Genomic DNA, 144,179 nt, shown 5'->3' with positions numbered 1-144,179 from the left:
AACTAAGCACCGTGTCAGATCTTGTATCGAGGGCAATAAGTGATGGAGTTGTTTCGGATGACGAGTTCAAGCTGATTCTAGCCGAACAGAGGAACTATCAGACTTTGAAACAGGATATCAAGTCACAGGCTCGTAAAAAACACGGGTCGATCACGATCGACGAGGCTACAAAAAAGGACCTCATCAGGCAGGGCAGGGAGCAGGCCAGGGCTTCCATCATAAAAAAGCTGGATGGAGGTTAACGTTAGAGTTTTACAGAGACACGTCACCCCCGGATTACTACCATTGAGAGCTGCTCCCGATTTAGCTAGTTGGTCCGCCATCTCATTCCCGTGTACCCCCTGGTGAACCCCGACGTATTTGAAAGATACGGAGACTCGGTTATTCAGACCATCCAGTTGTGTCCAGAGATCGCGGTTTTTGACGTTTTTCCAGCACCTGGCTTTCCACGTCTTGATCCAATCAGTGATACCGTTTATAACGTATTTCGAGTCGGTGAAAATTTTCAAGGAGTTAATACCAAGCTGGATGGCCTGATTGAGAGCCATGACGACCGCGGTTAATTCACCTCTGTTGTTGGTAGGTGGATAGACGACGCCACAGGTGTTTAAGGGACTGTCTGGTCCCCAGTAGACGCCGTAGCCCGCACGAGCCTCGTCTGCACCGTTTCTCATGCACGAGCCGTCTGTATACACTTCGGGTATATGCTCCGGATAGATGTCGAATACGTCAAACGCCTTAGAGCTACAGGGGAATTTTTCTGGGTCGGGGGTGGCGTGTGCGAATATTCCTAAGTAGTGGCGTTTTATGAACGCCTTCGAGTTTTTATGGTTGAGGGATTCGAAAGCGAGATCGAGATAATGGCTGTTTTCGAATTTCGAGATGGCTACTTCAACGATTGTTTCGTCGGGAGAAGTGATAAGGAAGTAGACCTTCAATGCATGAAGCCAGTGGTATACGGTGGACGGTACTCGAAAAGTGAGCAATCGACGGTGACCCCATTTATGTAGCGTGTTTACAAAGACACTGTCGATTAACTGCAAGCAATTATCAGACAGGTCGTTGATCATGAGGTCATGGTAATCAGCTCTCAGCATATAGTCTATAGCGATATGAACCTTTGTCCCGCTTTATATATCGGCGTTATCTATGTTTGCGAGTCGTTGCCTGAATTTTGTGAGGAGAATTTCACCCACCCCTTCCTGTCCCTTGGGACTGAAAATTTTGCCTAGATACGTTCTGTCCAAATCGGTGAGGGTCGCGGTGTCTTTGCCCTCTATCTCGTTTTTGAATGGCTCAATTCATCCGCGTCTAACACTCAGGGAAACGCATTTGTCCGGCCTGAGTTCAAGGTTCATTTCCTTGGCTTTTTTGTTAAACGCGTACGTTATATCTAAGTGGGCTTTTGCCGATTTTGTTTCCAGCGTTGTGTCATCTGCATAGGCTAGGGATGTCCCGGTTGACAGTATTCTAACGAGGGGTTCTACGCACAGGATGAAAATTAGGGGGCTAAGAGGGCAACCCTGAAAGACCCCTCGTTTGTAGGGGATATCGACCATGCCCCAAGGACCTTTGAATTTGCTAGAAATTTGAGAATACAGAGCCGTTAGGTACCTATACCAACTTGCGGGAATTCCAATGACAGATAGCGTTTCACTTACCAGTTCGTGTTCGATTGAACCGAATGCATTTTTAAGGTCAAATAAAGTCACAAATGAGTCATTTTCAGTTTTTTCGGCTTCGATGATTTTAGTCTCTAATAATTCAGAATGTTCCAGTGTCCCGTGAAGACCCGACACGAATCCTTTTTGTACGGCAGTGTCGATGAATCCGTTCCTAATGACGTGGCGTTCTATGCGTTTCGCCATTATCCGATGAAGGAGCCACGAGATCACGCTTGTAACCGCAATCAGACGATAGTTAGCAGGATCCCGGCGGTCCCCTTTCTTGAATAGAAGCGTCACAACACTGGTGCACCACACCGAGATTTTCGAAGGTGGCCTTCCCGTATCTAGTATGTCGTTGTAAAATCGCGCGAGTCGATGGGTGTGCTGACGGAGATGTCCGTATTTGATCCTGTCTAGACCTGGAGCGGACTTTGGGTTGCTGCTCTTCAAGGCTTTTTCGATTTCAGCTGCGGTTATGGGTGACATATCGAACGGGAACGCAACGTTCTTGACGGGTGGCTTAGGAATAGGACCGGTCTGCTTACTAGAATACAGGTCCATGAAGTATTCCTTCACCCGTCGTTTAGTCGGAAATGCATCCTCCAGCGTTTGATTGCTCGGGGAACCCGTAATAATCTGCTTGGCTGTTGTAAAGAACCGATTTGCCTTGTTGAGTTTGCTGATTTTTCTCACTAGGCCGAAGAATTCTTTCGAGCCGGCTTCATTCTTGAACAGCGTCTTCCGTAATTCACATTTCCGCTGTTTCAGGGTTTTCGGCAACCTGGCTTTAATGTCACTCACCAGGTTTTGATAGATCAGATCTGTGTCCATTTCTGACCACGCAGAATCTATATCCACCTTGGTGAGTGAACCAGGACTTTCACGAGACGCGCTTCACCTGGTGTGTTGGCCGGGCCTGGCCATGTCCAAGGGACATGGCTCTGGTTGCCTGCCGATGTCTCGGTTGTTTGCCGGCTTCTGCGTCAGCATAGAACTTTCTAGGCTATTTCGCAATCAGTGACAATCAGGTCGCAGCGCACCGCTGATAGCGTCAGCTTAGAGGTGAATTCCAGGTCAGAGCGTTTCACATACTTGTATATACTGTAAATATCTATGTAAATAACACTTTGTTGTAGGTGCATTATAGCGGTTGGTTTATAGGGGCCGGAGGGGGTTTGCCGGCCCCTTGGCGTGTTTTCCATGGTCCACAGGGGTTGTCTTCTTAGGGTATTTAGGTGGAGAAAAAGCTTTGAGAGGGTACACGGTATACTGGGGTAAGGATGGGCTGCGCCAGAACCGGGGTCCACAGGGGTTGTCTTCTTAGGGTATTTAGGTGGAGATAAAGCTTTGAGAGGGTACACGGTATACCGGGGTAAGGATGGGCTGCGCCAGAACCGGGGTCCACAGGGGTTGTCTTCTTAGGGTATTTAGGTGGAGATAAAGCTATGCGAGGGTACACGGTATACCGGGGTAAGGATGGGCTGCGCCAGAACCGCGGTCCACAGGGGTTGTCTTCTTAGGGTATTTAGGTGGAGATAAAGCTTTGAGAGGGAACACGGTATACCGGGGTAAGGATGGGCTGCGCCAGAACCGGGGTCGGGCTGCGCCAGAACCGCTATTTTGTATACTACTTGAAACTCAATACAATCATAAAACATGTCAGCAGCTACGATTTTGTAATTGATTGTGATAACAAACAATGCCTGGTTGACAAGTTATTCTACTATTCAACGCCCCCTGGTGACCATATTCAAAACCCAATAACCTTGTTACTCACCATATTCATAGAACATGTCATGAACTACAACTTTGCAATTGCTGATGGTAACAAAATATGCCTAGGTACCAATATAATAAGGAAATACCAGGTTATTCTACTATTCAACGCCCCCTGGTGACCATATACATTAACTAATGTCCTTAAAACTCACCATAATCATGGAAGATGTCATGAGATACAACTTTGCAATTGATTGCGGTGACAAAATATGTATTGGTACAAATATAATATAGAAATACTAAGATATTGTATTATTCAACGCCCCCTGGTGGCCATATACAAAAAACAATGAACTTGAAACTCACCCCAATCATAGAACACGTTATACGCTACAACTTTCTAATTCATTGTTGTAGCAAAATATGCTTAGGTATCAATATAATGTCGAAAAACTTTTTCCCACCTACAAATAAGTACTAATGACACCAAGATGGCCGCCAATTGCATCATAATTGCATCATAATTGGCAGATCAAAAATACCTGTCTCAGGTATAAAACATCCCTTTACAAAGAATACCCATCACAAATTGCAATGAGAAATGGCAAACCAGTAGGAAGCTCCAGGACCTAGAATTCTGGCCAAATTTGACATTTTTGGGCACTAAAAAGGTCATAGGACGGCCATCTTGAGTCAGATGGACCCAATTTTTCTTATGCTGATAGGCCATTGGTAGATTCAAATATAATCGAAAGATCGAGGTAAATGATCAAAGTGTCTTCCAAATTTCCCTTGTAAACTTCGAAAATGTGTAAAAAGTGCTGATTTTGGCGAACAACAATGGCTGCCAGTCGGCCATCTTGAATCTGACAGGGCCAGTTTTTGGAAAGAAGATGTGTCTAGGTGCACAACCCTAGTGATTCGAATCGTTACCTGACACCGAAGCGGATGAAGGGAATCAATCCGATTCCGATGATTCAGGGGATAATTTTGAAGATGATATTTATAGGCCTACAGTAGAAAAGATCTTGAAATCGCGTTTTAATAAGGGGGAAATGAACAATTCCTAGTCAAATGGAAGGTGGCATGAAAGATTGCACATGGGAGTTCGAAGATAGTTTTATTGATAAAACACCCTTGGAGATATTTCGGAGGCAAAAGGACAAACGACGGATGTAGTTCCATTTCCTAATTACGTTGTACTCACAATGTGTCCTATACTTTTTCAGGGACAACACTAGTTATGATTTTTATCCAGGGATCGTTACCGACCGAAACCATAATACGCCCAGGATATGGCGTGTTACTTCAAAACATCAGTGTGGTAGACAATGGTGCGAGCACGTGGAAGTACACTTTTATAGTCCCCTTTTTGCAAGTGCCGAAATATAGTCTTAATTCCGGACTGTGGTTTTCATAAAGGCGGGGATGAACTTTGTAAGGTCGCTACCAATTTGATGTCCTCTATGAGGGATCACCATAACGAATTGGTTGGTCACAGCGGAGCTAAAAACCGAATGTGTGAGGTTTGTAATGAGTTTATTTTAGGAAGTGATTATTTAGCCGGATCCGGTCACCGACTTCTGAACGCTATTTTGCCGGATCCATGTATTATGTAATAAAATCATTTTATTGGGTTTAGGGTTAGGGTTTCGATGAGTTAGTTACCTAATCGTTGGTGGTAAGCTTTTCATAATCGGATGGGCTTATACCAACATTAGGGATGACAAGGGCCAAAACAGTTGAAAAAAGTAACACTTCAAAAGTATACTTTCTATTCACTTCAGTGCATAATTAATGGCTTAATTCACAAACTAACACAGTACCTTTCGAAATAGGGCCTAATCCAATCTTATGTATGTTTCCAGCGATTAATCAACATTATTTTGAGAAATCAATTAATTTCTCCACAAATTCCGCCATAGACCGCCATTTCTCTGTATTGCATACATATGGCATGATAGACAAGGTGACCTACAAGGATTTATATAAAACTTCCAAAATGAAACGACAATTTTTTTTTTAATGGTTTTTCCATATATATTTCAAATCTTCATGTTTTCCATAATAAATAATGAAATCATAAATTCTGGTTGAAGAAAAATATGAATTAGTGTTGATTTCTTAATTTACTCTCACTTTATGGCCGATTTGCACATTGATTAAGATCGTCAAGTGATGTGTTATAGGTATCAAACAAACTACGAATCTGTTGTGCGTTGATTACAACAAAAATTAGACGGATATCTTAGGAGACAAATTACTCGCGAGTCAAATTGACTCACGAAGATTGCATACAAAAATGACCTTCCCATTCCTGACTGTGGTTTGTGAAAATATCCAATCGTGAAACTAAACCACAGACAGGTTACTGACTAGGTTTCGGTAGGGTTAGTGTCAAGAGGGTGAGAAGAGGGTCCAGAGGGTTCCCTTTCACAACAAGGGATAGAGTTAGGGTAAGGTGAGGCTATATGTAGTTAAAAAATTCCAGTGGTTTTTAGCGAGCTCGGTGGTCCATTGGGATGATGCTGCGCTAGTAATTTACAGGCCCGTGTTCGAGTCTCTCCCTATTTTCTCAAACTCTGTTCTCCACACTTCCTTCAAATTTTCTAAGTCGCGCACCTCTCTGCGCATGCGCAGAGTAAATCAGCCAATTAGAGACGATATCCGGCAAAATAGCGTTCAAAAGTCAGTGACCGGATCCGGTACTGCCTTTATTTTACACAATCCGTTTAGTGAAACTGGATTTCTGGTGGTCATAATGCACCAGTCAATGAAAGTCCCCGCCCTACGGGGACCATGAAACGAAAATTAGCGCAAATTAGTGCCAGGACAGAGGCGATCCAGCGAAAAAAGTGGCTCGCATACCGGTAACAGCGCAGCTTTAGCTACTAGTCCTTGCATACGGACCGGATCCACAGCGTCAAATAGCGCTAACGTCCTCACCCGCAATGCTGATCCGAGCAATCCACAGCGCTAGCTAGCGCCATCTTCAACAACGAGCTTTTTATTTCGATAAATTCATATTTTTACCGTTTTTAAAAGCTCAATTAGATCACTTTTTCAAACATTGGTTTGTAATATTTTTATGATATCATTTAATCTTGAGAAAGCGAATTTCATCGTAGACTAATGGTTGAAATGGTTTTCAAATATCCGATATCCAATATTTAAAATCATACGCCCGTCAATAAATCCAACATCTCTTTTTTTTAACACCCTCAACCCGCTAAGCGCCACACAGGGCATTATAAGCAGGTTCAATGTTTCTTTTTCCCAATCGGGGAGAGACCAGAGAAGAACCTTCGAGAAAGAAACTCTGTCGCCACCAGGGTTTGAACCCATAAACCCTGGATTGACGAGACCAGTGACCGGCGGCTTAAACCAATCAGCCACTGCGCCATCCAACATCTCTGCAACGTATTCCTTGTTTGATATTTTTCAACCTTTCCAAAAGTATAATGTGTTTTCGTACTGAAAAGTGTTAATGAACAAATCTTTAAATAATTATGAAATTATACAGTGCTTCATCTAGCCAAAAATGGAGGGGCTATCCGCCCCGCCCCCGAAAATAGCCGCCCTTGTGCCCTTCAGATGTGTCCCATGCTCGCCCTTGTGCCCTCATCACTTGCCGTAGGTCCGCCCTCGAGTCACGAGTAATCAGTCAGGGCTTTCAAAATAAGCTTTCACACCCGACTGTTAGTAAGAATCGTGCGACGGCTATGAAATATCTCGTATGATATCAACGATAGTAGTTCATGTGATCAGTGGTTATATTTAAATGTACTGCAGTCAGTGTGCATCGTGTGAAAACGTGCCTCAGACGCTTGGCCTAGTTTTAGTTTCCAAGAAATTGGCTGCCTTCCAAACTACTGCCAATCATTCTAGCGACTGCCGTTGTAAAGCTGGTAGTGTATAGGCCTATTCGATGGATTGTTTCGTTTTGAACACATCGTGATGCATCTAGACTATTAGACAAATTTTATATACACAAGGTGAAAAACTTTTTGCGGTGAACTCACAGAGAGACTTGCAGAGACAATTTAGTTTGAGTGGCCTAATAGCAATAATGTGTTCTTAAGCTGGCTGCCTACCAATTATCAACAGACACTTGCCAATCACTAACACTATCAATTTAAATCAATTAATTTGATATTTCTAACATTAAAAAATGCAATTTCATGTAGGCCTATACACTATTGCTGGCTTTTTTTCGCTGTATCATTTGCTTTATGAGATTGCTTTTTTCTGCCATTTTTGTCTGCAACTGGTTTTCCAAATAATTTTGAAAGCCCTATCTGATTATTTTTGTTCATTGACAGGCATAGGTGTAAGGATGTACTGTGGTCAAGTGTGTCACTCATGGCAAGAGTGAAACATAGTTTCTAGTCCTCAATTGTAGTAGGGGGTACCTCGATTCTACGCAATAGGGAACATTGCAGGTTGCCCCTAAAACGGACGTGAGTGCGTTATTCTGTGCCCTTGCTCCAATGGAATCACGCGTAAAAATGCCCTTATTAGAAATCAGCACCCTGCCCTTTTTTAATGCTAGATGAAGCACTGTTATATATAAAATCTTAATGGAGAAAACTAGGCCAAATACTTGCAAAAGCTTTGTTAGCTATATCCATAAAAAATTCAAATAGCTCCAATCTTAATGAAAGAAAGCTTATTGGAATGAGGAGGGCTCAAATAACAATATGCTTTTTAAATTTTTGAATTATCTTCAGTAGTTTTCGAGATATTGCAAATTGAAGTTTGAAAATTTGAGCGAAAAGTGTCTTCATGTTTCAATACACAAAAACTGTGATCTAAGAAGGCAATATTTAATGTAAACAAACTTCAATATCTCTTAAACTAAAAGAGATAGACTAGAAATTTAAAGAGCAATACACTCATAGTACTTTCAGGTGACAGTTGAAAGACCCAAAATTTTTATCTGATTCCAAATGCCTATGGTTTCCATGGAAACCAGCCGAAAAATGGTAAAATAATGAAAATATCGATGTTAGATCAAAAGTTATGATGTAGAAAGGGGATAGAATAACTAGTTATCAATAGTTTATGTTTGCCCTAAGTTTATCTAGGAATATCTATTATTATATAGATTATTATTATTAGGTTTCCATGGTAACGGCAAGAAAAAATGTGAAATATTGAGAAATATTGATATGATTTCAGCTGAAATTCTTTTTTTCACTACATAATTTTTGAAATGAATAAACATGATTATCAAGGCCTGTCAGTTAGGTCTATAGCCATAGGCTCCTATTGCAAATTGATTTAATATGCCAATTTTATATATTATTTGCTAAATGAATTTTAGTTAAGAAAAGCACAAAATCAGGCTTGGCCTAGCTCAAAACGCTGAAATTTGAAATATATCCATGATATCATAATAAAATCAATCAGTTTAGAAACATAAACCAAGCAATAGTAATAATACTACTAATAATAACCAAATAATAATCCATTTGTTTTGTTTTGAGCTAAATTTCCACAATATTTTATATATATTTCAATTTTGCTGCTTTTGGAAAATCCCCTCGGGAGCCTCATTGTCCCATCACGCGCCTCTATTTTTGCCCGTCACAACCCTCAATTCATCCCATTAGACGCCTCCCTCTTTCAACAGCCGCTTTACCGACGGGAGCGTAGTGGCGATCCGCGCTCAAAAAAATGTTTTTTTTGCCGATCATTTCGCTAAATCTGTCCTAATATTCAGAAATATAGTGATAATTATGAATCGGAAAATAAATACAATAATTCACCGCTAGACCGATGAATAATTGTTGAATATTGATCTCATCACGAGCAGCGCGGCGCGTCGTCATTCAATAACAAGTGCCGGCCGCCATTCTGTATCGCTCGCTTCAACACAAAACTTAGACATCGACTTTTCCGGCAGCGATCGCTAAGCCCCGACACGAAATAAAATCACGCGGTCTTCAGTATTTGAATTTTAAGATCCTAAACCTTCCGATTCCTGGGCCCGGTTCCATAGTCGAGACTTAAAATAAGTCTAGTCTTAAGTCATTTTTTGTCTTAAATCCTCTAAGACCGACTTTGCTAAGTTGGTCTTAATTTTGCGTTCCAAAGAGTGGTCTTAGTGTTGGTCTTAGTCAAGACAGTCTTAAGCCCTTTTTTAAGGACTTAAGACTGAATCCAAAATGGCGGAGATTTTAAATGACAGTATCGCGCGGAAGAGATCTTTCAATTATACGACGGATGAAACTAATCTTTTAGTTAAATTAGTTAATGACAATAACGCAATTTTATCGGGTGCATTTAGCAATACTATAACCGCTAAACGAAAACGCGAAATTTGGGAAGAAATCTGCTCGAAAGTGAACGCGATCGGCGTAGCGCGAAGAACGGTCGATGAAATCAAGAAAAAGTGGAAGAATATCAAAGGGGAGGCGAAAAAGAAATTCGTTAAACAAAACAATTTGATTTCCAAAACCGGTGGAGGACCTCCACCCTCTGAGTTGGACCAGGCAACTCAGAACGTGATCGAATTGTGGTGTGACAATCCAACGTGGTGCGGGATCGACGGCGTCGAAACGTTCATTCTACAAAGTAAGTTTATTGTTTCTATCTTTTTGGATTTAAATCATTCACGATTCACCATTTGTTTAAGAATGGTGAGGGTGTGGGGTGTTTGTTAGTTGTCTAGAGCTCATAGTTTGTTTGTTTTATCAGAATCAGTCTAGCCTGCCCTAACTCATTTTCGTCTGTGTGTAAACAAAGGTGACCCTGACCTAGTACGTCATCTGATCACGCACCTGCTAACTGGCGCGCACCTGCTAACTGGCAACATTTGAATCGAATCCCAAACTAATTGACTTTATAGGAAGATTCCTACCTTGACAGCTATTGGAAGACTTATCCACATATATATCTAACTATATTCCAATCTAGCATTGCATGACTGAACTGTATCCCCGGCTAAATCCATAGCAATCGAGTATTAAACATGATTTAATAAACTCATCGTCGTAAACCGTAGTGTCAGGCGACAGCTCTTTCCCATGAAGTATATTCCCATTCTAAGCTAAATTGACGCATAGTTCGAATCCCGTAAATTCATATTGTTTCTAATTTTAGACGATGGAGCGGAGCAAATCCGAAATATTGAAGCTCCCAATGCAATACCTCTGCCCACAATTACGACAAATAATCTAGGTAAAGCTTACATATAGTTCTTTTACAGTGCTTAAATGATTCCAGTGTATTTTTTGTTTGAAAAATAGACAAGTAGTACTAGTACGCTACATAAAACAAATTGTATTTCGAGTTATTTTTAGCTCTATTGGTATTCTCGTATGAAATTATTCAATCTTTCATGAATAAATAGTATATTCTTACCGTTAAAGGAGATGACCAAGCAAATAAAAATGTAACGCTGATTGAAACAGCTATGGGAGATGGCCCGCATGTCATGATTGAAGGAGGTAAGTATTGGAAACGTTACATACCGGTATACTGTATTCCATCTGCAACCCGACTGGGTATCTTGATATTATATACGTGTTTTTCAGGAGTAGGCCTACTACAGGCAGCAGAAACAGAGCAAGCTAGTTCATCTAAGGCTGATGGTAGATATTTTTTAAATGAATGAAATTTTGAAGAACTAGAATAGAACGCTTAGTTTAATATTCTATTTGATTATAGGCAACAAGAAAAAGAGAACGGCGACACAGGCAGATCTCATCGAGCTTCAGATGGAGTATGTGAAAAGAAAGATGATGAAGACTGACCTCGAAATAGAAAAAATTAAAATTGAATTAAATCTACTGAAAAAACAAGAAATTTAAATTTAATCAAATGCCAATTAACATATTGTTATTGTTATGATTTATTTTATGTTTAACTCTTTGAATTTATATTACCATACGATACATGTTATAAATATTCTCAAAAAAAATATATTTGAGGTTAAATATTTACAAAAAATATTCTTGAACAATGTGATTTCTTGTTTCTTGCCCGCGATTTCCAAGTACTTCACGAACAGCCTCTTGTTCTGGCAAATCGACTTCAAAGTTTTCATCAAAATCTAAAGGTTCATTCAAGTTGATCGCTATATTATGCAAAACCGCGCACGCCGAAAATATCTTACAAACTTTTTCTGGCTCCATACGAATTTCGCCATGAAGACAGTGGAAACGACGCTTCAACACTCCGAATGTTCTTTCAATGAGGCTACGAGTCATCTTATGAGCCCTATTATAACTTTCTTCGGACCTGTCTCCGGGCTGATGAAATGGGGTCATCAAGTACGGTTTTAATGGATAGCCGCTATCTCCCAAAACCAGTCCATTTCTCAATCCTCCGATTGCAGGATTTCCCTCAAAATACCTATTATACGTAGGATATTTAGTCAAATCACCTCACAATTCTACATTACAATTCTTGAAAATGTGAAACTTACCTCACGATTTGTGAAGTTCGCAGGATATGGCTATCGTGAGTGGCTCCTGGCCAGCGCGCTACTACATTAGTAAAACGACCTAGAAAATATCAATTTTCTATGAACCAATATTTCTTTGATCAACTTCGGATTGACGAAAATATGAATATGCCAATAATTTGGTGAGGGTTTACCTTTGTTGTCACAAACAGCTTGAATATTCAATGAATGATACCGCTTGCGGTTTACGTAGTCATTTTTGTGATGATGTGGTCTTTGTATTCGGATGTGTGTACAGTCGATGCACCCAATAACTGATGGAAAATGGGCTATGTCATAGAATCCTTGCATTATCTCGCGCTTTGTATTTTCGTCGGTTGGCCATCTTACAAATCTTGGTATTTGGTCAAAGATTGCATTTGTTACTCGAGTTATTATGCGTGAAACGGAACTCTTCGCTATACCAAAAGTATCCCCAATTACTTGCAGAAAATGCCCTGTGGCATAAAACCGAAGCGCGATTAAAATCTGCCAAACTACTGAGATTGGTTTCCCTCTTTCGTTATCCTGCATAGGCGTCAACGCGTCTCCGAATGTTCTCACAAGAAAATCGATGCCCTCTGGCCTGAATCGAAACCGTTCTTTCAACTCATCAGCGGTAAAAACCTCTAATGGGTTACCTAACCGACGAATTTCTCTTTCTTTTCGAGCTGGCAAAATTATACCCAAAAGTAAACGCGCCATTTTGTATTTTTCCTTAGATGTTAAGACCGGTCTTAAATATTCAAGTCCACTAATGGACAGACTTAAAAATATCAGACTTAAGACTGTGGCTTAAGCTTAAGTCTTCTCTCTGGAACAGAAAACGTTCGGTCTTAAGAAAATAAGACCAGACTTAAGATTTAAGACCACTTTTTGGACTTAAGTCTCGACAATGGAACCGGCCCCTGATGATTAGTCGCTTATTCCTGGTCCTAAGCTGACGAATTTTGCTCTTGAAAAAGGGTATATTTCGATTTCTATTTTCTTCGACTAAAATGCGGATTTATACACTAAACCAACCCCCAAGTGATAAAGATCGATCTTATTGGTTGATTCCAAAAGATTTTAGCTTATTTGCATTGATAGACAGGTTTTATGAATGATTTTACTACGCGATGTCAAAACGCGTAGTAAAAACGCGCATCACACTTTTCCTAATCAATAATGGTCGTCACAATCGATAGTGGCGCCCCGCGCGGACATGAACATACCTAGCTTTGTAGTTTGATTTTATTCAGTAAAAGTATTCCCCGTATACCACATCCACAGGGATCTGTGGCGCACAATTCCCCGCATACTTAACGCAGGAATCCCTGTGTGTGTAGGCGATCCATAGCGCTACAACAGGGATAAAAATAACGTTACCGGTAGCGGGGAAAAAGACCCAATTGAGCGATCCTTAATTTGCGCCAATTTTCGTTTCCCGACCCCCAGGCGGGGATTTCATTATTGACTGGTGCATAAGTCAGTGATTTAAAGGTATCGAGAAAATGTCATTCGTGTCTTAAAGGTTCTTGGTGAAGAGAAACGGAGACATCGGAGATCTACAGATTTTGCACGAGTACCACACCGGCGGTGGTTTTTTTGCGGTGTCGAAGACACTCACCTGGCCGAGCGACATAGCTGATGATACGGGTCGAATAAAACTTCTATTTTTTTCACTGGCTTCAGATTGGCACATCTAACATTTTTACCCACTGCTCTCGTATAAGAAAGAAAATAACTGGGTCGTTTGTCATAGACATTACCCGGCAAATTAATTCTAGAGACTCGGGAGAGTTGTTTTTGCAGAGTTTGTAAAGCGACTTCGCTCGCCATCTTACGTTGTGGAGAACATTCAATGCCATTCTGCAAAACCCGTTAAATCCTAATCTTTGGGTATCGGCTTCGGTCGTGGGACCGGCCAGTTGTTCAATTCGGAATTTTATTTCATTCACTCCATAGGGATAATAACGTACATGTACGATTACGATTACGATTACGATTTATTTACACTCCAACCATTTCCATGGTATATGGAGGAAAACTATTACACATGTATATACAAATATTTACAAAACAACACTATTCTATCGGCTCTGTCTATATGAAGGTTTGAAAATTTGTTCACAGGTAAAATATAGGACCCGACCCTAAATTCAAATAAACTAGTTCCTAAGTTACACCAAGTTCTATTATATACTTCTCTAACCTAATATCATTTTTATATTGCCTAAAGTTAGTGTATATCGGACTAGTATTTATGGCAGATACAGTTTCTTGAAGGTGCTGGTCACGGAGTATCTGTTTTATTCGTTTTGAAAAAGATTTACTATTAGTCATGAATTGCTGCGTCCAAATGCAGGACAAACCACAGTCATCAAAGACGGTTTTCTTTATATATGATAACCAAGGGCTCTTAAATTTATCCCTTAAAAATAAATTGAAAGATATTTTATAAAGTATTGAATTAAGTTTGGTTTGCTTTCCAGATACTGTTTTAACCCAAAAGTTAATCATCCTGCGTCTAACATCTATATTCAAAGGGTAACGTCCTAGCTCTGATAAAACTTGTAAGTTGCGAGAATATTTCGTCACTTTCATTAAGATTTTACAGAAGAAGCAATGAACATTTTCTAATAAATCAAGATTTTCGTATCCCCAGATCTCATACCCATACATGGCTATTGGAGCAACACACGTATCACATCTTCACCCGTCAAGGGATTCGAACCCACTACGCTAAAGCTGTTCGCCGAACCCCTTGACCTCACGAGTCGTTGGAGTCCTTACTAGCCGACCAGAATCCGGTTACCAATCACAGCGCTTGTAACAAATGACGTTAGGCTTCTATTGGTTTTCCCGTTAAATGGACCAATCAGCGAACGTTTTACTGAACAAGGAAGTATTTCGCAAATCGATATATGACGTCATGCGCAACAGCGCCAGTAATGAAATCACGCTTCGTGAGGCCAGGGGGCTGGTGGAAGCGAGTTCGGGAGTGATACCGGACCCCTGGCAAGCGAGGATGACGTATCAAATAATTTAAACATAACATCTATGGGCAATTTAAAACGTCTGCCTTTTTGAACGATCGAAAACATAGCTCTCATGGCTTTATCGTAAAACTTTTTTGCCTTAGCAAAGTTACCATTCCAATTAAATTTTACTCCGAGATAAACATAATCTTCAACTACCTCTAACTCTTGATCACCAAACATAAATTTCGAAATCGTTTTTATCCGGGATTTACTTCGCGCAAAGTACCCAGCTAGTGCTGCCATCTTCAGCCAATTCAACTCTCAAAAAATCAGATCCAGCTTGGATTTCGATTGACCGCAAGTGTTTCGTTTTACGAGACTTTTTTGTGATCGTTTTATTATGGTGGCTGATAAGGGCCATGCTTAAAAAAAACAAGAATATGCAAATGAGGGCGACATTACGACAAAACGACAAAACTAAAATAACGCGACAAAACAATAATTTTGGTTTTGTCACCCGCGACATTTCATTATTTTGGTTTTGTCGCCCGCGACAATACGTTACACAAACTGTTGTGGTAAATGGCTCTAAATCGTCTAGCAAACCGTTACTCAGTGGTGTACCCCAAGGTTCAGTCCTGGGGCCTATACTTTTTACATTGTACACGCAGCCTATTGGTAAAATTATAAGGTCTTTTAATCATCCTTATCATATATATGCTGATGACGACCAGTTGTAGAAGGTTGTTAATCCCAACAACATCGAGCAAGTGTATGAAGCTCTGTCTGTACTCAGTAATTCAGTCAGAGTACTCTTTAACTGGATGCATGTGAATAAACTTAAGGATAATGGCGATAAAACTGACTTTGCTGTACTGGCGTCCCCTCAAGCTCGCAAGAAATTACCGAGTGATATTGTTTTGCAAATTGATGATGATGAGATTCTACCTAGTAAAGTAATTAATAATCTAGGGGTGTTGTTTGACCAGGACATGTCGATGTCAGATCATATCAATAATGTGTGCCGCAAAGCAAATTATCATCTTTATTGCATTAGCAAAATTCGTCACCTTCTGGATGACCAATCGTGTAAAAATGCTGTCAACTCTTTAGTGGTTTCCAGGCTAGACTATGCAAACTCTGGTACATCTGCGTCTAATATTAAAAAACTGCAACTTGTAATGAAAAATGCTGCTCGCCTAATTGCTAGGGCTAGAAAAAATGACCATATTACTCCTATTTTACGTGATTTGCACTGGCTGCCCATCTTAGATAGAGTAAATTTTAAAATCTTATTAATTGTCTATAAATGTCTTAATGGCACTGCTCCAGTGTACTTGCAGAGTCTTTTAACTAGGTATGTTCCAAGTCGACTTCTTAGATCTAGCAATGACCCAACAATTTTAGTTAAACTTAATAACAGTCGTGTTGCTGGACGTAAAGCTTTTACTTTCATGGCACCAACTTTATGGAATGTCTTACCACAGGAAATTCGTGAAAGTCCAACTGTCTCATGTTTTAAATCACGTTTAAAAACTTTTTATTTTAGAAACCTGTACAATTAGTGTTTTAATCTGCTTCTGTCTAATATGTTTTAATAATGTGAAGTGAAATGATTATGTTTTATAGAAATGCGCTTTATAAGTAAATAAATTATTATTATTATCATTATCATTATTATTATTATTATTATTATTATTATTATTATTATTATTATTATTATTATTATTATTATTATTATTATTATTATTATTATTATTATTATTATGTTATTTTGGTTTTGTCGCCCGCGACAATTCATTATTTTCGTTTTGTCGCCCGCAACAATTCAATATTTTGGTTTTGTCGCATGCCGCAAATCAGCGAATACTATTATTGTGCCCCAGCATTTGGGGTCATTCTACTTGAACCCCAACATTCCATATGTCCACCAGATTCTGGTCATGATAAAGTCATTTTAAGTTTTCTGCCAACCTTATTTCTTCTTTCATATTCATCTAACATTAAACATCATTGAGTATGCGTCCCCTTATTGAAATTAGGTTAACTATCTCAATATATCGATGTAACTAGGTAGACCTTATTTAAAATGAGGTGATTTTTATGTCGACTTTTTGCGATATTGTCTCAATAAATTGCCATACGTATCACGACATTTTAGCTAAAGTAGTGAAAATTATGTCGACGGTACGGTTATGTTGAGATACACGCGTCGACATTGGTGAAAGGAGTGATCCGTACGGAAGCGATAAAGGGCCTCGAGATGTCGCATTCCAACTCGACAAGTCGCCATATTTATGTCGACTTACCACGATATATCGCGTCAAGTCGACATGAATATGTCGACATATCGTGACGTTCTGACGACATATTTCGTTTTCTCGACCACTTTCTTTGCGACAAATCGACAAATTCATGACGACTTGAAACTCAGTCGTCATATCACTGGTGTCCTTATCTTACATTTGACGTGTCTTCAAATAACGGCTTGTCCCGTGGAAAATGGGCGAAAAAGCGAAATTTGTCGTGAAAACGTCACGATATGTCGACATATTCATGTCGACTTGACGCGATATATTGCGATATATCGACATAAATATGGTGACTTGTTGAGTTGGAACGCGACATCTCGAGGCCCCTTATCGCTTCCGTAGATCCGTATAACGATTTTACGACTTGATATTAACACGATATACCGACTTAGTAATGTCGATAAATCGCGATATATCACGTTTTTTCGACATAATTTCGTCGTGATAAAAGGTCGCGACGGTTTTGTACGGGTCCCATATATACGGAAGCGATAAGGGGCCTCGAGATGTCGCGTTCCAACTCGACAAGTCGTCATATTTATGTCGACATATCGCGATATATCGCGTCAAGTCGACATGTATATGTCGATATATCGTGACGTTTTGACGATATATTTCGTTCTCTCGACCACTTTCCTCGCGACAAGTCGACATATTCATGACGACTTGAAACTCAGTCGTCATATCACTGGTGTCCTCATCTTACATTTAGACATGTCTTCAAATGATGGCTTGTCCCGAGGAAAATGGACGAAAAAGCGAAATTTGTCGTGAAAACGTCACGATATGTCGACATATTCATGTCGACTGGACGCGATATATCGCGATATATCGACATAAATATGGCGACTTGTCAAGTTTGAACGCGACATCTCGAGGCCCTTTATCGCTTCCGTACATATAAGCTTCCGTACATCTTTAGAAAAAGAAATGATATGTGATCTTTCATTAAGTAGGATCACTTGAATGATCGCTTTAATATCACTTTATTAAGAAAAAAGAATCTGCCAAAATGACCTTAATAATCGACACAATATCAGATTAATCAACTTCAAAATAGGCGAATTATTACGTTATTAATTGGCCTAATTATTCAAAAGCTAATAAAGTGGGCGACAAAACCAAAAATAATGAATTGTCGCGGGCGACAAAACAAAAATATTGAATCGTCGCGGGCGACAAAACCAAGATAATGTATTGTCGCGGGCGACAAAACAAAAATATTGAATCGTCGCGGGCGACAAAACCAAAATATTGAATCGTCGCGGGCGACAAAACAAAAATATTGAATTGTCGCGGGCGACAAAACAAAAATATTGAATTGTCGCGGGCGACAAAACAAAAATATTGAATTGTCGCGGGCGACAAAACAAAAATATTGAATTGTCGCGGGCGACAAAACAAAAATATTGAATTGTCGCGGGCGACAAAACAAAAATAATGAAATGTCGCGGGCGACAAAATAAAAATATTGAATTGTCGCGAGCGACAAAACCAAAATATTGAATTGTCGCGGGCGACAAAACAAAAATAATGTATTGTCGCGGGCGACAAAACAAAAAATATTGAATTGTCGCGGGTGACAAAACAAAAATAATGAAATGTCGCGGGCGACAAAACCAAAATTATTGTTTTGTCGCGGGTGACAAAACAAAAATAATGAAATGTCGCGGGCGACAAAACCAAAATTATTGTTTTGTCGCGTTATTCTAGTTTTGTCGTTTTGTCGTAATGTCGCCCTCATTTGCATATTCGTGTTTTTTTTACGATGGCCCTTATCAGCCGCCATATTTTATCGTGCGATAAAACGAACTTTTTTGTTTTATTGCCACGTTAAAACGAAAAATAGCGCGATAAAACGAAAATTACCGCGTTAAAACAAGAAAAAGTCGTTTTATCGCGCGATAATCGACTTTTTCTTGTTTTAACGCGGTAATTTTCGTTTTATTGCGTGATAAAACGACTTTTAGGCGTCTGTAAAAAAAATTTTGCACCATTTGTGATTTTTACATGGCACGAATCAGCCAGATCCCTTCGAGTTTGCATATGTTTTATTTTCAGTCATACTTCATAAATCTCGTATTTTCACGTAAGTCGTATCAATTTTAGAAGCCAAATCTTCTGATACCATTCAAAATACATCGCGTGCCCGAAATGCCGGCAGCAGATAGAAAATACGCTACAATATTGTCAGTGTTAATGTTCTATGGTGGCTGATTCGGGCCATGTAATAAAAAAAATCACAAACGTTACAAATTTTTTTTTGCGGACGCTTAAAAGTCGTTTTATTGCGCGATAAAACGAAAATTACCACGTTAAAACGAGAAATTACCGCGTTAAAACAAGAAAAAGTCGTTTTATTGCGCAATAAAACGAGAAAAAGTCGTTTTGTCGCGCGATAAAACGAACTTTTCGTTTTATTGCCATGTTAAAACGAAAAATAGCGCGATAAAACCAAAATTACCGCGTTAAAACGAGAAAAAGTCGTTTTATTGCGAGATAAAATGAGAAAAAATCGTTTAATCGTGCGATAAAACGACTTTTTCGTTTTATTGCCACGTTAAAACGAAAAATGGAGAAAGCGGAATTTGTTCTTTCGTTTTATGACGATGTAAAACGAATGAAAAATCATTTCATTGCGTTAATTTTTCGTTTTATCGCGCTATTTTTCGTTTTAACGTGGCAATAAAACGAAAAAGTTCGTTTTATCGCGCGATAAAACGACTTTTTCTCGTTTTATTGCGCAATGAAACGACTTTTTCTTGTTTTAACACGGTAATTTCTCGTTTTATTGCGCGATAAAACGACTTTTAGGCGTCTGTAAAAAAAAATTTGCACCATTTGTGATTTTTTTTACATGGCCCGAATCAGCCACCATAGTGTTCAGACAGTTACAATGTAACTTTCTTGTGACGTTGTCTGCGTGGTGCACGTTGCAGCTTTAATCGATTGATTGAGCGATATAGGATCTGCTCATGATACGATGACCGGGGACATGACGAACCATGCTGGGATCGAGCGTCGAGTACAAGAATTCAAAAAGATTCAAATAAAAAAAACAATAAGTTAAATAAATTAGTATTAGGTAAAGTAACTTATTGTTTTTTTATTTAAATCTTTTTGAATTCTTGTTAAACAATAGACTGACTAGAATTTACTAGATTATTGACTAGAAATTAAATAACTTTAACTCTTAGTATCAATCTTGTATTATTTTATTGTTTCTCTAATTGAATAAATCAACTAAATAATATCACTCTTGTATTATTCTAGTTCCGAGTAAAGAAATCACGATATCATATACGAATAAATTAAAACATTAATTACTTCTGTGACTTGAATTTCAGAAATAAAGCATAATATGTATTTAATACCATTAATACGTATTTAATACATTAATAGGTATTTAATACGTATCTAATACATTAATACCTCAACCCCCCATTTTTAATGAAATATTATTTCTACAATATTACAACCAATTTAACAGTCTTATTCTTAATTTGAATTATATAATTTATCAACCACTTAATGAAGATTCAATGTATTGTTCATTATTTGGGTCACTGTTCCATTATTCAATGAATTTCTTTGCATTATCTAATTGATCCAAATATAATTGTGAATCTAGTTTGTTAGATTTAAAATTTTATTTTCTTTCTTTTCGAGGGGCCTTAGATTCTTCCAATTCCATATCAATTTCTGGTTGTATTCATCATTCATGTTAAATTTAGATACCGGTAACACATGATCTATTTAAAAATAATTTCCATAATTATTAATATTCATATCATCATTGAACTGAAATATAATCCATGATTTTAAAAATCTATCGTAACAATCCAATAAATTTGTTAGTGTTTCTGAGTGTGTATCTTTACTGAATGAATTTGATAATCTCCTTTCTTAAACATTGTTTCAATTTAAAATTAAAATCTGTTCGACGCCTTTCTTTTTGATAATTATTATAATATTCATTAGAATGTTCTCCATTATTAGCTATCCATTGTTTTTTCAGTGCTTTATATTTTTCTGAATTATTTGCTTGATATTGCTTAATCTTATCTTTTCGTGTTTCAATATTATTTCTATAATATTGTTTAACATATAGTTTACTACAAGTTTTACAATAACTTTGCTTACCATCTTTCTGAGTTTTATGATTATAATATTCTGATAATGATTTATTCAGTTATTTTACACTTCCAACATTTCTTCTGATAAATATTTATAACCCCAGTATTATTGTTTATATCAATAGTTTGCGGCTGTTCCATTTATCATACATATTTTTATTAAAATATCATTAAAAAACTTAATTTGAATTATGTAATTTCTCATCTAATTCATGAATATGTCTATGAGTTTTTAAACTCTTTGAATTTTTATATCTTTTATTACATATTTCACAGCATTTAATATTATTAATTCTATCTGATAAATAATCAATGTTTTCTTTTAATTCAGCGTATCTAATTTTATAAGAATCATAGAATTCTAACAACTGTTTTATACTATAAATTGAAAAAGAAAATAAACCTGTAAGCATGATAATTGATTTAATATTCTGTTGATTTTTATATATTAGATGTAATAAATTTAATACCTTACTTTCACTCATTTTTATAGCTAAAATATATAAAATGAATTAAATTAAAAGATGCTGTTTTAATCCTCCAAATCATTTAAATCATTAACTTTTTTATTTCAATGATTGTTTCCATTTAACTTCTTAAACTTTTTACTCAATTTTATATTTTCATTCATCAAATCTTTACTAATATTTTCATAGTAAAAGAAAAGCGCAGCCAATATTAACCCTCCTGCTATAAGATAATGTTTCAAATCACTTTTCCCAGTTGGAATGCTGAAACCGTCCATTTATTTGAGAAAAAGATTAAAAGTAATTTGAAATATCTTATTTTGAATATTTAGAGTTGAATTATTATTTTTGAGTTATGATATTTTGATTTAAGATGGTGTGATTTATTGCTTCGAGTATAATATTTTCCACAATTACATAAAACGCTTTCATTAGGTTCATATTTAGGTGTTTCGATTTCATTGCCTAAGTTACATTGAATTCCAACATCTTTGAATGATTTTTCATTTGGAATATCAGGGGTAAATCTTTTTTCCTCTACTCTGAAAAACATTACATAGCATTCTCTGAAAGGGCAATAACGTAAGTGTAAAAATAAAGATTTATGTGAATTTTCATTATTAATAAGTGATTGCATTTTTCATCTGTAATTATTAAATGTTGATCTATTTCTTCAAATGTTGTGAATTTTGGAATTATTGTATTGAATAAGATTTTATCTTTATCATTCGATAACTCTATTATTAGATAATGATTTTTAAACATTCAGTGATATTTTTCACTTGAAAACGAAAACGTGCAGTTTTAATCAAATCTTTAATAGGAATGAAATTTTTAACTGTTAAATATTTTTCTAATTCATTTAAATCGATATCTTTAAACTGTAGTATCTGTTCATTCATTTATTAGTCATTTTTTAATTGAAATTGATATTTTCTTCAACTCTTTAATTACTCGTTATCTTTTATATTATTTAACTCATTTATTCATATTTCTAATATGACTTTTAGACTTTAAATGTTCTTTAAATGTTCTTTATGATATCTTTTTTCACTGAATGATTGATTACATGTATCACATTTATATATTTCTTTTTCATTCTTTAATTCTTCTAATTTAGTTTCAAATATAACATCTTTATATTCTAACTTTAATTTATTTTCTAAATGTGTTTTAGTTTTATTATGTCTTGATTTTTGAGATTTATCTATATTGATTTTACACGTTGGACAGTAGTACTTCTTATTTGCTTCCATCTTAATACTAAATTTTTTATTAAAATTAAAATTGATATTTTCTTCAACTCGTTAATTACTCGTTACTTTTATGTTAAAATCAAGAATTTAACACATATAAATATAAATATTCACTGATTTAAATATGAATTATTTCACTCACATTCTACTCTTTCGACCTTGTGACCTTTGCTTGATATTTTCTTCAACTCGTTAATTACTCGTTACTTTTATGTTAAAATCAAGAATTTAACACATATAAATATAAATATTCACTGATTTAAATATGAATTATTTCACTAGTTAATTTCTCGTTACTTTTATAAGAATTTAACACATGAAAGTACTGAAAAGTAATAGGGAAAGTGTGTTTTCAAACTAAAGGTTGGGGAGAGTGTGCTTTCCCTATTACTGCGATACTATACTTAGGGCTAGTAGCATGGATGAAATAAGTTCAAGTGAGACAGTTCAATCGACAAACGCGCGCGCGCACGCGTCACACGCGCACTAGCGGAAAACCCACGATTATTTCTTACACTGCAAAAATATTTTAGTATCGGAATATATTTTGAAGGAAGGCGATTTATTTTTCATAGCAGAACTATTTTTGTTAGCATATATTTTTGAAGGTACGGAAGCCCCTAGGTGACATATGAGATAATTTTTTTAAATAATTCCATATTAAGTCGAATTTCGACATAATAAGTCGAATTTCGACATAGTAAGTCGAATTTCGTGTTAATTAAGTCGAATTTCGACTTAATAAGTCAAAATTGTGAAATAATTTTCTCGTATGTCACCTAGGGGCTTCCGTATGAAGGCGATTATTTTCATAAGAAAATTATTTTCACTTACGAATATATTTTGATGAAAATTTATTTTTCATAGCGGAATTATTTTCACTCACGAAATATTTTTCGATAGAAATTTATTTTTCATGAAATTATTTTCACTCATGAATATTTTTCGATGTAAAATAATTTTTTATGACAAAATTATTTTTTGTCTGGAAATATTTTCACGGCCCTTATCAGCCACCATATACATCACATAAGTCGAAGTAGAATTGTCAGTCCCAAGGACTACTACTTATGCGGGGTTGACTGGTTCAATTTGTTCTATAATGACTGGTGATTATTTTTCCTAGTTAAGACGCATCAGTTTATCGTTTCGAATTGAATGGAGTTCCATTTGTAACTACAATTGTCTCATGTTGTTAAGGTCGGTTCGGACAAGATTGTTCCAGGCGCGGATCCAGGGCCATACAGTGACTACAGCACAGTGAAAAAAGGCACCAATTTAGGGAAAGGGCCAGTATTAATGCCCAGCGAGTGAGTTTGTGTTTGAGTGCCATTCATTGGTATCATGCCACTAAAATTGCCTTCACATTCAATTTGCTTATGCCTTGTTTTAGATTTTTGGCGAAATTTGCCCTTTTTCGATTAAATTTATAGAGCAACAATAATGTCTCTTTTAGAATAGTGCCCCTTTAAAAACATTTTGAATTAGACAGACTGCCTTAGATTGCCTTTTATGATTTTGGGCAATTTATTTCATTCTCATTTTGCTTTAGGCCTAGTACAGAAAAGCAATTATTTTTTTTATGGCGCACTTTGTTTTTATTTACTTTTTCCTCTTTTTTACTTTTTCATCATACCTATTCCGTTCACTCATAAAATTATAATATTATTGACGTGTGTTTTGGAATTTTTCCTGGCCAAGTACCGGCAGGCACGGGGTATACATCATCGGAAAAGGATGAAAAAAAATGAACCGATCTTATTCAACCGTCAACTCAGAATAAGTAAGCGGAATGAGGAAAATAGGGCGAAGAATGAAATCATTACAAGCTGAGAAAAATTCGGTGAGCACGCCCTTGACACAAGGCCGGACCCGGCACCTGGAGTCGGGTGCTTTTGGAGGCCGGTTGCGTGGTGCGCTATGCCTGTTGAATGTGGCGTAAAAGACTCGTACCGGTACTATGAACTTTAAAAATGCTCATAGAAAAATAAGGCGGTGATTTTGGTACTCACTTCCGTCACGGCATATCGTCCCCAGATTAATGATAATCTCGATGCGAGCAGCTCTGTCTTCTACATTGACCGTGATGGAGACTTATTTCCCAGTTCCACTGGCGAATTCGTCAAGGTCCATGAAACACGCTCAGTTTGTTGCACATTTAGTTCACCGAGGTCATCGAATCGAATTTGTACAGAACAATCTTGTCAGGCGCGGATTCAGGCGGTAGGCACGTGCAGCAGCTACCGTCGCGAAAATCTCGTGCAGCTCTTTTTTCATGCCCAAAGTAGAAAAGGACACATTTTTACAAGATGAGGTGGATAATTTTGAACAAAAAGCACACAATTCTTCATGATTTGATCTTTATTACCTGGAAACCACATCTCAATGCAGTTAATTTGCTAAAGCACTTCGTGTCAGGACTGCTTGGAAATCGCAGCAAAAAAGCAGATTTTCAATTTCAGAATGCCCTTTTTGATTTCAAAATGCCCTTTTCATTTTAAAATACCCTTTTGTTTCATAATGCCCTTTTTTATAAGTTGTGCTACTCTCGACAGTGGTCCCTGGATCCGCCCTGCTTGTCTAACTCCATTTCACTTAAACTCTCAAGAATCTTGTGAAAAATCAAGATTTCTTTAAGTGAACCTTCGGGGCCTCTTTTCTGCTCAAAACACCAGCAAAGACACCATACGAAGGCTAAAATCAGGAGAATCTTGAATCTATTTTTAGTGACAAAGAAAATTTATTTTTTTAAATCAGGATATGGCTACAACATGTACTAAGGTGAAATTTTAAACCGTCACAAAGGTAAAAACAATAGGCCTCTACTTAAGGCACATAATTTCACAAGCACTAAAGCCTAGCGCACATCGGCACTGCGATTGGAGACAACTAGTTGCTACCGAACGATTACCCCGCGCACATCGAAATCTATACAACCGGTCAGTTGCAGCAACTGCATGGCGCGTGTCGATCGTCGAGATCCAGGAAGAAAGACACTCTAAATATTTGGATGGATATATGAAAGCTGTGGTTACTGGAGTTTGTAATGGGTAGTGTAGTGTGATCTGTGTGCATTTGTGGCCAGCACACAGATCACATTGTTCAATGGGGTTTGGTCCAGGACTCGCGAGATTTTCAACAACACGGAAGTAACGTGTAATAAATGATGACTTGAATTGCATGACTACCTACCACCCCTCATTACTGTTGGAAAACTAAACGTTCGGCACTGACTAAAAATTAGTAATAACATTTTTAGAAATGGCCAGAATTTTAACTTAGGTTCTATCTCATTTTTATTTTACAATTGCGATTGGTATAATTTTTTTTTAAACGGCCGTCAAAGCTTCATGTTTCGTCTGCAATTCACTGCAAATAGTTTCGCAACTACGCACATTTCAGTGTTTTTGGCAGCTGTACACTCAATCGGCACCGTTCGTGACTAGCTTCACTGCGAAATTATCATTAATTAACATCGCCATATCACATCATCAACTTATATTGTGCCTTAAAACCCTAACAGCCGAAATAATTGAAATGCACACACGATTTCTATCATTGAAAATTGAGAGAGTGGCCATGTTTGTGTTTGCTGCTTCGCGTAAATCCCGCACGGTGGCGGAACCGCGCGGAGTGGGGCCGATACGTCCAGAGCGCGCACATCGACGGATATGACTGCGATTGAGTACAACCAGTTGCTCAAAAGTAGAACATGGGCAACTGGCTGGAACTGGAGATAGATCGACGCTTACCAATCGTAAGCTCGCTCACATCGACACATTCAAGCAACTGATCGTATCCAGCCAGTTCCTCTCATGCGCCGAAAACTGCCTTGCAACTAGTTGTCTCCAATCGCAGTGTCGATGTGCGGTAGGCTTTACTTGGGATCGCCAAATACAGTGCTGCATAACTCATTTTGAATCTCGCATATCGGCATTGATGGTGATATCGCACCCATCCCCCAAACAAGAAGTGGCCGAAAAACAATTATAAACTATTTTTAATCGATGTTATGGGAAATTCAAGACGAAAGGAATTTGTGAAAACATATTAAAAAAAAGCGGGTCGGAAAAAGGGCAAACAAATTTTAGGGGAGATGTGCACACGCCACAACACACCCGTCCCGCTCCTGAATGCTCGTTTGGGGTAAATTCTATCGATTTTGATTTAAATTAGGGTGGCACAGCAAAACTGAATAACGCCTTATTTAGTCGGCCCCCCCTTACCGTACTGAGATCTATTGGATTTATTTGAATATTGTCACAGAAAAGCATAATACATACATTCTGCCATGATTTTCTCAGAAAATGAATTCATAGAAGACAACACATGCTGGCTGACGCCGACTCGGGGCACGTCACATATTTATTTATTTTTTCAATTTAACACATCGTTTTAAAGTCACGTTAAAACCAAGTATTGTATTTTAATCTGACATAGCGTGGGTAAAAAGTAATAAGACTTTTCTCTGAGAATAAACACGCAGAAATTTGTTTTTGAAAATCATCTCATGGTCATGAGAAAGGTGTCGAACGTATCGTGACCTAGCCATGTCCGATGCCGTGACCCTGTTTTACACTTTCTCGTTAATGCTCCACGTTTAGGGCTATGCCTACAGCAACTAACGCTGCGCTTCCCTAGCAACTTTGACACTTTGAATTAAAATGTCTATTCAGTCTTCATAAATCTCTCGGGTGATTTTTTCCGTCCTAAAACTCAGGTAATATTTCGTCACATGAAGCTCCGGATTCAAAATCAAAGCTAGATACCTCAATTTTAAATTTACACCCGAACGAAAACTAAAACTACTGTCTGTCACACATGCTCTTCGTGCGACGTTTTGGTTCGTAATTTCGTTAATAATCGGTTGATCTGTAAATATTATGCATCAATTTGTTCAGTAAGGAATTTGCATTCAGAAATAAATCATGAACTGGCATAAATTTGTTTGTGTTTTCATCTATCAGCGATAGTTCACCCAGCATACGCTCGCGTAATGCTGAAAAACGGCTTTTATGGCCCGTCACGTAGCGCCACCTACTGTATTTTGATATGCTAATGAGCAGGTGATGACGTCACTGTAACGTTTCCGAGCGTCCGCGGAGCGGATTTTTCAGCATTACGCGAGCGTATGCTGAGTAAACTATCGCTCATAAATGAAAACAAAAACAACTTTAGTAAAAATTGTTGTTTATTTCTGAATGCAAATTCCTCACTGAACAAATTGATGCATAATAAAGGTAGATAAACCGATTATTAACGAAATTACGGACCAAAACGTCGCACGGAGAGTAGGTGTGACAGACAGTAGGCTATAAGTATAATATTCATCAACAGAACAAGTTGATGCTGACAGTAAACGGAAGAAGAAAAAGAAGACCCCACAGATGCTTGATGTTGAAATTCTCGAAATTGCGACTGGCCCGGCCAATGAAATTTATTGTTTGTTGTTGGATCAAAACACCATAAATATAATGGTGCGGTGTCGAACATTCGCTACAGTTCTAAAAACTAAGTTAATATTACAATCGCATATTTCATCATTTCTACAACGAAGTGGATATTTAGCCGTATATGGCAAAGTATTTTACCGCTATTTTACCGAACATTATAACTATGTATGTATGTGTGTATGTATGTATGTATGTATGTACGTACATACGTACGTATGTAGTGTTAACTAATGAAAGTAACAATAAAATCATTATATTGGGTTTATGGTTAGGGTTTTGATAGGGTTAAGCCGGGCGCACACTAGGCGATTTTTAGTCGCCAGTAGAAAGATTTAAATCGTCGACGATTTTCATGAAAATCGCCGTCCGTCGTCAGCGACCGCACATTAGACGATTTTTATCACCGAATCGCAGGCATCCTCGCTTGCCGGGGCTTGATTCCCGTCCACTGGAGCTCACCCTGGCCGCAAACCCTCATTATCTATAGTATATTACATTGCCCATTTCTTGGCCGGACAGCGTCCACCAGTCTAAATTTCAGTCCACAAATCAGATGCGTGGTAATTATATAGAACAAACCTGCCGGGAAAATTCAATGCATCTGTTTGGTAGATATATAGACTGGAGGGCAATGAGTGTTAACCTGTCCGCCCAAGAAATCTTGGGCTTTTTAACCATTATTATGAAGGGTGTGCGGCCAGGGTTTTTGTTGACGTGAGCCCCGACACGTGGAAATCTAACCCTGACAATTGAGGATAAATCACAGGTCGTGAAGTGGTGCCACATGATTACAAAATGGCCACATTTCATTTTCGGCTATGGGGGGTCACCATTTTATGAATGCACATGATTTCTATACTGGCGCTGATTGGCTGTTTTTGATTGAATTCAAAGCGTTGCGTCGCTACTAGCCGCACACTAGGCGATTTGCTGCCGATCCTCGGCGATCTTGTCGCCAAATATCTAGCATGCTATACTGAGCGATCTTGTCGCCGGCGACAATTTGTCGGCCGACAATGGTTGCCAGTGACCACACTAGGCGATTTCTCGGCGATTTTGTCGCTTACGATTCTATTTGACGATTCTAGGATTCTGCGATCCTCATTATTTGCGATTGTAGCGATTCTACGATTCTAAAAACTAAGTTATGATAATCGCATTTTTCATCATTTCTATGATTCTATTACACGATTCTATGATTCTGCCATCCTCTTACTATTTGCGATTGTAGCGATTCTACCAACTAAGTTATGATAATCGCATTTTTCATCATATCTATGATTCTATTTCACGATTCTATGATTCTGCTATCCTCTTACTATTGGCTATTGCAGCGATTGCATAACTATATATATCAATATATGATATCCCCTAGCTAATGTCAAACTTCAGTCACTTCTATCAATTGTTCTTCAAAGTTCAAATTCACAGGTCTGACCCAGTTCTTAAATCTTTTAACTCATTTATAACTAGCCTTATGTAAATTCGAGTACCTTATGTTATTCTCTTGTAAATACAGTAGACTCCGCATACCTCGGAGTCATACACCTCGGAATATTGCTTAGCTCAGAACAAATCTAAAATATTTTTCTTAATGCAATTATTTCTTAAATGAAAATCTCCGAGTAGCTCAGAGTTGCATACGTCGGAATATCGCATACCTCAGAATGATTTTTTTATAAATTGAGTCCTAAAATCGTGTACCTTGGAAATTCTGAACATCGTCACGACAATATTTTTTCAAAAACGCACCCCTAGCCTACTGCATAACAACTTGAAACAGATTAATCAATACCTGTTCTTGGACGCCACGTGAATCAACATCTGTACTGTGTTACCACGTGTATTGCGATAGATATGCTGATGATCGTAAGAATTGGAAGCGTGCCAGTCGCGCTAGTTCTCAGCTGTCTTTAATACGAATAGTCAATTGAATGGATGTAGGCGGAGCTATAGACTTGTCACTGCACATCAAACCCACGTGTTTTTAAATTCTCTCAACTGGGAAGGAGGCTTTACTTGGTGTACTACAGTACGATGTTTTTATATAAAAGATGACAAGTCAAATCTCCCGGGGGATATGAGGTTTTGATTGAAATAACAATAAAAACCTGGCAGATATGGTACATATACAATGTTTATTCAACATAGATTAGTATAAGAAGGATAATTTGAGCCCACGTGTCAGCAACAATTTTTTTTATGACCAAATTTGCGGACCTTATATACCTCGGAATTCGCATACCTCAGAAAAAATTTTCCAGTCCCAAGAATTCCGAGGTAAGCGGAGTCTACTGTAAATGAATATATTTTCTAATCAATTTCATTTGAATTTTTGTGGTCGGGTTGCGATGTTTTAGTGGTTCGACTTGCACTTCATTTTCCCAGTTTTCTCTGTTATTTGACATAAGATAGCCTTGTAACTTGCTCAGTTAGTCTGAAATTCGTTGCGCTTTCCTGAGTTTGTTAAAAGAAAGAATGAATTTATTTCTGAAAGAAGAAATTGAAGGAATTCTGTAAAAAGATTAAAATTTTCCCTCCTGATATCATATCGGGATATCCCTTGACTTTTCCGTGCCGATATGGCTGTGGTGATCAACCTTTCTGAAAAAGAATTCTTACTCGTTGGTTTACCTTTGTCAGCAGTATGAGGTTGGCATTGAGCCAATTCATGTAAAATCGCGGTACGTTTGTTTATGTGAGAATTTTTTTCATTGGTTCTCGGGTTAAACGACTTAATCGAAGTGATTGATGACATGACGAACCTCCGTCGATGACATGGTCAACTTTGTTTAAATTCGACGAAAAACTGTTTTTGGCGGGAAAATTCTTAGCTCTTGCGCATAAATTGCAAAGTCTCTATGAGCGAATGTGATTGGCTGTTTTTGGGATATACGGGGAATTCCGGGGCTACTAAAATAATTATGGGAAAGCCATTAATGGCGAACGTTTCATTGGACTGGTGCCGTAAATGTGCGAATTAAATTGGTAACTAGACATTTTTTATCATCTTAATCAATTACAATATTGTAGCTGCTGACATGTTCTATGATTGTGGTGAGTTTCAAGGTCATTGGTTATTGTATATGGTCACCAGGGGCATTGAATAGTGAAATTGTTGAGAATTTGAAACCACTGCCCAAGTAGACATGGTGTCCTTGGACCCCTAGTTTTCAAACCTTTTTTTGGGGGTGGGCCTGAAACCCCCGTGGCATGTAGCCCTACCGTACTTAATACTCGAAATATCCCTGACTATCTATAGGTGTCCATCAAAGGCCTATAGAGCTTGGGGATCCAAAAGAAATTCTACATGCATATTCCTTCTAACAATGTTCAGTCTTCGTTTTTAGATGAGAAAATGAATTTGCATCCGAGTATTCCATGGGTTGCTGATGGTTGGCGAGCTAATGGAGGCCCCTTCATGAGTTTTTCAAATACAAGGAAAAACCCTCGCAGCAGACGGTCACCCGGACCTACACTTAGAACAGCGCGATCAAAAGATGATTCTGGGATTGTAAGACAAACATCGCCATCACCACACTCTCAACGCCACGTGAAAAGTGCCACTATAACCGTTAAAGACATAGAGCAATCAGTAACACCGCTTACCACTCCAGTGACAACACCTGTTCATAAGAATGGAATAATCAGTCGATCGTCTATTATCTCGTCGAAAAGATCTCACCCAAATGCATTTCCTAAACGTAGAATTCACAGCGCAGGAACTATAAGGGGTGATATCAGTAATAAAAGTAATAATAACAATGATGATAAGAATGTTCGGCGATTATTCTCTGCGTTATCGCGATCTCGTGTTGAAAATAGCAAGCATTTTCAACCCGATCCCGATTATCGGTTTTTAGACCGGCACGCGCATTGTTTAGGACATGACCATTTGCATGCTCACCTGTTGTGTCGACGTCCACGCGCGATTGGTGATGGTTGCGCCGCACGATCTTGCGGTACCGAGCACACCAGCACGTTTCTTCACACGGCGTCACCAGCATTGCATGAACGCATCGGTATCAGGCGGCGACGACCTAGAACGGCTCCATCAAGTGTAAGTAGGAAATGAGGATTAGGTCATGTTTCCATACCAGGGATGAGAATTTCCCGCTTTTTGGCGGTTTCCTGCTTTTTTGTGATGAGAAATTTAAAAAAACCAAGTTTTCCAAATTGTCCAGGTCCATTGAAAAATTGATGGGGGGGGTGGAAGGTTTGCTGTGTCTGGCATTATGTTTCGGCTCACAAGAGTATTTTAGCATGCTACGGTACATCGCCCAAAGATTTTCGTTATGTGCTACCATCTGGTATTGCCAATATAAACTAACCAAAAAATGTGAAAAAATAACCAGTTCGTGCTGCCATCTAGAATTGAAAAAAGGCTGTTGAGGAAATCATGCTGGGAACCCCCACTTTGAGCTTAGTGCCTATGTTGCAGTTTAGCTGCAATTTCAGTAATTAACAGAAATTTTCATCAAAAGTCCCACTTTTTTCGTAATCCCTGGTTCTCATCCCTGCCATAAGACGAGACGAGTGGTACTATGTAGGTTAACTATTTTGTTTGACGCACTAGCTTTTGCTACTATTGTATAGTAGCTGCTACATAGGCTAAGTAGCGAACGCTTCAGCGTCTAATAGAATAGTTAACCTTACTCATCTCGTATTCATTCTACACCTGGTTCACACAGCTGCTCTACGAAGATTGAAGATTCTCAGTAGTCTGCACCCTTTATCCTGTAACGCTGAAGCAACCTACTGAGTCTTATTTTTAAAGTTTTTCCTCTCCTCAGTACATTAATTATGACTGAAAGACAGGTCATTGACCTATTAGTGTTGAATTTGGATTCTAATGTGATTCTTATTGTAATTCTTGATTACCAGCTAAGATGTAGTACATTTGATTGATTGTATAACGTGATTTGATGTATAATAATAATTTGATGTGTAGGCCAATATTTTTTCGTTACAGAGACAAGACTATGCAGGCCTTCCCTATGGAAAGGTAATTATGGGAACTAGAGAATGGTTTTGTTGATAGGCCCAAAGCTTTTTGTTGTAAGTCCCAGCTATGTGATTATGTTCACTTTTCGTCCTTTCCTTTGTTTGCCATTTTTCATTGAAATTTGTGATGGATATCCTGCGGGAAGTGATCTCTAACACATTCGAGAGGTTTTTGAACTGCCATTCCTCACTCGTAGATGAAAAAAGGTTTTTGATGAAAATATCAACAGCCTAGATAAAAACATCCCATAAAACGCGTATAAATCGCAGTTAAAATGAGTTTATTTCACTCGCAGTAACAGCTTTGTTATGCGCTTGTTCCAAGCGTGATTAAATGCGAGTGTGTACTAGACGCACCTAAATCGCCTCTTAAAAGCCATGACTACAGTCAAATCTTGTTATAACGCCACCAACGACCTGGTTAATTTTGGCGTTTTAACGTGAATGGCAGTATAAAGAAATGCTCGGATGTGATCCCCCAAATAATTCCCAAAAGAATGAAACTACCAAATATGAAAGGTGAAAGACTTAGAATTTTTCGGGCGCTACTTTCGCCTTACTAGGGGGACATTCCCCTCTGTTGGTCTCAGATGAAACTGATGATAGCCGACTCTCAGGATAGACGACATTGTCAATTGACTATTCAAACAGTGAGTGATGGTATAAACGACAACACTATTGTTCGCTAATTGATGAACTGTAAAGGAGCGTTTCATTTTCTCGAAGCATTGTAGGCGGACACTGCAGTTGCTGCTGTGTGTGCGTGTGCGTGTGCATGTGCGCACGCTTGTGTGGTGGTGCGTGCGCGCGCGCGTGGTGGTGCGTGCGCGCGCGTGGTGGTGCGTGCGTGTGTGCGTGCGTGCGTGTGTGTGTGTCATCTGGCACTACACACGCTATACCAGTGACTGCATTACAAATCAATGATCATATAAGCAACAAAGACAGTTTTGTTAATGTGTTTGGGTTGAACACTTAGGCCTCGGTTCCAAATTAAAAAATAAAGATAAATAAAAAGATATTTTGTTGATGCTGTTAAAAGTCATGATTTTGTTTGAGCTGACAAATATCTTGTTATTACAAACGCCATATGGACTTATGTATTGTTTAATTATGATTAAAACATCTAATATTGTAATATTTTAGAAGAGATTTCTGAAGAGAAGTTTGAATATGTTAAGATACAACCATTTTGGTTTACCTTTGTCAGCGATATGATGTTGGCATTGAGCCAATTCATGTAAAATTGTGGTACGTTTTTTTATGTGATCATTTGTTGCATTGGTTCTCAGCTTAAACAAGGTATAATCGATGAGTTAAAATTCTGCGAAAAACTATTTTTGGCGGGAAAATTCTTAGCTCTCGCATATAAAATTGCAATGACCTCGATTGGGGGCGTCGTCTCAACGAGCGAATGGGATTGGCTGTTTTTGGGATATACGGGGAATTCCGGCGCTACTAAAATAATTATGGGAAAGCCATAGAATGGCGTACGTTTCATTGGACTAGGTGCCGTATACGTGCAAATTTCAAATGCTCATTGCTGGATGTAATTATTTCACACATCCGCCATAGGTATTGTTTTATTTTAATACCCAGTGATTGTTTTGATTGACATTGAAGTGTAAGCGAACATTCACTTACATGAGGCCTCCATGTGCGCGCAGAGTGCTACACAACACACACACAAGCTCGTACTACTAAAGGTGATGCTGTAACGCGTGCACGTTTGACATGAAAATAGGCTGAATAATCATAGCAGAAGATGAGTGCTGTGTTTTCTGTTTGATAGAATTGGTAATACATTGTAATTTCTTGTGACCTGAAAATATTAAGCAGCAAACTACAAGTATAGGTCAAGGTCTGAATATTGTAGTCATAAATTCCAGGATTTAAAACGATCTAATCGCCGATTTCTTCTGTTCCAGTATTTTAACTTCCGCGGCCAACATTGGAAGAGGTTTCCAAGGCCCATTATTCAGCCACCCTGTGATATGTGACATCATATGAATTCTAGGCCATCCCATATTAATGGTCTGTTTGCCGTAACCCGACCGACCCAACTTCAAAGGTACCAAGTGAAAACTTTTTTCTGGGATTCTTTGAAATAAATTTTATTTTTTATAAAAACGGCCGACCGACCGACCCCCTACTGCCAACGTATGAGCTACGTGTGTTTGAATTCAAGTGTGCATTGTGTGAAAACATGCCTTGACATGTGGCCTTATTTAAGTTTTCCAGGAAACCGGCAGTGTTCCAATAAGCTACCATTCATTCTCATAGTAACTATATTAAAGCTGGTAACGTAAAAGCATGCACATATGTATATCTTATTTGACTACAAAATGATTCTTTAAGAAAGATAAAATACAATATAAACTTGTGGAACTTTGAAGTCACGAATTAAAAAGATTTTTCAAGCAATGCTCTTATTCCAAACAACCTCTTAGCTTTCAAGGTAAACCACACTTTGCCCATAGGCAATTTATTTTCACTTTCTATGAGTTTTATTGTCGCTGCTTTTATCTGCTTTTAAGAGACATTCAGTGATGTAAGGTATGAATGATGAGATACCTAGTTACTTGAAAAAGTAAGATCTGGAAAATCTCCCCCGTCGCATGTATGAGCATTTGGATACACGTAGCAACGCACTCCCCGGAAACTGACAATTATTAGGCTTCAAGTTATACATGAACCTATTTCTCATGACATGTAGGTACGATGTCCTCTTAGAAAATTGCTTTCTAGTGTTAGCTTTGCGGATGCACCATAATACTTGGTCTTATCCACATTGGAAGTTTTACCTAGGCTGTACCGTATTAGCAATTTCATAAGATACATTTCATATGGGTAAGTTAAACATTGAAATATAGCTGCAAGCAGCGATAACGGGTTTCTGCCATTCTGGATAGAATGTCGTTCAGGGATGCGAGCAAAGATTTCACCCGAAATCAGTTCGTTACATTCCGTTTTTTTGAAAGAGTGCCACCTAGGGGTCAGCTCACAACATGGATATGTTGACCCACATGTGCTACTACGCGCATGTGCTACTACGCGCAAAGTACTCATGTGCCAGGTTTTGGGGGAAATAACATCGAGAAGAACGAAGCTACAGTGTTTTTACCATTCCCTAGTGACAGTTTAAGCGCATATTCGGTTATTATGTCAGTGACAAGTCAAGCGATCAGATGGGGACTGCAATTCACATATGAAATTGACGTCCAATAACCATTATAAAAACATAATCACGAACGGTACCATCACTCCCCATTACAGACTGTCACTGGTCTCTTGCTAGCAATCATTCTTTATCGGTGCAGTGGGTAGGTATGTTCACCTGACTTTGTTCTTCTATGACATTACCATCGCCGCTGCGTCATGATGTGATGAACATGTACAAGGGACCTCCAATTTGTTATGTATGTGATGTATAAACTGACTTTAGACTGTTTAATATCAGCGATAACAAAGTATCACCGAGGCTGACATTTTCTGACGCTAACTAGTATAACCTGCCTTTTGGACGAGACCAATTCAATTCGATTAAGAAAACGCGTACCGGTACAATAAATAAATAAACCGCTGTTGATTTTTAGACTGCTTTTAATAACAGTATGAATAAACTTACTTCACTAACAAGGAAGTACATTTTTAACTTGTGAATGGTCCAACCCCAGTTATTCACAGTAACCTGTGATTTGGATATTCTCGGAGCCTTCCTTCTTTATTTATTTATGAAATAACGTCACAAACTTTCAGATTCGCGCCAGTATGCGTGCCATGATTGATGATTGCTATTTCCACCGGTGTTATCTTTAAGTAACTTCGAGTTTAAAATAGGAAGCACAGTACATCCATAGAAACTACGCGCAGAAAGAGACTGTTATATTATTATCAGTTTAACATTTCATTTCAAAGTTGTTAGTAGTCAACTCTAATAAAAGATGATTTTTATGTGACGAAACTCAGTGGAAAATATGTTAAAATAATAATCAGCAGGAATCCAATAGGGTTTCTGCCGACGCAGCAGAAACCCTAATTATACAATCTGTGTACCTATCCATAGTTTGTGACCATAATCGATTGAAAGTTGTAGCTCATGACATTTCATGATTGTGTTGAGTTCCAAGGTCATTATTTTCAGTACATCTTAACCAGGGGAGTGTGAACAGTGGAATAATGTGGCTCATGACAAATTCTGATTTTGATGGGTTTCAAGGTCACACCGGACGATGATCTCTAGGGTGAGATCGAAACGTCGTGGATTTTATATATTTTAGATTGTCCGAATAAATAAATTTCTTGTTTTTGAATTCTTTAAATTTGTAGATAGTGGATTTTTATCTTATTCAAGGTCATTGTTTACTGTATTTGTTCACCAGGGGTATTGAAATTGTTAAGCATTTCAGGCCAATTCCCAAGTGAGCATGGTGTCCCTAGACCCCAAGCTAGATTTATTATGATTATTTGAAATTACACATTTTCATGATGGATAAATGCTAAGATAGAGATTTTGCATGCATATTTCAAAAGAAATTGAAAGTTCCATGGATTTGTTTGTGGTAATACTTCAATGTCTTGTCTTATTTCAATGATTTCTAATAATTTCTGTGTGCTAGACTATTATAGAATATTTACATCATATGGGTTTCACAATGTGTTTGTTATCCCTATTAAAGAAATGAAGTTTTCCCTATTTCTTGCTAAACAGTCCACTCTGTAGCTTTGATGATTTAAACTATGCTTCAAGAAATATACGATGTGACAATTATTTGATATTCACTAAATTTTGATATCTTCCTGGTATTATTCTTCATTAAATGTTAATCTACTTCATGGACCACCTTATAGCCTATTAAAACTTAGTGCTGAGCCATATACAGGAACTGATACACAAAAGTTATATTTATTTTTTTTTCTTAGTTGGTGCGTGGAAGAGTTGTGCACTTCTGTAATTTTGTTCGTCCTGTTGAGCTTCACTCACATACATCTTCACCAAAGCCTCCATCATCGCGCTGTTCAGAGCAAGATGATGACCTAGGAGTTGACCTAGATGAGATCGTTATTTCCGATGAACAACTATCACAGATGTCACTTTCTGATGATGTGGAATCACAGGCTGAAGCTGAAGAGTCGGGGCACGTTGAGGAAATCATTGGTGTGTAGTTGATATCATATACTTTTACCCTGAGCTGCTGGGGCTATTTGGCCAGTAAGTCTTGATGCTATCAGGTTTCGATCCCTGCCAAGGGAGGATGCATTAATGCATATGGATAGTTTTGTATAGTCAACTTCGGTTAATCCTCCTTGATTATTAAACCTGTTTAAATGCTTATCCCTTGTATATACAGCGGAACCTGGTTCTAACGAACCGCTGGGGGAAAAACAAAAAGTTCGTAATATCCGATCGTTTGTTAGATCCGTTTCACATCATTTAGGCCTATATCACACCGAATGATGATGATAGTCGATCACAATCATTTAAGTGTTTATCATTGTCATAAAGTCATTGATATTTATTCATTTACAAAGTCAATAAATATGCAAATGACTACATCACTTAATAGTGCGAATGGATACCGGTGCCGAGAGGCGCAAAAACAGCAAAATCATTTCCAGAGAAATCACTTTGTCAATACTTGATTGTTAGGAGAGTCATACTGATTAATACAACTGATTACCAGCTTCGGTTCAATCATTTTTAGCCCACTTCGGACTTAAGGTCCCAGCGGGTTTGCATTCACTTTTCATCCATCTGTCCATTCGTCTGTGGATGGAATCCAGTAATTTTGGTATGTTTTGAAGAAGCTTTGAGGATTGGCTTTAGCTTAGTGAGTTCGAATCCCTTGAGGGGAGTTGTATATTGAATTATATACAATTTGCCTATTTATATTGGTACCTATGGATAGTTTTTAACCAAGATCAAGTGCAAAGTTGTAGCGTATAACATATTGCATTATTGTCTTTGAGTTTCGAGGTCATTGGTTTTTGAATATGGTCACCAGGGGGCATTAAATAGCCTAATAACTTAGTATTTTCATATATTATTGGTACCTATGCATATTTTGCTACCACAAACAATTGCAAAATTGCAGCTCGTGACATGTTCTATTATTATGAAGAGTTTCCAGGTCATCAGCAGATGAGGACCCCCATAAATTTTGATGATCATTATTTTTTCAGAGGTAATTGTGAAAAAACCTGCTCCAAAACAACCAGTTCCAGGTAAGAAAATTCTTAACGGCTGAAATCAGGATGAACAATTCGCGCCAACTAGTAAATATGGGATGATATTTTTGTAGGACTAAAAATTGGCAAGAAGTCAAAACCACCTTTGGAACCCATGAAAGTTTGGCAGGATGAGGTGAAGCCATCCCCACCCAAAGAAAAACCTGTTATCCCAGTTGTTGCCCCTCCAGCTGAACCATGGGTCCAACCAAGTATCCCAACACCGAAACAAGAACTGGTGAAACAACCACTGCCACATCCAGTGCAAGCTGAGAAACCAGCTATACGTCCTTGTTTGCGTCTAGAAAACAAACGACCTACCTCACCTAAACGAGTGATAATTAGTCTACCTAAGAGACAATCATCTTTATTAAATATGAATAAGTGGTAAGTTTCACATTTTCTAAAATTGATCAAATATGCATGTGCTCAAGATGATTTCATTTTCTTTTAAGAACCATTTTGGAATACCTGCTACTTGGCAGAAAACCCGATTGTTATTCTATGGAGTATCCTTGTTGTTCCTTTTCCACATTTTTCGTTGATGAACCAAAAAAGGTGGAAAAGAAATAGTATAAACTTTATGAAATGTTTCTCCTATCAAATTTGACTTCAAGAGGTGACAGCTTCTAGATGATAGAAAATTGATTCTGACAGAAATAAAACAGTCTCTCTGAACGAGTGGATTCTATGCGTGTACTGTCTAATTCTAAACAAGAAAATTACTGAAAAAACTGATTGGAAATGTAGCACCGCTATGAGTATGTATTTATGCCATAAAACATTGGTGGTAGATGTTTGGGTGTGACTTCTTGAGTGAATGAAAAAAGGATGGATCCAAAAGTCATTGAATTTGGAGTCATTTGAAATAGTGTTAACCCGTTCAATTTCGAAAGCTCCGTGGATGGTCAACTTAGTTTAAGTTCTTGGTAAAATTGTTTTTGGCAGGAAGTTTTATTAGCTCTCGCATATGAAATTGCAATGACCTTGATTGGGGGGGGGGGTCATCTCTACAAGTGAATTTAATTGGCTTGAAAATACTTAGCAGCGAACTATTGTTTCGCTCAGGGTATCAATTGAGGTCAATATTTTAGTTATTAAATCCAGGGTTTGAAATGATCCACCTACATACGCCGATTTTAGCCCACTTGGGACTTAAGTCCCAGCCAGCTATTACATTCACTTTTCGTCCGTTCGTTCGTCCGTCCGTAGACGGAATCCAGTTATTTTGGGAAGTTTTGAAGACGCTTCAATCTAATATCTTGATATTTGGGTTACACATGTATGTACCCTAGACACATCTTCAGCCCAAAAACTGGCCATGTCAGAATCAAGATGGCCGACTGGCAGCCATTGTTGCTCGCCAAAATCAGCACTTTTTACACATTTTTGAACTTTATGAGGGAAATTTTGAAGACGCTTTTATCAATTACCTTTATCTTTCATATGTATTTGAATCCTGCAAGGGCCCATCAGCTTAAGAAAAATTGGGTCGATCGGACTCAAGACGGCCGTCCCATGACCTTTTTAGTGCCCAAAAATGTCAATTATGGCCCTGATTCTGAGTCCTGTAGTTTCCTACTGGTTAGCCATTTCTCATTGCAATTTGTGGTGGGTATTCTTTGGAAAGGGATGTTTAATGCCTGAGACAGGTATTTTGGATCAGCCAATTATGGCGCAATTGGCGGCCATCTTGCTGTCATCAGTACTCATTCATAGGTGGGAAAATGTTTTTCCACATTATATTGATACCGAAGCATATTGTGTTACCACAATCAATTGGAAAGTTGTAGCTCAATACATGTTCTATGATTTAGGTGAGTTTCAAGGTCATTGCTTTTTGTATATGGCCACCAGGGGGCATTGAATAATACAATAACTTAGTATTTCTTTATTATATTTGTACCTACGCATATTTTGTTACCACAATCAATTGCAAAGTTGTAGCTCATGACATCGTCTATGATTGTGGTGAGTTTCAAGGAAATTAGTTATTCTATATGGTCACCAGGGGCGTTGAATAGTAGAATTACTTATAATTATTAGAATTATTTCCTTATTAGATTGGTACCTAGGGATATTTTGTTACCCTTATCAATTGCAAAGTTGTAGGCCATGTCATGTTCTATGATTGTGGTGAGTTTCAAGGTCATTGGGTTTTGCAAATGGTCACCAAGGGGTGTTGAATAGTAGAATAACTTAGTATTTCCATATTAATTTGGTAACGAGGCATATTTTGTTATCACAATAAATTATAAAATCATAGGGGGCGTTGAATATTGAAATTGTTAGATTGTCGAGCATTTTAAACCACTGTCCATGTGGGCATGGTGTCCCTGGACCCCTAGTGTATATGGCCACCAGGGGGCGTTAATACGATAACTTAGTATTTCTATATCATATTTGTACCTATGCATATTTTGTTACCACAATCAATTGCAAAGTTGTAGCTCATGACATGTTCTATGGTTGTGGTGAGTTTTAAGGACATTGGTTATTCTATATGGTCACTTGGGGGTGTTGAATAGTAAGAATAACTAAGTATTTCCTTATTCTATTGTTACCTAAGCATATTTTGTTACCATGATCAATTGCAAAGTTGTAACTCATGATATGTTCTATGATTGTGGTGAGTTTCAAGTTCATTGGGTTTTGCATATGGTCACCAGGGGGCATTGAATATTGAAATGGTTAGATTGTTGAGCATTCGAAACTCCTTCCCAAGTGGGCATGGCTTGCCTGGACCCCTACCGGTAGTTGACCGTACCAGTGAGTTAGCTTCCGTGGCCCTACTTTGGAAGAGGTTGCGAAAACTTTCAATATTTAGTCACCCATTCGAATTTTATCTAAATATTTTTAGGACGACAGTACATAGTACACGTCACATCAAACGATTACGTCCGTTTAACGCCACGTACGTGTCTGAAACAGTTGCTTAAATATGAAACATAGAATGTTGAGTTCGTATATGGTGAATTTTTGTTACTTGGTTAATTACATATTGCCGAAATAATAGTCCGCGCTTAAAATGGTGCCACGCATACATTTTTTAAATAGCCCGCGCTTAATACAGTGCCACGCATTCATTTTTGAAATAGCGCTTCACATAGTCCGCGCTTAAAATAGTGCCATGCATACATTTTTGAAATAGCGCTTTACATAGGCCTATCCTCTGATTTAGTTGTTTGTTTCCGTATATAGATATCAGGAGATTTATTTTGTCATTTATTGCACGAAAGTTCGGTATAATTATTGCAACAATGGGAACGTATGGACCAACACAGCATGGCACCTAGAAATTGGAAACATCCTAATGTCCTTAAGTTAGCAGCTTTTTGCCCACTTGGGTCATAGCCCTAGCACCCATATAGTATATAGGCCTATTGGAATCAGATTGTGTTTCCATATACATATGTAGCCATACACCTCAATCAATTGCAAAATTGTAGCTCATGAGATGTTTGATGATTGGATGAGTTCCAAGGTAATTGGTTTCGATATATGTTTACCAGGGCGCATTGCATATTGAAATGGTCAGATATACGTGGGAGACCATTAAATGTCCTACTCCATAATCAATTGTAATGGTGGGGTCAGACCTGACTACGACTAGGCCTACATATTTGGGAGTAGCCTAATTTCACTTGTTTTTAAGAACTATAAGGCTAGTTCAGGGGCAGATCTAGGATTTTGCATGTGGGGTGCTCTGCTGGTCATTCTCTAGAAAATCTTGTTAAAGTAGTCTCATTTTCATGCATTCCGAGCCTTTTTAGGGTGCTCTTGCACCTAAAGCACCTCCCCTGGATCTGCGCCTCGTGGTTAGAATATCAAAATATTCTCAAAATCAGAATCTGATATTTTGTGAAAACAGCTACGATTAGAGATATCAGGTTGCCTGGTCTGTAGGGTTAAAATGTCTGGCTGAAGATCTACTAACTCTGGAATACCTCAAATACGTAAATTATGTATGATCATGTAATTAAGACTTTCTTACAATAATGTACAGTACCGGGTTATTTAATTACATCAAATCAATATACTTTCAATTCCTTTAATAAGCTCTCACAAGGAAGATTGATTTTTTTATACAACCTATACTCGATATACAACAGACAACATCTACGATATCAGCATTGTTTTTACGAGAATTTTGTCTTCCCTATGCTAGTGCAGGTGGTGGTAGAATAATACAATTTCAAAGACAAAAATAGGAAAATGAGATTAATTGTACACTTTAGGACATTTCTTTTCTTAACGTGCGAGCGGTGTGAGCGAGTGGATAGAGCGTTCGACTCTGGGAAGCTAGGTCGTGGGTTCGAACCCCATACATTACCGTAGTGTCCTTGAGCAAGACACTGATCCTCATCACCTCTCTCCACCCAGGGGTAAATGGGTACTTGGCCAGATAGATGACTCCTGAGCGCCTAGCAGCTGCTCGGATATTACTTCTCCCCAGGGAGAGATAACTGATCCATGAATAGAGTTAAAGGCTAGGGGTTATAATACCAAATTTGGAGCACACTTGAACAGACTCTAGTTTGGATACCATATCATAGTTGGCTACCTGTTGGCCACTTTTGATCAGATAAGTTCTGCAAGAAGAAATTTCTTAAGGCTTTACCATTTTTTTCATAAGTTGATATTCCTTTGTTAAATATTTCTATTGCCTGAGGGTTAGCTAGCATAGCACTAGTGAAATGAATATTTCATTCAGTGTGTAAAAAACAGATTTGATTTGATTTTTGATTTGTAACTTGGTTGGAAAGTTATGGTTTAAAGTGATTTTCAGTAATGGCTGTGGCAGCCATATTGAAATTGGCCAAATTGTTGGTGATATCTGAATAGGGTTTTATCTGATAGTTTAACCATGATTTAGTAGGTACAGGCGTTGTTTTTACTAGCCTAGGTTACTTTGTTGCAAAATCATGGTTGGAAATGTGATTTTCAGTAGTGGCAGTTATGGCCATTTTGAAAAGCTGCCATTTTTCAAATGTAGGGGTCATCTCGGTTGTGCCTTTAGATTAACTTTTTCCTATCACCTTAAGGTAATTCTATACCAATTGTGAAGTCAGAACTTCAGACACCCACTTATACAGTTTTTGATGCATTTCTGCAGTTTTTTGGATGTCATTGCCTAGCAACTGACAACAATGATAATCTAAGTGGTGTAACAAGATTTCAGACATTCGATAATGTAAGATCTTTGGACTAAATAAGAAAATCTTATAGTTATTTTTGTATATCGTATTTATGATTTCTGAGAGAAAGACATGTCTTAGGTGACATGTATGAACAAAATGACAATATAAAGCATAGCAACTTCAGTGCCCCTAAAGGTGAAAAAATTGAACCCCAGAGTGGCAACAGGCAGTAGATATGGTTGTATGATGCATGCACACTTGCCACAGCTCCCTTTGCTGAGCGCATTTTTCGGCTAGCGTGCGGGTGCGCCTATACTCTTTGCTAAATACGTATGAACTTAGCGCAACGCAAAATGTACTCCTGTGCGTGCACCTTTGGCAGGTCTGTGTTTGGTATGCATTGTTCTAATCAATATAAAGTCACAAAAGTTGCAAAATGCACAACTGTAGTAAGATCTATTTTACTCTCTTGCTCCTTATGCATTAGGTACATTGACAGGCGCTTTCGAAGCAAATTTTGATTGCCGTGGCCAATGGCCGATTTTTGACAGGTTCTAATATTGCGCGACAAATTTACTTCAATTTCGTCAAAAACATAGTACTGATATAGAAAGAAAAACGTCATTCTGTAATTATTGCCGCGGCTTTCGTCGCTGCAGTTCCAATGCCACTGATCGATCCTGCACAAGCGTGTATAGTTGTGTAGAATACTAAAATGCTAACTTCAGTGAGCACTGAAACGACTAATTTTGCTGAGGTACTGTGCTAAAAAATTTGCTTAAAAATCGATAACAAGAGGGTTAATTCAATATAATACAATACATTGTATTTTATTAATTTTTACCAGAAAATATTACGTACAATATAATATATACAAATGTAGGTAACATGGTTCCCACAGAACAGCATCTTCACCAGTTAAGAGATTTGAACCCACTACGCTAAAGCTGTTCCCCGAACCCCTTGACCTCACGAGTCGTTGGAATCGTTACTAGCCAACCAGAATACGGTTTTACCAATCACTGCGCTTGTAACAAACAACAATAGGCTTCTGTTGGTTTTCCCGTTAAATGGACCAATCAGCAAACGTTTTACCGAACAAGTATGTATTTCGCAAATCCATATATGACGTCATGCGCAACAGCGCCAGTAGTAAAATCACGCTTCGTGAGGCAAGGGGGCTGGTGGAAGCGAGTTCGGGAGTGATACCGGACCCCTGGCAAGCGAGGATGACAGAACTGGGAAATTGTGAAAAACTAGGGGATTTTGAAACACTAATTCCCAGTTTGGAAATATATGGGAAATTCATCTACATCTACAAGGGCAATTTTCTTCAGCAATTTCCCTTGCAAACCAACCAGCAACCACTAAAAGGTTGACTGCAGCATGATGATATATGAAACTGAGGGAACCATGAGTAAATATCCCTAGGCCTTGATTCTACGAGTTGATTGATTGAATTCAATCATTTACAATCATATAAACTGAGTTCTATGGTAGAATTAAACTACTGGGTCCAGTTCCACAGTTCCGAGTTAAGATTTAACTCTGAGTTAAGTCATTGAAAATGAACTAACTTTAACTCAGAGTTAACTCTAATTCACAACTATGGAACTAGGTCCTGGTGAATTATGAGTGGTCACTGAAAACGAATTATTTTCATTCAAAGAGGAATCTATCTTGATTTTAAGAGCACTTGCTGATGTGTGGGGAAATCGATTTATTACTTTTTGCGTTATTTTGGACAAAATTCTGCTTACATACCGACAAACAGACAGATGAACATCCGCAAAATATAACCTCAGGGTTCGAATTTCACGACGGCAATCGACGGCTTTTGCCGATGATGTATTTGTACATAGCCATTGACGTATCTTTGAGAAATTATAGATTATTAGAATATAACTATGTTATAAGTTCTTTCAATAATTTAGTAATCAATTATTCAATTTTAATCACATATCATTATGAACTGACCCAACTCTAATGATTTCATTTTAGTGTTTAATTTTTACAAATATTGTTGACAGTATTATAATTTATTTTATATATTTTTTATATATATTTAAATGTTTAAGTCAAGTAATCAAATAACATTGACTCTCATATAGAATTAGTTTTCAATTTTCATGGAATACATATTTAACGGGGTATTGTTTTCAAGATAGGCACTTGCTGTGGTGAGAGCTAGACTTGCTATGGATCGTTTCTGCCATCCACAGCATTTCTGAAAGCAACTTGCTGTGGAGGACAAATTCTGAAATTCAAACCCTGAACCTCCGTGGTGGAGACGATAATTATCAGTTCATTCAAGTTTGCTAGGTACCACCCAATAACTCTAATTTGATTGCTTAAAAACTGGATTTGGGGCATTTTTACTGAGGGAATGTTTACCTGTTACCAATATATGCACATTATACGCTATGCAGGCCCTGGGAAGCCTACAGGCTTTAAAAGGCCACTTCCACGTACATGAGATTTTTTGCTCCACTTACAATGACGACAATATTTATAATTGTAACAACGAAGGAAATGCAGTTATTATCGGCATTGCGTATAGTGATGTTAAATTCCTAATTCCCACAGTAATTCTCCCCTTCACAATTCATTCAATGCCAACAGTTTGTTTGAAAATTGATCACCGATATAAAACAAAAGGTTATGATTCCTTCAACCATGGCAATGAAAGAGAGTTTTGTTCACTTTCACACAATCAAACCAGTTTTGCCATAAGAACCAAATAAACCCTATCAGTCAATTATCTTTACACATAATAAAAGCCTTTTCTTTTCCGTGTATTCGTTTGCCTGCGTTGATTTATTCAATTTATAAGTACTCGTTGAGAAGTCATTTCGTATTGTTCATAAAGATATTTCATTCAAAAACGGTCTAGATTTCTATACGTGCGATATATACCTGATATATACTTTAAAGACTATGATTTGCCGTGGGTGTGTTTTGAAGCCATCAGTATTGATGGCAGGCGCCCTTTTAAGACTGATATTTACTACATTTGATAGCGGTGTAAAAATTGGCTCTATGTATGGCAATGCGTACTTGTATAAATAGATTGAACTGGATTACACGTGAATTCACCTACCAACTGATTTCATTCAAATTTTGGCAATTAAAGCGTACTTTAAGTCGGGGCATGAACCAGCGTCGTAAATTTATCATAAGGATTTCGGTTTGTACATTCAAACAGTCAGAAGACAAAAATTGAAATTTTGAAAGCAAACTGTGGAACCAGGAGGCTAGACGCTTCGAAGACAGGACTAGTTGCATGCTTGTCGATTTGGAGTTTGAAAAGAACTTATACTTGGACTAGGAAATTTTTTTCTACTTTTAGAGTTTTGAAACATTTTACTCACATGCGGAGCTGGGTTCAGATTTGAAATTAGTTCTAATTTCTTTTGTTACAGTTTAACCCTAGAGTCAAATATAAACCCATAACTGCTGATGTAGCTCCTGTTTTTTTGTGTTCGGTGGATGTCGTTGGATTGATATCTTGTTATAACTAAAACTTCAGATAGACCGATAGCGATTTGATGTTTTCTCTGGTGTTCATTTCCTAATTTCAATCATCCGGAATTGATTGAAGATGCTATAATTATTTATCAACTTTTATGGATATGCCTTCTGTGAAATTTGTTTAGATTCAAACGTCCAATTCAACTGGAACATGGGGTAAGTAGATATGTATGGAAATGTTGAGTATCTGACAATGAAAAAATAATCGAAAAGAGACCCTTATTGAATGGAATAATTAGTATGACATGGCTAACTAAATATTTACAAACTTCAATGAAATCGGTTCCACATTTTACTCCAAAGATAAAGAAATGGGGTAATAAACTAATTCAAGTTTATTGACGTAAATCCAACCAAGAAGTTAGTCATGTATCATGTTACTCAAAAACAGAATTAAAAGAATATCAGATTAGAATCAAAGAATTAAAATTACTACAACATTTCTCAATTGACAATGGTCTGTATGTAGTATGTAGAACAAGCATTATGCAGGCACGTTGGTAGTAATTTTTGATAGCCACAGCAAATTGCCGATTTTTTACAGTTTTAAATGTATTCAAAGAAAGAAAAATATCAGTCAGTGAATTATTGCTGTGGCTTTCGCTGCTGCAGTCGTGGCACTTCCAACACCACTGTTATGTCGCTGTAATTCTTTGATTCAAAATTTTCATAATTTGTTTTTAATTCTGTTTTATATTCTAGTATAAGGTTGGACGATTTTGATTATTTGAAAAAAAGCTGATACATTAGGGCTTTTCCAATAAAGTCTCTTTTCATTTGAATTGTTGGATCCTTTCTATTTTAACATAAAAACATATGATATCTACGGATACAACATTCATTATGCAATTTTACCTGTCTGCAGCTGAGAAAAAATATTTTCATTTAGCTATGTTAAATACTTACATTGCACACTGGCTGATTCATCACAGACTACCGCAGCGAATCCTTGGGCTTGTTTTTAGACCAATATTTACTTGCCGGGGTCCAGTCAGGTGTTATATGAGCAGAATTTCTTTGTCAAAAGTTTGAGATAAATCTTCTCGAACCTACTAAAATGCCCTGACTGGCATTTAAAAATACCTAAAAATCAGGGATAAGTCAGGGAAATTGATTGAGATTGCTAGATCGCGTGCAAAATCAAACAGTTTCTGTTTATGTCTTACATATTAGACTGTGTCAATTGATTGCATTCTTAGCAGATCAAGTCGGGGGGGGGGGGGGGGGGGGAAGAACAATGTCAATGTCAATGAATAGTCAGGGAGAAAGCAAGTCAAATAAAAATGGCCACCCTGATTATGTAATAAAGTGAGTTAAGGTAAAATTGGTCAATAAACCATCTGGTATCCTCCGTACATTGTCTATAAGTAACTGGCTGGTGATAATCTGTCATTTAGGATCTTCCCGTCCAAGCTTATCCATCAGAAATGCTTTTAATTTCCCTGTTAGATACAGATATAGGCTTAGTATTACTAGTAAATGTATGTAGTTTTACTCGACTCCATATCCCTATTTTGACAAAAATACTCCCAAAAAACTCAAGAAATCTAGTGCATTTTGAGCACACAAATAAAAGTATATACCGGTAATTGTATTTCTTGTGAAAATAGATTTGAAATGGAAGTGAATGATATTTCAGCCGTCGAACTAGAGCTGAAATTATCATTTTTGACCCGAGTTATATATTCCTTGTGTAAATCAGCACAAACACCTCATAGACCTTGATGTTATTCAGAGCTCTCTATTTTCTAAATAGTTCAATTGATATTTGGCTCCCACGATATCAATCATTGATTGTTCAGGAGTCATTCTTAATTGCATTTTCTTGAGAAATTTGACGTCCCTCAACACGAAAGACTAATAACTTACTTCGACATGCCGACCGGTGATAAATAAAACCGCTTCGTGGTTACCAATCAATCGAATTACTTCTAATACTCTTATAGCTACGAATGTTACATACAAAGTTACTTACGTACGAGGCAATGACTGGTAATCATATCACGTGAATATACCCATGGATTAGTTTAGTTGATAGGGATACATTGTAACACCACTACTCTGTGAAATCTGTAAGGGTGTCTTTCAAAGCAATGTTTGCTTGTCACAGTGACGACTTTAAGTCCTCAATTAATAGCGACAACAGTGCTTAATTATTCAATCTTGTTTATCTAGTCAGTGAACTTATTGTTATTGATGATCTTCATCATCATTAAATGTTATCCAGAGTGTTACATGTATTCGGATTTCACTCAGGCGTATATTTCAAAAATTGCGGTGTCACCTGAATAAGAACATGCTTTTCTCGCATTATTTCACTATTGGATATTTGGCTAGCGCAGGAATATTGAATAGTTTAGTTGACGGAGTACATGTACACAAACTTGATTATGCTCTATGAAAATATGCAATCGATTTGATTGGGAACGTTAGTATTTCATTGATATTCGTTTTGCCGAGTGGATTACAAAACACATACTTATCAGCATGTATATGCCTGAACCAGAGAGTTTTCTGCGTTTGATGGAAAAGCCTGTTGCTAAAATTGAATCAAACAAAATAAGGTATATATTATGTATGCAACTAGTATACATAGACAAATTGTATCTTTTTGGAATGATCATGTCATTAGTGGTAACAAATGCTTGATTTTATCAAAACTCAATTGTTCAGTTTAACTCAAATCGTGCAAGAATCTATAGCCATTTCCTCAAATTAAAGATGTAAAGAAACAAAAACAAAAACAGAGGTAACAGAGAAAAACCTGTTTGACTGCTTGGTATGCAAACATAAGCCACTAATGTTGGCAAATATTGACTACACTAACAAAATGCCCATAGCACATAAAGCTTTGGGAGTAAAAGTATAGTTTACTTCACTAAATGTATGTAATCAAGTCGTGTAGAAATATTATACTTATGAGAATTCTAGTTGGTTAGTCGCTCATAAAGCTTGTATATCGTAGATGGTTTATACGATCGATTTCACGAAACTTGTTTTCCTTAAACTGAGTTTAACTGTTCGGTGTATGCAGGTAAAAGAGGTTTTTATAGAATGATATAGCCACGTTCACGCTCTCCAGTGAGTTCATTCTATATTGGCCCATTCCTGAAACAACAATTTTAAGCTGACCGAACCAGACATGGGCGTTTGCACATGTTTTATAATCCGCTTGTATTACTGGGCCCACTAGACGCAACATGGATTGAAATCAGAGCAGTTTCTATTTCTGCACACAGAGCAGTCCTCGATTTTTGGTCAAACTTGTAAATAAATTGCTCCATTCCAAATTGAACAAACCAGTTAAACGCAGAGTTTTCGCACATGTAAATGCTTTCTCCATTCTTGCAGCGTGAATGTGGCTTATGCATTTGAACTTTAGAACTTTAAACCCCGTGCCCTAGTTTAATTGTAATTTACACAGTTTCTTCATTTTTGCCATCTCAGTGATATCAATAAAGGATTGTCTTTGAAACAGAACTCGAGTTTTATAAAACCTTCCCTTTGGAAATATTGTGTTTTACCTAGCCGTAGTGTTGGCGCCGTTCACAGTTGGACTAGTTATCGCTAATGAATGGATTTGCCTGATTGAATGTGAATTGATTGCCAGGAAACCATGTAAATCAGTATATAATGTTATTGCAGTGAGCCAGAACCTGTCAAAGTTGAGCCACCACTTCAAAGCACGGATAATAATATGGGCACAAAGACAGAGAAGCCAAGTAAAAACAATGAAGTAAGTGCATATCAACAAATTCATTGTATCTTTTTCGAAACGCGTCAGCCCCTTTGATACTCAGTAACTGGGAGATTTTATGTCTCGGAATGCCATTGTTTTACAAGATGTTTTAGAGATGTACTACAAAGTGCGTTGGCAATGGTGAATTGCAGGCGGCATTATATCAGGGGATTTTCCTATTGATTTGAATTCAAATGCTCCATTGCCAGTAAAAACGCAGCATTAGGCAGGGGTGGCAGTTTATTGGGAGGAGTTGGTATATCGGGGTTGACTGTATCGCTATTGTGTATGAATCATCCAAACACGCTAGACTATCGATAACTTCTCACTTACCGGTATGTTTTATCCAAAGCCGTAATGATTTGCGTACTACAGTCGACTATGCTTATATCGATAGAAATGTAGCCGACTGTATGATCTTTACGATTTGACCGTGTTTGAACAACCTTAATTTGCCTTCACCAATTTCACTATCAACTGTCACTGGACTGGTAGAGTGTGAATACTCGATTACACTGGCTTGATTTTGCACAGCAGAACACATGAAAGAAAGCTACATTTTTGTTTTTAAGGCACAGCGGACAAACAACAAAAAATCATCCCGGCATTAAAAAGGCAAACGAAATGCCTGGTTGCATATTTATTGGTGGACTTGTTTCCAAATTCTTGCAGTTCCTGAGGGTTAACCTTCCATGTTCGTTATCCATTGAATTTTTGAATTTTTGATAGATTTAACTCATTGCCTGCCAAAAACGTACTGGTACGTTTGGTATCTCCCATCACTTGCCTGCCAAAACCGTGCTGGTACGGTTGACTTGTTGCTTAACTTTAACAATAGATGGCGAATTCATTGCACAACACCAGTTAGTTTAATGCCTTTACTACTAAAACAAACTATCATCAGTCGTTCAATGCAGTGTGTTAGTGACATCATCTATTGAAATGGGGTCTGAACACGTATGAATGGGCATATTTTATTAAAAAAAACCCCACTGCTCTGGTGATTGCTGCAGATTTTATCACTTTTAGAAGAAATGCTGCTTATTTTCCATGAAAAAGCAAGACCAGATGAACAAAATAAACAAATTTGATGATGATATCTCTTTTAGTTTTTGTTTTATGAATCTCTGAAAATCACAGAAATCCTGGCAAAGCGCAGAATTTCCTGAAAAATAGGCCTGGCAGGCAAAGAGTTAATTGAATCTCAGATGTTAAATTGACCCTGTGTGGATACCCTTTTGTATTGTTTGCCAAAAGTGGATTCCTGGATTACTGAAGTCGACTGATGATGAATGTGGATGTTATTACTTAATATTTCAGGATCATAGTGAAATAAAGATTATTCCCAAAGTGGATAAATCAACCTTTGATATCAAGGTATTTTACATTGCATAGCATCGCTTATAAAAGCAATCTGAGACAGAAGAATTGAATGCCAATGATCATTTTGCTTTTTGCAGAAACTTACTTCACAAGGCGCTGTAACTGGGCGTTTAGCATTGTCTAAACAATCTTGTCGGTTTGAGTTGCCAATGGACATGAGAAAGTTAGAAAGTAAGTCAAAACATTAGGCCTTTCTACACAAATTATGATTAAAAGATTTACATATTCAATGAAAAAGATATCTGTGAAAGTTAGTTAGCGATGATCTACCGCTCACAAATATAACTGCATTTGGCAATGGCTTGAGCGATGGCTCTGGTAGAATGCGTCGCTTGCCACAAGCCCTTTGGATATTTTTTCCATATTTCTGGCTCGCGTTAGCTAGCCTATGTCAACGGTCTGGCGGATCGATAAATCATTCCTATGCTTAATACACTTCGCTCAAAGCTATTTTTAGCAAACTCAAACGCAATTTCGGTAGCCTATAATTTCACTACTAATGGGCGAATTGAGCGGTTTAAACAACAATATATTTTGTAATTAGTTTTTCTTTATGTTGCGCAAAGTTGAAAGTCGTGGGTTTCTGATTTTTTAGCCCACTTGGGACTTTAGTCCCAGTGGGCCATTGCGTTCACTTTTCGTCCGTCGTCCGTCCGTAGACGGAATCCAGTTATTTTGGGAAGTTTTGAAGACGCTTCAAGGTAATGTCTTGATATTTGGTTTATACATATATCTACCCTAGACACATCTTCAGCCCAAAAACTGGCCCTGTCACAATCAAGATGGCCGACTGGCAGCCATTGTTGTTCGTCAAAATCAGCACTTTCTACACTTTTTGGTTTACCTTTGTCAGCGATATGAAGTTGGCATTGAGCCAATTTCATGTAAAATCGCGGTACGTTTTTTTATGTGAGCATTTGTTTCATTGGTTCTCGGATTAAACGACGTATAATCGATGCGCTTGAAGACATGACGAACTCTGTCGATGTACATGGTCAACTTTGTTAAAATTCTACGATAAACTGTTTTTGGCGGGAAAATTCTTAGCTCTCGCGTATAAAATTGCAATGACCTCGATTGGGGGGTGTTGTCTCTACGAGCGAATGCGATTGGCTGTTTTTGGGATATACGGGGAATTCCGGGGCTACTAAAATAATTATGGGAAAGCCATAGAATGGCGAACGTTTCATTGGACTAGGTGCCGTATACGTGCAAATTTCAAATGCTCATTGCTGATGAGAATGTAATTATTTTCCGCCATAGGTATTGTTTCATTTTAATACCCGGTGATTGATTTGATTGACACTGAAGTGCAAGCGAACATTCACTTACACAAGGCCTCCATGTGCGCACGGAGTGCTATAGACTGTTGCATACACAAACACACGCTCGTACAGTATACACTACTATAGTGATACTGTAAACGCTGCTTGCTGGCGCGTCTGACATTTCATCAACAGAAGATGAGCGCTATGTTTTCTGTTTGATATAATTTATAATAAATTGTGATTTCTTGTGACCTGAAAATATTAAGCAGCAAACTACAAGTATAGGTCGAGGTCTGAATATTGTAGTAGTAAATTCCAGGATTTAAAACGATCTAATACGCCGATTTCTTACTGTGCCGGTTTAGATTCCGCGGCCATACATTGGAAGAGGTTTCCAAGACTAAATATTCAGCCACCCTCTGATATGTGACATCATATGAATTTTATTTGAATATTTTTTCATATTGTGAAAAATATTTCTTTGAAAATATAAAATAGTTTCCCTGCCGCCCCTACCTGTACCCTACGAAATGTATATTTTTGGTCTTATTTGACTACAAAATAATTCTTTGAGAAAGATGAAATACAAGATAGAACTTTGAAGTCACGAATTAAAAAGATTTTTCAAGCAATGCCCTTACCCCAAACAACCTCTAGCTTTCAAGGTAAACCACACTTTGCCCATGGGCAATTTATTGAACTTTTTGAGGGAAATTTTGAAGACACTTAAATCAATTACCTTGATCTTTCGTATATATTTGAATCCCCCAAGGGCCCATCACCATAAGAAAAATTGGGTCGATTCGACTCAAGATGGCCGTCCTATGACCTTTTTAGTGCCCAAAAATGTCAATTTTGGCCCAAATTCTGAGTCCTGTAGCTTCCTACTGGTTTGCCATTTCTCATTGCAATTTGTGAAGGGTATTCTTTGGAAAGGGATGTTTTATACCTGTGTCAGGAATTTTTGATCGGCCAATTATGACGTAATTGGCGGCCATCTTGGTATCATCAGCACTCATTCGTAGTTGGGAAAAAGTTTTTCCAGATTATATTGATACCTAAGCATATTTTGTTACCACAATCAATTGCTTATTGTAGCTCATGACATTGTCTATGATTGTGGTGAGTTTTAAGGACATTAGTTATTCTATATGGTCACCAGGGGGCGTTGAATAGTAGAATAACTTAGTATTTCCTTATTAGATTGGTACCTAGGCATATTTTGTTACCATGATCAATTGCGAAATTGTAGTTTATGACATGTTCTATTATTGTGGTATGTTTCGAGGTCATTGGGTGTTGCATATGGTCGCCAGGGGGCATTGAATAGTAGAATTACTTAGTATTTCCACATTAGATTGGTAACAAGGCATATTTTGTTATCACAATCAATTACAAAATCGTAGCAGCTGACATGTTCTATGATTGTAGTGAGTTTCAAGGTCATTGGTTTTTGTATATGGTCACCAGGAGGCATTGAATATTGAAATTGTTAGATTGTTGAGCATGGTAGGCATGGTGTCCCTGGACCCCTAGTTTTAGAAATTTACCAAAATGATATCTTGTACGATGCGTGAACAATTAAAATGTAATAAGTTCATCAAGTTTAGATATTTTCACCTAAGCTTATTTTCATGTGGTGTACTTTAAAATTTTGTAGCTATGTCCCCACAGGAGTATCTTCGTGAATACTGCGTAATTTCCTCCAGAAGAAATACTTTGTACAGCAAGATATTCATGAAAAACAAGGATGGAAAAATTGGAGTCCTAACCCCAAAGGTATTCCTGAAAGTGCTATGTGACTTCCTATTTAAAGCACCTGGGATCAGAGGTCTAAAATCAAGGGCAGTAATAAAAAATGCTGGTACTTGTTTTGCTGCAATTTTATTTCATAAGCTCTTGACTTCATGGACTTTCGGACCCATGTAAATTTGATATATGGTAGTGGGTAGTATATAAGGATTTAACAGTAAATTAATTCACCTGTTGAATCATCTTACAGTGTCTATTTTTTATGTTACCATCTTTCAGGATTTAGAAAAGGCATTGAAGGATGTTTTGATCAATTCAATCACAGCCGAACAAATGAATTACATGTTTGATCTGATACAGATCGATGAAGACAGCAAAATTGACCAGAAGCTGTTTTCAGGCATTGCGGCCTTAGCGGAACGTTTGCTTTATCAAAAGTTTGTGTAAGTTTCAAGTGATTACTGGATCCAATTCCTCAGGGGTTAAATGCGTAATGCCATTCTTTGCATCATCAAGGCTTCACCTTGTGTTCTGGACCTCACCTTTGACATTTTGAGACCTTATTGAAAATGTTAGATGTTAAAAACACCCGTCACTGCAAACCTAAGACAATAGTCATTTTGTCACCACGCTTTGAAAAGTGCCGGGCTGCTGATTTAAAAAAAAAAAAAAAATTTGAAAGTGAAATAATATATTTTTTTAGCGTACTAAATGATGTTTAAAGGCTTCAAGACATTGAAATACAACTTGAAGTTGATCCCTCCTTGTATGTGTTAATCAGCCATGTTTCCTCTCACTTTTGATGTATAGAAATCCTCTCTTACATTTGTCAAGGAAACAGTACAGGAGCCCATTAGCATTCCAATTATTAGTTGATGAATTGATATTGAATTGAATAAAACTAAAAAAATGTCAGCATAAGATGCAAAACCAACAATATCGCTTTGACAGAATTCCACCTTCCCCTAGTATTGAGGTTCACTAGGGCTTTGATGGTTTAAAAAATGACCACCACCGGATATGAGACATCATTATATTGGTAAATCTTTATGGTGTTTCAAGGTCATTGGTTTCTGTATATGTTCAGGGGAAGTTGAATAATGGAATAACATGGTATTTCAATGTATATTGGTACTTTTTGGAATATTTTGTTACAACAATCATTTGCAAAATCATTGCTCTTGATATGCTCTATGATTATGGTGAATTTCATGGTATTTGGAATTTTTATATAATCACCAGGGGACATTGAATAGTGGTATTTCCATATATATTGGTACCTAGGCATAATTCGTACCAGTAACCACAATCAATTGCAGAATTGTAGTGCTTGACAAGCTCTACGATTGTGATAAGTGTCAAGCTCATTGATTACTGTATTAATTCACCAGGAGGTGTTGAATATTGAATTGTCAGATTGTCAAGCATTTCACCAAGCGGGCATGGTGTCCCTGGATCCTTAGTTTTCTAAACTGTTTGTTCAGGAATCACCATGTTTTTGACGTCTGGAAAGCATCTATCACTGATGTAGGGGGGTCAGAGTTCACATTGATAGCTGCATTAGGTTGCCCTCTTCATCAGAAATAGTTACAACCTGCAAATTTGACACTCATTTCTTTTGGACGGCCTTCAAATTTTCCTAGATCCACCCGTAATCCATTGCAACAAGTTGCACTATATGTGCTGACATCTTTCATTCTAGCACTGAGGATACTGTTGATTTACCTGATCACCAGAAAGAACGTATTGAATCAGCTGACTTCTGTGCATTGAACTGGAAATTTCATGGCGTCAACGTCAATCCATTTGTTGAGAAAATACTGCGAGCGTTATGATCAATGAGGCGATGTATGTACTCACATACTGTACATGCATAAAGGTCGGGTTCATTGTGTTCGATGAAAGCAGTGAAACAATCAGGTCAAAGTGGTTTCAGGACCTACATAATGTTTCAGGCGGTTTGTTTAGAATCTATTTTTCAAATTGAAAAAATCATAGGCTACCGAGCTGGTCAATATTTTACATTTAGCAATTTAACGTTTTTTAAGATTAAAAGGGAATTGGGTGGGTCAATTTTGGACATCAGAATCTTGAGAAACGAGGTATCTATTTTTCATCTAAAACTTAGCTCAGGTCGACTTATGACCTGAGTAGGTTCTTGTAAGAACAAAGTGGTAATGTGACCGCTGATTGGCGATTCATTTGTCTCACAATCTTAAGAGCACTCGGGTTGACTGTGACTCGATCATCGCCAAGTCGGAGTCGTGTGACGCAACATTTGTTGCTGGTTGACTACAACATCAAGATCAGTCGTAGGAAATAGAACTGGTTCGATTCCTACAATTCGGCTTACGATCGGTCTGTGATCAATCTGGCATGGTCATAAGTACACTTCATGTTGGAAAGGTTCCCCATAGATAATCGCAGACTTGACTGCTTATAATCCAATGATCTGATCGGAATCTTTAGTCCGCCTGAGTTAGGTTAACACCATCTTTCGAACCAAAAAGAATATAACGTGCTCTGTCTTTCTTAGAAATGTTATTTTCATTGAATGCATGTTAGATTTGCTTCACCTAATTTTGTAGATTGTTGGCGATAAGTCAGCACTGCCATTAAAAAGGAAGTATAATCAAAAATACATACAGTGGACTCGGCCCAAGTCGGATCCGAATAACTCAAATGTTTTTTGAAAACCTGGTGGTAAGGCGGGGTGGTGGTGAATGGGAGGGAGGTATATCGGAGATTGACTGTATATGAAAAGCATACCATCCAACTCAGATATCCATACTCGGTTCCATAAGATGCAACTTGAGCGAAGTCTACTGTATTGGCAGTAACAATTTATTAGGGTTTTCTGATCATTCGACTATTGTTATTTGTTTGACTCTGTGTACTGAATTAAAAAGTATTAGTGCCGTCACCTGTCTTTGAAGACTAAACATTTTTAACGACATTCAGACATGAGTGACGTAGTGATATTGCAACAGAATTTTTATGAATCGTCGCCATTGAAATCGCAGCATGTTGAATAAAAACTGAACAATTACTTCTAGTAAGCTAATTTATTGCCTCCATGTAACAGTAAAAAAATCCATGCTGTGTTAAGGTGTACTTAAAGTCACCCTCTGATATTAGAATTGAACAAATAGATGGCAGCACTTATTAAATTCTACAATCACGGGATGGGGCTTAGAACTACAATTCTGACAATTTAATTCTCCTCCTGACTAAAAGAATCATTAATGCAGAAAATCTGTGATCCCTGCTGTGCAGCTTTATTATTTATTTTTTCATTCTTGAGAAGCACAGAACGTTTTGACGATTGGCTGTTTCTTCTCATTTGTTAAGTGAATTGTTAACCAGTCTTTTACAACATAAGTATGTTATACATCCATTATGATTTATTCGTAAATCTGAATTCCCCTTTGTTGGATTCCCTAATTCACTTATGCATATTATGTCTTTATGAATTTTCGATGTTTTAAATACTGTATAAGAAGTACAGTGGAACCTCGTTAATACCAATCTTGTGGACAAAAGTGAAATTGTCGTATTACCGGGTTTCGGATTATCCAAATCAGGATTGATATGAATATGTTAACTGGGTAATGTTGGTAATCATTGTAATAAACGGGTTTCCTTTTTAACAGAATTGTTTTAACGAGGTTCAACTGTATAACTGTCTCATGGTTTTGGCAGAATTTGCAGAAAAGATCTTTTGTGTCTCATGTGTAAAAAGGTACTACCGGTAGCGTTTTCAGGAACAAATTGGGACAAAACATTACAAGAAAAACAGACCTTACCTGTAATTACATCATTTTTCCGTTGGATTAGATTTCGCCAGATATTCGATTTATTCTATGAAGTACAGTAAAACCTGCTTAATCCAGATCATTTAGCGTTGCGTAGTCTACATGAATTGAAGGCAGGTCTCATTTGAAGACGAAATGTGTTCTGGTTTATGAAAGGAATTCTGGGAAATGCTTAATACAATTCTGGACGATTCTTTCTCAGTTCTTGACTTATCTTCAAATCTTACGACTGTGAAACTGGGCTCAGTATTACAAGCAACTCCCGCCCATCCTTGTATCAGGTATTTCCTAATAGGAATATTCTGGTTAAAACAAACTCACCGAAAGAGTATTCCAGAATCAGTTAAGCCCAGTTAAAACTTGCCTACCTGGTAAGTGTAAGACATTATGCCTAAGATGTAGGTATGCATTAAACTGATCAGTCTAGCAGATATTACTGTACATCTGGGGATACTTTTATCCGTCCTACTCAGGTCTTTCAAATGTTTGCCGTGTAAATCTGTATTACACATATGAATTGTTTTCCAATGATTTTATATAAATAGAAATATTTACAATGATCCTACAAGTACAATTGTTTATATTTTGGAGTTGGAGTCGTTACCAGTCGACCAGAATCCATTCGGGCCAATCACAGCATTTGTTGAATTTCTCGTTAAATGAAACAACCAACCAAGAACGTTTTAGTGAACAAGGAAGTTTTTCCCAATTAGATATAACCTCATGTGCAAAGGCGCCAGTAATGAAATCGCGTGTCTTCAGGCTGGGGAGCTGGCTGGTGGAAATGGGAGTGATACCGGACCCCTGGCAAGCGAGGATGCATACCATACAACAACTCAGTCATCAGTACTTGATTGATGATGTTTAAAGGAACATCTGGCCTCCACCAGTATCACACAGCTAATCTGTTTCGTTCCCGGCAGGTGTGGTGGGTCTGTAAGAGACACTCAATCAAAAGAAATTTACCAACCAAATAAATAACTGGGACAAACCCTATTTTAACATAAAACCGGTGACAAATAATGAGCACTTGTTATATACTTTTGATATCATTTTGTGCACTATTCTTCTAAATGATAATTCACTACTTCTATATTCTTTTGATAAAATTGATAAGTAATAACTGGTTTGAATGTAAAAGCTGTATTTTCAGTTTTGTATGTTCGATTCTGATGTAAATTTTACACAATATTGTCGATATTGAGCTCAGTTTCATACAAATTTCAGGTAGAAAGTTTTTCAACTTTCCCCCCAAAATGATGCCCAAGAACTGCAACTGATATGTTTACCTGCATATTGTTTTATAACGATAGGATTCCAGTAACCGTTGATTTAGTGGATAACTTCTTATTTGAAATTTCATCCTGTAGTTTCCAATCGTTTACCATAATATTGTGTTTGGTGAAAACTCCATCAGCAGCCATTACATAAAGAACTAAACAACTGAACTTTGTGCCTACGTTATAAATGAATGATCCCTTTTCCATCTAGGGGACACATAAATCTGGTACCGCTACTTTATCTAGGAGAGAAACACCACAATTCAGAAACAACGAAAGATTTGGTAGATTTATTACAAAAATTCTCATCAGGGAGAAAGAATTTTTTTTTATTCAACCTGGTGGGTTTTGTTGCATAATAGAAAAAGGGTGCATTTACAAAATGTATGAAACAGTTAAAACCATCCAACAATAACTCAAAGTGCATGTTAAACCTTGTTCATAACAATCATGATATACACTGCATCCAAAGCTGATACATGTACTATAGCAGGGTCTGATCTAAGGAATGAAAGCCACTTGCCCGGGGGCAAGCATATCTGAAATTTCGCTTGCCCCTCCAAAAGCTACTTGCCCTACACAGGCAGTCCGATTGGTGGCACTATCATCCGTTGTATCGAGTGGGAAAAAAGTTTTCTGACATTAAATTTCACTAGCCCGGGGGACAAGTGATAATGATAACCTACTTGCCCTGATGAGAATATACTTGTCCCGAGCAATCGGACAATTGCTTAGATCGGACCCTGTATAGATATTAACCCAAACGCACATAGCAAGACGAAAGCCGCAAATTATCCTGTGTGAATACAGTTTAACCTTGTTACAACCGTAACAAATACAGACTGGCGTAACTCAGACAGCTAAAAGTTGGTTAAGCCGGCCAAAATTCAAGGTCCGATTTTTTCAGACCACAAAGTCTGATTCAAGAAGTCAGAAATTCGGCTAAAATATATGTTCCGAAAGTTTCAAAGCAATGAACTTTTCAATCTCTATGTCAGTCAGCTAATTTCAGTTCTTTTTAAAAAGATTGTCACTGGCACGCATCTATTATGTACCGGTAGATCGATTTTTCTGTCGACAGAGTACACATGTTACGCACATGTTTACAATAGTACTCGGCTACAGAATAGTGTATTGGTTCCACGTCACTAAAGCCGGGCATAGGTCGGTTGCGACACGATTATCAGCGAATGTGTGCGACTAGTTTCTGCCAGTCGCAAGAGCGCGTAGGTCGAAGCGACGCAAACCGCCATTCTGGTTGTCACATGGTAACTAAAAATGGCACTAAACCACACAAAGTTAAGAATTCCTGGCTATTACAAGGGAGAAGTGGGTTTCTAACTATCAGAACGAACACAAGAACTCACTCATTGCTCTACCGCAATTTCTATCACCGACCAGTTCCATTCCATGATTGATAGACTATTTGGTAATAGTCTTGACATGAAGCTCAAATACTGGTCTTAATGGTCGAAGCAAGATGAATACAAATGGATGAGATTAAATTCTCGATAAGAAATTTTATGAAGCCTTCAAAAAAAATGATTTCAAAAAGCATTTCATTACCATTGTGGGTTCGAATCCCAGTATTACTGGAAGAAATGGTGTCACTCCCAGTTGCAAGAGCGACTGGCGTCGCTGCTGGCAGTCGCAACCCGTCGCAAGGTAGTGTAAGTCAGTTGGTCGTTGCGACGCCATCATGGCAGGTGCAGTGAATCTCGTTGCAAGGCCAACCTTTGCCCGCCTTAAGTTGGTAGGGTTAAGGGTCTTAACCTGTAGCTTCCTTGGATTTTTCTTTAAAAAAACCCCAAAACCCGACTTACTCATAATCGGAATTTTCTAAGTTGGACTTTTCCCGTTGTCCCAACATGTCCGACTTATGCCAGTTTTACTGTATATAGCATTTTTCCCAAGTAAGACAATTTAATTAATTTCACACCGGATATAACAAACTGTCGGTTATAACAAGCATATTTCTCAGTCCCGTGATGTTTTCTGTAACGAGGTTCCACTGCAATAGGCTTCCCCATGATTGGATCATGTACATGTGAACGTGCTGTCTAATTAAGCATGGACCAAAATGATGCCAGCTGCGATTGCCACTTAGAACCCAAAACATAAAATTCTTGCCTTGTTTTATGACTGTATGCATTGCTCCAAAACACGTTTACCAAAAGTTTCACTTGACACAATATTGGGTGAATTGACTCATCGAAAACATACATAAGTACAAAGCTACGTATTCAGGGGTAATTTCTGATTTCTATCAAACCTACTCCACGTACGATATATAAATGTTTAATACATACAGTGTATTTCAATGTGGATTAATTTCACAGGTCCCAATCAACCTGGATTTACCTAAGTAATGGCTTTAACTGATACATTGAACATCTTTTACAAACTATCATGCCTGGCTGTTTCCTTGTCTTAAGATTTCGATGAGGTCCCAAGCTATTCAAAAATAAATCAGCAACAAGGGCTAAGTTAGACAAAACTGTTTTTTTTTTAGTTAATTGCTAACTGACTCGTTTTGGTTTTACACATTTGGGAAATTAAGGCCAAAATCACTGAGAAGACAATTCAAAATCCCACACTAAGAAAACAAGTGATGCCATGCCCCCTTGGGAAGTGGTTTGAAATACTCAACAATGACTATGAGGTTATAGTTTAAACGTTGAATGAATAAATTTATAGCTTAAAGGAAACTTTTTCGGACTTTATCTTCCGTAATGTTAGTGTGTGTTTTCTAGAAAACACTTAACACATATGAGAACTTATAATGTGTCTCTAATAATGTGGTTATCAATGTGGTTTGATATCATTGGCTTTAAAGAACTCCTTCGATGTACTGAAGGTAACAGTTCTCAATCTCAAGAAAGTGAAGCAGATTAAGAAACTTCAAGTGAGGCTCAACAAATTCAACAAGATGGGAATGATACACTTTGACAATAGAATTGCAATCAATAGAAACATAGCATATTAGCTTGTTCAATAACGTCCTGGACACACTAGGTGAATTCGGTGCCGAATCCATTGCTGCCAAATTTCAGCTCATGTGTCCATAGTTGCCACTATGCCAGAAATGCATTCGCAAATGGCTTCTTCAAATCAAATGTTTAATATTTTTGGCTGAATTCTTATTCACTGCCTTTATATTTGCCGAATGTGTATGGTTTGCCGAAGATATCACAATATTACAGATTTCATTAGCTAATCACTAATGTCGAGAAGTCACATGATTTTTAAAAGCCAAAATGGCCCCAACCACAAAAGATAATCAACTGGTTAATCAAGCAGAGAATTGGACGAGTGTATCAACTCAATCGGGATAAAATCGGCAAGAATGTAGTATTGATTCTTTTGGTTGAATGATTTGGGCTGAAATTCACCTGGGAATTATGTAAAATCCTAATAATTATTGTCTTCCTCCAGCATTCAACATTTTATTGGAAGCAACGGACACTACCATACCACTGAAACTTAGTTGTCATATTCTTTCCTCTATCTTACACGTATTCAACGAATAATCAAAGTAAAAATTCATATGAGCACATGATTTTCTTCAACAATTAAATGCATGTATTATTGCTGTAGAGTTTCGATAAACTTCCGGCTGTTTGACTGACCTAAGTTTTTTTCAAAAAACCGTAAACTCATTCTGTAGTTCCAACAACAAATGAAGTCTCGCTAAAATACATTATTGTATCTGTGTTATAAATCTCAAGTTTTCGTCGAGTCTAATTGTTCTTTGTACTCAGTGAATAATCTCTGCAGCGTTAGATTGGAACCAATTATGGGAATAATCTCTTCCAGTAATTTTCGTTTGTCTAAAGACTGAAAAATGCAAAAATAGAAAAAAATATTTGCATCACATTCTCTACCAAAATGTCTATGCGGATATTTATGCAGGTTTCAATTTAGCTCTTCTAATTCTGTTATACTCTTCCAAGGTTCATAGTCTCCACGACAAGTCTCATTCCATGACTTTCAAGAACCTTTTGTATCCCAATTCCATGACCCGATTGTACACTAACTGTAATTTCTAATAAATACTGTTCACCATTTTGGTCCAGGACATATTCTCAACAGGACTAAAATGGCAACTTCAAACGAACCCCATTCTCCACTGTGTATGATTTTAAAGGACTTGAATTGACCCATTCCCATTCCACCGCTTTGTGGTCAAAATGAATGCACCAGAAGAGTGTATTCATTCATTTTGACCACATTGCAATCATCCTATTCAAGAATACCATAATCCCTAAAACTAATACAATAGCGTTTGTAATCTGGATTTCCATTGACCATTTTCAGGAATTGCTGCCTAGAAACCTGCTTAAAATCTAGTGGTAAAACTTTGTAAACTCACTCATTTAAATAGATATGAAAGTAGAACTTACCAATATTTTCGGTTCCCATCCTGAGGTTTTGGTCTTAAATAAAGGACCCAATAAGTTATCACAAACCTCACGAAGCTTCTTTTCCAAACCTGCAAAAGAATTACTGATCACTTGCTTGGAAAGCCATTATCTATATCTATCTCTTATACATTTTCATTGTTTTATCTCCAGTGAACTCCTCTTTCCACGGAGCCTTGATCATCATGCGTCACTAAATTTTTTATATTTCCCTCATTAATGCACGTGATGACAACATATCGTCACCATGACTGGAATTCACATGGAACAAAATGCTATGTTAATTCCAATTCATTTGAAATAATCTGGAGAAAATGTATTGGTCCTTTGTGATCTGAGGCAAGCGATCTACTGTAGAAAACTACTGATACTATTTTGAGGCTAACCATACTATAATCATACTGTATAATACTATAATTGTCAGTGGTCGGGAAATGTTAGGGAGGTTAGGCCTACTGTATATATCATAGTGATTTTGAAGACTGAAGATAGTGTGTGTGTGTTTTCATCGTTGCATGGATCAAGATTATCTTGAACAATGCAAGATGAAAACATGCAGGTGGGAGTAAACTTCCCTGAAGAAAACAATTACATGGCCTCAATAAACCCAAAACATAATACAGGCATAGGGCAATACAGACTTAAACCAGGGATGAGAAGCCGACCTATAAAATCCACGGTATTTTTTCTTAATTTACACACGTGAACCAGCTGACAGCTTAGCCATCAGCAATTGTGAGCACAGAAGGTGCAAAGCTTTTTCGGGGGGTTTGGGAATTTTTGAAATTAAAAGCATTTTCCGAGCACTTCGAGTGCTCTCGAACCCATGAAAGACTATTATATTTTGGAATGTAATGGCTATTTCCAATGTAGCATACCCTCATTCCATGACAATCAGCATCTCATGCATTACGCCCTGAATTATTGCAGTTAAAATGTGCCCATGAATGTTCACTAAAAATCATCACACTACAGTGTATCATACATAATATCTGAAGGCATTCGCCACGTACATGCGACAGTAGAAGGGCGATATAGAAAATTCACATGTAATGATTATAATCTATACATACCTTCTTGTACAATATAGCGAACGTAAGCTAGGAACCAGAAGTGATATTCTTTACCGGATTCTAATGCCAATGCCGCGCACACTTGTTTTTCGAGATGACTAACTGTCGTACTCTGCTGCAGAGCATGGTCCGTGTTGAATACTCGGCTGGCAAGACGTCCACCTCTACAAATATGAGTGCATGTTCTTACAATTCTTAGGATACATATCAACTTGATCTACATCTGTTTTGCAACAGTATGTACTTAAAACAGGACCTTTAAAGATTTTTTTGTTACTTCAAATGTTTTGTACGTCACTGTGGAACTTAACTAGGGGTCCAGGGACACCATGCCCTCTTGGGAAGTGCTTTGAGCTGCTCAACAATCTGACAATTTCAATATTCAAATACAAATACGTGTATGTGAAAGATCAAGATAATTGATGGAAGCGCCTTTAAAATTTTCCCTTGAAACCTTCAATAAAGGACCATGGGTCCAGTAGGATCAACTGAGTACATTTTAGTTTTGAGCACAAAAATCACTTTGTTCTTAGATTTGCAATAACGTATTAACAGCTGATAAAGATGAAATCATGATGTACTGTGTAGTAACATGTTCAATTTTGATGATATACATGTTAATGGGTTTTCCCTATTACTCACTAGCACATGGCAGAACAATCAATATTTCTTGATAATCTTAACATCATTTAGACTTCTAAAGGGCTTTCAAAGTGTTGCCTTTCTGAAGGGCTTTCCCTATGATGTCATCATCCAGAAGCAAGGTCAAGCATCGATTAGCACAAAAATCATTAAAATTTTACACATTTTCTCCTAGTAGTTCCAAACGCCTTTGAGCTGATGGACAAAACCATATCAATTCCAGCACCTATTTCCCTCCTAATGACAAAATATCAGCTGTGTATATCCAGTGGTTACAATTTGTACCACCAAAAGCTAACAGAAATTTACTTTCAGGACCAATCTGACCATAGTGATTAGGAACAAAAACTTTTTTTTGCTCCGAGCATTTCCATGTTTGTCTGTGGCACTACCTGGGATGTATCTTCAACATTGAATACTACTAAATAACATACCCTGTAGTACGATTTTGTAATGTTGCTAGCTGCCCTCGTTCAGTGAATATCTGAGTTCTAGATGGCAGACTGCTATGGTGGTTGGATACTTGTTGTATGGAATCAGCTGTACTGGCCACTTGTAACCTATAGGTAATAAGAATCAATAATCATGAAGATAGTCTATAAACAGTGACTGTATACCCTGGTGTTGATGATTAGCCCTCGCAACAATATCAGGGGTCCAGCAAAACCTTGCACACTATGAGTACTTAAATGCTTGACAATCCGACACTTTGATCATTCAATGCCTTATTATCTGGAGAAAATTGGAGAAACCTATTACTTCGAAACTACATTGATTACTGTATTAAGACAATCCTTCGAAGTGTTTTCAAAGCTTTGCAAGATAACTTGATTCTAATGGAAAGTGAGTCAGAAGTGGGCTAATGAGTGGCCTGAGAAAATTCATCAATCATAGTTATAATACAGTAAGTGTGGCATGTTTATTAACTGGTACAAATTAAGAAACCCTGTACCAGTAACAAAACCGGGGGTTATTGCCGCCAATGAGAATGCAGAGGCTGTGTAGAGAATTCCACTCGTAGCAAGAGGGGATAGACAATGCAGTAGGACAAAGATGCTAGATTTCATCGAAGAATCAATCAAAATCAATACATAATCTTAAAAAAATTTCAGTTGCTTTCATAGTTAATGATGAGAAATAAATTTGCTTATATTCCCTGTGGTAAAGTGATACCTTTGGGGACCATTTCTTAGAATGACTTATAGTTTTATGAATCATAACAATACAGTACTAATGTAACTTAAATGAAATGCCAAAATCATTCTGTAAAAGAATGACTAATAGGCCCCAGATGATACTGCTATTTTGTTGCAAGAACAGAGTTTCGGCATAAATCCTTACCAGGATCCTAATTCCGGTCTAAATATATATGAATAACCATTTGACAGCGATATTATTGGAATGCCTTGTTCAGTTAGCTGAGACGCTTCTACTGTCACCTGTAAGTCTAAAAACAAGAAAATTAATCATAAATACAGAAAATTAATCATAAACAAATTATTTGATGTCTTGGGAAAAATGTTTACTGTTTTAGAGTAAGCTTTTGTGGCAATAGAGCAAATAAGCGATGTTCAGAGAATTCAGCCAAAGTGTGTAATAGTGGAAATAAATACTTTCAAATTAATTTCATCTTTAATAGTTACCCTTCAAATCATAATTTTCCAGAGTAAAATTTGTATTTCTGAGGGATACTTACGTGGAGCACATTTTAGAAGTTACCTTAGTTTGGGAACTATACCGCTAAACATTTTTTGGAATAACCACTACCGTACGCCGCCACGAGCCACATGACTCAATTTCTTCTGAAACTCAGCGCAAAGAGCCGAGCGGGGAAGGCGGGCAGGAATATCCTGTGAGTAAGTATCCCTCAAAAATACAAATTTTACTCCGGGAAATTATGTTTCCTTCAGGATACAAATGTGGGGCACATTTTAGAAGGATTAGCCAAGCACCAGGCGGTGGGTAAGGCTCCCAAAAGATGTGTAAAGGCAAAAGCCTAAAAGCACGTTCAACGTGAAAATTACAATTTTTGGAACTAAAATTTGTATTTCCGAGTAGTACTTACCCTTTCCTATGGTTTTTGCCAATATTTTCTAAATTTGGATTTATCGCCAATGGTTTTTCTATACGACCCGGCCCTGCGGTATTGCATTTAGCCACCGGCGAAATCCGCCATCTTTTTTCGTCATAGCAGACCAAAAAAAAAAACAGCTATGCGGGGCAGGTGGGCGGGATTCCCACCATAGGAAAGGGTAAGTACTACTCGGAAATACAAATTTTAGTTCCAAAAATTGTAATATTTCCGTCGAGTACTGTACCCTTTCCTATGGTTTTTGCTAGACTAGCCTAGCACAAGGATGGTGGGAAAGGTAGATAGAAAAACCACCGCTCAAACGCAAGGTAAGAGGGAAAAAGAGAGCACTTACCCAAGCACGGAATGGAGCACTGTAGCACAGGGAAGACCGGTTGGCCACAGTGAGTCCGTCCAGCTCAGGGGCCCCCCCCAGAATTTTGCGAAATTAATACTTGCAGATATGAGCCCAAACTATGTACAAGGATACACCCCCTGTGATCCTGATAATGCTACATAAATATTCTACACTAAGGGGTCCGATCGGAAAGAACGGACACCTTGAGCCATGACAACAGGACCCAGTGAAGCTAATGAGCCTAACTGGCCTGAAACATCCCGTAAATAAAATGACGTGAATGTCGACGGTGAATTCCAAAAGGCGGCCCGACAGACTTCCTCCAACGGAGCACCCGAAAAGGCTGCGCAGGAAGTAGCCATAGACCTCACTTGATGAGAAACGACTCCCTCCGAGGAAAGATTCTCCTTCAATAAAATGTCCTTGATCATTGAAGAGACCCATCGGGCTACTGTGTCCCGCGAAATATCACCCTTTAGGTGATCCAGCAGCGGAATAAATAACCGCTCCCGTGAACCCCTCCGTGAAGCAGAGCGATCTAAATAGAAACACAACGCCCGCACAGGACATAAAGTCCTGTCCGGGATGCCCGGTTCCACTCGATGTTTTAGGGCTTCAATTCGCCATTGACGCCCAACCGAGCCTGGTCGTTGGTTCTTTGCCAAAAATTCCAAAGCAGGCCGCAGCGAAACAAATTCATTCGCTGGCCCAAAGACAATGTGACCTGGTCGGACTGAAAGCGCATGAATCTCAGAGCGACGGGCCGAGCAAGCCAAGAACAGCAAAAATACAGTCTTTTTTGACAAATTTGCAAAAGACGCTGCCGAAAGAGGTTCAAATGGAGCCTCCATTAACTTCTTCAAAATTACAGACAGATCCCATGGTGGAACTGTCCTTGTTACCCGAGGCCGGGAAATAGAAAACCCAGCAACCAGCTGGGATATCCGATGATCCCCTGCTACATTTGGCCATCCAGAAGCACGCAATGTATGAGAAATCGCGGAGCGGTAACCTTTAATAGTTATGACCTGTAAACCTTTTGCTACAAATAGGTGCAGTAAAAAATCTGCCAATTGAACTACAGAGGGTGAGCATGGATCAATTTCCCCTGCAGCACACCAATCCGCAAAATGACTCCACTTGGCATCGTAAATGGTACTTGTTGATGGCCGCTTAGATCCTGCGATAAAGGAGGCAGCCTGTTCTGAAAAGCCTGAAGCTGACAAGGATCGCTGGACAATGGCCAGGCGAGCAGATTTAACCACTGGCTGTTTGGATGATGCCGAAAGATCCCCTGAGACAGAAGCGATGGGAAATTCGGAAGAATCCTGGGGTTGTCGCACAGTAGGTTGAGAAGTGGTAGGAACCATTTCTGAGCCGGCCAACATGGTGCTACCAGAACTATGTTGCAATTGACTGATCTCTCTATTTGATCCAGTAAGCGCGGCAGGACTGGTGTGGGCGGGAACGCATACGCATGCATCCCCGACCAGTCCAGAGAGAAGGCATCGACCCCCCACGCTTCCGCGTCTGGAAACGGGGACACAAACAGAGGACACCTCCGATTGAACCGGGTGGCAAACAGATCCAGCAGCGGATTGCCAAAAATGCCCCAAACCCGATCGGCTACTTCTTGGTGGAGAACCCATTCTGTCGCAATAGCCTGACCTCGACGAGACAGAGCATCGGCCATCACGTTCCTTTTCCCTGCTAAATGTGCCACAGTCAGGGACACGCCCTTTGTCTGGCACCAAAGAAGAATTTTGGCCGACAGACCTGTGAGGGTTTCTGAGTGAGTGCCCCCTTGGTTCTGAAGGTAAGCCCTCACTGTTGAATTGTCTGTGGCTAACCAAACGTGGTGGCCCTCCACTCTCCTGTGAAAGAACTTCAGGGCCTTCCACACGGCCAGCATTTCTAGGAAATTTATGTGGTTGGTGGCCTCGTAGCGAGACCATTTCCCGGCTTTGACTCGGTTCTCCAGATGTGCCCCCCAACCTTGGTGACTGGCATCCGTGAATACACGAACTGGAGCCTCTAACGGGGCTAGTGACACCCCGAGCCGAAGATTCGTAGTGGCCGCCCACCACTGAAGATCCGGACTTAGATCGGTTGGAGGTACGGGAATCAAGGCCTCCCAGTTGCCCTTCGACTGAGACCAGAAGACCTTCCAATATTGTTGCAAGCGCCTGCTTCTGAGGCGGCCTAAGGGCACCACCAGACCCATGGAGCTGATGGAGCCTAGAAGCCGTGACCAGTAACGAGCTGTTCTCGGGGTTGTGGACACTCCCGCTACAGCTTCTTGAAGTTTGGCCACTCGAACCATAGACGGAAAGACTTTGCCGATTCGGAGATCGAAGTCCATGCCGAGATAAGTGAACTGTTGGGCCGGCGTCAACTGAGATTTTTCCCTGTTTACGCGGAACCCTAGCTGATGGACTAAGTCCAAGACTGAGGTCATTGCCTCCCGACATTCCTGAGCCGAATTCGCGACTATTAACCAGTCGTCGAGGTAAACGAACAGTCGAACACCCCTTGACTGAAGTACCTTCTGAACTGACTTGACCAACTTGGTGAAAACCCACGGGGCCGTACTGAGGCCAAATGGAAGAGACCTGAATTGGAACTGGCTGCCTTTCCACTTTATCCTGAGAAATCGCCGAGATTTTGGGTGAATTGGAACCTGAAAGTAAGCATCTTTCAGGTCCAATGAAGCCGCCCATTGACCCGGACGGAGCCCTTGAATCACGTCCTTGGGCTTGGTCATCCGGAACCTTGGAATGTCTAGGTGCCGATTGAGGGATGACAGATCTATCACTGTCCGTTGACCCCCTGTGGCCTTTGGTACCATGAATATTCGAGAAAACCAGCCGGGAGAAGTTTCGTTGCAAACTGGTTCTATCGCTCCCTTCTCTGCCAGTTCCTTGAGAGCCGGAGAGATTAAGGCCTCCTGACCTGGTTTTGGCCGCATGTCGGGAGGTGACCTCATCAGGCGCGGTCGCCTTAGGAAACGGAGACGGTAGCCCCGAGAGACGACCCGGGAGGGCCAACCGTCTCCAAAGAGGTCGGACCAGTGGGTTGCTGCCTGCTGCAGACAACCTCCCACTGGTCCCAAGAATTCATTTCGAGTTTTTCCGAAAGGAAGAGCCCCTTTTTGGAGCCTTCCCCTTGCCTCGATACGAACCGGAACTGTTACGACCGGACGAGGCTTGACACGATTGTTGAAGTTGCGCGCTAGTTCTCCAACCGGCATCCGAAGCCGCCTGAGAAAGCGCTGAAGTTTGAGATGGTCCTGTTTGCGTCCGTGCCGAACCTTGCGCCGCCGGCGTCGGACCAGAACGCTTTTTCCACGGAGTTCGGGGGTTGGACTTGGCCTGAACCTCCCGAATCTTCCTCAGCTCTGCGGAAACCGGAGCGCACCAACCGGAGAAGAGACGTGAAGACGTCCCCAATGGGGCTCTCAGCAAAGCATTGGACACCATATCCGGTAGACGAGTTTTGGCACTGGAGTCCATCACTGACTGACGGGAGGCTAACACCAGATTAGCCTGACCCCGAACCGACAACGGAATTACATGCGAAACAGACCGAGCCAAAGATTGGATAATCCGGTCCATTCCCTCCAGTTTTAGGGCAACTGACTCTGGGTCGGAGCCCGCATGAACGGCGGCGTGAGTCTCGCGAAGCTCACCCGTCAACACCTTAAGTGCCATATCTTGAAACGAACCAACCCTGGTAAGATTGTCCAGGATTGACGTCATGGCCACCAAACCGGACTTAGGCAAACGAATACCCGACTGTGCTGTAACAGTATCCGGGCTGATCAAAGTATAATCAGCATCCAGGCAGTTATGACTGTGATCCACAGCACCTGGAGTTGCGTAATACGCCGAGCGAAATGCGCCTATAGGTGGATCGGTTGAACTAAAATATTTCCCAGATTTCATACCCCGTTCTGGAGGGGGAAATGAAAAAGTTCCAGGCCGACATTCACCCCATAATTGCGTATCCAATCGAGCCCATTCTCTTGAAACCGCTGACGATTCCCGTAAAACGTTAAGATCGGAGTCCGGAGGGCGATAAGCTTCCATTGACTCACCGACCAGAGGAGCTGCTGTGGGCTTAGCGCGAGTTGCCCCGTGCTTGACAAAGAACTCACTTATCATCGCTCTAAATGGCATGTCCCCCGCTGGTTCGGATAAAACTGAACGGGACGGAGATACATTGCGAGCCAGGGAAGCCCCCATCGTCTGGGGCAACCCACAATTGCTTGCGACAGGAACGACCCCAGAAGGAATTGCCGCCTCTGGGACCGGATCCTCATTGAAATCAGACCCTACCGCAGCATCCAGGAATTCAGAGTCAGAATTCCGAAAAACTGAGTGGGCTGGCGAACTTCTAACCGGACAATCAGGAATAGGCTTACCTGTTGTAGAAGTTGCAGCGACTTGTTGCGACGAAGATAACAAGTTTAAAATTTTCTCCTCAAATACATGGAAATCCTTCTGAGTCAGGTATTTTCCAGTATCCCGACGATCATGCCGACTTCGGTGACGGTCCCTCGAACGGGATCGTGACCTACTAGAAGAATCGCTTTCATCGCTAACCGACGTCGACGAACGATGAGAAGACCGACGGCGAAACTTCCGACAATAACGATCGTAGTCCCTCTCGCGATCAAACCTTGATCTGCGAGAAGGAGATCTTGCTCGTTTATTACGCTCCCGGCGTCTAAATCTAGTGGGAGAGCGAGCTCTATCCCCGGAGCGACGATCAGAATCAGACGATGAACGTACCGGATGTTTTGTACCGGACGACGTCTGGACCGGACCGGTGGCCGAACCGGACCGAACCGGACCAATGCCCGACCCGGACCGGACCGGTACCGACCGAACCGGTGCGGGCCGTTCGCGACTACCGCGGCGCGCGCTCGGTTCCGAACATGTAGTCTGAACCGGCCGAACCGGCCGAACCGGTGAACGACCAGAGACCGGTGAATGACCGGAGACCGGTGCCGGTGAACCAGCGTTCTTCCCCGGTGAACGGAGTTGGGAAGCCGATCGTACCTGAACGACCGGCGACCGCTCCGCTTTACGATAAGAAACAGGATTAGAAACGTCGGTTGGCACATCGGCCGAAACCGACGAATCCCTGCTAACTCGACGACGATCTCTTAGTTTAAGAGCCTTATCGGCCCGAAGCCAAAGGTCCTCGGACCACACGACGCAAATATTGCAAGGATTGCTCCTTGCACATATTTGACCGGATTTGCGCCTGCACTTGACGCACATGAATCGTGGTTGTCCCAGGCGCCAAACAAATGCCCGCATCCCTCCCCGCCACGATGCTGACCCTTAGGAGGGGGTGGCATAATTATCCTGTTACAAATCAAAACAATTCAATTCAATTCAATCAAATTATATTTGTAAATAAAATTCTTACGGAAAAAAAGAAATCAGGGATAACCCCCAAACCGAACGGACTCACCGTTACGAGAGTGAAAAACTCCCTAATATCCTAATTCCCAGATTTTTACGGCGAAAAAATCCAACGCGTTCTACTGCGAGAACGCCAAGAAAAAAGATGGCGGATTTCGCCGGTGGCTAAATGCAATACCGCAGGGCCGGGTCGTATAGAAAAACCATTGGCGATAAATCCAAATTTAGAAAATATTGGCAAAAACCATAGGAAAGGGTACAGTACACGACGGAAATATTCACCCAGCAAATAGCACGAGGACGAAAAAACCCGAGCTAAACCTGGACTACAAAGGCAAAAATGCCCGGTAAAGATTAGACATCTGACTCCAGCCCGAGGATTCCGAACTAGAAACCTGGCTGGATATAACACACACATATCAGGATATATATTCATAAACAGATAAAACAAAACATGACAAAACAAAAACAAAACATATCTGCCGCACTGAGAGAGTGAGTCTCCTGGACGAGTTCCGATTGACAAACACTCTCGCCCAGCCGCTCACCCGCAGAGGACCTGACCCTGAGATGCCGATAAAGAGCAGGAAAAATCACAAATAACCTCAAATTAACAGTCAGACCTCCTGATCCGGATCAAAAAGATCCATCGGAGATAAAGACTAAAACACGGAACGAGGAACAAACCCCGAGACGGAATTCCGAGCGCCTGGCCAATGAAAACTGAGCCACACCTGATGAAAATCTCTCGAGAGAGATCGAAGCCTTGTGTCTTAAACTTCTAATTCTATATTTAGATTCCAAAACTTCAAATACTTAAAATCTAAAAATAGAGAGTTTTCATTACCTACTTGGGCCTATCACTGGTAAAACACACAGCAGACCTAAATATCTTTCAATAAAGAAAAGCCAAGGGGTTCCCACTGCCCCAGGAGCTACTTGAAAAAAAAAACTTCAATAGAAAACCACCCATGAAGCAGCCATAGAAAACACTTAACGACTAGACCAACCATGTGAGTAGGATCGGACCTATCGAAGAAAAAAGACCACTCGAATGAGATCAGACAACCAACGAGTGACGCTGTCGATGAATGCTTCTTCAGAGATATGAACAACAGATCTCTCCCCCAAGATGAGACTTTCTGGCGCAATTAATAACTCAACCCCCGGGCCAGAAAACTAGCCTGCCCAGGGAGTTGAATGGACCCTATGGTTCAGCGCCTCCTCCACCCTCAACCAATCCCGACTGCCGATTTCCTAGCGTATATGTGAACCACTGCAGTTTTATGATATTGTCTTTAACTCCATTACGTTAACTCACATCTTACCAACTGTTTTTATCATGGGCTTGCATGCTTGCAAGCCCATATTGCGATCACACGGATTGATAACCTGTTTGGGGAGTCGATTACTTTCGTTAGAAACTTTCTTGGGCTGTGATATTTACACAAATTTAATGCAGTAATAAAATCTAGGTTCCTTTCGTATATTGGCTATATCGGTTGTCGTTTTCATTGTTTAATGATTTTGTTTAATCGTTTTTGTTATTTCAGCAGCGCATACCAACCTTGGTTGAGCGTGCGTGATCAGTCTTGAAATTGGTATTCATGCGCGGCATAGCGCTGCTGACAATTCAATTCATTCTTTATTGACACAATTAAAATTTCACAATGAAATAATTACTTTCACGTTTAAAAAAAATTCTTTTACTTTTCTTTAATTTCATTGGGTGCTTGCGTTAGTGGCCATTTGAAAAATCTCTGTATGAACATTTATATTTTTCAGTTTAAATATCTAATAAAACTTAAAACCGCTTTTCTGTTAAATAAATTCTGAACTGAATTGAAGACTGGTCCCCTGTCTCTTCAAAGAGCCAGGGGGCGGTAGTCTATGGTGGCAATAAACTTAATCGGATCATCGTAGTGGATTGTCATTTGAAGGAAATGCAACTTATTCTTGCTTAATGTCTTTATTATTTTAAAAAGAAAAATTGTGGATCCTATCTATTTTCGTGTTCGCTTCTCTTCATCTGAAGTCACATAAGTTAGTCACGTTTTTTCTTTTAGCTGTAAATTTTTCTATGCATAATCATTTCATCACAATCAGATAAGTAATCTAGCAATTATCAACATGATGATAGATTCCGTTAAGACTCTACAATATTCAAATAACAACTATCCAAAAGCTTGCACTAACTTGGTCCACGTCTATAATAAAACCATCCCGATTCCCAGTCAACATGTGTAACATTTCATGTAACGATGTAAGACAACGCCGATCTCTTGGCTCTTTATTAAGTAATCAGTTCAATTAATTCTACTACAGAAATACAAAACCACCAAGCAAGCTTTCAGTACAACCATGTCAGCAAGCCCATTTTTAGAATTTCTTTCTTGTTGGTGATTAGATCTAAGAGAGTCAGTTCAGTCCCACAGTGATTTGATTCAGAACTGTTATCATTCTTCCAGGATCGGAGTGATACATATTTACGACATAATTTGTCCGCTCAGGGCGTGCAGATTGATAGCTGTCTGCCACCTGTTGTGCGCTTTCAGTACGATCTGGCTCTGGTCCTAGCTAGACCATGTGTACGTACTTTATAGATGGCTCCTAACCTTAACGGTTACCAGCCGCAATCACCCATGCTTTTAGGGCGACAGGTACTCTGGACCTGTAATCCAAGCACCATATTCTCCAACCAGTAGCGCTTTTTCGGTTGCTCGCTACGAGGTTACATATACGCTAGGATTCCATCTCAGCGGAACGAAAGCGTCTTATCTTCCACCCCTACTGGTCGGAACGGGGACACAGGCAGCGGGAAGCCCTCGGATTGACACCTCCGTGGAAGAGAAAATTAATTCATTCCAAGGCCTGATGGGCTGAAGAGCGGCCCTGATATCCTTCATGCCTGCTAGTTTAACTACAGAGATATGAATTCCTCGAACTTGTACCAGGCGAGAATATCTGCTGTCTGATCAGAGAGAATAACTGACCGAGTGCCTCGTTGATTCTGAAGACAGGACCAGACTGGCTATTGGTGGCTAACCATACGTGTCTGTCTATCAAACTCCCGAGAGGAACATCCACCCATCTTGATCCTACCCGATCCAGGGAAGGGGTTGCTGTAGAACATTCTAACCCTTTGTCGATCAGTGCCAGCCGGCCCTACAAAATCTCTGAAATGGCCTGCTGTGAAGGTGCACCGCTGGGATCATCTAGAACGAGGACTCTAGACCAGTACTGCCCCCAACGAGTGATGCACGACAGCCTGGATATCGCTTCTCAGAGCTGACTAGCCTGGCTTGGGTGGGGTGGGTAACCCCACCCTGGAAGGTCAAACTCCATGCCCACATCAAGACGATCGACACCACCCAATTGGCCGGGCAGCAGAGCCTGCACTTCCTCCCTCCCAGCAAATCCCGTTGCGGGAGAGGTGTACCTCATGACCCTCTCAGTCTTATGCCCGGAGGATGACTCACAAGGCGAGACACAAGCGAACTGGAGACGAAAGCCTTAACTCACATGGCCACTCTGTGGGCTCAAGTTAGCACCATACGAAAGGGCTAGGGTGAGAGAATGTGCCTCTACCATCATCCTCAAACACTTGCCTTAACCTCGGCTGCTTCTCCACGAGTGTCCATAAAGAACAAAGTCTGCGACCATGGCTTTCAGAAAGCCTAATGTCTATTATGTTCTGTTCACCAATCGGAAAAGCAGAGCAGTGTGACCCAAGCAGGACCTGGAACAGCCAATTCTGGATCAGCTACGGGAGTTTAGAACCGAATCTTTTAATCTAGAAGGTCTTGCCGTTAATATATTAACGCAAGCCTTGACGACGAGACGAATAATATGAGGCCGACCTCTCCAGGGACTGGATAGCAATCCATGAACGCTGGAACACACGGCAAGTCAGACATTCCCTATGTAGTAGGGACTGAAAATTCAGTTATCTAATGAGTGCCATATCCTGGACATTACCAATCCAAAAGTAATGTTTTGAGAAAGCCCAGGAAAAGGCTCCCTGCCCTAGGCAACTTGATGCACTACACGGTAGAAACCTGACAATCGGTTTAACAGATGCGTCAACCCAGCTAAGCATTCAGGCGAGAAAACGTAAGCAGTCTCGAAACCCCGAATCCTTACGAGTCGGGGAGAAATGGGTGGGTCAGCCATCTTCTGACTGGACCCATGCTGGTCAAACCAAGACCTGGGAGTCAGTCATACGCTACACTCAATGCAACAGCTGACTCCGGATGCCGAACTTTTCCAGCCTAGGTCGCGCCGCTCTGTGCACCGAGCGACTGCCGACTGAAAGGCCAACGCGCTGCACTGGATCCGGCTTATTCACCAAGAATGAACACGGTGTGGGTTGAACATCGGTTCGGTCTGTAGTTTATCGGACTCAGCCGATGCGAGAGGTTTACAGAGACAGGAATGCCAGGCGGTTGGCTAGCCCGACGACTCAGAGATTCTCTGACCCAACACAGGACGGCTGCAATGACCTGTCGGTTGGAGGTCCCGTGACAAAACGCCGGCCTGTACCCTTTCCAGAGGTCAAACCGTGCTGGAAGGGGAGGAGGCACAGGTGGTCTGTGGTTATCGGACTCAGCTGATGCTAGATGTTTTCAGAGACAGGAGTGCCGCGGCTGTTGGCGGGCCCGACGTCTGAATAACTCTGACCTCACAGTGACCTTTCCGTCGGATGTCCCGTGGGAAAAAATGCCGGACTGCACCCTTTCCAGAGGTCGAACCGGGCTGGAAGGGGAGGAGGTACCGGACATTTCATAAGACCCGAGAGCCTAGCTCTTACTGTCCCAGCATCTGACATTAAACGGTAGAGCCTATTACTAAAAATATAATATAAATAATTTTGCTAAAACAGAATAAATCTATTAAGGCCTAAGACGGCTCGCTTCTTGGCTGCCTCAGCTATCCAGACCGGTCTTCGGTCGGACTGATACCTGGAGCCTGAACCTGACCCGGCTGATTAACCCAGGCAAAAACGGAACAGATTCAAGAACCGATTAGCCGTGTTTTAGTGGCCACTTGGGCCACTGTCGTAACAAGAGTAATGGGAGCCGGTTGGCCGAACCCGATGCTCACCGACTTTTTTTAGCCCTCTTGTTACAGGATTGCCACACTGAACTTACAACCGAGGGCTCCCGTGAGGGAATGCCGGCCTGCACCCCTACCGGAGGTCGTACCGCGCCAGTAGGGGAAGAGGTACCAGAGACATCATGTGGCTGCGAATGGGCTTTTCTATCTCCAGGACTAGAGTCCGACATAATTCATCCTCCCCCTGCAGGGATTTGAACCTGATGGCATCGAGATTGCCACGGCACGAAACCCTGCCATAAACGACCATGTGCGCAGATACATGCGCAGGTTTACCGTGATGTCATTGTCAGCCAATCAGAAATCATGTTTCATTTGGTCCATACTTCCGCCCGGGTTTTCCCATTTATATGATTTCCGGGTTGTCGAAGCATGGTTTGATTGTTCGTTCTCGTGTGCTTTGTTATCAAACAGTTATCAAACACAACATCTGATGACTCGATAAACTTTCCAAACCGAAACTACGACAGATTTCTTCAAATATTTGCAGTTCGAATTTACTCAGAGACGAAACGGAATCAATATTGGAATTGATTGCCAAAGCGATTATACAACAAGCAATCTGATTGGTGCCGCCAGTTTTCGTTCGTATAGTGCACATGTAACTGCGCACATGGTCGTTTATGGCAGGGGTTCGTGCCGTGGCTGAGTGTAACGATGCCATCAGGTTCGAGTCCCTGCAAAGGGAGGATGGACATAATTAAGTAAATGACGTTTCGTAACCTTAAGGTACAATAAAGGTCATTTGAATATAACTGGCCAGGTACCGGCTTACGGTACCAATTCAGACACTTAGGCCTATCAAGCGCAAAAAGCTAAAAGGCAAGCAAATAATAGAACGTGCAAATGAAATAAAATTTAACGTGGATTGTGGTTTACTCGACCGAGAAGTCACCGATTTGTGACGAACAAAAAGCATGGCTGGGATCCGGAAACGGAGTGCTCCGGCCGCGAACAATTTAAGATCGAGTTTATTGGTGTATCAGTAAAAGAAATCAAAATGGAAGGAACTCACCGATGAAAACGGCTGAATAGCTCTGTCCTGACCGTTAATATAAACCGGATGGCTTTCAACCACGTATATAAATAACACTCTAAGCGGCAGCTCCCAAAAAACCGCACCAAAAATGGCGGCGCTAAGGAAGAAATTGAGTCACGTGGCTCGCGGCGGCGCCACCGTACGGTAGTGGGTATTCCAAAAAATGTTTAGTGGTATAGTTCCCAAACCAAAGTAACTTCTAAAAAGTGCCCCATGTAATGTATCCTGAAGGAAATATCACAATTCTTAGTATTAGACAAGGTATTTGCGGGACACCATGCCCACTTGGGAAGTGCTATGAAATGCTCAACAATCTAACAATTTCAATATCAGGGATTAGAATGCCAACCTATAAAATCTGCGGTATTTTTACTTCAGTTACAAACGCGAACCACCTGACGGCTTAGGTATCAATATTATGTGGCCCTCCCCCAAGAAAATTTTAGAAATTAAAAGCATTTTCCGAGCATTTAGAGCTATCTTGAACCCATGAACGACTATTACTTTTGGAAGGTAATGGCTATTTTGAAAGTGGCACATCCTCATTCGATGACAATCAGCATCTCACGTATTACGGGTCGAGCCCCAAATTATTGCAGTTAAAATGTGCCGATGAATGCTCACTAAAAATCATCACAGTGTATAATATCTGAAGGCGTTCGCCACGTACTCACGCGGCAACAGTAAGTAGGCCTATATACATTACTACTGATGCCGCTCGCGCGTGTCTGCAACCGATCCATAAAATACATCGTAGTAGATACAAAATCAGTGTTGCAATGAATACACATTGAAATGCAATACGCCACGATAAGTAAAACAGGCGCTGAACGCTTTTACGGTTCAACCGATTACCGATAACGCCGGACCAGCTGGGTGAGACCATCATCATCCTCCCCCTATACTTTACATCATTTTTGGACAATTTGGAAAAATAATATTTTTCAATACCAAAATTCGCGGAGAATTCTAATCTCTGCAATATTCAACGCCCCCTGGTGATCATACGCTGAAATCAATTACCATGAAGCTCACTATAGTCATACAACATGTCATGAGCTACAATATCGCAACTGATAGTAGTAAAGAAATACGCCTAGGTGCCAATAAGGACATACTAAGTTATTCTGCTATTCAACACCCGCTGGTGACTATATACAAAAACCAATAACCGTGAAACCCTGAGATGTATCCTATGATAGTGCTAATAATAATGAGGTATCAAGACTATAATCTAAACCTGATGGTATTTTCCTTAAAAAACCTTTTTCCAACTTACGAATGAACACTGATGACACTACGATGGCCACCAATTGCGTGATATTTGACTGATTGCAAAACTTATCTGAAATGCTACAGATCCCTCCTCATAGAATGCCCATCAAAAATTTAAACTAGAAAGAATCTCCCTATGTGGTCAGGTTAGCAACATAAGATAATAATTTTAGTTCGATCAGAAACATTCAAATGAATTCGACCTGGCCTAGGCCTCAATTCGTTCGCACAGTTAGGCAGTTCAATGCATATAATAGCGAACCAGCGAATTCAACACTAGGCCGCAGCCGCATGTAAGACTGAGTGAAACGTGTTCACCGTACAGACGTTTTAGTCTAACTCTCCTCCTAGTTACTGCTCTACCAGCAATGTACCTAACGCCGAACGAATTTTGTTGATATACGTAAATCACTTGTTTGTTCAATTTGTAGGGCATTTGAGTTCAGTGCTTAAGGATCAGATATGTTTGTCCCAATTCATAACCTGTCGTTTCACACATACCTGTTAGTATTGAATCTAAGGACTCGTTCTTTATAACAGCAGAAAATAAGTTCATATTCCTAAAAGTAAGATTTATTCACAAACTATTGATAGGATTCATGTTCATTTGAAAAACCAGTCTTTTGATTCAAAAAGAGATCATTCTTACCAGATCGATAATGTTCCTTTACACGTGACGACCATTACATAATGACCTGATGTGTTAAGTATGGATATATTAGAATTGATCGCTAATGGAGACAGTATACGCCTTCCACACAGTGTAAATATTGAGATTGTGCAATCCTCACACGATACGCAAATTAAATGCCTGTCGAGAAAAAGAAAGTAGTTTCAACATAATTGATATGGATTGGAACTGTATACATACAATAAACCAAAGCGATCGGGATCAATGAAATTAATCCAGTTCATTAGAAATCAGGATTGTATGAACATCACATTTCAATACACATGCATTTTATGTTGTGAGCCACCGGCTGGGGGTTTTGGGGTCATTCGCCAAAAATTTCAAATGTTTTCAGAGCATCGGGGAATGACCCATGGAACAAAGAGCAAAAAAATCTACCAAGCACATTTCAACAAAATTAGCTTGTGCCATCTGTCAAAACATTCATTGTAGACCCTCGTGATTATCATAAAAACGGACCAGCTTTGTGGATTATTTACCATAGAAGAAAATTTTATTGTCCAGGTTATCTTAGCCTTATTTTATACCAGTATACACATACACATATACATATACAATGGAAAACAGCAAACCATTTGTAAGTAAGCTACTGGTCTCTGATGGGATGGCCATCTTGTGTCCGATCAACCCATTTTTCTTATGGCTAAGGGCCATAGTGGGATACATATACATTAACTTCATATATGAAACATCAGTAAATTGGTAAGCACATTCACTGCTGGCTACGAATATATTCGTACTTCCAGTTCTGTCACTAGTGCCACTACGAATATATTCGCAGCTGATTTTTCCCTATCTATAGTGAGATATTTGCACTCCGGCACACAGGGAATCACAGTTCCTGATTGGCTGACAATGTGAACAAACTCAATGTTTATTGGTCAATTATGAGCAAAGGCTGGCTATGTAACAGCTCAATTGCCAGCCTACGAGAATATTCGTGCGGCAATTGGGGGCAGCACTATTATGATGTCAGCACCGCATGTGTTTAAGGGTCTGCAAAATTTCCCTTGAAAACCTAAAAAATGTGGTGATTTTGCCAGCAACGATGGCAGCCAATCAGCAATCTTGAAGCTAATCGTGCCAATTTTTTGGCTCAGTAAAACAAATTCCCACTTACCTACTACCAGAAACACCTGAGATCTTGGCTGATAAAACATGTTCCCAAAGTAGTTCTCCTCCTTTGTAATAGCGCATTTTATGCAAGCTATGCAAACCTGCTGTCACACCATTTTCAATTTGTATTGAAACTTCGCTTTCAGTTCCAGCAATACCACTTATCTGTAAGAAACAACTATGAAATGTCAAAACCGCTTAACCGGGGGTGCAGTGCTGGCCATTGGGGCCCACATTTATATCCCTGTCACAGATTTATTTCATTGCCTCTCCGCACCAAGAAGCATTTGGCTACCTGGTCCGATACATTCCTGATGCTGTGTACCTGCTTCAATGTCACTTCTTTTCCATGATTTGATTCAACTCAGTTAGTGAACTAGGCTAGGGAATGCAACAATAGCACAGTTGAACCCCCTTAACCCTTAACTTGCCTTGCCATAGGCGACTGCAGTCGACAAACTGGGGAACTGCCGTAGGCGACTTTAGTTGACAGCCCGACCTTTCTCGCATTTAAAGTTTGTTTTTATGTCACAAGAGCCTCGCAATGCGTTGAGCCGTAGTTCTTAACGCACGGCAACTGCCGATACTCAAGAATCCAAACCCGGAAGTAATTTCTAATTTTGATATTGTGAAGAATTTTGACATCAAAACTTTTGATATTTTTTTTTTCTAATTTGATGTTTTAAGTTAAGTTAAGTTTATTTTGCATAATAGATTGATACAAAGATATGTAATTATACAATACGATACAGTATGAAAATATTATAACAATCAATCATTGCAGCAATAGATTATGCGAGGAATAAGGAAAAGCCAAAGTTGGCTTAAACTAGTCCTAACCCCTCGTCCATTCACTCCAACATGCACACCCTCATTCACTCTCATGTGCACATGTTACCAAACATTAGGATACATACATATATTCAAAATGGAAGAACAAGCAAGTACCACGCAAAGGGTATCAATCAATATTTAGAACTAAGGAAATAAGAACTAAGGACTATTTTTAAAAGCTGATGGAGATTGAGGGCATTTGAGGGTTGTGCTTAAACTGTTCCAGAATTAGGCCCCTTGGATTTTGACAGACTTGTATTTGTAATTGGAGTTAGCAAATGCTATATGTAGGTCCCGCGGCCTGCGAGTCGGCCTACATCTATAAATGTTGTTTCTGAAGTTAAAGAAATGATTGAAAATTTCAGGTAGGAGATGGCTAACCTGTTGGAAGACAAAATAACCAATTTGGAATTTGTCGATATCTTCCAGTTTTAAAATATGTAGTTTGCAAAATATTGGAGAGGTGTGTTCAAGCCAATAGGATTGAGTAATGGTTCTAAGGGCCCTTTTTTGTAGTATAAATAAAGATTGTAGGCGTTACCCCAAACAAGATTTGCATATTGCAAATGCGAGTGGACAAAACAATGATAGAGATTTTTGAGATTATCGATTTGGCAGGAAGTTTTTGAGTCTATTGATTATTCCAATCCCCCGAGAAACCTTTTTACAGACAGACGATATATGATCTTTCCATGTTAAATTACAATCAAAAATTACAACTAAAAATTTCGCACTATCAACACGATTAATGATTTTATCTCCAAGAAAGATATTAAGTCCTAGGTGGTCCCTATTGCCAAATACCATATACTGAGTTTTATCTATATTTACAGATAATCTATTGGCTCTTAACCACTGTAATAAATTTGATAGTTCCGATTTTAATGTAATTGGGATTTTGATGAAGATTCAAAAACATTTAGATTGTAATAAGAAGCATAATAAAGGTTTTAACGATGGATATAGTAATCTACAGTGTCTTTATTTATGAATATCGACAATGTAAAATGAAATTGTGAGTATTCTGCCTTTCTAAGGGGTCTTTTTGCGCTGGCCCCCAAAATGACCCCACCTAGTGGACCACCTTCTTTCAAAAATCTATTAAAAATCTGAAATTTAATCCTTCAGCACTATTCCGTGGCTATGACTATAAACTACAACTTGTGAAGTTTCAATGCCCTATATACAATAGTTTGGAAGTTATGAGGATTCAATGAGTTAATTTAATTAACACGCAAATCATTTGGCACACACAGGACTTAACAATAAAGCTGCTGGCAGGTTAAGGGTTAATATGATTCTGTATAAGACGAAGCCTGTTTATTACGATGATTTCCAGCATGTCCCAGCTGTGGCCATCCCAATTAATTTGCTGAACAGCGACTCAAGTTTTCAGGGTGAGTCGGTAGGAAGGTGGAAATACAAATTTTAGGTCCAAAAATTGTAATATTTCCGTCGAGTACTGTACCCTTTCTTATGGTTTTTGCTAGACTAGCCTAGCACAAGGATGGTGGGAAAGGTAGATAGAAAAACCACCGCTCAAACGCAAGGTAAGAGGGAAAAAAGAGAACACTTACCCGAGCACGGAATGGAGCACTGTATTACAGGGAAGACCTGTTGGCCACAGTGAGTCCGTCCAGCTCGAGGCCCCCACCTGAATTTCGCAAAATTATTACTTGTGAACATGAGCTCAAACTATGTACATGGATACACCCCTCGTGATCCTGATAATGCTAAGATAAAAAATCTGGGCTAAAGAGTCCGATCCAAAAGAACAGACACCTTGAGCCATGACAACAGGACCGAGCGATGCTAATGAGCCTAACTGAACACATGCCGTAAATAAAAGGACGTGAATGTCGATGGGAAATTCCGAAAGGCGGCCCAACAGACTCCTTCCAACGGAGCACCTGAAAAGGCTGCACAAGAAGTAGCCATAGACCTCACTTGATGAGAAACAACTCCCTCCGAGGAAAGATTCTCTTTCAATAAAATGTCCTTGATCAGTGAAGAGACCCATCGGGCCAATGTGTCCCGAGAAATATTACCCTTCAGGTGATCCAACGACGGAATAAAGAACCGCTCCCGCGTACCCCTTCGTGGAGCAGAGTGATCTAAATAGAAACACAACGCCAGTTCAGGACATAATGTCCTGTCCGGAAGACCCAGTTCCACTCGATGTTTTAGGGCTTCAATTGGCCATTGACGACCGACCGAGCCTGGCCATTGGTTCTTTGCAAAAAACTCCAAAGCAGGCCGCAGCGAAACAAATTCCTTCGCTGGCCCGAAGACAATATGACCTCGTTGAACTGAAAGTGCACGAATCTCAGAACGACGGGCCGAGCAAGCCAAGAACAGCAAGATAAGTCTTTTTTTACAAATTCGCAAATGACACTGCGGGAAGAGGTTCAAATGGAGCCTCCATTCACTTCTTCGAAATTACTGACAGATCCCATGGGGGAACTATCCTCGGTAGCCGAGACCGGGAAACAGAAAACCCTGCAACTAGCTGGGATATCCGATGATCCGCTGCTACTTTTGGCCGTCCAGAAGCACGCAATGTATGGAAAATCGCGGAGCGGTAACCTTTGATAGTTATAACCAGCAAAATGACCCCATTTGGCGTTGTAAATGGTACTTGTCGATGGCCACTTAGATCCTGCAATAAAGGAGGCAGCCTGTTCCGAAAACCTGAAGCTGACAAGGATCGCTGGACAATGGCCAACGAGCAGATTTAACCACTGGCTGTTCAGATGATGCCGAAAGTTCCCCTGAGACCAAATCGATGGGAAATTCGATAGAATCCTGGGGTTGTAGCACAGAAGGTTGAGAAGTGGTAGGAACACTTTCTGGGCCGCCCAACATGGTGCTACCAGAAAGAACCATGTTGCAATTGACTGATCTCTCCATTTGATCCAGCAAATGTGGGAGGACTGGGCGGGAACACATACGTATGCATCCCCGACCAATCTAGAGGGAAGGGGTCGACCCCCCACGCTTCCATGTCTGGAAATGGAGAAACAAACAGTGGACACCTCCGATTGAACCTGGAAGCAAACAGATCCAGCAGCGGATTGCCGAACATGTCTCGAACCCGATTGGCTACTGCTTGGTGGAGAACCCAATAGCCTGACCTCAACGAGAAAGAGCATCAGCCATCATGTTCCTTTTCCCTGCTAAATGTGCCACAGTCAGGGAAACGCGCTTTGCCTGGCACCAAAGAAGAATTTTGGCTGACAGATCCGTGAGGGTTTTTGAGTGAGTGCCCCCTTGATTCTGAAGGTAAGCCCTCACTGTTGAATTGTCCGTGGCTAACCAAACGTGATGGCCCTCCACTCTTCTGTGAAAGAACTTCAGGGCCTTCCACACGGCCAGCATTTCCAGGAAATTTATGTGGTTGGTGGCCTCGTGGCGAGACCACCTCCTGGCATTGACTTGGTTCTCCAGATGCGCCCCCACCCTTGGTCTGGATCTGGATCTAGATCGGTTGGAGGTACAGGAATCAAATCGCTGAGATTTTGGGTGAATTGGAAACCTGAAAATAAGCATCTTTCAGGTCCAATGAAGCTGCCTATTGACCCGGACGGAGCCCTTGAATCACGTCCTTGGGTTTGGTCATCTGGAACCTTGGCATGTCTAGGTGCCGATTGAGGGATGACTGATCTATCCCCGTCCGTTGACCCCCTGTAGCTATTGGTACCATGAATATCCAAGAAAACCAGCCGGGAGAAGTTTCATTGCAAACTGGTTCTATTGCGACCTTCTCGGCCAATTCCTTGATAGCCGGAGAGATTAAGGCCTCCTGACCTGGTTTTGGCTGCATGTCGGGAGGTGACTTCGTCAGGCGCGGTCGCTTTAGGAAACGGAGAGGGTAACCACATGAGACGACCCGAGAGGGCAAACCGTCTCCGAAAAGGTCGGACCAGTGGGTGGCTGCCTGTTGCAGACAACCTCCCACTGGTCCCGAGAATTCATTTCGAGTTTTTCCCTTTTTGGAGCCTCCCCCATGCCCCAATACGAACTGGAACTGTTATGACCGGACGAGGCTTGACACGATTATTGGAGCTGTGGGCTAGTTCTCCAAACGGCATCTGTAGCCGCCTGAGAAAGCGCTGAAGTTTGAGTTGGTCCTGTTTGAGTCTGTGTCGAACCTCGCGCCGCCGGTGCCAGACCAGAACGCTTTTTCCCAGAGTTCGGATGGTGGACTTGGTCTGGACCTCCCGAATCTTCCTCAGCTCGTTGGAAACAGGAGTGCACCAACCGGAGAAGAGACGCAAAGACATCCCCAATGGAGCTCTCAGTAATGAATTGGACACCATATCTGGTAGACGAGCTTTGGAACTGGAGTCCATAACTGACTGACAGGAGGCTAAACCAAGATTAGCCTGACCCCGAACTGACAACGGAATGACATGTGAAACGGACCGAGTCAAAGATTGGATAATACGGTTCATTCCATCTAGTTTTAAGACAACTGACTCAGGGTCGGAGCACCCATGGACGGCGGCGAATTTCGCGAAGCTCGCCTGTCAACACCTTAAGTGCCATATCCTGAAACGAACCAACCCCGGTAAGATTGTCCAGAATTGACGTCATGGCCACCAAACCGGACTAATGCAAACTAATACTCGACTGTGCTGAACCAGTATCCAGGCTGATCGAAGTATAATAAGGATCCAGGCAGCATCAAGTTCAGAACCGGGTGACGTCTGGACCGGACCGGTGCCCAAACCTGACCGGTGCCGGCCGGCTTGTGTCGGTATCTCGACTACCACGGCCGCGCTCACTCGATTCAGATCCTGTTGTCTGAACCGGCTGAACCGGCGATCGACCAGCGATCGGTGATTGACCGAATAAAATGAAACAAGGGATAGCCCCCAAACCGAACGGACTCACCGTTATGACAGTGACAACTCCCTTAACTTCCTAAATCCCTTTTTTTTCGCAAAAAATCAAATGCAATCGTATAGAAAAACCATTGGCGATCAATCCAAATTTCGAAAATATTGGCAAAAACCATAGGAAAGGGTACAGTACTCGACGGAAATACAATTTCATCATCTTTTCTTACATGGATTTTTCACTAGAATGATCCACAACTTATTGAAACACTGCCAGTTTCCTAGAAAACTTAACCTAGGCCACACTTTGAGGCACTTTTTCTCACGATGCACTTGATTACAAACATATGTAGCGCATACAAGGGCAGTGGGTCATTCGGTTGGCTGTTTTTATCAAATATAAAATTTATTTCAATGAATCCCAGAAAAAAGTTTTCACTCTGTACCTTTGAAGTCGGGTCGGTTGGGTTACGGCAAATAGACAAATTAATTTTTTTGGGATGCCCTAATATTCTCATATCAATCAAGATTTGGATAATATGAAACCTATTCAATAGAATTTCACTTTTGCCAACGAGATACGTATTAACGAATCAATCACTTATCTGCCTATCCAATTTTTCCACCAAATTTTGAATCCCAAGTTTCAAATGTTTAGTTCATTGTCAATTAAATGATGTTCAGTTATCCACCACAACTATTGGACCCAACTAGCGCAATTAATTGACTATATACCCTGAGAGGCTCTCTCATACTGCCCTGGTATATCAAGGCTAAATCATATCCTAGAATTATGATAAATCATGTCCTGTAACTATGAAATACTCACGTGAAACCTTTGTGATTTATCTATAGAGAGACATGGAAGATTTATTCCCGGACTAGATGGATAATTGACAGATGAAATACCAATATTCTGAAGAAAAAATTTTTTAAATCATATGGTGACTGGTATCTCGAAGGCAGGTTACACAAAGAAGTATACAATATGCTTTTCAGTATTATGGACATGCCAAGTCCGAGTCGGGGAGATTCCGTTTATTACATTAAAGCTTATTGACTGTCAGTGGGCCTGGAGCATAGAAATAAAGGGGTTTCACGATGTAAAACACACTTAAAACATGAAAAGTGATGACATACACAAGCATGTTTGTGTACATATCCATGTATGCGTACATATATCCATGTATGCGTACATATCTTATATGTGTGATCCTTCATCCAAAGAAACCTATGGCGAATGACCAAGTTTAACCCTCAGTGACCTCTCCATGTTTTAGCGCGTACCTAACACAAAATTAGTGTATACTTCTAAGTGTCCAGCCAGTCTTAGCATATTCAAAAGGAACATATTGCAATATTTACTGGTGTAACTGGTATAATAGGCGTAGAAGTCGGAATGATATCTTTTTCTTTTCGATGGCGTTTTGAATGGGGCATAATTGTATCAAGTTTTCGTTTACTAGTCTTCTCAATTGTACCAGTTGATTTTTCTCGTGGTTTTTGAACAGCGACAACAGTGTCGTTCTCCTTCTCGACATCTCCAATTCTGCAATAAATTCAAACCTCTTAAATAGTGTAACGCTGCAGCAGGTATTTAACAATACATAGTAGGCTTCACTTGCCAAGGAGCCAAGAGACTAAGATTAATATGTGGCCTGCAGTGTTCTCCATAAGGGGTTCTAAAGGGGCACCAGCGATTATTCTCTCCTACACACAAACAAACATTACCAGTATGTCAATAATTGTATAAATAGTGAGTCAGACAAACGCTTCATGCCATAAAAACTTATTACATAGGTCGATAATTGTAGAAACGGCTCATGCACAGAGCCACCCGGCGCCACTCAGGTAGGCCTGTAAATATCCTGGGATTTCCCGGCATGTTAAAAATTAAAACAAGGTGCCCATGGGCACTGTTAGGTTCAGCGCTGAAGTTAGTGATTTGAAGGAGTTAATCATATCCACCATACTAGACCATACATTGGTTTAGTAAGGTGCTCTATCAGCTTATACTTGACATAAAAGGAAATGCATGTTATAAAAGTATAAGGTAATTAGATCTTAAATGACAAACGGTTGTTTATACAAGGAAGAGAAGGAAAATACATAACCCATTTTGAGTAGGCCTAATAGATTTTGAAATGAAATACATATAATCATTATAAATAATAAGCCTCCTAATAAATTATAAGGTTTCGTTAAATCGAAAGCATCTCAGATGTCATATTTATATTTTTGTTGAAGCTGAAATCAAATCTTGTTGTATCGGTAGTTGTATGAGAAAGTATTCTAAGTTCCATACAAACTCTGTCCGGATTTTCAGGATTCAAAGCCAAGACCTAAGGTTAAAAAATTGATACCTTGTCTCTCCACTCATTGCTGAGCTTTAAAGTTGAAACAGCCGGCCATCTATCTACCCTGTACACTACTTTTCTAAACCATGATCAATGATATTTTTCTATATCAGACCCGGCTGGCAGTTTTAGAAATGAACCGATAAAGTTTATAACATTTTACAACTAAAAAGATTCTTATTGTGTGGTCGTGTTAGTAACAAGTTCAACATTCTAATGAATTCTCTATCTATTCTCAAACTACAGTAGATCAGTACGACATGTACATATGATAAGATAAAATCCCACTATTTACAGATTAAAAGAATTTAAAAACCACAGCTGCCAACTGTTCGAATTCAACTATATACTACACAATATTGGTCGACCTGTATGGTGTTTTAATGCGAATTAGAATTGTTTAAAATTCATCTGCATATCGATACAAACGATTTTTTCGTCAAGATAATCGCGAGTGTATGCATAATTAATTTTAGTTCAAATATTTTCAAACAAATCTTTTTCTATTAACAGAATATCCTTTATCTAAAGATAAACGGCTTCGTCGATTTTGGCGAGCTTCACGTGTTACTAAAACGAGGGCGCTATCATCACAGCTCCACAGTAAGTACTGCAAACTACGCCGCCCATCGACATGCAATTTTCAGCACAGTAAATGTTAAATCATTATCAATTTTATTTCTTCTTTTGTAGTTTTCTCATTGAAGAATCTTATATGTTGTATCAGTAATATATAAAAAGCCTACTTGTAAATTCGATAGCAAATGTTGTACAATTCTGATCGTGTTGTTTACGTTAGTAGATCAAGATGACGTCACACTACATCCCTAAAATCCCCAAAAATGGCATAAAATTGCCAATTTACCCAATTTAGGCTTCATCAATAGTCTTCAAAAGCAGTTGCCACTTAACTGCCATTATAACAGCCAACTTAATGCAGACCTTAGCTCTTGAATCATTTCACACTCAGAGGAGATAGCGGTCAACACGAATTCAGCACTCCATTTTATACTAATAGATTCAGCTGCGCTGAATCTAAAAGTCAATGCGCGTGAAGCTCACACCCAGTTAAACACTGCTGCACTCAGCCGCTGAATTAATGAAACCAGTGGCCTCAATTTTTCAAGTCTCAATGCCCGTAGAAAAACTTTAATTATGATTACCAAAATATTTTTCAAACATTAGGTTACCAAATGGAAATAAATAAATGCTAGGAATGGAAGAACATTGAACTATTTTATGCACGTAGGACTACCAATCTCCATAAGAAAAGTGCTTCAAGCAAACTGCCGACGATCGCTTTCTAGCCAAAGGCTATAAAAATTACTGAACTTAAACTAGTTGATTATGACCCCAAATGCTGGGAAAACGCATCTGAGCACCTAAAAATTTTCCAGGGGAGGGCCCCCGGACCTCCGTTCCCGACATCGTTTTCTGAGTTCACCGCCCCTACGAATTTTTTTGCAATGGAGAACACTGGTCCTGGACAAAACATTCAAAATGTTCCAATTCCAATTTGTGTCATGATGACACGTTTCTGCAGCAAACTAAGTTGGATTTTTGTAATTTTCATTTTAACAATCTGACTTATGCATGAACTTTTTCCATGTAGACGATAAAATACTACTTACCATACTTCAGGGAAAACAGCTAAGTTTACTTAAGTGAATTAATTGTTCTTACTAGTGAAAAGATGGCCTCCCTGGTGGCCACATTAGATGGCTAATAATCTCCATTCTCAATCGGATTGAACATTCTCCAATCTCCACACAAAGGTTTTGGAAAAATCCATTTGAATTTGAAGCTTGTATCATGCTAACAAGAAATTCAAGATGGTGACCCTGTTGGCCATATGAGATGAGCGGATAACATCCATTATCAAGAGGATAGGACAACTCAAATGCGCCAATCCTCATACTAAGTTTCAGGGAAATCCATCATTGATGACGAATTGCAGGCAGATTCATACTAAAAAGGTCTCAAGGGGAAGGCACATGGAGGACGTTGGATGTTGGATAGCGCACTAAAATAAGATGCAGCTCCGCCTGGGGTGATAAAAGAGCAAGTGAACAGTTTCTATGTTGAACTTACTTGGCAGTTGAGCCGGTCTCTGCAGAAGCAGGTTTTGCTTTCTCTGCAACTTTACTTTCTAAAGCAGTCAACTGTAAGTGTAACATTAGCATTAGATTAGCATTAATTAATGAGTTACAACACAAAATGAGTATTTTGAAGTTGCATTGATTTTCTAACCTTGATTTCCTCCATTGGAAATGACGGTTTTGTTGTTTCAGACTTGCCGGGTAAACTGTTTGAATTCGGGCTGGTTATGACATTCTGTTTTTCAACGACTATTTTACTAGTTTCTTTTGATGAAGTGAACGTTGGCTCCGAATTTGCAGAGAACGGTAACGGAGCATCACTGAAACAACAGTAACTACTGTTTAGAGACCCTTCCAGAAGTTAGAAAGCAATACACGTAATCAAATGAATACAATATTATCAATATGGATTTACTGAGATAATAACCAATTGATTCTTTTTCACAGTTCAAACAGACAGAAATAATGTATAGAAATGGAAACTGTACCCGAAATCTGGTTGAGGAGCAATGAATATAGGAGTGATGCGCCTGCGGCCATCAGGAGTTCTAGTTTCTATCTGTTTACTGCTACCCTGAAACCAGAACAGAAACATGGATTAGTAACTAAAACTAATGAAATCTAAATAATCAATGGGTCATATACAGTGTACCAACACTTCACAGTACTCATCTGCGAGTTACCTTTATATTTTACATAATAGACAGTAATATGGACAAATGCACTATGAAACATCTTACCGATAATGATTCTCTGGACTTTGTCGGTGACAAATTTGAGTTCCCGTTAGTGAGGGTAGGTTGTTTGTTCATTTCTTGTAGTTGTTGTTGCTGTTTTTGTTGTTGTATATTCAGCATCGCTGGTGTTTCAATGATTTGTTTCGTCATCTGGCTGTTAATACCAGCTGCAATACTTTTGCCATACACTTTCTGGTAGAAATGATTCTGAAATTTTCAGGAAATATTGTTCGAATAAAAAGCTGATCATATGATAACGAGTTTTTACCATTTACAGAATTATCATTAACTTGCTTTTCAATTTGTGTATGAAGAATAGTAACAGGTTTTTCGAATGGAGGTAATTGGACAATGCACCAGATCATTCACCCAGCTGGTGTTCTCCAAAATTTCCCAGGGGTATCCTCAGAAAACGAGCGGTGAAGGCACAAACCCTTATCGGGAGTAGGGCCTGGGGGTACTTCCCCAGAAAAGTCTCATATTTTGAGGTGCTCACATACATTTTCCGAGCATTAGGGGTGATAATCAACTACATGTAGTTTAGGTTTGACAATTTTATAGCCTACGGCTAGATAGCGATCGTCGGCAGTTTGCTTGAATCAATTTTTTGCCTGAGGTTGGTGGGCCTTCATGCATAAAATAGTTTCATCTTCTTATATCTATTTATAAACATAATTCAATTTTTTCAATAAAGCTTAGCAAGCATTTATCAATTTAAATATTCAAAATATTTTGGTGCATCTGTTACGTAACCATGATAAAGTTTTTCTATGGGCTGTGCAATTGAGGCGTTTGATGGGAGACTTGAAAAATTGAGGTATTCCACGAGAGACTTAAAAAATTGAGGCTGCTGGTTCGTTTATTATGACTTTTCTTACTTGACGTATCGGCCCCACTCCGCGCGGTTGTGCCACCGCGCGGGATTTACGCGAAGCAGCAAACACAAACATGGCCATTCTCTCAATTTTCAATGATAGAAATCATGTGTGCATTTCAATTATTTCGGCTGTTAGGGTTTTAAGGCACAATATAACAATATATGATGTGATATGGCGATGTTAATTAATGATAATTCCGCAGTGAAGCTAGTCACGAACGGTGCCGATTGAGTGTACAGCTGCCAAAAACACTGAAATCTGTGTAGTTGCGTAACTATTTGCAGTGAATTGCAGACGAAACATGAAGCCTTAACGGCCGTTTAAAAAAAAGTTATACCAATCGCAATTGTAAAATAAAAATGAGATAGAACCTAAGTTACAATTCTGGCCATTTCTAAAATGTTATTACAAATTTTTAGTCAGTGCGGAACGTTTAGTTTTCCAACAATAATGAGGGGTGGTAGGTAGTCATGCAATTCAAGTCATCATTTATTACACGTTACTTCTGTGTTGTTGAAAATCTCGCGAGTCCTGGACCAAACCCCATTGAACAATGTGATCTGTGTGCTGGCCACAAATGCACACAGATCACACTACACTACCCATTACACACTCCAGTACCCACAGCTTTCATATATCCATCCAAATATTTAGAGTGTCTTTCTTCCTGGGTGTACTTTTCAATGTTAATTGATTTACCCAATAAGTGGACTCAACGTTTATCGAATTGTTGGAATCAAGAAAAACCAAGAGGCAATGCTGCGTCCTCATAACAATAAATAGCTCTAACGATGGACTTCAATTGAATATCAATCAAAACTGAAAGCCCTAATGGGCATGTGGTCTAAGATGCCCTCACCTTTTCTTCATGTGAAAGAGGGTTTCCAATTTCACCAGTACTGAACTGAATAAACGCAACCGTCCCATCCCAAGAACATGCAAGCAGCTCCATTCCCGTGCGACTCCTGAAACAATTGATATGCATTCAATGATGGGCACGCATTATTTAAGGAAAAAGAGAAGATTGCTCGCGCAACATTATTCTTACCAAGATATATCCAAAACTGAATTTGAGAAGAGATCGTGAGTAACAACTAAAGGACGTTTCAATGCGGTTACCTGCAAGATTATAAAAGAATTTCCAAAAAATTTTCCAAACCAAGGAGGAAAGCACTTAAAGGAATAAATCATTATTGTTTCTAGCTCGCTGACAGTTATTCTCATATTTAATTGGATGATTTCACGGGTCCAAAATACTCTCAATAAAGTTATCCTTGCTCAGGACTGACTTCAGCTGGCAAGCGTATTATTCCAGTGGTTTTTCAAAACATAGTACGCACCCATATTGAAAGAGATCTGTCTCGACTACCAATAGCACAACAACAATACTGCTGAGCCTAAAACAAAAATGAATTCATTAGCAAAAACTACCAAGAAAAATTATATAATTAGAAAAAAAGTTTAAAATCGTACAAACCCCAGGAGCATCCTTCTTCATCTTTTTAGATAGTATATTGGGATTGAATTTCTGTAAATCAAAACGAATGTATTAATATACAAAACTAACTCCATCATCCTGTAGCCGACCCATTTTTTTTCTTTCGGGGAGGTTGATTTTCACGAAAGGGGAACTTTTTGAAGTGTACACACGAAATGCGCGCAGATTCAACCAGGTGTCCTGGGAGTCCTCCAACAAAAAATTTGAAAATTATGGCTTTCTGACACATTGGAATGAAGAATAAATATTGGTTTGAATTCATTAGGCCCATGACTGGTAAGATGTTCTGTTTCCAAGTTTTTACTCAGGATTGAATCAACTTTTGCAAAGTCCTATATTATAAGCCCATTGAATCATATTTTGGAAAATTAAAATTCTGGGGGTCTCAAACTGCGTTTTCATCCATTATGAATCCTCGTTCACCTTAAGAATTGAAAACCTGTATTGATCATTCTGTATGTAGGGTACCAACCAGGTATTCCTTCCCTTCCTACAGCTGATGAGCTGATGAGCTATTCTTACATGTTCATAACAAATTCTAGTCGGACCTTGTTCGTACGAATCTTAAAGGCAATTATGAAGTTATCATACTAAATGCGTTTCCAATTATCTGATATTATATTGATATAAGTATGTCAACCGAGACATCTCTTACTAAGCTGCATATTCATGCTTTATTCGTTTAACTATCTGTTTCATACCACGAAGGTCCATATAATAATACATCTCAATAAAGTTTAATCATCTAATACATCTAAATTAAGTTTATACAACTACCACAAGATAGAAGTATAATAATACAGTTTAGTTAAAAATCGTAAAAAGAACTGCATGGAATCAGGCTAAATGAACCTAAGAAAAGAAATATGTATGAAGTGGAGAATCAATGGATTTTAGGGAGATTGGATTTTAAGGAGATAATTGGTGTATTGGTGCTCACAGATAGTCTTGCACCAAGGAAATTGATATTTAGAAGAATAATTTCAAGCATAATTAATGGTAATAATCAATATCTAACATACCACAGCTGTGATAGCTTTCCGGTGTCCAACAAAGTCCATATTAGTCTTCCAGCCATCTCGTTCAATGATTTGAGCGGTAGGCCCAGAATTATTCATCGCATGTGCGGACACCAAATAATGACCGTCCGGTGACCAATTCAAACGCAATACATGAGTCGTTCCACCACACTACAATACACAATGTATGCAAAAGGTATATGTGATATAACCAGAAATGAAGTTTCCATGATAAACATTCTTAGCTGACACCAAAAAGAGTCCAACCAGAACCCTCTTTTGATGTTTCCAAAGAAATGATTGATATTCTCATAGCCACCTCTATCTGATACGTGCATGAACACCAAAATATATTTATGTCAAACTCTTTGGATTTAAAGATTCTGAAAATTGGCAATCTGAACATGTTAAAACACAGCACACATACTTAGTAAAGTATCAAGAATACTCCCAAAGCGCTGGTGAACATTTCTCAAATGAAACAGGAGAGGATGCTCATATAACTGTGTTAATTCTAGAAAACCATAAGCCCTGAGCTCAATACTGATAGACGGGCACCCGTATCCATCTGGTACGTATTATGTGATTAATGTTTATTATCGATCAAATTTACAATCAAGACAGTGAACGATTCAATATTTGCCAACAAGTGCATGTGTAGGTCAATTTTTAGACCAAGCGTGTTCAAAAAGGTTGGTATAATAGATATGATACTTAATTCATGTACATGTACTTCAGTAAGAATATAAAAATCAAGCTGTTCCATTGAGGGCGTGTAAATCAACTACAAACCCTAACCAGATGGACAGATGAAAAGTGAATACAATAGCCAGCTAGATTAGAAATGATAAACTTCAATATGTGAAGAATTCTGTTCCTTATACAAACCTCATCGAATGGTTTAGTAACTTTAGTCTCTTGCTGCCAGTCCATCGTTCTCCATATTCTCAAGCTTTTATCGTCAGATTGTGTGGCGAGATACGTGCCAACAGGATCCCAGGTAACACCTTTTACGAGCCCGGTGTGACCACGTAGACTGCGGATCTGTTCGGGGAACTTCAACGCATTCCAGATTATCACAGTATTATCGACGCTACAGGACGCTAACCATACGTCATTAGGCGACCAGGCCAGATCTAAGATATCTGAAATATGAAAAAAGCCGAATAAAGGCTAGGGTTTGTAAGCTGAGCTATACCCATGCCTTTTCAGTGAGCAATTTTTAGCCATTTCCATACAAACACCCGTCGAAGCTTGTTTACCCTACCAAAAATTCTAGTCACCATTTTATGGTCAAATGATCCAGGGATATTTCTACTGTCATTTCCATCCATCAAAGCCATGAGCTAGCTGTTCAGAGCAAATTAGTTTGTTTTAAGTTTGTTAGTAGATGACAGCACCATTTGTTTGTCATAGCTGGATTTTTCACTGCTTGAGCGAAAAGTTGAAAGTGAAAAGGGGCAAACCCAATAGTTCAGAAAATTATTTCTAAATATGACTTGGCCGGTAAGCTCAACGCAACTTCAAAGGGTTCTACTGTACATGAACAAGAAAAAATGTAGGCTTACCTCCGGTATGACCACGAAGTGTGTTATTGCATCTCCACGTTTCAACATTCACCAGTTTTCCACTAGAACCAAAAACTGTCGATGAACCTGTGTACCTACAAATAATCATAATGCAAAATTCATATTCAGTGTCAACACACATGATCCATGCTTCTGAGGGAAGATTTGATTCCCAATTTTTAACTTACAACTATGGAACTGGAACAGATGGAGAGAATGAAGAACAAACAAATTCTAATCGCAAAATAACAAGTACAAGTAACGGGTAAATTTTATATCAGACCATGATATGCAGCTGAACCGATATATCCTCTATTTCAATAGTATATGTGTACAATATATAGGAAAGTACCTATGGCTTTGCGCACTTAAGGGTCATCGGGTTTTATCACATGGTATATGATGAAAAAAAATCAGTGCGCTACATCAACGATATAGTTTAATATGACAACGTACGAAATATATGAAATTTGCGATGAAGCAGGCTATGATTTTTTCAACGACATACTTGGATATGACAACGTACTATCACGTACCAGCATATGGAATTTGAACTAGTTGTCATGTTATCAATTTATCTGATGTCATCGAGGAAATCGCCTTTGAATTAACTGCTTACTGGTGGAAAGCCCGACCCGTGGAAACAACCGATGATCTTTAAATGTAGACTTTTCAATTCATTGCACGTGAATTGAGTCAAAGTATTTTAAAGTGGCCTATTAAGTGGTGTGATCACTTGTGCCCCTAGAGACCATATGGGATCTCGGGATTGACTTGACCTGTGCCTGTGGATACTGGGTCTAGGGGCGGATCCAGGCCCAAATTTAAGGAGTAGCACTCATTCAACAGAGCAACTGTCCGGATTCGTATAACGACGAGGTGAGCACCGAAGGTGCAAAGCCACCAAGGGGGTTTATAGGTCCCCCAAGGAATTTTTCGAAGCCCTATCAGAGGCATTTAAAATAGCAAAAAATAGCAAAAAATACCCTTGTCTGAATTTTAGGCAATAACATACCACTTTTAGTATTTAGGCCTGTTGCAATGTGAATGTGTCCGAATTTGAACATTTTCAGAAAGTGATAGTTATCGAGTAATGTTTTTGAGCCAAGTATTTCTGGAACGCTTTTCCGTAAGTTTGGTAATTCAACGTGCCCTTTTTGGCAATAATGTGCCTCATAGGATTTTTTGCAATTTGAACATGCCCTTTTTAGAATATGTGATGGTCATTGAGCTTTGCCCTTTAGAGCACTTCAGTAATATGATTGAATGCGCCCTCTTTTTGGAGATTAATTCTGCCCTTAACAGGATTTTTCAAACTATTTTTGGACCCCTTTTCTGAATTTTTGGCAAATTAACGTGCCCTTTTTCACAATTCAATGTGCCCCTTTTAACAAACGTGCCCTTTTTCGCAATTGATTCAATATGTGCCCTTTTTTCTAATTCATTACAGGGCATTCACCTCAGACATAGGTCTGGAAGTCAGATTTTGCTGGCGCTGTAGCGGACCGGACAGTATTTTTATGAGATTCTTTTTTGAAAAGGGCACTTGAGATTTTTAAGGGGTCGCATGTAGCAGATCAACCCCCTGGGGTGCCTTACATATCGAAAATGTCTTCTTCCTGTAGAGGCCCAAGGTAACAGAATTATAGATAGAAACAGATATAAAGTACGGGTATTTCAAAATGTATGAATTTTACATGGGTGCAGTAGGTAACAGATAAAAAACAAAAATGTTTAGTCACACACGCTAACGCTTTAGACTTAAGTAAGTGAGCGTATTTCTATGAACCGGCAGCAGTGTCTCGTAGGCAATAGTTCAGTGGGTTAATTGCTTTTTTATTTACCACGTCTGTTACATTTGAACTAGGAGTCCGGAGATGCCATGCCCACTTGGGAAGTGGTTTCAAATACTCAACAATCGATCAATTTTAATATTCAATGCACCCTGGTGACCATATACAAAAACCAATGGCCTTGAAACTCACCACAATCATAGAACATGTCAGCAGCTACTATTTTGCAATCGACTGTGATAACAAAATATGCCTCCTTACCAATTTAATATGGAAATACTAAGTTATTCTACTATTCAACGCCCCCTGGTGACCATATGCAAAACCCAATGACCTTGAAACTCACCACAATCATAGAACACGTCATGAGCTACAACTTTGCAATTGATCGTGGTAAAAAAATATGTCTAAGTACGAATACAATATAGAAATACTAAGTTATTATTCAACACCCCCTGGTGGCCATATACAAAAAGCAATGACATTGAAACTCACCAAAATCATAGAACACATTATGAGCTAGTACTTTCCAATGTATTGTGGTAACAAAATATGCTTAGGAATCAATATGATGTGGAATAACTTTTTTCCACCTATGAATGAGTACTGATGACACCAAGATGGCCGCCAATTGCGACATAATTGACTGAGGATAGGACAGCCATCTTGAGTCTGATCGACCAAATATTTCTTATGCTGACAGACCCTTGGAGGATTCAAATATGTACCAAAGATCAAGGTAATTGATCAAAGTCTCTTAAAAATTTCCTTCAAGAAGTTCGAAAAATGTGTAAAAAGTGCTGATTTTGGCGAACAACAATGGCTGCCAGTCGGCCATCTTGATTCTGACAGGGCCAGTTTTTGGGTTGAAGATGTGTCTAGGGTAGGTACATATGTAACCCAAATATCAAGACATTACATTGAAGTGTCTTAAAAACTTCCCAAAATAACTGGATTCCGTCTATGGACGGATGGGTGGACGGACAAACGGACAAAAAGTGAATGCAATAGACCGCTGGGACTAAAGTCCCAAGTGGGCTAAAACTGTTTTGTGACCCGGCAGCCAGGTCAAAAAGGCAGCAGTAACTCATAGAGTATTAACAGACAACAGTGGCTGTCTCTAGGTGGTGGCTGTGCCAGCGGACCCATGCGCCCTCTATGAACAGAACTGAAAATTATACAAATTTGGTAAATGACGCCTACATAAATTCCAGAATACATTTCCAATGAAAACCATACCCAAACAACGTCGAGATCTACCACCGGGCTAATTTTCAAGGCGATACATCCAGTAACGATGGAGCAGTCGGTACAACAATTCGGTATTATCATATAAGTTGATTATATAAGATTATCATATATAAGATGTTCAAAAAGTGCCAGTTTTAACGATTAACTAAGAAATGGTAGCCGGTCCACTATCTTGAATCCAAATGATTCAAACCTTGATGTGCAGATGTATCTTTGGTGGATATGATATATCGTTGTGTAAATAGGTCATATCGTGGTGAAAATTTCTCACTTAAACAAAAATTTTAATATCTAAACTGATTTCTATCTACAGACGGACCCAGGCGGGCTTAAAATATTTCAATCTACTTCTCCAAACATAGTGGCCCTACCTGCTATCAGTGTTATAAAGAAAAAGACGCGCAGCCATAGCGTTAATGCCCATTTTTTGATAAAAATCTCAATATATCCCAAGAAAACCGTCTAGAAAATACAAGTTTATACAGTTTTCTAATTCACAAATCATTGGTCTGGCTACCTACCTACTAGTTTGCCAGATCATTATGATTTTATCATCGCCACCTGATGCTAAATATTTCCCATTGTTTGACCACCTGACACAATTGACACAAGCTGGAATTAGAAATAATTTCATACTTTTAGCAAAAGACCTGCGGAAACGTTGGGTGTTACACTAAAGACTATATACACAACATTAAGTTCAATTAGTCTCCTGGAATAAAATTCTTTCCTTCATATTCTTTCAAATAGTAATGTTTCTACCTAAAACCTGAGAAAACCGTGGCCTCAGTAAAAAGATGAGAAATTAAGGGCCCAGGGACACCAGTTGAAGAGTTGTCTGAAATGACAATCTGAAAATTTTATAAATCCAATGCCCCCTGGGCCTGGTGAACGCATACAGAAACCAATGACCTCGAAACTTGCTACTAAGCTTTGTACAACTTAGCAATTGAATGTGGCGACAAAATATGCAGAGATCCTAAGAATGGTGTATAATTTTGTCAGTCGTTCATGGAATTTCAAAAGAAATAGTCTACCTTTACAGGTGAAAAAGTAAAATAAAATAGCAAAATTATACATGTAGAAAAGAAAGTTTCGAGCAACATTTTATGGACCTACGGATCTATGGATAGAACTTAAGCCCTACACTATGTCCTTTAGCTCGTCTACTGATGAATTCTCCATAACAACGAAAATCCTTAGATGACTGAACATTGCATAATAATGACTGGTTCATTACCTGAAATTGGTGTTGTCTAGAATAATAATGTGTAAATACAGACTGTACATTTCTGTCATTTTCTTTCATTCATACTTCTACTAAAACCTCTGTTCTAAGAAGTTTCTGATCGCTCTTGATCTGGCGACTTCAAAAACCGTTTCCCAAGTCTCCATTTCTAGCTAACGCATGCGCATTAGTCAGTGCTGGGAATTGCTTTAAGTCGAGAAATCGGCACAATACGCATGCGGCACTACATGTGAACTTTAATGACTACAATCACTGTAGTTTCCATTAGGTTTGAATCCCATAAAAATATTGATCTTATTTACGCTGTTTCATCTTATAAGCGGCGTTATCAGGTTCGAAACCTGAAAATTACTGATCGTATTTCAAGCGTTACGACATGAACTTTGATGACCTAAGTGTTGCTGGGTTATTGCTTGCCGAGTAAAAAAAGTCACAGCATCCCGAATATGAAATAATGAACTTTGATAGCCCCAGGATTTACTTGTATGTGCTATTAGGTTCGAATCACGAATGCTTAACAGAAAAATATATTCACACTTTTTGATATACCGATATATATCTTAGATTTTCAGCTTACAGCAAGACCAGCGGCGCGTGCTGACATGACCCAATTTAGGAAAAAATACACCTGTAGCGACGCATGCACATACGACCAATTTCTGGAGGATTTCCCCAACACTTAGGATACTAATGCACATGCGTTATAAACAGAGACGCGGGAAACTTTAAGGTTTTTGCCTGGCAACTGACTGGTGATCCAGTGGTAGGATGTGCAGTAGTATTTTAGAGGCTATGAAAAACTGGGTCAGCAGCTCAGTAACTACAAGGAGGACTTTTTCTAGACGCTGATGACTGATGTGCAATAAGGAGAGTGTCACCCTGATATAATTTGCATATTTCATAATCATATAGATCTACAATGTCATATCGAACAGTTCATAATATTTCATAGCTCTACTAACTATTAATAATAATAATAATAATAATAATAATAATAATAATATAATATAACTTATGACTATAGTGTCAATATGTGCTTTAAGGTCGTAATCAACATGTGACATTACTCAACATGTTTTCACGATAATTAGCTATAGTCAGTGCTCATCGATAATTAATCAATGTCTCTCAAACATTTCACTAGGTGTTTGTTTGTGAGTCCTGATGTCTACAACTTGTCTGACACCTAGTTCTCACATTATACTCATGATTCTGTATATAAAGACTATGTAAAGCTATGATAATCATTCTCATTCCGGGATGCAATAAAGATTGTACATATAAGGTTTAACTGCCTTGTTGTTCCTGATGGATGGAATCCTGTACCGCTGGTGTAAATGCTAGTTCCCCAGCCAGCTAGCCTGCCGATACAACAACCAGCCGGTTACAGATGGTGGAGAACCAAAATTTAAGTCCTCGTGACTTACACAAGTACAGATGAAGCTGCTGATATACGGATTTGACTGGAACATACCACAAAATAGAAGATCGCATTCAACTACACTTGTGACAAGACCGTGCTGATCGCCGAAATCGCTGCTGTTTTGGTGGATACAACACATTATGGTAACTTGTTGTCAGCCATAGGTAATGTGATTGAATCTTTGTCTCAAATTAGTGGTCAGATTTTGAGTATAGGAAATTATAGTTATTTGAGTTAGGAAGCATTACCGTTTGATATATTAGTTTGATATATATCTCAAGTTTTGATTGTTCAATTCAAAGTATTTTTCTAGCTATACATTATTCATTATCAATTTCATTTCGTTCTGTACACTTACGTGGTATACACTTCAAAATATGAAGCGCATACATTGTAGTAAGGATGTTTGTTGCAAAAAAGCATCTCGATTATGGGTACCTGATATCAATGCCGTTGATATAAGCTTAGTTTCAGGGTTGAATCGGAATGTTATAAACGTTGATATTAATAAACACTCCCAACGAGCATTAATCGATACAGGTGCATCAATTTCATGTATTGCTAGATCAAAGATGTATCAAAAATCCCATATATAGTCATTCGGATATAAACATTATTAGAGGAGTTTGTGGGGAAGCACATTCAGTAATTGGTAGAATTGATGTACCCATTTTCATTCAATCTCATGTATTAACACATAAGTTTTATGTATTCGATAGGCTACATACAGATGTCATTCTAGGACTGGATTTTTTGAAGGAAAACAATGTAAACATTGACCTTGCATCAGGCACAATTGAATTTAAAGATGTTTCGATTCCATTAAAGATTCTTAGGAATAAACAAGAGCTGTACAGAAATAAAGCTAAAACGATTAACAGGATAGTTATTTCACCAAATACTAAACAAATAATTCAAATAAGTGTCGATACGTTGGCGGAAGGTTCATTGGTTGTTTTTGAACCATACAACCACAAGTTATTGAATAAATGTTTAGGTGGAGTAAAACATTATGCAAAATCACGGACGGTAAAATTTTCGCTACTATTGTGAATCCTACTAATGAACCAATTCAAATTTCAAAAGATTATGTGCTTGGATTTGCATACAATGTAACTGACGATGATTGTTTCGATTTCGCAGATGACAATACTAGTGCAAACATTTTCTCCGTTGATACTGATACACCACGAAATTATAATAAAAAAATTAAAAAAGCGGAAAATTTAGGCATAAAAATTCCAGAAAACTCAGGATTGACTCTGGAACAAAAAGAGAGATTAATGTATTTAATTGGATGTAATAGGTCAATATTTGCTAGTAACTTACAGGAAATCGGCAAAACTTCATTAGTTACCCATAAGATAGAAACAACTGATGACCCTATAATTCAAAGACCTTATCGCAAAAGTCCACACTTGAGACAGGTAGAAAACGACTTGGTTAACGAACTGTTAGATGCCGATCTCATTGAACCAACTGATTCTGTTTTCAATAATCCTGTGGTTTTGGTCAGAAAACCAGACAATACGTATAGGTTTACTATTGATTTTAGACAACTGTATTCGACGACCGTAACACAATCATTTCCACTACCTCATTTTGATGATGTATTTGACACTATAGCCGATGCTAAACCCATGATATTTAGTAAATTAGATCTTAATTCAGGATTTCACCAGATACCGTTACATGAAGAATCGCGTCATAAAACAGCTTTTCAAACGACACAAGGCAAAATATGCTTCAAAAGAATGCCGATGGGAATTAAGAATGGTCCTATGGCTTTTCAGATGCTTATGTCAAAATGTTTAGGTCATTTGAATTGGCAATATGTATTGTGTTTCATTGATGATCTCATCATATTCTCTCAAGATTTTGACAGTCACTTAATTCATTTATCGAATGTTTTTGAGAAGCTTAAACAAGCCGGTCTAACTGCGAAACCGACTAAGTGTGAATTTGCTGTCCCAGATATCTAGGTTATACGTTATCAGCCGAGGGTCTTCGTACTTGTAAAAAGAGCATCGAAAAGGTTGACAGCTTTCCAGTTCCGTCCAATGTCAAACAATTACGAAGTTTTCTAGGGTTGACAAATTTTTACAGGAAATTCATTCAAAATTATGCATCAATAGTTTCTCCCTTGAATGCTTTGAACTGTAAAGATGTGAAGTTCAAATGGACCCCTGATTGTCAGAAAGCTTTTGATACGCTTAAACAGAAATTAACTAGTGATCCAATTTTGATATTCCCTGATTTCAATTCTCGTTTCTATCTCTCGGTTGACTCTTCGGACTATGCTATTGGTTACGTTTTGTCTCAGAAAAAGAATAATTTAGAACATGATATCGGATATGGTGGTCGCGCGTTACGTGTAAACGAAAAGAAATGGCATATTAGTGATAAGGAAGGATTAGCTTTGATTGAAGGAATTCAGAATTTTCATCCCTACCTGATTGGAAATGAATTCACTGTGTATACTGATAGCAAAAGTTTAACGTATATTCATGAAAACCGACTAAATAAACGTATAAGACGTTGGGAATTGGCTCTTCAAGCATATAATTTTTCTGTTGAACACCGACCGGGTAAGAAAAATGGCAATTGCGACGGATTAAGTAGACGAGATTATGATAAACCTCCTCCTCCTAGACCTGATGATCCTTCACAAGAAACTGTTTTCACAGCAATGACAAATGGTTCTCAGTCTTATGAAGTCGTGTTTGATTATACTAGCCCCGTGGTGGCTGAGTTAACTCCTGATACTTATAAGGAGATTGAACTGATTAAACCTGCTAATATAACTCACTTACAGCGGAATTGCCCTGAAGTTTGTCACATGTTGGAACATAAGTTAGATCCATCATATGCTGTCAACGATGAAAAACTGTTTCGAAAGCTCAGTTGGAGGGCCGACCAATATGGTATTATCGATGGCACGTTATATTATTTGTATACGCCTAGAGTTACTGGTATTCCTAAAGCCGAGAAGGTCATCCCAGTTCTTGAAGTTCCTAGGTCATTACGGTCGGAAATATTGAAAGCTTACCACGATTCATTAGTGGGGGGTTGCCACCAGGGTCGAGATCGTCTTTATGGTGTTTTACGTAATAAATATCATTGGGATTCCATGTATGAAGATTGCGGGAAATATGTTTCTACTTGTGAGAATTGCCAACAGGTCAAACGGAATTATCATAGTCATCCAACACCCTTACAACCATTACCAATTGAAGGCTTATTCTCCAGATGGCACATTGACTTCCTTCGCAATCTTCCGGAGACACCTGATGGTAATAAGCATATTCTACTCGTGGTAGATAGCTGGAGTAAATGGCCCGAGGCTTTTCCTCTCAAAACTCAGGAAACAACAGAGGTAGCAAAGGTTCTCTTTAAAGAGATATTTTCGCGGTATGGTGCGCCTCATTCTTTAGTCTCTGATCGCGGTAAAACATTTATGTCTAAGTTAGTTGGAGCTCTCTGTGAATTGTTTCACGTGAACATTTCACCGCTCCGTACCATCCTCAATCAAACTCAGTTTGCGAGAGAACTAACCACTACATTTGGCAGTCGCTTAGATCGTATTGTAACCAGGATCAGACTAATTGGGATACACTAATGCCAAGTGTAATGATGAGTTATAGGCATGTTCCCTCAACTGAAGGTTCAGGTTTTAGCCCTTACCACATGTTATTTGGTCAGGAAATGCGTCTACCAATAGACACGGCTTTAATTCCACGCCATTCGTTAGCTACTGATCATAAAGCATACTTATCACATATATTAAGGCAGCTGGTCATATCACGAAATATCGCTAACGAGAATATTAAAAGAGCTCAAAATAAAACTCAGTTCGATAAAAAGGCATCAAAACCTCAGTTTCAGATTACTGATCGCGTTTGGCTAAAAGTCATGAAAGTTAAGAAAGGAAAATCACCAAAACTGTGTAAAAAATACGTAGGTCCCTATTTCATTCAGTCAATAGCTAGTAAAGGGGCTTATCAATTACGAAGAATCTCTGATAACGTTTTACTCCCATCGCATACAAAGATCCTTCATCGCGTCCGAATTATGAAGAGGTCGCATGGGATGGTTCAACAGCTGAGGAAAACCCTGAATTATTCGACGAGAATCATGGGCGCTTAAAATCTAAACCTAGCAATCTAGCTAATACTCCAACTGACACTCAAATTTCGGCAGACGATAACAAAGATAGACCGGTCGTTACTGAGACTTTCGATGAATCAGATATTCAGAAAATTCTACAGTACAAACTAGAAAGTGGTTTATGTAAATATCGCGTAAAATGGAAGTCAGATTTAAATCGTGAAAATTCTTGGGAATTAGGAACATGGATCCCAAATAAACTAATTCGACACATTCACGAAAACTATGCGGCATCAGGCAAAAAACGTAAGAAACCTTGCAAAAGTAAGTTTTTTGATCGCATTACAGACAATTCTGATAATAATCAGGGACATCAAAACGATCGAAATGAAAACGAGAATGACGTAGCAAATATTATAATCACAAATAGAGATAGATGTCAGGATAGTGAAGTAGAGATACGTGAAAAGCCTAGAAGAAAATTAAATGGAACCGTAATACAGGGTGTATATGTTACTTATGATTGCTTCCAGGAATTTGATAATCATATATCTAATGAAGACTCATCAAATAATGAGAATGTAAATAGTGTATATTGTTCAGCTCAATCGAAAACTCACCAAGATCATACGAATCAGGAAAGCGTTAAGAGTAGTTCAGATTCAAGAAATGTCGCTATCGAAGAGGCTATTCGGACGGGAAATCGTCGAGCATTATGTCCATGCCCTACAGGAAAAACGGTTGTTGCTACCAAATTTCAAAATAATGTGCTATTCGTCAAATATTACCATGACAGTCCATGGTACCGGGCATCAAAACGAGATTGGTTTGAAGTTAGTGATTACGGAGAAAGTCATGTATGTCAAAAACATGTATGGGGTATATATCATGTCATCTTGGAAAATGAAAGGCCTCCCACCGAAACCGAACTCAAAAACATTATACCTACTGCCGCTCGAGCCGTATCAACACGTTTCAACGACCAGGGAGTCTTAGAATACTATGTTTTATTTGGGCGGTTCGCTCCCCCTGCATGGCAGCCTTGGTATGAAACACCTCCTGGCACACAAAGTCAGTACGCTTCTCGCTTAAAATCTATTTCTTCGAAACTCAGTAGTAGCTACAGTAGGTTTTCCTAAGCTTTCCAGGATATCATATGGATATCAGTGATGAATTGATCAGCTTATTACTCGTACGTATATTTTCAGTTTATTTACGCCCTGAACGGTTCGAAGATCGGATAGTTCATACGTTCAATTAATATATACTAGTCATTTTAAGTAGAGTGCATGAAATCTTTCGTAGAAAACACGCAAATAACGTCATTGTAAATCTAATACGAGGCTTAACTGAGATGAGTGTACAGTACGGTATGAATTTATCAATGATATAATATAACGTGGATTAATTGAGACTGCGAGGATAGGTGTTAATACAGTTCAATTATGCTGATGGTGTCATCTTTACTCAATTACTATGGTTATTCTTTATTTACTTCTGACCACTTTTTGGATAATGATCAGTTTTTTTTCTTTTGGTTGACAAGGGTAACTGTATTTGTGTTGTGTCATTGCATGACCACTGCTCTGATGTCGGATGTTGCACGTTACTATCATTGTGTAATGAAGTTATTTCCAGTCAGTAATCGGAAGATCTTCAAAACGGAGAAATGCATTTCAGTACTACTTGCAATCACCAACTGGACTTCAGGTCGCTATAACTACACAGCACGTCGTTACTTCTGTTCCTTCGTCGCAGAATCAGCCAGAATTCGGGGATCCTTTGCAGATAATTACAGTTAACGTATCATCGTATTGACCGTATATAACGACAACATGTGACTCTTTCGTGAATGACTAATAATCCGGATGTTACTGTCCAGCGTTTGCACATTTTCGCGCAGTGAAACTCATTATACGTTCTCGCAGTGGAACGAGTTTTAATGAACTTATACCATCTGCGTTTTCCGCAAATTTGGAGGACCAAATTTAATTGGACAAGGGGGCATCTGTCACCCTGATATGATTTGCATATTTCATAATCATATAGATCTACAATGTCATATCGAACAGTTCATAATATTTCATAGCTCTACTAACTATTAATAATAATAATAATAATAATAATAATATAATATAACTTATGACTATAGTGTCAATATGTGCTTTAAGGTCGTAATCAACATGTGACATTACTCAACATGTTTTCACGATAATTAGCTATAGTCAGTGCTCATCTAGTTCTCACATTATACTCATGATTCTGTATGTAAAGCTATGACAATCATTCTCATTCCGGGATGCAATAAAGATTGTACATATAAGGTTTAACTGCCTTGTTGTTCCTGATGGATGGAATCCTGTACCGCTGGTGTAAATGCTAGTTCCCCAGCCAGCCAGCCTGCCGATACAACAACCAGCGGGTTACAAGAGAATGGCAAACAACAAAGGCACTGTGCTTATTTATGAGTTTATTTTGATAGCAGCTCAAATTTTCCTCAATACACAGATAATAGGATTCCCAAATTAGCTACTAAAAAGTTCCGGTATTCCAGAGAAGTGGCAACTTTGTAAGGAATAAATCATAAAAGCCTACCTAAATGATTATTCATTTGGCACAGAAGTTTAGGGATCTTTTCATTCCGTTCCTCTTTCTCACTTTTAACAGGCCCCATGTTCCAGATGACGACACGCCCGGAATCTTCACCTGAAATTTCCATCGTTTTTATGGATTATATATAGAGTGTCAAAATGTCAACTGATAGGCATGTATATAAATATAACTCGATTGACACACAAATGGAGAACTGAGTCATCAGAGATTATAAATCAAATACATTTAGAAGAGTATCGAACTGTAAGTAAATAAATTTGAAAAGGACGTAAAAACACAATTTCGAACTTTAGCTTAATATAAAAAATTAAAATGAAATTAAACTTAAAATTTGATTATTTGACCTAACTGAAAATTTCAGTAAACAGATCAACATTTAGATTATGAAAACAAGTCAATTATTGAACACTAACATATATAAAATATTGATAAAAACAAAATTTTCATTCAAATTAGATTATCGAGTGAATGAATGAACGCTTTATTTTATTAGACTAGGAGGGGTCTGTAGAAACTAAGAGGTAGTTCATATAAAACAGGTCCCTCAAAAGAAAAAGTTGAAGAATAAAAAAAAGAATAGCAATAAAAAAACACACTCACACTTAACCTTCAACACACAAAAATGCACAAACATGGACTATGATAGCAGTTTGATTAGGAGATAATCATGTAATGTAATCATTTAACCCATTAGCACTCGGGAATTTCACTAGGTAGTGTCAATTACTCCTCAGAAAATTCAAGGTAAAATCCAAGTTCATCACGATACTGAATAGCTCATTTGCTGTTTATTTCCATGTATTACAAGTTTGCGTTTTTTTGTAGTAAATAGTCAAGGCTTTCATATGATATAAGATTTGATGGGGTGGGCCACCAAAATCTTGTCCTCTTAGCACCCCAAATTCATCCAAACTTACTTGGATTTGAAGTGAGCGCTCAGATGTGTCATATTCGTGCTCGAAATACTCGAGAAATTGAAATTGGAGGATGTTGATTTCTGTACGGTATTTCGAGGACATAGGTGTCTAGTTTATCATAAACTATCGGGTTGCAATCCCACTATAACCATTTTCGTGCAGCATACGAAAAAAGTGCCGGGGCGAATTCGTGCGGCTTGTGGAGTAATAGGCAGGACGGATACGGGTGGCTTGAGTGCTAATGGGTTAATAAGCCAGTTGTTTTCTGCAATTCTTCAATGATCAAATGCATACTTTTCATATAGGCCTAATTATAATTTCAGTTCGAATTTGAGGATACCTATATAATGTAATCATTCAGAGCAAAGTTTTTTTTCTATAATTTCTCAGAAACAGTTTTGAATTTTCCAGATTTTTTAGATTGGGGCTGATGTTATTCCTAAGTAAAGGGCCGGATATACTGAAAATTTTCTTCTTTGACTATTGTAAGAAAGTGTCTATAATTCTTGACGCCGCCGAGTATCATGACTGTGGATTTGAAAATTATTGCTATCAAATTTAAATGCAAAGGTTTTTAACTGCAGAAATTAAAAAGGCCATTTTTTGACGCCTTATAAAACGTTACCATTATGAAACCTAAACAATGTTAACCATTCAGCGTCATTTTACAAACGACAGCCGTAAATCGATGTGCAAAACGTCACAGGTCTATGTGTACACAAACAAGCTATCTGGCAAAATATTATTGACGTAGATGTAGAATGGCTTCCTGTGATTATATAATGACCTATATTTGAACGTCGAAATGTTATATTGCATTTAATATCATTAGAAGACGTATTGTAATAGTAAAGGATGTATGATTATATCAGAAGCGGCAGGCATAAATAGAAATGATAAGTAAATCGGATTATTCGGTTAAATGGCGGATGTATACACGATTTGGAAGTCTGATATAAAAGTCAGACCCTGACGTGGGCATGCCGGTGGAATGACGAAGCTATCTACGATGTGTGTAGGGCCGGCGTGAATTTCATCAGCGGCTACAAGCGGTCAATATGGAAATGTGTAAACATATAATTTCAATATTCAAACGTTTTAGAAAATATGTTTGATATTAGGAATATTAGATTAGGAGCGTGAGATTAGCAATTTATAATAGCATAGCTGTCATATACGGCTCCGCGTCATCTGATGGCATGTGTATTAGGTGACAATTCAATTCAATTCTTTATTGATCCTTATTACATTGAAATTCCCAAATTCAATAAATACAAATTTTAAAATAAATTGATACAACATACATGACACACGGGTAATTCATACAGAACAACATAAGCATGTTATTTTAAATGACAATGTCTTCTTCAACCCACCCAGACTCAAGACTCTAGGATATCGAGTGACAGCCAAACCCGTGGCCCGGGCCCGGGGACCGGGCCGGCTGGCTAGGCCACACGATATGCTCGAAGTCATGATGAAGCAGACATCAGAAGAGCTCTTTCTTCAACCATGGAGGCAATGAAGTTGCAGACCAGCTTAGAGACCTAAGTAAATGAAGTCGGTCACAAGTTCGCGATCAATTATTGAGAATTTTCAATAAAAAAATTTAAACCACTACTAGAGTCGAAGACCTGTATCATCTACCCAATCGCCAAATCCCATCATTCCCCAAATTTCTTAAAACTTCGATTTCAAATTTGCAATTCCACATAAGCTTAGCCCAAAAATTCTACATTTTTTTCGCAGGCGTCAAATAATTTTCTAAAATTAATTTTCTTGTTTCTATTTATAAGCAAGTTTGTAATGAAAGATGGCAGATAAATCATTAAGATGGATAAACATATCTTATAAAATTCTAGCAATAGCTTAAATGAATTACCTTGGCCGCCGGTAGCAAATCGGGTTCCATCAGGATGGATATCAACAGAAAATATTGGCTTCCCTAGAAAAAGACAAAATCATGAAACAAACTAGGTTAGCAAGGTAGTCTTTTCTTCATGGCAATTAAGACGTTTCTGATCCAATGCGTCGCAAGAAAAGCACAAATTTGGATTCAGTAAATGATTTTACAACAGTGACAAACAGATTTTGAAATCTAAATTTTTACTTGAAACTGAATCCCTAGCACTTGAGTGTTTACCCCTTATCCATAGGCGCCTAAGCCTAGGCGTATTAGACCAGGAGCAAGGGACACTTTAATCAATGGAAGAGACACAAAGTATGAGGTCTTGAGATCAATATGAAGCCCATAACTAAAAAATACCTGGATTGCTGTCAGGTGAAAAAGTGTGCACAAAGCCCTTGAATGCGAACCTCTGAATAATGGATTCATTCAAGCATTAGAGTTATTGTGCCCCAGCCTAGACAGTATGTTTTTGGGGGGGTCCCTTTTACTTTTAATCAAGGAGAAAAATGGTTGGAATCAATTTCATATCAATTGACAATATGACATGAAAAAAATACAAATGACAGCATGGTCTTCAATGTACCCGGGCCCAGACAGCAGCCATTAATAGGCCTCAGGGCTCCATTGTGTTATTCGCTATCATTAGTATTTTCTCGAAATATGGACCCAGTGCTTTAAAGATAAACTTGGTTTTGCTCACTTCTTTTTGCCTTGAATAAACACCCGTCCCCCATAGCCCGGGATCTCTATGGGCTGCAATCTGGCCCCATGCACAGTGAACTTGCTGTCATTGGTATTTTCTTGAAACATGGACTCAATACTTCAAAATGAAATTGGTTTTATCAGCTTCTTTTACCTAGAATCATTAACCCAGCAGCAATCCAGATATTTGTTAGTTATGGGCTTCGTAATGATATCGGGGGTCGATAGGTCCAAGATGATAAATATATTTCGAAATTTTGGGGTTCTTTTTGACCCCAGATTTTACAAAACCACCAGAAACATTTGAATTTAGCCAGAGGAGAGGATAATCAGCAATAGAGGAGACTTAAAAACAGATATTGACTGAAAACTAGGGGTCCAGGGACACCATGCCCACTTGGGAAGTGGTTTCAAATGCTCAACAATCTAACAATTTCAATATTCAACGCCCCTGGACATATATACAAAAACCAATGACCTTGAAGCCCACCACAATCATAGAACATTTCAGCAGCTACGATTTTGTAATTGATTGTGATAACAAAATATGCCACGTTACCAATCTAATATGGATATAATACAGAAATACTAAGTTATTGTATTATTCAGCACCCCCTGGTGGCCATATAAAAAAACCAATGACCTGAAAACTCACCAAAATCATAGAACATGTTATGAGCTACAACTTTCCAATTGATTGTAGTAACACAATATGCTTAGGTATCAATATAATGTCGAAAAACTTTTTCCCACCTACGAATGAGTACTGATGACACATAGATGGCCGCCAATCGCTTCATAATTGGCTTATCAAGAATACCTGTCTCGGGTATAAAAGATCTTTTTTCAAAGAACACCCATCACGAATTGGAAATGGCAAACCAGTAGGAAGCTACAGGACTCAGAATTCGGGCCAATTTGGACATTTTTGGGCACTAAAAAGGTCAGAGGTAAGTTGATGGTGTTTTAAGGGGTGAAATAGACGCTCAAAGCCTCGTCCCTCAAAATGAGATGAGGGACGAAAATTAACCTTAGGCCTATATGAGCACTTTCACCATGGACGTTGTTTGTAGAATGACGGCTAGGTACTAGTAGACTAAGCCCAGAGCAGCAAGACATTTCGGTGCTATTGCACATTCGTACCCCCCTCCCAAAAATTTTTATTTCTGTATATTATTATTAATCAGGGAGGTCTGTAGAGTCAAAATAAATATATTTGGACTAAAAAAATTTTTTTCCAAGCCAAAATTCTGATAATTTGGGGCCGATTTCCTCGATTCAAACCGACGGGTCGGCCATGTTTCCGCACTAATTACCACCTAAAACATCTGAATAAATATGTCAATAAATTTCATTGAATTGACAAAATTTTGTTTTTGGGCATGACTTTTCTTCATCAGAACATCTTTAAATCAATAGCTAAGTATGGAAATAATGCAAACATACGCGTCATTTTCAAAGATGGTTATGTTTGAAAACATGGTTTTTGCAAAGTTTTTACGTCATGACATTTCAGTGGAGGGTTAGAAACTTTGATTGACATCCAATATGGCGTTGTTGGCGTCTCGAATCGGCGAATTTACACGCGATTTAGGGCCCAAAATAACAAAATCTTAACCTAGAAAAAGTAAGTTTTTTGGGTCTAAAGTCACTGATTTTGAATCCCTAGACCTCCTAGTCAGTAACCTGTCTGTGGTTTAGTTTCACAATCGGATATTTTCACAAACCACAGTCAGGAATGGGAAGGTCATTTTTGTATGAAATCTTCGTCAGCCAATTTGACTGACGAGTAATTTTCCTGGCATTTCATTGTCTCTTAAGATATCTGTCTAATTTTTGTTGTAATCGACGCACAACAGATTCGTAGTTTGTCTGATACCTATAACACCTCACCTGACGATCTTAATCCATGTGCAAATCGGCCGTAAAGTGAGAGTAAATTTCCGTCCAGTCAACAGCTGCCATTTTGAAAATCACTGGAGGTGCTGGCACCTATGGACTGAGGCGAGGACAACAGCACAAACTAACGAAGCGAAACGACGAAATTTAAAAAAATTAAGAAATCAATACTTATTTACATTTTTCTTTTAGGCCTACCAGAAATTTAATATTTCATTATTTGTTATGGAAAACACAAAGATTTGAAATAAAAGTTGGAAAACCATCAAAAATAAAAATTGTCGTTTCGTCATGAAAGTTTTATATAAATCCTTGTAGGTCCCCTTGTCTTATCATGCCACATGTGCAATACAGAGAAATGGCGGCCAATGGCGAAATTGGTGGAGAAATTAATTAATTTCTCAAAATAATGTTGATTAACCACTCGAAACATACATAAAATTGGATTATTTCGAAAGGTACCTGTGTTAGTTAGGCCTAGTGAATTAAGCCATTAATTGTGGACTGAAGTGAATAGAAAGTATATTTTTGAAGTGTTACTTTTTTCAACCGTGTTTTGGTCCTTGTCATCCCTAACGTTGGTATAAGCCCATCCGATTATAAAAAGCTTACCACCAACGATTAGGTAACTAACTATAGACCTCCCTGATAATAAATATGCTGAAATAAAAAGTTTTGGGAGGGGGGTACGAAAGTGCAATGGCGCCGACATTTTTCTCATTGCGTTATAATTACTCAACCCACATATATACATTATCAATAACCCCAGTAACCCCAGGAACTGATTATCCCAAGCTCATCGACGAGTAGTGCCTTTGTATCACTCAATCAACGACAACAAAAAAGCCCAGCGATACAACAAATTACAAATCAAATTCAATTCATCTCTTCTTGTCCTTTCGGTCTTTCCATCCACAACGCGATAAACCAAACAAAGCAAGTCAACAACTTACCATCATGGGTGACCCAACTCGGCTTTAAGAGTTTCATTTGTTAGTGTTGACCATTAATATTAATTAAGTCCACGCCATATTGCTTTTCATTTCAAAGAAAAAGTAACAATCCTTTCAAATTCGTTCCAACTTTCTCCGTCGCGGTCAGGGATATTTCAGGTCCCTCAGCGTTCGAGGTTTCCTCTGACGTAGAATATATTTGTAAACAGAAAGCACGTGCTCCTGAACCATCGATAAACAATGGGGCCACGCCGCTCTTGAATGAGAAGATATATCAGATCGTGAGAAACATTTTTCATCGCTTGGGTCGAAATTTGAAAAATCTTACCTCGATCAAGCTTGTGTTTTATTTCACCAAAATTTCATAATACAAGAATCGCAACAACTAACGTTTATACAACATCCTTTCCAATTTGAGATTTTACTATTTTACTATTATTGGATTTTGTTGGTTAATGATTATTTCAAGCAAAGGATATGCATTTTAAAGTCTTTAAAACACTGATAATTCTATGGTGGCTGATTCCGGGCCAGACGTAAAATTCCCGATATCTTAGATACGTATGCCTACGGCTGGCCTGATCACGATTTGCCGCAGTGGCTCGGTTTCATAAAAACTTAAATTTTTGCCATCGGTTACATCATGTTTTCAATGAGTACAACAAATCAAACTTAACTATTTAGGGCTTAAACTTTTCTTGAAACTGGGCCCTGGGCGATTTTTGTCCGGGGTGTTCTAACTCAGCTAGGGAACAGCACTAGTAAATCCTTTTGACGCGGCAGAACTTGGAAAGAAAACGAAGGCAGCGATTAATTGTTACATGATGCTTTTAGGACCGACGAAATTAGTGGGAACTGTTCTCGCAGAAGGGGGTGCTAAGGCCACGGAACCATATCGTGAAAAAAATTCAAAAATTACTGTGAAGCTCTCGTGTAAGAGTGAAGATTACGAACGATTCTTTTGCCTGCGCGATCAGTAACTACGCGTTATAGTAAACCACTGACGCTGAGTTACTGTTTGAGACACCATACTCTCTGTGAATTTGCCGTGACATTTCGGACAGATAGAAACATTTTTTTCGGTGAATTGTTATAGGTCAGTCGCAAGAAGAAGTCACGACAAACGCATCGATTCCGAAAGAAGGTAACCCGGAATCACAGACCGCCCCGTCATTGTCGGGTAATTAGTGCCGACGTTGTTTCTGAGAAAAATCACCTTGAAGACGCGTTAGCGGTAAACCGACAAATAGAAATAATTTCAACTCGAAATGAAAAAGGCGCAAATTAAAGTTTTAAAAAGGCAGAATATGAAAAAATGGCACTATTTTTTGTGAAAAGAGCACATATGCGCGGAAAAATGAAAAAAGGGCATTAAAATTAGAATACCATCATTAGATAGAAAACATATATCCTGAATAGATTTCTTACTCTCAATGCGCTTGAAATGGCACCATTTTTTAGTAAAATTCCAAAAAGTTATCGAAAAGTTCCTCCCGTCTCGTGAAAAAACCACAGGGAATTCTAAAAAAGGACGCTAGAAGAAGCGACAGTGATCCACATAATATTTTCTGGAATCCCGAAACACTCCGTTAGATGGCGCCCAGGTATCAGCGGCCGAGTTATTGTTTGGTAGACAGCTTCTAGATCGTTTCTACGTTATCCAGTCAGCCAAAAATTGCCAAGTCTAAATTACAACGCTTATCGAAGCAGAAATATTTTCATGATAGGAAATTGTCTGAATTGAATTCTAGTGATGTTGTAAGGTTAAGTTTAGATACCCAATGGAAACCAGCGGTCGTTCAATCAAACCTGTCTCCTCGGTTTCCTCTGTCTGATAACTTACAAACTCTTAATGGAAAAACTTCGGGTGGAATCGTAGAGATGCGATAACGACGTTGGGTATGAATATACAGACATATATTCTCTAATACCACCTCCTTCGTCAGTTACCAGTCGTCACTTTCATGTAGAACCGAAAATCTGGGAAGAGGTAACCAAAAAGATGAATGAATGGGTATACTAAACGGTAGCATTATAACTTGTGGCCCTGGTCTTCTGGTTCGTTCAACCACTACGCATAAAACGGAAGTTTGTGGGTTACAGTGGGCGTTCGATTAATGTTCAGATATTCAGAAAAATGTGATGTTGTTTGTTTTTTGTTTCTTTGAAGGAAATCTGAAAAATTGTCAATGTTAAAAAAAAGTGTTTTTAAAAATGTTTAAAAATTCTAAAATTCTAAAAACCTGTTTTTTAATGTGTAAATTGATGTATTAATGTTACATCAATGAAAATGTTTAAAATGATTGTTAAAATAATTTTTTGTGACCGTATGGATTGAATAAAGTTTTCTTTTTTACTGAAAGAAAGTTTAATCTTTGATGGAAGTTAACAGCTCAACTCCGTTACAAATTCAGCTCCGTAACAGATGATACATCTCCGTAACGAATAATCAAAATACATTTTCTCTTTGAAACAAAGTGCTATGATCCTAAAATGTTGAAAAAATATTACGTTAATGTACACGCGATTACTGATTCCACATACTAGTGAAACTAGATAACTTCGATAAATAATAGTTGTCATTTTGTTACTTTAGCCCTTAGGTAGGGGGCCGTAACAGCTGTTAATCTAAGTCAACTCAATGATATAATATGTTTGAAATTGGAATGGATTAAGCATGATTGATATGAGATAGAAATACTTTATTTTTGATTATAAGAGATTCTAATAAAACGCTATGCAATCTTAAATTGCCGTTACGGAGTTGACGTACAACCTGACAAATGCTGATTTTTTAGAAGACAAATTCACACTCGTAAAAAACATCGCTGCTGAAATCCAAAATGGCATACCAGAGACATCTATCTACCAAAGAAACAACATATCTCAAGTTTGAGGGGCGATGTCAAGTTTTCAATTTCATTCATGGAAATGACTAAATTATTGGAGAACGACACAAAATAAAAAAGCCATTACGAAACCTACTCGGTATACAGAAGAATAATTGTGAGTGTACATGTATTCAAAATTTGCAATCATGTTGTATGGTATCTCATCATAATCATTTCCATCGTTTTCAATAAAGGGGATGTAATATCATTACCGCTGAGTTATGGTGTCATGTCACGTGTAGAATGAGAAAATGAACGAGTCTGGAATTGTCGATAGCTGATATCGGTCGGATGTTGATTTATTCGTCTCTGGATTGATTGCCGGGATCTTTAAGCTCGGACATCGCTACAAATATGGGCGCAAGAACGCCAAAAATGGATTTTTTTCGCGACACCACCAAAACAACGAAATACGTCGAATTTTGAAAACAATCCGTGGATATTTTGGCGTTTTGGTGGGGTGAAAAAAAACAAATATTCGACCAAAACAAAAAGTATTCTTTGTTGACGCCTTAAAGCAAACACAAATTAAACTAAAAGAAAGGCCAACGCTCCAAATTGAAAAATATAGTTTTACCGTGGTTGAATGATATAGCCGCGCGCCAAAACGCAAAAAGCCCTTTTGGTGCGCAACGGATTTTTTGATATCGACATTTTTTAGTAGAATGACTATAAATAATGATTAAAAAAGATTAAAAGCGAATTTTATCCACAATTGAGATCAAAATTCAGCATCATAATCAAAATTAGCATTCATCTTACTAGCAAACGTACGTTAGTATAAATACAAACAAGAAAATTAACTTTAATAAATTATTTGACGCCTGCGAAAAAATGTAGAATTTCTGGGATAAGCTAATGTGGAATTGCAAATTTGAAATCGAAGTTTTAAGAAATTTGGGGAATTATGAGATTTGACGATTGGGTAGATGATACAGTCTTCGACTGGTCTAAGTAAAAAAAAAAAATGTCAACTTGTGACCGACTTCGATTCACTTTTGCTCTAAGCTGGTCTGCAACTTCATTGCCTCCATGGTTGAAGAAAGAGCTCTTCTGATGTCTGCTTCATCCCTGCTTCAAGGGCCCGGTTTGGCTGTCACTCGATATCCTAGACTTGAGTCTGGGTTGAAGTAGACATCGTCATTTAAATAACTTATTCATGTTATTCTGTATGAATAACCCATGTGTCTTGTATTTTGTATTTTCTTATTCTAAAATTTGTAACTTTATTGAATTAGGGAATTTCATCCCGGAATTTCAATGTAATAAGGATCAATAAAGTATTATGCCATCAGTGGACGCGGAGCCTTCATTTCCCTTTCGTTTTTTTCCCTGGGTGCTTGGAACAGCGGCCTAAAGGCTTTGCTTGGCCCACACTGAAAGCTACTGTTCTCTCTCTCTTTTTATAATTGTGCTTTGTTTAAAAAAATTGTAAATTTTATTGTTTGTTTTCTCTCAACCTGTGTACATAGCCTGTCATGCTTTCTGTGAAATAAATTTGAACTTGAACTTGAACTTGAACAGCTATGTTATTATAGATTGCTAATCTCATGAAACCTGCATACCCCTAATATCGAACATATTTTCTAAAACATTTGAATATTGAAATTATTTGTTTACACGTTTTTATATAGACCGCTTGTAGCCGCCGATGAAATTCACGCCGGCCCTACTCAGATCGTAGATAGCTTCGTCATTCCACTAGCATCCCCATGTCAGGGTCTGACTTTTATATCAGACTTCCAAATCGTGTATACATCCGCCATTTAACCGAATAATCCGATTTACTTATCATTTCTATTTATGCCTGCCGCTCCTGATATAATCATACATCCTTTACTATTACAATACCTCTTATCATGATATTCAATGCAATATAACATTTCGACGTTCAAATAGAGGTCATTATATAATCACAGGGAGCGATTCTACATCTTTATCAATAATATTTTGCCAAATAGCTTGTATGTGTACACATAAATCTGTGACGTTTTGCACATCGATTTACGGTTGTCGTTTGTAAAATGACGCTGAATGGTTAACATTGTTTAGGTTTCATAATGGTAACGTTTTATTAGGCGTCAAAAAAACTACGTTGGAATATAGTACAGTAACTTTACGTAGGAAAATATGGAGAATAAGGTGAAAGTAATTGAAAGACCTACTACTGAGATAATTTTGTTAAAATATACCCCGCCTATCACAAGTCATGATATCCGACAAAAACCTTTATTTAACTATTGCTACTATTGTAAAATGAGTCCAATTGATTCTACATTCGGTTCAAAATTGGAAATATCTTATCATTTTATATGGGATTCTTATGCTAGACCCGTGAATGAATTTAACTTAATTGACAAAGAAAACATACGAGTATTAATAAAGCGAATTACTTAGATACACCATGGACGTATAAACTAGATTATTCGTCCATGGATACACCAGACTGTGATATACCCGTTAGAGAGGAGCAAAGATAAAACGATTAATGGGCATAAACATACTTGAAATGTGTATCTCCAATAATTTATGCATTACATATATACTAAATGGCCGTTGCCCTGGTGACCATTTCAGAGAAATCGCCTGTTACCAGTGGGATGGAAGATCGAGTATCATTGATTTCGATCTAATCAATGGTGATACCTATTCTCATATCAAGTACTTTCATGTCCATCAACATAGTAAGCTTACAGCATCAACATAGTAAGCTTACAGATCACTGCTGCTACAGGAATGGGCATGCAGTACGAAACAGCCGGAGAAACCCTCTCTGAGGGTAGCCCATCCACCAAAAACTGAGGGTAGCCCATCCACCAAAAATGCACAGATTAAGTGCAACAGTCAGTTTGCTAAAACTCAAAGAGCCACAAAGAAATACACACTTATTAAACCCATACCCGGGCAACACTCTTCTTCTGGATATTTTACGCTTCGAAATGTACTCCACGCATAGCCTCCAATAATAAGACGCGATCAAAAATACAAGTAATGGATAGTTTACAGAAAATTGAATTCATCGGTAATTTCACAGAAAAAAGGTCAATTTTTTTCTTTCTCAAAGAAGTCAGGTTACGCACATCGTTTTTTTACGGCGGATACTGACGGGCGCAAGTTTTGTTATTTTTCAACACTAGGATGCTTTGGCCTCCAACCACGAGGAACCATCCGCATGAATTGTTATGCCATATATACTTCAATCCTAGGAATGGGCTTAAAATTGTTTCTACAAAAATTTTCAATGAAGCGAGACTTGGACAAAATTAGACACAAAAGCGAAGACAACATAATATTCGGATAAAGAATAAACCTAAAATTCAGACATCACGGACATCTAGAGTTATAACCTTCATATACATGTGTGTATATTCTTTAATTCAAAACTCTTATATAGAAAATACCTTATTTCTGAAATATTTGAGAGTTTGTAAAATCTGCATCATAACATGCACAATCGAGCAGCTACATGAAAATGGACCTTTTCTGCAGTATTATGCAAGATCTGTTTGAGATGCACAAGGTGCGAAGAGAATCTCATTTTGATATGTTTTATTGCCTTTCAATTAATTCTTCTTAATACTGGTGAAATATTCATTGCAAAATACATCTACCTTAGAAATCCTACATGGGAATCCAAGTTGCTGGGAAATAATCTGTGTGATTAACCTCGTCAAACAGTTCAGTATTTGGTCGTGGCCAATTTTTATAATAGATCGTTTCTCCACGAGCAAGCCAAGCACTCCACCAGCCAAAACTTCCGGTCGTTATTATACTATGATTACAACTTGACAAAATAGCCAAGTCTACGGAAGGATTTTTGGTTGGCGAAAAGAAAACGTCTCTAACGTTGAGATTCTGTTCACACCAATCGGTATCATCGCTGCATACAATGAACAGAGCGTTTTCAAATTTCGTCGTCATTCTATTCATTGCAGATAACAAATACGGAGCTTCCGCGGCCACGTAACCCTTGTAACGATAGAATATATTATTCACGATATCGCCTCTTCTGACGTGGACACCAATAAAAGTTACACTAGAATTCATAGGTCTCTTATGTTTCGCATTGTAGATCCGTTTTACAGAACGCAGATAACTGTGCGCTTTATTTTGTATATCCATTCGAAACGTAAACTGTTTTCGTATATCACTTTCAATGTGTGAAAAGTATTTCCACGACTGATAATATCCCGTTAATTGGTACGAGTAACCGCGTTCAAAATGTTCCGCCCGTTCATCGTAAACCGATGCGTGTTTTTCAAAGTGATTTAGGTGCATTCCTATCATGCTATCCTTCCCAATGTTACACTTAATGTTGAAAATTCTACGGAGAGGATGATCACCCGAAATAAAAGGTATTAAACTGTAATTACGCCCTATCCCGAGCAATGATGCATATTGAAACATATGGTTCCCAGTACGCCCGTCAAACTTCACTGTTATTCCATTTGGTCGTTTTCGTGAATAGGCAGGATTAATTGAACCTAACAAAAGAGCTCGGAACTCATTTGGCTCTAGGAATCCATAGTATATCACTGAAATAACCATGTAGGCAGTCACCATCCCGCACAGCAAGAGAACACATGCGACCTTGAGCTTTATTTGTGGAAAGTAAACGCACCGTTGATTGCCCCATGCCGTGCTTATCTTCAATTCTGTAAAATACAATATATATTCAACCAATTTTTTGAAATGACATTCGTTTGTTCCCAAGGATCCTGGACGTCACCCGACGACTTTTGTGTATCATTTATCATCAGGGCCTATGCTGATATATTAATTGGCTTCACATCCTTCAAATTAAAAGAAAAAAAATCTGCATTGTTACTTACGCATTTGCCACGAATTTGTCGACATCATTAAATGCAAGGTCGTTAAACAATCCGAGATCAAATTTTATCCTCGTAAAAGCTTGGCCCTCGTTTCATATATTAGACGGCTATATTTACACGATATAGACAATTCCACCTATACTGCATTTGTCAATATAGACATGATATACAACTGAATATAGAATCACCACTATGTCGCTTGACCCTGCCCAGCATGGTCAATTGTCAGTTATGGTTATATGCAAGTCTGTTAGGCAATGCAAGGCTATTATATTCGATATAAAGGATTAACTCGGAGTTCGACATTATAGAATGTACTTTCAATTAACCAGTGGATAGTTCACGGCATTAGAATGGGCACAAGACTCGTTCAGCCGATGTAATCAATTACCCCACAGGTAGCCCAATCATGAGGTGCGTTCCCAGTTTGTGCGTGCGTGTGTGTGGACAGACACTCATGAAGCTGATTGACAAAGTTTTCAAATATCATGTAATTTCTATATTGCCTAGAATTAATGCACAGGCCGTTTTAATTTTGATAATATCCTAGAATTTACTATAAATAACTTACGAGAATATTAGAGCACTACATAGGTTAACTATTTATTAGACTCACAAGCTTTCATTACTAATGTATAGAGTTGAAACAAGGTAGAAAATAAATTCAAGATTCTAGAGAACGAAGTATCCGCATTAAAGAATGGCATTGAAACTCTAATTGATAATAAAATCGATGCCGTGAAAGAAAAAATTGAAACAGAATTAACACTTAAAATCAGCGCGTTCGAGGATAGAATAAAATGCCTTGAGAAAGTAACATATCCCGACTTAGGGAGAATAGTAGCATTTGAGGAAAAAGTGGTATCCTTGGAGGAACGATTAGTCGATCAGGAATCGCGCTCGCGGCGTTTGAATTTAGTATTTCTCGGGGTTCCAGAAACTAGCACTAGCTAGCTGTGACAACGAAATCCACGAACTGCTAGTTAAAAACTACGAAATGGAGAATGACATCGTTAAATGTATGGTCTTCCAGAGGGCGCATCGAAATCCAAGAATTCCAAGAATGAATTTACCGTGTTGCCTAGATCTATTACAGTCCGATTCAGAGATTATGGAGATAGAGAAGCGGTTTACCAAGCGAGGAAATGAGGAAAAGACAGAAATATCAGAATCGTTGAAGACTACCCGAAAGAAATTCGCGAAAAAAAGGCGCATATTATTCAAAAAACTGAATGATATTAAAGAACGGGAACCGAATGCGAAAACTTTTGTAGCCTACGACAAACCGATATATAACTCGGACTCATATAAAATCGTTCAAAACCAAATTGTGAAAATCTCTGGCGCCGGTCGTCATGAGACCAACCGACCTCGCACGAAATCAAATTCAAAATGGGTTGCATCAACTCGAATGAATAAACAACCGGACGTAACAGCAACCCAGTCGGACCGGCAACTACCGAAGAGCGTTACTGTAACTGCCGCTGAGAAATCAAATACCGAAACTGCGCTTAGTGATACGGGAGTCAGTCCCGGCCGGAAGAACCAAATCCGTGGATGAACTACTCTCCCTCGATAATCAGCCCGCATTATCAACATTAGAAAACCCGTTGAAACCGAACCATGCAAACCGAATCGAGCAACCAAACGACGAAACTATAATAAAGCGATATGAAATATTCACAGAAGCAACTCACAAAAAAGTAAGCGATGCGATCAAGGATGCGAATTCGGTTCTCAATGAAGATCTGATGGACGTATAGGATGACGCTGAGCCAGATAATTGTGTAAATAGCTTTATAATTGCATGCCTGAATATATGTGGTTTACTATCTAAGATTAACGTAATTGTATTAACTGAAACTAAAGTAAATTGTATGGATGAATTATGGATCAATAACTTTTTTAAAACTTTAGGTTACCAAGTTGTAATTATTAATAACCGTTCAAATATGAGAGCTAGAAAATCTGGGGGGATTCTTACCGCTTTCAAAAATGAGTGGGCCCAATTCATTTTACCAATAGATAAAACAAGTGATATAGTTCAATGGATTAAAATATCAAAGAGCCTGTTCGGCTTGGACAAAGACGTGCTATTAGGTGGCGCTTATATCCCCCCTGAATCGAGTAGTTTTAGTAGTCCCGAGTTGTTCGATGATTTACATTCTGAGATCAATCGGCTAATATTGGACCACGAATGCTATATCTGTATGTGCGGTGATTTTAATTCCCACACGAAAGAATTGCCAGACTATCTATTATACGACGAGAACTTTACCTAACTTTTCGAAGACAGTGAGTTTTTCTTATGAATCAAACGAAATTATAATCGAAAGATTTACTAAAGCGCTACAATATGGACAAAACTGTGAATAATTGGGGGTATAAACTCATAGATCTTTGCAAGTCATACGGCTTATTCATTGGAAATGGCAGGGTAGGCTGCGATAAAAGTTTTAGGAACTTTTACTTGAGTGAATGGGGAGAACAATCACGTTACTGATTACTTTTTTGTATCACCTGAAATCCTAACAAAATGTATAAATTTTAAGTTTCTGAATTCAATCATATGCTATCGGATGTGCATTGCTCATTGAAATGCGAAATTAGAAGAGTTGATCTAGAACAACAACCCCTCTATATGGAGCCTGAGTTGCAGAAGAGAAACTCTTCCCTGTTTTAACAATCATTTTAACGAGGTTCTTGAGTCTGGGAATATTCCTGAACCTTGGTCGCTTGGTTTAATAACGCCGATCTATAAGAATAAGGGTAACACAGACGATCCAAATAATTTTAAAGGAATTACCTTCCTAAGCTAAGTTGTATGGGGAAGCTTTTTACTTCTATATTGAATAACAGACACAATTTTTTAGATAACAATAATTAACCGAGCAGGTTTCCGGAAAAACATTGTATAAATGACAACATACGTATTTACTTTAAAAGCTGTTATCGATTACTTTCTTAGCCATAAAAAGAAGCTGTATTGTGCCTTCATTGATTACGCAAAGGCCTTCGATACAATATGGAGAAGAGCACTATGGCATAATTTAATTTTAACGGGTGTAACCGGTAATGTACTCTAAGTGATAAAGAATATATACTCTCATATCAAGCAAGTCAGTAGTAAAGGCCAATGGACTAACTTCAGAGTTCTTTGACAGCAACAGTGGACTACGTCAAGGTGAAAATTTATCTCCAGTGCTCTTTTCCATATATATCAATGATTTCGAAGATTTTTTGTATCTAAATGGTTGCCAAAGTATCAATTTAGTAGTAGATAGCAATGGCAATAAGTGGTTGAAGTTATTAGTCCTATTGTACGCTGATGACACTATTTTACTGGCTGACAGTGCCGATAACCTGCAGCATTTGCTTAACTCTGCCTGGGATGATGACCATCTTGGATTTATGCAAATTAGGAATGTAGCACGTGTGTACTGTTCACATCTTTGAGCAAATGGATTTTACTTACATTGGTGCAGAATCAGACATTTGTATCACAATTTGCAGGTTATGTTGACTTAGCAAGTCTGCTAGATTGGCGAAACGTTTCGAATAGCGGTGTCTTAACAATCGCTACATTATTCTGCAGAGGTGCCCATAAAAATGAGGACCTACCGGAACTCGAATGGATCATACCGGAACCATCAACAAAAATTGAGGACACACTGTAAGGGGGGCAGTTGAGGGAGAAATTTGCAATTGATAAGGGAAATTCCTGGCCAAATCACCGGCGCTGGTAGCTGAATTCAAACTACATCGGACATCTTGTCCCTTTTATGCGTAGGTAGAACGGCCCCTCTCAAACTTCTGACAAGCATATAATTCTCCTAAATTATTGAGATGGACGCCATCATTTGCAAAAATTTTGCGTACGGGTTCTAGAGCCTTTTGATCTTCCAGAAAAGCAGGCGTTGGTGGTCTGCCCACAATTCTTCCATTTAAGACGGTTTGTGACCTGGCATATGGAAACAGAAGCTTTACTGAAGGGTCGTCAATGTCATTACCCCCGTTTGCAAAACAACTATCTGAGAATCAATCGTTTTCACTCTCTCGATCCCCCGCGATGAATGAATCCTCCAGGGTTCCATAGACAGGGCTTAGACCGGTCTAACACCAACTTAGTTCTATAACCAATCGAACAACTTACGACCAGTCTTAATATTTAGGACCACTTTTGGACTTAAGTCTCGACTATGGAACTGAGTTATTATCAATTATTGTTGGTTACTTCGCTACCCCTTTTGGTAACCAGCATTGATTAACGATCAATACATGTTAGTAATAGGGAATATGGGGGTTCAGATCAAAGGTCGAAGGGTCGAGCTCATTAAAGATAAAAAGAAATTCTTGCACGCTCGAAAAAATTTTTTATTTTTTACTCACTCGCCCCTTCAACCTTTAACCTGAACCCCCACATTCCCTATTACTTCTAATATTTCCATATATTAAAAGTGTGAGTAAAGTGTTAGCGTAATAATCTAGATAAATAAGATCAAATATAGATTTCGAATAATAAAAAATTAATTTTAAACATAAAAAGTGCGAGTAAAGTGTGAGTAAAGTGCAAACATAAAAAGTGTGAGAAAAAGTAACGAGTAATTAACGAGTTGTTAGAATTAAAATCTCTTTCAAACATAAAAAGTGTGAGTAAAGTGTGATTAAAAAAATAATTATATTTTAAACATTGAATATTTATATTTGAATGAGTTTTAATGAAAGTTTTGTTATAAAAATGAAGACAGAAGAAGAAGAACCCAAACTCAAAATCGAAATCAATGAAACCAATAAATTATTTTCATTATTTTTACATTAAAATTATATTTCAGCAACAAATTTAGTGTATGCAAGACAATATAAAATCGATAATATTACTATAATTAATCAAATATCAAATGAAAAATATTTAATTACTGAACTAATTGATACTTTTGATAATTGAATCAAAAATCCTAAAGTATTCAATACAGTTTTAAATTATAAAGGGAATTTAGATGAAAACATAATAAATATTCTTCAAACTCCTTTTAATGAAAGAGATAGTGATTTAATACTTTCTAAAGATTACAATGATTTGATTAGCTTAAGAATTGAAAAAAGACAATTATATTATTTAAATTTTGATAATAAACAAATTATCTATAATGAAAATTCATCAAATATTGGAATTCAGTGTGAATCAGTTAATAATAATTCATCAAATATTGGAATTCAATGTAATTTAGATGATGAATTTAGAAAATTCAATCCTAATGAAAAAGTGTATTGTTATTGCGGGGGTAAATATTTAAAATGACATAAATCAAAGCATTATCAGACAATTAAACACATCAAATATGAAAAGAATAATAATTCTATATTGAAATAAGATTAAGCTGTATGAGTAATTCAAAATAAGATATTTTTTTTCTTTAAATAAATGGAAGGTTTCATTCCAACCGGATGTAGTGATTTGAAACATTATCTTGTAGCTGATGGTTTAATTTTGGCCGCGCTTTTCTTTTACTATGAAAATATTAGTTAAGATCTAATGAATGAAAATATGTAATTGAGTAAGAAATTAAAGAAATTAAATGGGAGTAATTATAGAAATATCATAAAAAAATTAAAATTGAATCAGATTAGTGAATTAATCGAATAATTAAATGAGTGAAAATATATTAAATTTATTACATCTTATTTACAGAAATCAAGAGCAACTGAAATTAATAATTATGGTTTCAGGTTTATTTTCATTCTCAGTTTACTCATTAAAACAGTTATTAGAATTCTATGATAACTGTGAAATTAGATACGCCGAATTAAAAGATAACATACATTATATTTCAGATAGATTGAATAATATTAAAGGCTGTGAAATGTGCAATAATAAGAAATATAAGAATTTAAAAACTCATAGATACGTTCATGAACTAAATGATAGATTATATAATTCAAAGTAAGCAATAGACTGTTAAATGAGCTGAAAATATAAAATATATTGGCTGGAATATATAAAAATGAATAAATTATATGTTTTCACTTAAATTTCTATACTTAGATTAATAATTAAATTTTTACAAAACTATTTATATATCTACGTACGAGAGGTACGAGTAAAAATTCTTGCCAAGAAAGTAAGAATTCTTGGATTCTTACTCGTACGTCTAGTACATAGTAAATATAATTATATAATGTAAATATATATTATGTAAATATATTTATATAATTAAATGATTTATCGCCCGCGACAATTCATTATTTTTGTTTTGTCGCCCCGACAATTCTTTTTTTGGTTTTGTCGCCCGCAACAATTCAATATTTTGGTTTAGTCGCCCGTGACAATTCAATATTGTTGGTTTTGTCGCCCGCGACAATTAACCATTTTGGTTTTGTCGCCCGCGACAATTCACCATTTTGGTTTTGTTGCCCGCGACAATTCATTATTTTGGTTTTATCGCCCGCGACAATTCATTAATTTTGATTTATCGCCCGCGACAATTCATTAATTTTGATTTATCGCCCGCGACAATTCATTATTTTGGTTTAATCGCCCGCGACAATTCAATATTTTGGTTTTATCGCCCGCGATAATTCATTATTTTGGTTTTATCGCACGCAACAATTCATTATTTTGGTTTTATCGCCCGCGACAATTCAATATTTTGGTTTTATCGCCCGCGACAATTCATTATTTTGGTTTTGTCGCCCGAGACCATTCATTATTTTGGTTTTATCGCCCGCGTCAATTCATTATTTTGGTTTTGTCGCCCGGGACAATTCATTATTTTGATTTTGTCGCCATCGACGATTCAATATCTTGTTTTTGTCGCCCGAGACGATTCATTATTTTGGTTTTATCGCCCGCGACGATTCATTAGTTTGGTTTTGTCGCCTGAGACAATTCATTATTTTGGTTTAATCGCCCGCGACAATTCATTATTACGGTTTATCGCCCGCGACAATTCATTATTTTGGTTTTGTCACCCGCGACAATTCACCATTTTGGTTTTTTCGCCCGCGACAATTCACCTTTTTGGTTTTGTCGCCCGTGACAATTAACCATTTTGGTTTTGTCGCCCGCGACAATTCACAATTTTGGTTTTGTCGCCCGCGACAATTCATTATTTTTGTTTTGTCGCCCCGACAATTCTTTTTTTGGTTTTGTCGCCCGCAACAATTCAATATTTTGGTTTAGTCGCCCGCGACAATTCAATATTTTGGTTTTGTCGCCCGCGATAATTCATTATTTTTTTTTTATCGCCCGCGACAATTCAATATTTTGGTTTTATCGCCCGCGATAATTCATTATTTTGGTTTTATCGCCCGCGACAATTCATCATTTTGGTTTTGTCGCCTGAGACAATTCATTATTTTGGTTTAATCGCCCGCGACAATTCAATATTTTGGTTTTATCGCACGCAACAATTCATTATTTTGGTTTTATCGCCCGCGACAATTCAATGTTTTGGTTTTATCGCCCACGACAATTCATTTTTTTGGTTTTATATTTTGTTTTTATCGCCCGCGCCAATTTTTTTTTTGGTTTTGTCGCCCGCGAGAAAACAATAATTTTGGTTTTATCGCCCGCGACGATTCGTTATTTTGATTTTGTCGCTCACGACGATTCAATATTTTGTTTTTGTCGCCCGAGACAATTCATTATTTTGGTTTTATTGCCCGCGACAATTCAATATTTTTGTTTTATCGCCCGCGACAATTCATTAGTTTTGTTTTATCGCCCGCGACAATTCGTTAGTTTGGTTTTGTCGCCCGCGACAATTCATTAGTTTGGTTTTGTCGCCCGCAACAATTATTTTTCAGTCCACTTGGGACTTTAGTCCCAGTGGGCTATTGCGTTCACTTTTCGTCCGTCTGTCCGTCCATAGACAGAATCCAGTTATTTTGGGAAGTTTTGAAGACGCTTCAAGGTAATGTCTTGATATTTGGTTTATACATGTATCTACCCTAGACACATCGCCAGCCCAAAAACTGACTCTGTCAGATTCAAGATGGCCGACTGGCAGCCATTGTTGTTTGCCAAAATCAGCACTTTTTAAACATTTTCGAAGTTTTCGTGGGAAATTTTGAAGACGCTTTGATCAATTACCTTGATCTTTCGTTTATATTTGAATCTACCAAAGGCCCATCAGCATAAGAAAAATTGGGTCGATCTGACTCAAGATGGCCGTCCTATGACCTTTTTAGTTCCCAAAAATGTCAATTTTGGCCAGAATTCTAGGTCACGTAGCTGCCTACTGGTTTGCCATTTCTCGTTGCAATTGCTGATGGGTATTCTTTAGAGAGGGATGTTTTATACCTGGGACAGGTATCTTTGATCAGCCGATTATGACGCAATTGGCGGCCATCTTAGTGTCATCAGTACTCATTCGTAGGTGGGAAAAAGTTTTTCCACATTAAATTGATACCTAAGCATATTGTGTTACTATATTCAATTGGAAAGTTGTAGCCCATAACGTGTTCTATGATTTTGGTGAGTTTCAAGGTCATTGGTTTTTGTATGTGGCCACCAGGGGGCGTTGAATAATACAATAACTTAGTATTGCTATATTTGTACCAAGGCATATTTTGTTACCATGATCGATTGCAAAGTTGTAGTTCATGACATCGTCTATGATTGTGGTGAGTTTTTAAGGACATTAGTTATTCCATATAGTCACCAGGGGGCGTTGAATAGTAGAATGGCTTAGTATTTCCTTATTAGATTGGTACCTAGGCATATTTTGTTACTATGATCAATTGCAAAGTTGTATTTCATGACATGTACTACGATTGTGGTGAGTTTTAAGGTCATTGGGTTTTGCATATGGTCACCAGGGGGCGTTGAATAGTAGAATAACTTAGTATTTCCATATTAAATTGGTAACGAGGCATATTTTGTTATCACAATCGATTACAAAATCATAGCCGCTCACATGTTCTATGATTGCGGTGGGTTTCAAGGTCATTGGTTTTTGTATATGGTCACTAGAGGGCGTTATGTATTGAAATTGTTAGATTGTTGAGCATTTGAAACCACTTCCCAAGTGAGCATGGTGTCCCTGGACACCTAGTTTGGTTTTGTTGCCCGCGACAATTCATTATTTTGGTTTTGTCGCACGCAACAATTCAATATTTAGTTTTTGTCGTCCGCGACAATTCATTATTTTGGTTTTATCGCCCGCGACGATTCAATATTTTGGTTTTATCGCCCCCGACAATTCATTATTTTGGTTTTATCGCCCGCGACAATTCATTATTTTTGTTTTGTCGCCCGTGACAATTCAATATTTTGGTTTTGTCACCCGCGACAATTCATAATTTTGGTTTTGTCACCCGTGGTTTTGTCGGAACATTAAGTTATTTGGTCGAACAGTGTGTTAAGGTCGTTTTGGAAATTTACTCGGTCTGGTATATTTTGGATTACTGTGTATGTCATTTGTCGGGACATTAAACAGAAGACGACTTAGGATACTACCTTGCGTGACTCCACTAGTTAGACCGTCTCATTCCAAGATGAGGCGTTCCGTTGATTTCGGTTACAAGTTTCCGTTCAGAGATAACTGCTGTGTCATTTGGGCGACCTATCATTGGTACTGTTTCCTAATAGCCTGTTCAGTAATGGCTGATGTTGAGCCTTATCAAATGCTTTGTTGAGATCCACCGTTGGACAGGATTCTAAGACTGTGCAGAAAACCCGTTATCCCTGCTTTGCAGCTATATTTATTATTATTTTCTTCCACACTATTTTTACCAAAAGAACATAGGCTTTGTTACCTTACCGCTGTTTCATATACAATCCATATAATATCGTTCAGCTCACTGAGATCTACAAATAGCCCGCGTGTTTTTTCACGAATCATCGTTACAAAAGCGCTGTCGGGCTGGAAACATCGAAAATTTAGCCCCAATCAATGGGGCGACATGTTTTTCGAGTCGTCATCCCGAAATCAACCCGCAGGCCGACTGTCACTTCGATTATCAATTCAAGTATAAATGAACTGATTTATTGCCGCAGACTTCACATTCAGTCGCGGTCTTCAAACTGATTTTAACAATAGCCCATTTTCCTCATCAAATCATATTACCGATACACTGGAAATTTACTACTTTAGATTTTAAAAGCACTGTCGAGCCGTAAACATCGACGAATCGACGTGTGTTACTACATCGACGTTCCGGGGATGAGCTGCGAGTTTCTCCTCATCATGAGAATCAAATCGAGTACAAATTAATTTATTACTACCAGTGATTTGGCTGCGGGTTTCAAGGAGTTAGTATAACAATACCTATTTTTCTTTACCGAATTAACCGTGTATTTACAAAGATAAATCTTTAGTGTACCGGGGAATCGTAGGCCTAAACTAAACAGGCCGAAGAGATATGGCGGAGAAAAGCTGTTATGTCGACGAGGTATCAAAATAAAAGAATATATTACTTTATTCGGCCGCGGGCTTCAACCATTTATCAATACTCTATATTTCCTACAGTACATACCGATCATTGTCAAATGCACAAGGTATTTACTAAATACAAGTATATAACACACTCCTATCCGTATGCTGGACTCACACTTGACATTCGGAGTAAGCGCTCGCTGTGGGGGAAAGGAGATCGTTCGCTGTGTCGCTTGAAGTGTTTATCGAGTTTTACGCGACCTTAAGGCTTTAGTATGGTGGCTGATAAGATAAAAAAAACACGAATATGCAAATGAGGGCGACATGACGACAAAACGACAAAACTAAAATAACGCGAGAAAACAATGATTTTGATTTTGTCGCCCGCGACAATTCATTATTTTGGTTTTGTCACACGCGACAATTCAATATTTTGGTTTTATCGCCCGCGACAATTCATTATTTTGGTTTTATCGCTTGCGACAATTCATTATTTTGGTTTTGTCGCCCGCGAAAATTCAATATTTTGGTTTTATCGCCCGCAACAATTCATTATTTTAGTTTTGTCACCCGCGACAATTCATTATTTTGGTTTTATCGCCCGCGACAATTCATTATTTTGGTTTTATCGCCCGCGACAATTCATTATTTTGGTTTTGTCGCCCGCAACAATTCATTAGTTTGGTTTTGTCGCCCGCGACAATTCAATATTTTGGTTTTGTCACCCGCGACAATTCAATATTTTGGTTTTATCACCCGCGACAATTCATTACTTTGGTTTTATCTCCAGCGACAATTCATTATTTTGGTTTTGTCGCCCGCGACAATTCTTCTTTTTGGTTTTGTCGCCCGCGACAATTCTTCTTTTTGGTTTTGTCGCCCCCGACAATTCATTATTTTGGTTTTATATTTTGGTTTTGTCGCCCGCGACAATTCAATATTTTAATTTTGTCGTCCGCAACAATTCATTATTTTGGTTTAATCGCCCGCGACAATTCAATATTTTGGTTTAATCGCCCGCGATAATTCATTATTTTGGTTTTATCGCCCAAGACAATTCATCATTTTGGTTTTATCGCCCGCGACAATTCATTATTTTGGTTTTATCGCCCGCGACAATTCATTATTTTGGTTTTGTCGCCCGCGACAATTCACCCTTTTGGTTTTGTCGCCCGCGACAATTCTTTATTTTGGTTTTGTCGCCCGCGACAATTCACCATTTTGGTTTTGTCGCCCGCGTCAATTCACCATTTTGGTTTCGTCACCCGCGACAATTCATTATTTTGGTTTTGTCACCCGCGACAATTCACCATTTTGGTTTTTTCGCCCGCGACAATTCACCTTTTTGGTTTTGTCGCCCGTGACAATTAACCATTTTGGTTTTGTCGCCCGCGACAATTCACAATTTTGGTTTTGTCGCCCGCGACAATTCATTATTTTTGTTTTGTCGCCCCGACAATTCTTTTTTTGGTTTTGTCGCCCGCAACAATTCAATATTTTGGTTTAATCGCCCGCGACAATTCAATATTTTGGTTTTGTCGCCCGCGATAATTCATTATTTTTTTTTTATCGCCCGCGACAATTCAATATTTTGGTTTTATCGCCCGCGATAATTCATTATTTTGGTTTTATCGCCCGCGACAATTCATCATTTTGGTTTTGTCGCCTGAGACAATTCATTATTTTGGTTTAATCGCCCGCGACAATTCAATATTTTGGTTTTATCGCACGCAACAATTCATTATTTTGGTTTTATCGCCCGCGACAATTCAATGTTTTGGTTTTATCGCCCACGACAATTCATTTTTTTGGTTTTATATTTTGTTTTTATCGCCCGCGCCAATTTTTTTTTTGGTTTTGTCGCCCGCGAGAAAACAATAATTTTGGTTTTATCGCCCGCGACGATTCGTTATTTTGATTTTGTCGCTCACGACGATTCAATATTTTGTTTTTGTCGCCCGAGACAATTCATTATTTTGGTTTTATTGCCCGCGACAATTCAATATTTTTGTTTTATCGCCCGCGACAATTCATTAGTTTTGTTTTATCGCCCGCGACAATTCGTTAGTTTGGTTTTGTCGCCCGCGACAATTCATTAGTTTGGTTTTGTCGCCCGCAACAATTATTTTTCAGTCCACTTGGGACTTTAGTCCCAGTGGGCTATTGCGTTCACTTTTCGTCCGTCTGTCCGTCCATAGACAGAATCCAGTTATTTTGGGAAGTTTTGAAGACGCTTCAAGGTAATGTCTTGATATTTGGTTTATACATGTATCTACCCTAGACACATCGCCAGCCCAAAAACTGACTCTGTCAGATTCAAGATGGCCGACTGGCAGCCATTGTTGTTTGCCAAAATCAGCACTTTTTAAACATTTTCGAAGTTTTCGTGGGAAATTTTGAAGACGCTTTGATCAATTACCTTGATCTTTCGTTTATATTTGAATCTACCAAAGGCCCATCAGCATAAGAAAAATTGGGTCGATCTGACTCAAGATGGCCGTCCTATGACCTTTTTAGTTCCCAAAAATGTCAATTTTGGCCAGAATTCTAGGTCACGTAGCTGCCTACTGGTTTGCCATTTCTCGTTGCAATTGCTGATGGGTATTCTTTAGAGAGGGATGTTTTATACCTGGGACAGGTATCTTTGATCAGCCGATTATGACGCAATTGGCGGCCATCTTAGTGTCATCAGTACTCATTCGTAGGTGGGAAAAAGTTTTTCCACATTAAATTGATACCTAAGCATATTGTGTTACTATATTCAATTGGAAAGTTGTAGCCCATAACGTGTTCTATGATTTTGGTGAGTTTCAAGGTCATTGGTTTTTGTATGTGGCCACCAGGGGGCGTTGAATAATACAATAACTTAGTATTGCTATATTTGTACCAAGGCATATTTTGTTACCATGATCGATTGCAAAGTTGTAGTTCATGACATCGTCTATGATTGTGGTGAGTTTTTAAGGACATTAGTTATTCCATATAGTCACCAGGGGGCGTTGAATAGTAGAATGGCTTAGTATTTCCTTATTAGATTGGTACCTAGGCATATTTTGTTACTATGATCAATTGCAAAGTTGTATTTCATGACATGTACTACGATTGTGGTGAGTTTTAAGGTCATTGGGTTTTGCATATGGTCACCAGGGGGCGTTGAATAGTAGAATAACTTAGTATTTCCATATTAAATTGGTAACGAGGCATATTTTGTTATCACAATCGATTACAAAATCATAGCCGCTCACATGTTCTATGATTGCGGTGGGTTTCAAGGTCATTGGTTTTTGTATATGGTCACTAGAGGGCGTTATGTATTGAAATTGTTAGATTGTTGAGCATTTGAAACCACTTCCCAAGTGAGCATGGTGTCCCTGGACACCTAGTTTGGTTTTGTTGCCCGCGACAATTCATTATTTTGGTTTTGTCGCACGCAACAATTCAATATTTAGTTTTTGTCGTCCGCGACAATTCATTATTTTGGTTTTATCGCCCGCGACGATTCAATATTTTGGTTTTATCGCCCCCGACAATTCATTATTTTGGTTTTATCGCCCGCGACAATTCATTATTTTTGTTTTGTCGCCCGTGACAATTCAATATTTTGGTTTTGTCACCCGCGACAATTCATAATTTTGGTTTTGTCACCCGTGGTTTTGTCGGAACATTAAGTTATTTGGTCGAACAGTGTGTTAAGGTCGTTTTGGAAATTTACTCGGTCTGGTATATTTTGGATTACTGTGTATGTCATTTGTCGGGACATTAAACAGAAGACGACTTAGGATACTACCTTGCGTGACTCCACTAGTTAGACCGTCTCATTCCAAGATGAGGCGTTCCGTTGATTTCGGTTACAAGTTTCCGTTCAGAGATAACTGCTGTGCCATTTGGGCGACCTATCATTGGTACTGTTTCCTAATAGCCTGTTCAGTAATGGCTGATGTTGAGCCTTATCAAATGCTTTGTTGAGATCCACCGTTGGACAGGATTCTAAGACTGTGCAGAAAACCCGTTATCGCTGCTTTGCAGCTATATTTATTATTATTTTCTTCCACACTATTTTTACCAAAAGAACATAGGCTTTGTTACCTTACCGCTGTTTCATATACAATCCATATAATATCGTTCAGCTCACTGAGATCTACAAATAGCCCGCGTGTTTTTTCACGAATCATCGTTACAAAAGCGCTGTCGGGCTGGAAACATCGAAAATTTAGCCCCAATCAATGGGGCGACATGTTTTTCGAGTCGTCATCCCGAAATCAACCCGCAGGCCGACTGTCACTTCGATTATCAATTCAAGTATAAATGAACTGATTTATTGCCGCAGACTTCACATTCAGTCGCGGTCTTCAAACTGATTTTAACAATAGCCCATTTTCCTCATCAAATCATATTACCGATACACTGGAAATTTACTACTTTAGATTTTAAAAGCACTGTCGAGCCGTAAACATCGACGAATCGACGTGTGTTACTACATCGACGTTCCGGGGATGAGCTGCGAGTTTCTCCTCATCATGAGAATCAAATCGAGTACAAATTAATTTATTACTACCAGTGATTTGGCTGCGGGTTTCAAGGAGTTAGTATAACAATACCTATTTTTCTTTACCGAATTAACCGTGTATTTACAAAGATAAATCTTTAGTGTACCGGGGAATCGTAGGCCTAAACTAAACAGGCCGAAGAGATATGGCGGAGAAAAGCTGTTATGTCGACGAGGTATCAAAATAAAAGAATATATTACTTTATTCGGCCGCGGGCTTCAACCATTTATCAATACTCTATATTTCCTACAGTACATACCGATCATTGTCAAATGCACAAGGTATTTACTAAATACAAGTATATAACACACTCCTATCCGTATGCTGGACTCACACTTGACATTCGGAGTAAGCGCTCGCTGTGGGGGAAAGGAGATCGTTCGCTGTGTCGCTTGAAGTGTTTATCGAGTTTTACGCGACCTTAAGGCTTTAGTATGGTGGCTGATAAGATAAAAAAAACACGAATATGCAAATGAGGGCGACATGACGACAAAACGACAAAACTAAAATAACGCGAGAAAACAATGATTTTGATTTTGTCGCCCGCGACAATTCATTATTTTGGTTTTGTCACACGCGACAATTCAATATTTTGGTTTTATCGCCCGCGACAATTCATTATTTTGGTTTTATCGCTTGCGACAATTCATTATTTTGGTTTTGTCGCCCGCGAAAATTCAATATTTTGGTTTTATCGCCCGCAACAATTCATTATTTTAGTTTTGTCACCCGCGACAATTCATTATTTTGGTTTTATCGCCCGCGACAATTCATTATTTTGGTTTTATCGCCCGCGACAATTCATTATTTTGGTTTTGTCGCCCGCAACAATTCATTAGTTTGGTTTTGTCGCCCGCGACAATTCAATATTTTGGTTTTGTCACCCGCGACAATTCAATATTTTGGTTTTATCACCCGCGACAATTCATTACTTTGGTTTTATCTCCAGCGACAATTCATTATTTTGGTTTTGTCGCCCGCGACAATTCTTCTTTTTGGTTTTGTCGCCCGCGACAATTCTTATTTTTGGTTTTGTCGCCCCCGACAATTCATTATTTTGGTTTTATATTTTGGTTTTGTCGCCCGCGACAATTCAATATTTTAATTTTGTCGTCCGCAACAATTCATTATTTTGGTTTAATCGCCCGCGACAATTCAATATTTTGGTTTAATCGCCCGCGATAATTCATTATTTTGGTTTTATCGCCCAAGACAATTCATCATTTTGGTTTTATCGCCCGCGACAATTCATTATTTTGGTTTTATCGCCCGCGACAATTCATTATTTTGGTTTTGTCGCCCGCGACAATTCACCCTTTTGGTTTTGTCGCCCGCGACAATTCTTTATTTTGGTTTTGTCGCCCGCGACAATTCACCATTTTGGTTTTGTCGCCCGCGTCAATTCACCATTTTGGTTTCGTCACCCGCGACAATTCATTATTTTGGTTTTGTCACCCGCGACAATTCATTATTTTGGTTTTATCGCCCGCGACAATTCATTAGTTTGGTTTTGTCGCCCGCGACAATTCATTAGTTTGGTTTTGTCACCCGCGACAATTCAGTATTTTGGTTTTATCGCCCACGACAATTCATTACTTTGGTTTTATCTCCAGCGACAATTCATTATTTTGGTTTTGTCGCCCGCGACAATTCTTCTTTTTGGTTTTGTCGCCCGCGACAATTCATTATTTTGGTTTTATATTTTGTTTTACTCGCCCGCGACAATTTTTTTTTTGGTTTTGTCGCCCGCGACAATTCAATATTTTGGTTTTGTCGCCCGCGACAATTCAGTATTTTGGTTTTATCGCCCACGACAATTCATTACTTTGGTTTTATCTCCAGCGACAATTCATTATTTTGGTTTTGTCGCCCGCGACAATTCTTCTTTTTGGTTTTGTCGCCCGCGACAATTCTTCTTTTTGGTTTTGTCGCCCGCGACAATTCATTATTTTGGTTTTATATTTTGTTTTAGTCGCCCGCGACAATTTTTTTTTTGGTTTTGTCGCCCGCGACAATTCAATATTTTGGTTTTGTCGCCCGCGACAATTCAATATTTTAATTTTGTCGTCCGCGACAATTCATTA

At 38.6% G+C, this 144,179-nt stretch overlaps 3 protein-coding genes across 5 annotated transcripts; 1 reads left to right on the top strand and 2 right to left on the bottom strand.

The window, feature by feature from the left end:
- Positions 1-27,577: 27,577 nt before the first annotated feature.
- On the top strand, positions 27,578-60,807 carry LOC141900312 (uncharacterized). The gene is made up of 12 exons (XM_074787142.1): positions 27,578-27,692; positions 31,776-32,485; positions 33,398-33,430; positions 38,350-38,584; positions 39,610-39,651; positions 39,729-40,041; positions 51,972-52,062; positions 53,386-53,442; positions 53,526-53,619; positions 56,377-56,495; positions 56,748-56,911; positions 58,171-60,807. The coding sequence occupies exons 2-12, from the start codon at positions 31,784-31,786 to the stop codon at positions 58,301-58,303; spliced, it is 1,983 nt and encodes a 660-aa protein (XP_074643243.1). The 5' UTR covers positions 27,578-27,692; positions 31,776-31,783; the 3' UTR covers positions 58,304-60,807.
- A 1,079-nt stretch (positions 60,808-61,886) lies between these two features.
- On the bottom strand, positions 61,887-119,581 carry LOC141900378 (protein HIRA-like). 3 transcript variants are annotated; one of them, XM_074787249.1, is made up of 25 exons: positions 119,447-119,581; positions 115,866-115,928; positions 113,049-113,159; positions 104,196-104,286; positions 100,631-100,725; positions 99,951-100,207; positions 99,066-99,233; positions 98,023-98,073; positions 97,886-97,942; positions 97,594-97,664; positions 97,405-97,510; positions 95,671-95,874; positions 95,419-95,504; positions 95,082-95,250; positions 94,923-94,993; positions 91,840-92,023; positions 91,304-91,390; positions 84,804-84,964; positions 83,642-83,803; positions 83,494-83,552; positions 69,041-69,146; positions 68,134-68,259; positions 67,058-67,221; positions 65,967-66,055; positions 61,887-65,400 (listed from the first exon to the last, which is right to left on the bottom strand). In XM_074787249.1, exons 1-25 carry the CDS (start codon positions 119,481-119,483, stop codon positions 65,287-65,289), a joined length of 2,889 nt encoding a protein of 962 aa, XP_074643350.1. In that variant the 5' UTR covers positions 119,484-119,581; the 3' UTR covers positions 61,887-65,286. The 3 variants fall into 3 exon arrangements, with proteins under 3 accessions (XP_074643350.1, XP_074643351.1, XP_074643352.1); XM_074787250.1 differs by having other exon boundaries at positions 95,082-95,265; positions 95,419-95,496; positions 95,690-95,874; XM_074787251.1 differs by lacking the exons at positions 65,967-66,055; positions 67,058-67,221; positions 68,134-68,259; positions 69,041-69,146 and having other exon boundaries at positions 61,887-64,017.
- A 6,377-nt stretch (positions 119,582-125,958) lies between these two features.
- On the bottom strand, positions 125,959-126,651 carry LOC141898900 (galactoside 2-alpha-L-fucosyltransferase Sec1-like). The gene has a single exon (XM_074785044.1). It carries the CDS (start codon positions 126,622-126,624, stop codon positions 125,959-125,961), a length of 666 nt encoding a protein of 221 aa, XP_074641145.1. The 5' UTR covers positions 126,625-126,651.
- Between the last annotated feature and the right edge of the window lie 17,528 nt (positions 126,652-144,179).

Source organism: Tubulanus polymorphus, chromosome 2, assembly GCF_964204645.1.
Source record: "Tubulanus polymorphus chromosome 2, tnTubPoly1.2, whole genome shotgun sequence".
Taxonomy (NCBI): domain Eukaryota; kingdom Metazoa; phylum Nemertea; class Palaeonemertea; order Tubulaniformes; family Tubulanidae; genus Tubulanus; species Tubulanus polymorphus.
The sequence above is the reverse complement of the archived record's forward strand: the minus strand, read 5'-3'. Positions and strand labels throughout refer to the sequence as shown.

Bases quoted from the DNA above. Each gene is read 5' to 3' on its own strand.
- LOC141900312 (XM_074787142.1), top strand. From the start codon at position 31,784: ATGAATTTGCATCCGAGTATTCCATGGGTTGCTGATGGTTGGCGAGCT. The intron at 38,585-39,609 runs GTGTGTAGTTGA...TTATTTTTTCAG, and splicing joins GCACGTTGAGGAAATCATTG to AGGTAATTGTGAAAAAACCT. The intron at 53,443-53,525 runs GTATTTTACATT...TGCTTTTTGCAG, and splicing joins AATCAACCTTTGATATCAAG to AAACTTACTTCACAAGGCGC.
- LOC141900378 (XM_074787249.1), bottom strand. From the start codon at position 119,483: ATGAAACTCTTAAAGCCGAGTTGGGTCACCCATGATG. The intron at 97,511-97,593 runs GTAAGAATAATG...CAATTGTTTCAG, and splicing joins TCAGTTTTGGATATATCTTG to GAGTCGCACGGGAATGGAGC. The intron at 66,056-67,057 runs GTATGTATAGAT...ATTCTTTTGCAG, and splicing joins TCGCTATATTGTACAAGAAG to GTTTGGAAAAGAAGCTTCGT.
- LOC141898900 (XM_074785044.1), bottom strand. From the start codon at position 126,624: ATGATAGGAATGCACCTAAATCACTTTGAAAAACACGCATCGGTTTAC.